The 144,179-nt window shown below is 40.6% G+C and overlaps 2 long non-coding RNA genes across 2 annotated transcripts; both read left to right on the plus strand.

Annotated features, from left to right (window-relative positions):
• Positions 1-30,558: 30,558 nt before the first annotated feature.
• LOC120755266 (uncharacterized) lies at positions 30,559-86,240 on the plus strand. The gene is made up of 7 exons (XR_005701700.1): positions 30,559-30,680; positions 70,135-70,328; positions 72,119-72,225; positions 76,658-76,740; positions 82,034-82,146; positions 83,359-83,419; positions 84,285-86,240. It is a non-coding gene; the product is annotated as an uncharacterized LOC120755266 (long non-coding RNA).
• A 14,736-nt stretch (positions 86,241-100,976) lies between these two features.
• LOC120755391 (uncharacterized) lies at positions 100,977-132,960 on the plus strand. Its single transcript, XR_005701754.2, has 4 exons — positions 100,977-101,082; positions 111,829-111,911; positions 132,358-132,431; positions 132,712-132,960. It is a non-coding gene; the product is annotated as an uncharacterized LOC120755391 (long non-coding RNA).
• Positions 132,961-144,179: the final 11,219 nt, after the last annotated feature.

The following is a 144,179-nucleotide window of genomic DNA, read 5'->3' on the forward strand; positions in this document are numbered from 1 at the left end:
CCAGCAATATAAATTACAATGTCATTGGAATAAGAGGGGGGAAAAGCCCTTTTTACAAGCCTCAAGATGATAATTTATAAATAAAGTAAAACCAAGAAGCCTTAACGAAAAATCCCTACGGAATCTGACATTAATAGCCTTTACTTTTAATCTGATACAATAAATCTTGCAACCATGTATCCAGAACAGAAATAACAGAAACCAGGCCAAGCTGGAGGAGATATGGGGGAGTTGAAGAGAAATATTCTCTGTCTTTAATTAAAAATATATGGTGATTTTCTGGTATTCCAGAGTCAAAAAGTCATTGCTGCCAAGTTGCTGCCAATCACTTTGCTCCAAAGAGAGGATCTTTGGTTGGATTCTCTGCCTAAAATCTTCCAGCTCCACTTGTGCTTTTGGAATTTTCAGTATTCATTTTGCAGAGTTTGTGTTCTAGCCCCAGTGCTGTAAATGCATGAAAATCTCAGATTTTCAGCTGCCTCCTGAGCTGCAGTGGTTTAAAAGGAAATCTGAACATTCAATAGTAATATTTTTTTAATATTACTAATTTTTGAGGGTTTTTTTTTAATGTTGCAAGGATACTTCATAAATTTGTCCAGAGAGAGAACACAGTAAATGGTGACCAAGAGGAGAGTGCAAAGTGTGGTTTCCTGTGATATTTCTCCCAAACAATTAAGCAACTTTATCCATTCCATGTGTCACACATCAATGATGGGAACTAGAGGGTTTCATGGTCTCTGGGTATTGCCAGCTCTTTACATTCGAAGATATTTATTTAGAAATGAGAAAAAGTAATGGTAAAATCTTAAGACTGTGACAAAAATCAGCACATATTTGTCTCTTTGTCTTCTTTGAGGATGTCACTAAGAATATCAAGATTGGGGCTGATTTGCTCCATAGACATCGGGGCCTGGATTTCACTTTTCAGAGATTGGTAGTCTTGGGTTTTTTTTTTTAAGTCTTTACATTATTAAAAAGAAATTCTACCTTCTTTTTAAGATTTCTCTTTATTTTAAATAATATGAAAGAGCACAGATTATGTAAAGCTCTACAAAGCAAATGGTACAAAAAAGCACAGAGTAGGTACAGATTTCCAATGTAAATGGTACAAAAAAGCAGAGTGTGTACAGATTTCCAGACTTTCCAGGTTTGCCAAGGCTTTTTGTGGATAATTTTTAATAACAGCAACAGAAAAGTGGCACAGTCTCAAGTCTGCTCCTGAACCAGAGCAAACCGAGAAACACAAAAAATACACAGCTGCCTTGACTTGTGCATTCTGGAATGTAAAAACATCTGAGCAAAATCACATTAACCGAAGAAGAAGTGTTTTAAAAAAGAGAAATTCCCCATTTTTCCAGCAGTGCCAGGAGCAAGCATCACCCTCTTGTCGCGCATGGGGCTGTAATTGGCCATGGTTCTCAAAAATCATCCTAGTCCTTAAACCATGGGCTGTGTCAGGGCACTGAGCACAACCCATCCTAAAGGCTCTGGTTTTTAGCTCAGGCAGATGCAGCTCATCCCAAATATTTCTCTGGACAACTCATCACCACCTTGTTTCAAATCTGGATGTTTCCCGTGTGCTGCTGCATCTGACGGGGATTTTTTTTTTGTTGTTTTATTTTAAAAGCAGTACAAGCAATAATCTGAAGCTCACTTATGAGGCCTGCATAAAATGCTGTCTAACAACCAAGTACAGTAAATTAAACATGATACTCATTACATAAATACAATTATATTTATCAGCCTTTTATAACCACACAAAGCATTTACCAGTAAGAGTTATTTTGGAGTAGATAATTCCCAATTAACTTTTACTACTTTATTTTTGCTAATTTAGTTAGAGTTAATTTTTCAGATAAAATAATAAAAAAAAAAGCTGTATCAAATGGCATCTCTAACTATTACACTGGAGATGAGATATAATTAAAATGTTATGTATATGGAATTGCAGCTGATGGGAACCTCGGTTTAAACTCTTATTTTTGTCTTTATTTGATTATTGCCTGCTCTGCACAGGGAACATGATTGAATTGCAAGATGGCTGGGTGCCCGCAGTGCCAGGATTTGGAGAGGCAAAAGAAAAGCGTGGAAGGAAAATTACCTGGAAGATCAAACAAGTCAAGGTATGACTTTAAATGTGCTGAGGAATCCTGTGAAAACCCTTCTCCGATCATGCCATTTTTTTTTTCTGTGATCCTGAATGTATCTGTGGGGGTTGGGAATCTTGGAATTCCACGGCTCCATGGTGGGAATGGCAGGAGTGTGGAGGTGCTTTTCTGCTCTGTGGGGTTGGTGGAACTCATGCGTGGATTACTCAGCTGTTAATGAATTTATTCATCTGTTAATCACCCTTGTGACTCCACTGCCCAGTTTGTCCCCAAAGCTTGGGTACAACCCAAAGCTTGGCTCTACCCCAGGGAATGTCCTCTTGTCTCAGCACAGCTCAGTGAAAGCTTTGTCTAAAATTGCCACCAAACCCCAAAGTCCAACGAGCTGCATCACTTGGGTGAGGTGTCCTTTGCAGCTTTTCATGCCCTTCCCAGTTCCTTGTCTTCCCAAGGGCAGTGGTGAGTGACAGAGTCTTTCTCGGCATGAGGAATACTCAGGGAATCCATTGACACCATAATTTTGTACTTTTTAAAGAAATCCTTCAAAGTGAAAAAAGGGACAAGTCTGTGAAGCCTTCCTATGTTTTGCTTTTCTGGTTTTCACTTTGCTTTTAAACAAGGCTTAAAAACAGCTGTAACCGAGGCTGTTGGATTTATCCATCAGAATTCTCCTGGAGACATCCTCTGTGTTCGTTTGCCTGTCCCTAAACCAGGAATGGTCCAATGTCCTCCCAAAAAATCCCACCCCCCCGGCAGGGTTAAATGTGCTGAGGGCTGTTTGCCACTGGTGTGGCAAATTCCAGTTGAGGACTTGGCTCCGGGCTCTGGGGGTGTCTCCACACCCTGGAAAGGAAAGGAAATGTCAGGAAAACGTGATTTTTCACAGGGAGAGGTGCGCTGGGGACACATGGTTTGTCCTTAAACCGAACCTCTCCTGATTTCGTCTGTCACCGCTAATTAAAACACAAAAGCAAGGTCGATAATGGTGTTCAGGACAACGTGGTTGGGGAATAAAGGAAACGTGAACTCGGGGCTTTGTGCAGTGCTCGGAGCCAGGAATTAATGCATTCCAGGCGGGAAGGGGGGCTTGGCTGGCGGGAAATATCAGCTCCTTCTGAGGGCGAGGACAGTCACAGCCCCGCTGTTCATTACTTTGGATGTGTCACATTTGCCAGGGTGACAAGACGTATTATGGACAAGGAGTTTTGCAGATGGAGAGAAATATCTGTGGAAGTTGTTTATTTGATTTTTTTTTTTTCCCCCCAGTGTTTTTATTTTTTTTTCTTTTCTGCACTACCCTGTCCAACCTTGGGATAATGGAATTATTTTATGCCTTTTGCGCTATCATCAGGCTTTGGATGGCTGCACAAAGGCCACTGGCAACAGAATAAGATGGCTGTAAAAAAATGCAAAAAATTGGGATGGGGAGGAAAAAAAAAAAAGGTACATCCAATAACTTGCCCTTAAATTTAAAAGGAACTAAATGAGGAACTTCTGGACAATTTATCTTGCTGTTTACAGATAACAAGTCACTTTGTTTTTATGTGCTCAGTCTAGTATTCCATAATTTATTTGAAAGAAGATGAGAAATAATGTAGATAAATGATGAAGTGTCAGGGTCTGACGCTCTTAAATGAAGCTATTATGGTCAAAGAGAAAACGTAAAACCTGCGGCTCATTATGAGAGCGTTCTACTTGTCAGTTAAGTGAAAAGGCCTGGAATGATTTCCAGTTTATTTGTCATTGCAGTTATTAAAGCTGTCTTTTTGGTGCCATGAAAATGAATTGAAGACTTTATTCGAAGTAAATTTGTACTAAAGCTTTCAGATGTATCTTATGTGAGTTCAGTGAGGCAAGAAAACAGCTTAAAAGCTGAAATATTACAGGAAGGCAACTGCTGAAGTCCTGAAACACACAGGAATATAAAGTCTGAGGAAGTTACACAAATAAACGAAGTATCTCGTCTCTTGGGAAATAAAGCTTAGTTTGACTATATTGTACGTTTAGACAAAGAATTCAGCCCTTGTTAGTGGCAGCAAAATATTGTCTTTCACAGCCCTGTGCCTGGTGCTTACTTTTATATCAGGCTATTAATTTTGGGACACGGATTATCAGGGAAGTGGGGTTTCTCTGCTCCAGAGCACCTTTAGAAATGCAGTTTTTGAGTCAAAGAGGAGATGGGGTGTCCATGGAATGATGAGGCTTTTTATGGCCATCCTTTATGATGAGGCTCTAGGATCTCAGGGGTCTTTTCAAACCCTGATGGTGCTCTGGTCCCAGCGCGGTTCAAGACCTGGCAAAATCATGGGAGATAACGGAGCTGGAGGCACCCACCCAGGAGATCCCTCTCCCTAACTGAACAACCAAAGCGTCACATCTGACTACATGGGATGGGAGCTACCACCGACATTTTTATTCCTCTGGAAACAGCCTTAAAACACTTGAACCTTGTGCAGCTGGAGGGTCACGGTGAAATGTTAGACTGAAATCCAGCCAGCCCTGCCACTGAGGTGGTCACTGACAGCCCTTTTACTGCCATCCCTTCTTAAGATCGTTCCTGCTGAACTGTAAATCCCCAATTTATGTGGAGACGATTGATAGGTTTATTTTATTTCGTTCTGTTCCTCTGCATTTCCTTTCCAGCAGTAGTCTTCCCCGCTACCGCTTCATATTTGCCAAGACAAATTAGTGCAGTTCTACTGGGCTTGGACTGTCCAAAAGGAAATTAAGAGTCTTTTTTTATTTGAAATTGAAAGCTGTAGGAGCACTAAACTGAATGCTTAACTCCAAGCTCCAGCAGTCTTAGAGCAGTATAGTTGACACTTTATTGCAGATATTACAAATGTTATGACATGTCTTCAGGGTCAAGTTAAAAACAAAAAGGGTTCCACATTCTCATCAGAAGTAATCTGTCAGTTTTGTCATCAGATATTATAGCAGCCCTCAGTAACAGTGTCACAGTCAAGGGTTTATCAGACTCGGTGGTAGATGTGTACATACTCTGATTTCCAGGGGTTTATATCTGCAATAAAAATTCCCTCCAGGCTAAAACTTGGCATTCATAGCCCAAAGGGATTTTTTTAATTAAAAAAAAGTATCAGCGAAGGTTTTTCTTGAATGATAAGAGCGCACAAAACCCAAATCTATTCTGCATTTTAAAAATACTTTAAATCTTTTAAACTGGCAGGCTTCAAATATTTAAGCAGCCAACTCTCTTTACATAAGAGACCATTAAAAAGGACATCCCAGGAAGGGGATAGGTGGTGGAGCAGACAAGTGCTTTGTGCTCATCACGAGTTTAAGTGTTGAGCATTTGATGAGATGTATAATTAGCCACACATTTCTAAAGCTCTTGGTGTCTCTCTCCATTGAAAACTGTGCATGAGGGAATTACGATGTCTGAGGCACAAATATAAATCACTTCTTCCTCGCCACCCCCTGACACGGTCCTGCAGGATGGGGCTGATACGGCGTAAGCTGCTCAGATCAAGGCAGCCTCTCTGGCACCCACGGCACAACTGCTCCCCGGAGGAACACGGGACTCCATTACCTGCAGCTTTCCTCCTCTTTCCTTTGTGGAAGCAACCAAAATATTCCAAGCACGGCAGGGACATTCAGAGGGAAAAATCACACAAACAGAAACGCCCGTGCAAATTTTGTTTAGGACCATTGGCCTGGAATGTTCGTTTATTGCTCAGGGGCATTGTGGAGTTTCTCTTTGAAAAATTAAGAGCAACGTATTTGGTACAGAGACATTTGTGCTAAAACAAGATGGAACACCATCTTTTATCCCTTTGAAAACTCCATCTTTACTCAGAGAGTGGTGAATCCCTGCCGCAGGTTCCCCGAGAGTGTCCAAGGCCAGGTTGGATGGGGCCTGGAGGAACCTGGGATAGTGGAAGGTGTCCCTGCCCATGGCAGGGGGTGGAATGGGATGGGCTTTAACTTTCAACCCAAACTGTTCTGGGATTCCATGATTTAAGCCTTCACTTGGATCCCAAGCCCAGATTTTCTGTGCAAATGCTCTGTGTTATTCTTGTTATGAATGTTAATTGCTTCAGGTTTTATGTATAACCTGTGGCTCAGGGACAGGGAAAACAAACAGGGAGTGTTGAAGAGTCACCAGTGTTCCCCATAAAATCCCAGTAAAGCAGCAGAGAACAAGCTCTGCTCTGTGGCAGGAAAGAGAGGGACATGGCTGTGGTTTCATGTTTTCAGCTTCTGTGTTGCAATTTGACTTCCTAAAGGGAAAATGAAGGAATGTGAAGAAAGAAAACCATCCCTGGGTGAGCTCACTGCCATGTCCAGGGGGAAATTGTCCTTAAAGGAACCTGCACATGCTCCTTTGGTGCTCTTGTGGAGGCACCGCAAAGATTTTCCATTGGAAAATTGAATGGACTTCTAAAATGCTTCCTTCTCCCTGAGTTTTCCACATGGGAATTCAGGTTGTGTTGGCACCATCCCTTCCTTTGCCACCAGGAGCTGTTTCTGAGAGTCACCAAAAGACTGCCAGGAAACGAGACTGGTGCCCAGGATTTTCTCATTTGGGGGTGGTTTATTGTGTATTTTTATTTTTATTATTTTATTTATGTCTGGTGGTCACCAGCCTCCTCCACAAATTGGATTTATCCACCTTCTCCAGAATCCCAGGAGCCTTTGTGAGCACTGGGTGTGTGTGAGAGTAGTTTGGTATATTCTCACTGACCACTGTAACCTATTTCCTACCTGCCCTGTGGCACAAATTATCTCTAATTTTGGGTGACAGCTGCCTACTTACTGCTGTTAGATCCCTGGAAACACCAAATATTCCCCAAATCTTCTGGATCAATCAGACCAAGACTGATAATGACAGGTTTGATGCCCTGTACTGGGCCATGAGACTGATGAGAGGGAAGAAAGAAGAATTGTCTCCAGGGAAGCAAATGGCTTCAGTAAAGGGCCATAAATGCAAATTTAAGTACTCTTTTTAGTAATGCTGGTCTATTATTACAGCCTAAAGGAAGTTCATTTAATTAATAATTAAGTTCTTCAAGTTACTCTTAGCGTGAATTTTAGTGTCAGGAATTGCCAGGAATTTGTTTTACGATGCGGCTGTGAGGGAGAAGTGACAGCAGCGCAGAAAAGGTGAAAGTTTTGCCAAAATCATACACCAGAAATAGCCAGAATAATATAGGGAAAATACAAAAGTCACACACCAAAAAACACCAAAATCCTGTGGTTTGGGAACTCTCAGCAAGTCCAGTGTGCTGATTAAAGACAGAGAGAAAAAGCAAAGTCCACGTTAGAAGATCTGGTGTCAAACAGCCACCACAGTTTCTCTTTGCTTTGATGGGGCAGCAGAGAGGTGATAATCATATTTCAGAGGAATTCCCTGCCTACCAAACTCCTGATAGCTCCAGGCGATCTTTGGCAAGCTCTCCAATCCCACAAATTCCACGTTCTGGAATGAGAATTAAGACCCTGTTCCCAGGTCCTGCCTGCCCAGTGGGTGCCACCAATGGAACGTTCTGGGCCAGCATCCTGGACAGCACTGGGGTCCACCAGTGGCACTGCCTCCCTCTGAAACTGGGTTTCCCTGTGCTCTGGGCAAAGTTTTTCCCCTTCCTGTTGCTTTTTTCAGGCTGTAGTCGTGGTGGTTTTCCCACTGGGAATATTGGGATCGTAACCCAAAGAAGTATCAATGAAGTGCTTTTGATTTTCTGCTACAGAAATGCAAAATTTTGTTGTTGCTATTTATTTTTTCCTCTGATTTTCTTTCCTTTTTAACAATTTAATTGATCAGGAATGACTTGGTGTTGTGCCCTGTTTTCTCCATGTTCCTGTTTTCTCCTTCTGGCTTGTCTGGAGGTTGTGGTTCACAACTTTATACAGTTTTCTCTTTAATTCCTGGTTTAACTTGGCTCAAAACCTCTCTGTGTATTTACCCCTGACTCACCAAGAAATTCTGTCTCACATCTCTGTGTAAGGGTAGACAGTTGTGTCTTCAGAGTACAGAAAGGAAAATGATACTAATTCATATTATTAATTAAAATGTATTAATTTCTGAGGCTGATTGGTTTCTGTCAACCTGGGTAAATATTTTGGAGCATAAGTGTAATGCTATTATTGAGGAAAAATATTCACATATTCTATAATTCACATGAATTAATAAACTATAATATATTTTTATTATTTTATAAATATAAGATCTGAAATATTAATAAAATTTCTGTTCCCCAGGCTTTTTTTGCTGGATGGGGCTGTGAAAATCTGGGTTTGGGGAGCTGAGCACCAACCCTTGCTGCCATGGTCTCTGATTGATCCAAGGAATAGAAATTTGGGTTGAGTTTTCATGAACTGTGAGACCATGAGCAGTCTGACTGCACAAAAGTAACAACCCAATACGCTTGAGGTCGAGGTCAAGGAGAGTTTTTTATTTTATTACATGATGTCATCCGAGAAGGGGCATAACAAGTGGTTTTGTTTGTTTGTGGGTTTTTTTTTTTGTTTGTTTTTTTAAGCCCATGTAGGTGAATAAAAGCAGAATAGAAGCAGAGTTCTTGTGAAAGAAGAAAATGATCCAATAATTCAGAATGATCCAATGATTCAGAATAAAGGGATAAAAGGATGAGTAGAATCATAGAATATCCTGAGTTGGTAGGGATTCTTAAAGACCATGGAAGTCCAACTCCTGGCCCTGCACAAGGCAGCCCCAAGAATTCCACCAAAAATAAGATCTAGTAATTTTAATAAATTGTGATCACATAATTTTGAGGGTTTTCCTACCAAAATACTCAAGGGGAAAATATTCTGCATCCTACTCTCTATCAGATCTTCCTTAGTGTTGGCTTTTTTGGGGAGGCTTTGAACGCCATGGAATGATTTTTTGGGAAGGGTGAGGAAGCTCCTCCTTACCAGGATAATCTCCTCTGTCCATTCTCAGACACCTCTTCTGGTCCTGGTCACCAATTCTATTGCCTGTGTGCACAGGCATCCTTCAAAATAGAAGGAAAAGTGCTATTTAAGAATTTCTTACCTTTAAAAGCTTGAAACTTCCTTCTTTACAGCCTTTGTTAGCATTGAAAAAGTAATCACTGAAATGGACAGTGTGGTCTCTGTGAAGTATTTTTAGGATGTAAAATAAAATAATTTTTTAAAAGTTTGGAAAGCCCTAAGATAAAATTTGAAGTTATTTTTCCAGGCTAAATTTAAAGACGGGACGCATTTAAAATTTTGTTTTTCTTACAACTGCATTTCCATGGAGAAGGAGATTTGCATTGTGCAAATACGCAGACAACATTGTGAAGCAGGTAAAGGACCTAATTAGTGATTTAATGTGAAAATTATTTGTTATTTCAGCGCCCTGAGTGGAGCCCCAGTGGTGCTGGCTGCCCTAAAAAATACCAAATTAATGTGGTGAACCCCAATAAAAACCAGATTCAGAGGTGTCCAACTCACACCGACAAGAAGGAGTGAACGATAAAAATCTGACATTTGACTGTTGCTGATGTATCTCCAATTCAGGCTGCTTAACTTAACTTAACTTAACCACAGCCGGAGTATTTGCTCAAGTCCTGAGCTGACAAGAACAGAGCACCGGCCGTTATTCCTGCTGGAGAGTCAGGGGGTTGAGCCATCCATCCTGCTATTCCTTGAATTCCCAAAGCTTTTCACGCGGCTTCCTCAAGGACAGCGCTCATGTCTCAGGCGCTGCGGTGACAGATGGGATACAACGTGTCATGTGATGGATAACACCAGAGCCACGGCGCTTAATCCTTCTAAATACTAATAGCAGCATTATCATAGAGATTTATGAGAATGTCAGTTCCAAGTTCCCAGTTCCATTCATGGGTTTTTAAAACTTCAGCTGCAAAAAACACGCATCCATCCCATTAATTCTAATTATCATGGTTCATCTTCTCAGCAGTTTTGTACTCCGGAACCTTTCAGTGCAAATTAACGTACCAAAAAAGTGTATTAATTAATATTTGTAGCTTTTAATTTCTGCGAGAGTGTTGTCTGGAAGCAGCTGGCAGTACAGGGCCACTGCTATTGAATCTTTGCCAAACAAGTGCAGATGTAATTTTGTTATCTCTTGCTTAGTCATTTACGCAAATTAATTTGAACAATTAGCCTTTTACTGGTCCTTCATGAATCATGCAAAAGGGACCTGCCAAAAAATTGCTACTTGACAGAAAAGAATTGGTTAACATTGTAAATATTCCAAAAAGGTATTACTGTGTTTGGGATAAAGAAGAGCTTCAGGGACAACCTTAGTGGTTTTATTTTTCTTTTGTGTGCCTTATCTATTCCATTTATTGTTGGGGGAAAAAAAAAAAAAATCTTGAAAGAAGGGTAAGCAGCAGAAATTTAGGAACTTTTGGACGAATACCAAAAAAAAGAGAAGTTTCTTGCGTGGATGTTGCCTTGACTTCACTTCTTGCAGAGGTGTGCTGATGTTCTACAGAGAGGAGGTCAGTGCTGTGGTCACTCAAAAAAGAACAGATTTACTCATTATTTGAAAAAAAACCCACTCAAATCTTTCATTTCTTTGGGCATCAACATAAAGGAAGTCTGTTACCTCATACAAATGTCTCTTCTCTAAGAAAAAGAGACTTCTACATAAGAGCTCAAACTTTAGGGTTTGTATGACAGGAAACTCAGATGTTTCATTGCTCTTTTCTTAAATATCAAACTGATTTTTTACCAGATAATCAAACTTACCATCAGACAGTTCTGTCCAGAGACTCTGAGCGGTACTGTCAATGGATATTTGTCTCAGTTGCTGTTGTTGTAAACACTCTCTTTTACTTTATTCCTCAACATTTTTGCATATATCCTTTCAGTTTAAATTGTATTGCACAAATCTGAGTTTAGTGATGGATATTCCTAATTTGCAGCCAAGTTAATTGTTAGCCAGCCCTATGATTTCACTGCTGAGACAGTTCTTGCAGTTTTTGAAGGTGTGTGCTGTAAAGTTCTCTAGGTGGATTAAATAGAATTAATGGTCAGCTGCATCCAGAAATGTATGGTCAAAATAGTAATAATATATGGATATATAAATAACGATAATGCTGATATATTTAAACAAAACATTACAATTTTGTCCATCTCATCACCCATCTTGACAGGATGTTGATTCTTCAGAACAGGTAAAATTTTTCTTGGGGCAGTAACAGGACCATCCCATTTTGCCTGAAATTTTGACTGCAGCTGTGGAAGCAACTTCAGAATTAAATGTGGTTTTTTTTTTTTGGCAATCACACTGGAGCTCAAACGAGCACCGACTCTTCATTATCTGAGCCAGGCAGCCCCGTGCAAATTCCATCACTCCGGCAGGGTAAGGTAGGGGTCCCTTTCCCTCTAATTGTTCTTTCCAAGCTGCGATTTCACAGCCTGTATTGTTATTTCCATTTGTCCATTTGATTGTGGAGAGAAGAGACCAGATGTTGTGTGACAAATCATAGCTATTTGCAATCTGTTGGAATTCTTATAAATTGTACCGGGGATCATTTTCTGATAACTGATCCTGCAATCACTAGTGCACGTGCATCACTTAGAGCACGAGATGTCCTATTGAAGATTGTGGATCTATTCATGTGCCTCAATTAAACACTCACCACGGGCATTTGTGGGGATGTTTACGGTGGGAAATCCGCGGATATTTGGAACTCGCCGGCTCGATTCACCGTCGCGTCAACTTCCATTTCATCAAACTCCACGTTATTGTTACACTGTAAAACCTGAAGTCAGCTCATGGCTTTTATTATAATTAGGGTAAGTAAGGCTCAAAATTTGGCTGAGGTTTATCCTGCGGCAGAGTGATCCAATTTTGTTTACTAAATCGTAATTCCCAACAAATAGTTCCTTCAGGAAAGTGCATCCCGTCCAGCCCTGTTATCCGTCTGTTTTTAGGGTCTGTGGCTAATCAGAGAAGTGGTCTCTCACTGCCACACTGAGAAGAATGAAGTTAGTTCCTCTGTAATTGAAAGTATCAGTAGTAAACTTGGCTGGAGCTTGATTAATGGTATATTAAAATCAGAGTCTTCGTGGTGAGTGCTAGATAAGGAGTTTTGGGCAAATTGCTTGGTTACTGGGAAACCTTTAAATTTTAATCATGGAGACACTTCAGTGTCATTAGGAACTGAAAAAGACAATGGGCACTGGGAGGAAGTTATGTGAATTGATGTGCTTTTCAATCTCTTCTTCTGTGGGGCTGTTGAGTGATGCATGGGCTGCAATCGAGGATCCTCTTGCTCCCCATGCCCCTGATTGCTGTTGTTATAATTTAGTGTTATCTAATTCTTTATGATCACGGAAATCAGATGAGTTACTTGCAAAAGATGGAAGGTTTTAGCATAAGAAAATGTGACTTAAGAGCCTGGATTGTCTCTGCAGTTTGTCTGGATGTGGGGGGAGGCTGCACCCTGTGTTTAGAACGAGTGGAAATAGCAAAATAGGCTCTTTAACACACATTTATTGTTTAATGTGATAATAATACAAATCTCAAACCTACATTTACACCTCACTTTGAGATCCATTCTTGTTTAGAGAGCACATGTGTGCCTGTGCCATGTATGGGCTCATGAATGTGGTACCTGTGATTATGTGTACTTATATGTAGATAATATATTTATTATCTATATTTCTTATCTATATTTATTAGCTAGATATTTATCTCTATTTACAGAGACATGAGGTGGTGGAATAGCACTTTATGAGGATCCATGTGGGATGTAAACCTCTCTCCTGGCTGACAGATCCAGTTGAGAGTTTGCCAGTAAATCTGGTGCACTCAAGCCCTCCTATCTTTTGGTCCTACTTGGGATTTTGGAGCAACTTTAACAATGTCAGGATCTCATTTCCAATGACAGCAAGGGCCACAAAATTCCCCAGCTTTTCCAGGGAAGTATACAATGGGATTGGGTTTTTTAAGTGACCACTGTAATTTAATTTGTTTGCATCCACTACCAAAGGAAAACCTTTCTCCTTCCTAAAGATGTCCTTTAGACATCTTGTCTTAACAGCCTGGGTTTATCTGCAGCCAGTTCATGGTTGCACCAACTTTGCCTACTCATTTAAACTAGTTTTAGCCAAGTCTTCCTTTATTTTACTGGCCTAAGTAAATATATTTATTTCCTTCTCATCATTTAAGAGAGACTTTTCCCCAAGTTTCCTTTTTCTATATTTTGATGAATTTTTCTTCTGCCTGTGAACAGTCTGCTGCACAAGGCAACCCCAACACGGTGCTTGTAGAATAGTGGGAATATTCTCCTGTTTTTAATGGGAATATAATTCCTTCCCCATCATAAGATGCACCCACCATTTGTACTCACGAGGGCTGTTGCATCAGTGGCTTATATTCAGCATATCATGATATCCTTGTCTTCTTCTTCCATTTCCAAAAACAGCCTCAAAAATACCAACTATTCATCCCCAAATCCTGAACTGGAAGTTTTGTACTACTAAATGTTACCCTATGTCTGTCATTGAAGTCCCCAGATCATATCATTTACCTGTCGCCTGAAATTCCTCAGAGTCGGCGCTGCCTTCCAAATTCATGTCAGGAAAAACAATATAATTGGTGTAGTCACATTCTCTGTCAAATTAATTATCAAAATTGTTAAATAGGATCAGTTCTGACACCTGAGCAATGTAGGATTAACAGCGGTTTGTCCAAAGTCACTTTGGAGTGCTGTGAAGGAAAAGGTCTAAATCCCACTGTGTTCTCCAGAGGAGCATCCATCTTCTTTCCAAAGGAAAACAGATACTAGGGAATCTTGGGCTGGGAAAAGTGGTTTATTTCCAGCAAAGACAGAACTTGCTGCAACAAAATACTTGGAGAAAAAGAAACTTCATTTTGCAATATCTGCACCAGTCACTTTTGGAGAAGCTGGTTGGGAATGATCCCTGTTCATACGGGATGCAGGAATCCCAAATCCAAGCTGTTGCCCTTAAAAAGGCACCATCTACATGGTAGGCAACCATCTACAAGGAGACATTTCCCTGAGAATGTCCCATTCACCCATTCACTGAGTTACTTGTTGATGCAGATTAGAAATATTTTTAAAATTAAGGGAATTTTCATGTAGGAGCATAAAATTTTCCATCCAAAATAGCCACAGGCTGGAATTCTTGCCACAGAAGACAAACTGCCGGACCAAAATGGGACAGAAAGAGAGAAATACAGGCATAGTGACTTGTGCTGTTTTGTTGGTTTATTTTTTTTTTTTTTTTCCCTGCTTCTTTTAATAGATAATGTGTAGTCAGGAATTGAGAAGAGTAGAACAAGTCCTAAGGGGGTTGTGGATTTAATGGAGGGGGATGAAGTTCCTGTGGGAACATATTGTTTATTAAATTTTCTCATTCAGATGTTTATTGTATGATTTATGGTGACTTAAGCTTATTATGTGTCCCTTTTTAATTTGCCCTGTAATGATTGTGCATATGTGTACAACCAATTAATATATCCAGAACAGATAAAAACACTGGGAGGAGCCCCTCTGATCAACCAATTTACCTTTGTATACAGTGCAAGACTTAAATTTCATCAGTGTCAGCTCATTTAATATCTCTAGATCTATAGAATACGGAAATACGGTATGTGCAGGACAGATTTCACGAATATTTTTGAAGTTCAGGATTCCCTGGGTCGTTTACAGGGAGGTTTGGATTTCACAGACCTCATTTCAAGTTTGCACAGCCCAGTGGTGAGCTGAAAACTGGAGACGAATCTGAGGCCTCTAAAAATGCCACGCTTATCTAATGTAGTTTAAATTTGCCTTGCCAGCCTTGCAGAAGAGGAGCGTCCATGGTTATTTATCAGCTTCAAGACATTCATAAAAATGCCTGAAAATCTGAAAAGAGTGTCTGTGGTAAGGGGATGCTCAGCAGCTGCAGGAGGGGCTGGAGTTCTGCCTGGTGGGAAGGTCTGGAATCAAGAGACAGTCCATGGCATTGCATGGGGTCACTTCCCAATGCCACCTCTTTTTTATAAAATTATGGCAATTCAGATGTCACTTTTCCATTTTTTTCCCCCCCTTTTCCCCTTTTTTCTTTTCCCCCTTTTTTTCCCCTTTTCCTGCTTTTCTTTTTTTCCCCATTTTTCCCTTTTTTTCCATTTTTTCCCCTCCCCTTTTCCCCTCCCCTTTTCCCCTCCCCTTTTCCCCTCCCCTTTTCCCCTCCCCTTTTCCCCTCCCCTTTTCCCCTCCCCTTTTCCCCTCCCCTTTTCCCCTCCCCTTTTCCCTCCCCTTTTCCCCTCCCTTTTCCCCTCCCCTTTTCCCCTCCCCTTTTCCCCTCCCCTTTTCCCCTCCCCTTTTCCCCTCCCCTTTTCCCCTCCCCTTTTCCCCTCCCCTTTTCCCTTTCCCTTTCCCTTTCCCTTTCCCTTTCCCTTTCCCTTCCCTTCCCTTCCCTTCCCTTCCCTTCCCTTCCCTTCCCTTCCCTTCCCTTCCCTTCCCTTCCCTTCCCTTCCCTTCCCTTCCCTTCCCTTCCCTTCCCTTCCCTTTTTCCGTATCTCCCTCTTCATAATTATTATTAATAATAAAATTATCATCCTAATTGATTTAAATTATTAATCTGGTCTAACCCACAGGTTTTTCCAGTTCTCCTCCCCATCCCATGGAGAGGGAGGGAGGGAGCAGGTGGCTCTGTGGGGTTTAGCTGCTGGCTGAGCTTAAACCATGACAATATCTCTCAATTTCTTTGTCTCCCTTTGTCACCGCGTCTCTGGGAGAGGAGAGAAATCAGGGAAAAAGAAAATTTGATTAAAGATCCATCACAAATTAATGAAGAAAAGTGCAATCCTGGCACTTCATGCTAGAACAGAACATTTAAAGAAATCACGAAGTGAGACATAAGAACACTAGAAAAGTTTGGATTGGGGCATAAAATCCTTTGGAATTGTGCTAATCAACAGCAAATGTAAGAATCCCTCAGGCTGAAAGGGCAGTGAGTGACTGTATCTGTTACACCCGAGGTTCTCAATCAGCATTTTCAGAACGTGGTTTCTCATTACGATAATGGTGATGGGATTAATTATCACCGTGAGAACGAGTGATAATGGCACTTTGAACTGTGTTTGTCACCACACCACACGGGCTGTTGCTTGTTTTCACGTTCCCAGGACACGGAGAGGCGCTGGCTTTGGCACTGGGAAAGGGCCCAGCCAGGCAGGAGGTGTCTGAGGAGGACAAACATAAACCTGGCATCCTCCTTACCTGGCTGCGTTGGGATATCGCCAGGAAAATAACTGGAGTTAGTCCTTGGGATCGACATTCAGCCACAGCAAATCGTTTAAATCTGCTAAACGTAAATATGGGCTTGCTTTCCAAGAAATGATGTTGTCACAACAGCCAAAATTCCAAAATTTATAAAACTATTATCAGATTTAGAAAGTTTGTTTCATCCCGTGCTGGAGAGGGGACATAAAGCAGAGCGGTGGGGAAAACGAGGCAAGGGAGGGCACTTCTCAGCCCTGGAGATAAATCCATGAATCCCAGAACATTTCCCTACAGCAGGAGCAGTGTGGGGTGCCTGGCAGAGCAAAGCACTGACAGAATTGGGGATTTTCCACTCGTGAGCTGTGCCTACTGAATATTTCAGGGAAATATTTAAACAGAAAGTGAAAATATATCGAGGTATGATGAGAGTTATTGGGAATGGGAAATTTGTAATGTAATCTAGCCTTAGCATGGGGTGTCCAGATCCACAACCAAACTGGATCTAAAATCCTAAGTCACAGCATAGATAATTAAAAAAAAAAAATCGGAGTCTCCTGCATACACTTGGTAAATTTGTTGACAAAAATTACTTGAAGTTTTTTTTTTTTTTTTTCAGTGAAGTTTTAACATTTATCTGTTGCCTATGTGACTTCCAGAAGCTGGTGGTTTTTTTTTTTTTTTTTTTTTCTGATGGCTTCACTATTTGTTGCAATCTGTTTTCATATGAATGGTTGCCCATGTGGAAGAATGTGCTCTGGAACTTTTTCCTTGTAATTAAATTAATTCAGGGGACATGGAAGCAGCTCCTGGTGCTCTTTAGCTTCTCTTACTTTAGTAACTAATTAATGTACAGCTGACACACACGTACTCAGCTTTCATAATGTTATCTGATTAATAAGCAATAACCACCTCAGTAAATCAAAATTAAATGCCTACTTATGGCAGTGAGTTTAGAACCCTCCTGCCTAGAGACTTTCCATTGATTGATTCATTAAATATTTCATTGACAGATGAAAAGAAGGGGAAAAAAATCCTCATGAGCAGTTTTGCCTTTTGTTTTATAGGGGAAGTTTTATATCAGTGGTTCACTGAAGAAGTTGAGGTTCTGCAAAGGGTCTTGGGTGGCTGAAAAACCAGATGAAAGCAGTAGTGGGTTGTGCTCCAGGCAGTGCTGGAGTGGGAAAAAGGGATCCCAGAGCAATAAATCACTCCCTGAATTTACGAGTCCATTTTGTGGGTAATTAGTGCCCTGCTGGAACTACCAAAATCCTGCCGGTGCTTTCATTGAAGGTACTGGAAGCTTGATAAAGGGTGAAGAAATGAAATATCTCCAAGAAGCTGGAAGAGGAAAGGGGCAGCCTTCTTCTGCAAAGGAAAATACTTCTGGAGGAGAAATTTAAGCACTTAATTCCCAACAGAATTCTCAAAATCCTACTTTTCTCATGGACCTCCCAGTCAGAAGCATCAAAATGAGATGACAACTTTTGGTTTTCTGTCACAGAGGAAAGTTCAGAAGGAGCAGCACTTTTCAAATAATTCTTTTTAGGCGGAAGATTTCTCTTCCACCTACACCAGACTATTGTGGCTACTTCCTGATAATCAATAAAAAATGTATTTGCTATTTAACCAATTTTTTATTTTTTTTCTGGTGCAAAGAAACCAGTCCCAGGTTTGAGAGAAGCATATTCAGGATGATATTACTATTTTTTAGAACCACATTTTGCACAAACTTGCAGATGTACAGCCAGCTTCACCACTTAAGGATCAAACTTATTTCTCCAAGATTTTTCGTAAGTTCCCATTCTGATTTTTTTCAACATTTTATACTCATTGAGTTGCACAAAGTGCTCATTACACCAAGATACCTTGAACAATGAAGGCCAAATGTGCAGCATGATCAGTTCAAGGAGCTGTAGGTGCATAAGTGAAAGGAATGTGTGGGATTGGGAAGGCAGAGGGTTAATGTTATATCTTACTTCAGGTATAGAAATGATTTTTTACAGAAAATGAGGAGTCATTACATAATAAACAATAGTTCTTTTCCTTTCAAATGTGACAAGTTAGAAAAAATTTGATTTTTTAAAATTGGTTTGGTTTTTAATGTTTCTGTGACTTGGCACTTATTTACAGCCTGCTTTCTAGCTTTATTATTTTTTTTTTTTTAACCTGTTGTTGTTGAAGGCTGTTCATTATGAAATAGTGTAAAATCAGTGAAATAGAATATGGAAATTGCATTTCAGTTCATGGTGAGCTCCTGCTTAGGGTAAACTTTCATATAAAAAAACGTTTTGGCTCTGATCTTCTACACTAAGGAGGTTTTGGCCGTAAAAAAAGCTGTTAACGGACCAGAACCTAACACAATGATTTTTTTTTTTTTTTTAACTTTACAGCGAAACTTTATCTTTTTGTCGCTACGTTAACCTGAGAAACATAAAGATACATCTTCGTTTCCCTTTAAGCTTCTTCTCCCAGTCTTTCCTTTTTAACTCGTTCCTATAATAGTCCGTTCCAAGCAACGCCAGTGACAGCAAAACCTATGAGGGTTTTCAAATTCAATAACCAGGCCTGGAAAGGAGACATCCCTCATCTCAGCCTCAGCTGAGTAACTGCAGATCCTTAACATTACCCTCTACACTGGAGGTCCTCGGAGCCATCAATCTGCTGGAAATGTGCTGACAGCTCCGAGCGGTTCCGCGGTGTCTGAGCCGCTCCAGGAGCTCTGAGATCACCGCCAGAGCCGTGACTGACGAGCTCAGGGGTGAGGATTCTGCCCCTGCAGCTCTGAGCACACGTGTTGGGCAGCTCTGGGCACGTGTGAGAGCTCCAGGGGGGGATGGCACGGCTTTGGTGCTTCTCTTCTCCTCCCCAAGGCTGGGGAGATGCCGGGCGGGAGGAGGGAGTTGTGAACGTCTTGCTCGCCGCGAAGAAAATGGGAATGGTTTTTAAGGGCTTGTAGTGATGCCTTGGGAAGGCTGACCTGGAACAGAGACTGGGCAGAGCCAGAGAATAAAGTAGATATTTATTAAAAGGCCTCTAGGATCCACCTTGGGCAGGACAAGAGCCTGGCCAGGGCTACACCCAAGGTGGAACCAAAATGGACACAAAATGGTCACAAAATGGCGGCCTGGTCACGAGATCTTACTTTTTAATAAGTTTTGTTCCATTTGCACATTGGGGTCTCATTGCCCAATTCCAGCTCCAGGTTCTGCAGTCCCATCCTCCTTGTTCCTCCCTCCAGGCACCGTTGTTTGTGCTTTTGGGCTGAACACTTGTCCCAGGTGTCCTTGGTGTGCAGCAGGAGCAGGATTTGTTTTGTGTGGCTGGGGTGTGCAGAGAGCTGAGTGACACCGAGTGCGAGCTCAGAGCTGCACCTGGCCAGCACAGAACATGGAACACAGGGAAGATGGAACTTCAGGCAGCAGTGGGATATAACTGAGATTCAAACCTGGGTATCCTCTCCCTCATCCTCCTACATCCCCAAAACACCTCTCTGCAGTCTCATTTTCCCAGTGTGAAAATCCCAGGATCACTGAGGCTGGAAAAGAACTCCAAGGTCATGGAGTCCAAGCTGTGCCCAGCCCCACCTTGTCTCCAGCCCAGAGCACTGAGTGCCACATCCAGGAATTTCTGGGACACCTCCAGGGATGGGTACTCCATACTTCCCTGGGCAGTTCTTTCCAATGTTTAACAATCCTTTGCTTTTAGAAATTCCTTCTGGAGGTGATTTGGAACCATTGCCCTGTGGCTTGTCTCTGGGTCTTGCACGGGCCAAACCAGAGCTGTGTGTCCTCAGCAGGACCTTTTCTGTGTCACCTCTGCCTTTCCCTTCCTCTTGAGCGGTTTCTGCCTGGCTCACAGACCACCTGCAGGAATTATTTTGGAATCAAGTTTTCGTATTATTAAAAAGAACTATCCCTATTTTTCAGTTTGGACAATCTCTCTTTGTTGTTGTCTCTAAATTAGTTTTTAACCACGTGTACAGTAATTGGAACAATGATACAATTGTTGCAATAACTTATAACAATGTTAAAATAATTACCGCATATAATATTTCTATTTTTAACTATGCCAAAGGAAGTTGAGTACACACGGTAGGGAGATTATATGAATAAATTCTGATTGTTGATGTGTCCCATTTATTCCTGAACCCTTGCAAACATGGGAAGAGAATACATCTTTATGTTTCTCACAGTACAGACTAAAGCCAGGAGTTTAAGGCTCTGTGAATCATTAAATACCCAGACAGCATCAAAATGTAGCGAGAACTGGGTCTTCAAACCCCTTCAACTACATCCTCCTGCCCGAAGAGTTCCACCACAAATCAATAATTTCTGCCGAGTAGGAATAATTCTTAGGTTCAATAGAGAGACTCTTTTTCTCTTTTCTTTTCTTTTCTTTCCTTTCCTTTCCTTTCCTTTCCTTTCCTTTCCTTTCCTTTCCTTTCCTTTCCTTTCCTTTCCTTTCCTTTCCTTTCCTTTCCTTTTCCTTCCCTTTTCCTTCCCTTTTCCTTCCCTTTTCCTTCCCTTTTCCTTCCCTTTCCTTCCCTTTCCCTTTCCCTTTCCCTTTCCCTTTCCCTTTCCCTTTCCCTTTCCCTTTCCCTTTCCCTTTCCCTTTCCCTTTCCCTTTCTTTTCCTTTCCCCTGTCCATCTCCTTTGCCTCTGATGTCTCTATTTTCCCTTTGATCACAAAATTCACTTTTATTTCCAGCTGCCCTATCCTGCTCCAGCAGTTTCGGGGCGAACTCCTCCCGCCTCAGCTCCAGAGCCGCTCCCGTTCCCTCGGCCAAGGACGGTTCCGTGGCGGCTCACAGATGGTTCTGTGCCCTCTGCTGAAGGTGACGTGGAGGCTGAGTGGCTCTGAGATGTTAATGCCGTTCTCCAGCTCAGTGGATCTCCTCCCCGGCAGCCAGGCTGTGTGAGGAGCACGGTGGCTCCGCAGCAGGCTGGGGCTGACCCCGTCCCCGGGTACCTTTGGGCAAAGCCGCTCAGCCACATCGCCAGCAGCTCGCCCCAAGACTGGAGAGCTCGCTGCTGGCTGCATAATCCTCCCTAATGCTCGATTTTTCCTTCCTTGAGAAAAGATTAAAGAAGAGAATTACATTGGAGCTGGTGGAGGCATGATCCATGCTCCCTTGATTATATGGAAACATTAAAATATCATCAGCATGTTAATTTTATCAACTGAACTGGATGAGATTTATTCCTCTCTCTTATCTATTGCATTAGGCTGGAAATACAATTTATTCTGATGGTGGGAATGTCAGACAGAGAGACCAAAAACATCTGGACATCTTAATAGGAGACAAATTTTCTAGGATGTACATTGACCCTTTAAAATTAATTCTGCTAATAAAGAGGCAGGAATTTCATGGCCTATTCATCTTTCCAAATTGAGCCCCAGCTCTTTATTGGGGTAAAATCAGGGGATACAATGAAGGTTCCTTTGGGGTCTTGTGGTTCTCATGTCTTTTGTTGCATTTTTGAGTATCAAATACAAAACTTTATTAAATACAAATACAAACCACACAACATCGGACAAAAACCCAGCCATCACAAACTACAGGATTAATAAAAACCATTGAAAATTCTCCTGGAAAAACAACCTATCTTAAACGTTCTCCAGGTCTGCATCGGAGGATTTTCTTGCTCAACATTTAAATCATTGTTAATTAAAACCACCTGTAAAGAAAACCCCCAGAAAACCAATTCCTTGCTCATTAACAGATAGTTTCCATTTAAAAAAATATCTTGTATTGCAACATGTAGGTTATCTCAGAATGTTCTCAGCCCATGGAGGAGGGCGAGCGACATTTCTCTTTTTTCTCTTTGTCCTGGGAAGCATGAAAAAAAAGTGAAATACCCAGAGTGAAATACTTGCGGCTCTGTGCCTGCCTGGCACATTCTGATTCCCATTTCCCTGGGAGCACAGAGGAGAAAAGCAGAGCAGTGAGCTCTGATTCAAATCATCCCTCTCAGCTCCGGGATGGCTGAGCTTTCCCGTGGTTTTCCCTGGAAGTTCCGGGCTCGCCCGTAGCAACAACCTGATAATTGTTCTGGGAAGAGACTCAGCACTGCTATCTTATGCACAAGTAAACAGGCAGCTATAAGATTAAGAATTATATGCCAGGGCTTTGACACAGCCATCAGTTATGCCAGATGCAAATAATTTATTCTTTGTCAGTTCAAATACACAGCCTTGTTTGGATGGCTGAAATTTATACTGGCACCAAAAGGCAGCGTGGTGTTATTTCAGCGGGGTGTCGAAACCAGAGAGATGCAGCTCGGATGACCCAAAAAGAGGGAGAGAAATGTTTTTTATATTTTCTGAGGGTAACTCATCACTGTTTTGGAGAAATAGGTGACGTAATAACTCATCCTTGTTCTGTGGTGATACATGGGGAGGCCCTGGCGCAGAGGAGAAGCTGCGGCTGCCCCACCCCTGGAAGTGTCCAAGACCAGGTTGGAAAGGGCTTGGAGAGAGCTGGGATAGTGGAAGGTGTTGGGGACGGAACAAGATGAGGTTTGAAATCCTTTCCAACCCAAACCATTCTGTAATTCCATGATTCCATGTACCCTCCTTGACAAGGAACCAAGGAATTGTTTAGGCAGGGAAGGATTCTCCCTACCAGTCTCCTAAACAGTTTAGTTTTCCAAAGCAGAGCAGAGCATGTTGAGAAGGAGCCTGAGTGAAATTAAACTGCACTTCTGCCAAGGTGAAGCTGGGTTGGTGCTCAGCTTGGTCAGGATGCTTAGAGGGTGCTCAGGGGTTTCCTCAGCTTTGAAAACAGGAGAAATGGAGATGTTCAGCCAAGATTTACCCACTGGTGAGGCACCTCCAATCTTGGCGTCATTTCTGAGACCCTCCTGACAAGAGAGGAGACCTTGAGGGGCTGGAGCATGTCTAGGGAAGGGAATGGAGCTGGGGAGGGGCTCACCCTGGAGAAAAGGAGCATCCAGGAGGGAAAAGATCTGCATCAAAGCCTTCCTCAGACCCCCCCTCACTTCCCCCCCCCCCCCCATCACGTTTTCTCCCACTTTCTGATTTTCCCCTCACAGCAAGGGAGACCCTGAGGGGCTGGAGCAAGGGCAGGGAAGGGAAGAGAGCTGGGAAGGGGCTGGAGAATTCCTGAGGGAGCTGGAAAGGGGCTGGAGAATTCCTGAGGGAGCTGGGAAGGGGCTGGAGAATTCCTGAGGGAGATGGGAAAGAGCTCAGCCTGGAGAAAAGGAGGATGCAGAGGGATCAATTCCCTCTCTGGAATTCCCTGACAGAAGGGGACAGCCAGGGGGGATTTGGGATCTGCTCCAGGGAACAGGGACAGGAGGAGAGGGAACGGCCTCAGGCTGGGCCAGGGGAGCTCAGGGTGGACAGCAGCAGGAATTTCAGCAGCAGGAAAAGGAGCTCAGGCCTTGGAACTGGGAAGTTTGGAGTGTCCATCCCTGGAGGTGTCCCAGGAATTCCTGGAAGTGGCACTCAGGGCTCTGGACTGGAGACAAGGTGGGCACAGCTTGAACTCCCTGTTCTGGGATGGCTTTTCCAGCCTAAAGATCCCATGATTCTGTGAACCACTTTATGCACAGTGTAGTCAAACACATCTCCAAGATTATTTGGCTCCTTAAACGTTGAGTTAAACTTTGGTGAGGCTGTCAAATAATCTGTTCTTGTGCCATCAGCTGAAAATTCTGCTCATTTTGCAGGAGTTCAGCTCACAAGGATTTACTGGACAGCAGAAAAAGTGGAATTTGAGCCACACATCCTGAGCTGAGTCCATAGCAGCCCCCATTTCCAATAACAAAACCAGCAGTGACAGTGATATATGGCTTTTTTTATGAGACCTGATAACTGATGGATATGTGATCTTATAAATGCTTAGACAAACTAATGCACATAATTATATTTTCCATTTGAAGTCTATTGCTCGGCATTCTAATACAATATCATTAGTCGGAATGGCCACAATGATACAGCTTGGGCAGTTTGTCACAGTAATTACGGGGTGATTATTTTTGACTGGAATAAAGATTTCAGTTTTAGTATGGTAGAAAGCATAATCACAAATTAGAAACAGTCTCAGAATAAAGAAATATCAGGGAGAGGGACTTTAAATATGGATTATAGTGCAATTCTAAAACAATTCCTTTAAAGAAGTGCACTCATTTGGCTGAAAGTGGGACTACTTTTAGGTTCATAGCAAGTTCCTTCCCAAAAGGATGACAATTACCTAATTAACAGTTCCTGTGTGGAAGGATTTTGTAAAAGGGAAAATCTGGGCATGGTAAGGAAGGCTTGGCTTGTAATTTACATAACTGCTAAAATGGGCTTTGTTTTTTCAATCGACCAAAAAAAAAAAAAAAAAAAGAAAAAAAAAAAAGAAAAAAAAAAGAAAAAAAAGCATCATTTGTCTTCACCATGTTCAGGAGGGTTGATTAAAGTAGACACTGTCCTCACATCTGTATTGAAAACTGTATTAATCAATTGATTAATCACGAGGCATTAATCAAAATCTTCCTTAAGTGTTTTACTTTTGGAGCAGCTCTTAGTATTTTCTATCAGATTCCTTTTAAGGTGTCCATTATAAAGATTAAATTTGGGTGGTAAATATTGAGGGGTTGGGGCACACGTGGCTTTCCCCTTGAAGGTCACAGCCATTGCTCATTAGTGTTACTTTTAATGGGATAAGAAGCAAAAGTTTTTAATATGTGACTACGTCAATTAATCAAACCCACATTTGATTTCCTTTCCAGTAAGCAGAAATTTCTAGTGGTGTAAAACTTCGAATACTTCAGGCTATGCTTAAAAATACTGCAAGAATTTAAGGAATTTAAGCTGTACATGCAGATATGATTAATTGATGCTCTAATTATAACTACTCTTTTTAAAAGATTCTGCATTACAGATATTGATTTTAAGGTATCCTGGACAGTTTTCATGAGGGGTATATTTGAATAATCTCATTTTCCCATACAGTGAATGGATGCCAAACTTCAGACCGCTGTCACAAAGCTTTTTTAGAAGTTATTTTTGAGTACTAAGTGAATTCAATTGAGCCATGGAGAACCTTTTCGAGGAAGCTGAGCATCTGAGAATTCCACTCTGTTTGTTTTTGCTCATTCCTGTTTGTTTTTTTCAGTCTGAAACATTAAACACCGGCGCTCCAGTAAATGAAATTTTGGAAGCATCAATTGCAGCACAAAAGAAAACCGCTGATTACAAATCTCTTCATGTGCAGGAAAATGTCTTTTCATCTCCCAATCCCTCTGTAAGTGATTCTTTTTTACTGTATCCTCGTTGTGGCTGCTCTCATGACAGACTGGAAATGCCCATTTTCCTACTGACTGCTTTTTCCATAGGGGGGAAAAAAAAAAAAAAATCATAGGGGAAACACCAAGCCCAAGCATGTGCTGTTTGTATTTATTTGGATTTTACAGTACACCAAAAAAACAGTGCATCTGGCATTCCCATCACCTCTGGCAAAAGTTTAAAGAAACAAGAAATCAAAGTAAAGCAAATTAAATCCTGCAGCCACTTCCCTTTGCCTAAAGAAGTTGCCTTAAAAAAAAAAAAAAAAAAAAAAAAAAAAAAAAAATTGCCAGTGTTTTTTTAGGTAGCCCTTTATCCAGAGATTGCCAGCTACTGATATTACAGGGCTCCTAAGCACTTTAGGAGATCGCTTCAAGTTGAACAAAGTGCAGACAGAGCTCTATTAAATCTGTTAAATCAAGGGATATTAAATGATTTGAAAGATTTAATGATTTGATTTGGGCAGCCTTAGGACCCTCTTGTGCCACTGATTCTCAGGGGTGGGGGGAGCTTGAAATTTGTCAGGCAAAGGATCCCAGGAGACCCTCAGGAAGTTTATCCTAACTCAGGGATTGGACAGCAGCAGGAGGAGCGGGATTGGGAACCTCTGAATGGAGGCAGAGCTTTTAAAACAGCTCTTCTCATCAGACGCTGAGGTTATAATTCCTAAAAACACCTTTGATGTGTGTTTACTACATACATACAGCAGTTGAGTTATTCTGCCTTTAAAGCCACTAAAATCCATGAAATTTTTTTTAATGCCTTTAAAAATGATACTGAGCCACTTGTCCTGTAATGATGCAGAAGAGAAACATGTGCTCCAAGTCTTGAAATAATCAGCAATTTGGAAATAAACTCAAACCTGTGCTGCTCTTCCACAGCTGAGTCCTGTTTAGGTTTTGCTGTGGCTGCTGGAGCTTGGTTGCCTTCTGCAATCTGCACAATTCCCATTATTCCTTCCTCACGCAAATATATCCCAATAATTCCGTGGTGGGTTAATTTGGGGCTGGTCATTTCTATATACTGAGCTGCAGGTGCTGTTTCAGCTTTTGGAAAAGCGGGATGGGGTTTAGAAATTCCTGCTGGATGATTTACCTCTAAAGCACCTTACTTTTCTAAAGAATTGTGTTCAGCAGCCCCTCAGTTTGGGTTATTGGGAACACTGATCCCATGACAGCGACGTGGTGGATTTATCAGCGCTTTATTGCCACTGGTGCCTTTTTATTTTATGGAAATACGGGCCAGAGAAAGAAGCCATTGAAATGTGTGACTTATTATAATAGATAAAAGTGTATTATTTATAAAATATATAAATACTATAAATACTATATAATGTATATTATATTTATTATAAAATATAAATTATATAAGAACTATAAATATAAAAATAATAACATATAGGATTATTGAATCACAGAATCCTAAATGGCTGGGGTTTGAAGACACCTTAAAGCTCATCCTGTCCCACCCCTGCCAAGGGAAGGGGAACCTTCCACTATCCCAGGTTGCTCCAAACCGTGTCCAACCTTGCCTTAAATGTTTGGGAAAAAAAATTTAATATTTAGTATTTAATATTACAATTATACATAATAATTATTATAAATATTAATACTTTAAGTATTATAGTCACACAAAATTACAATGTGGAAAATAGATAATTAAAATAATAATCATTTGTCAGTAGCACCCACAGGCTGTTTGGTGTGAGATATTTCTGTGGAGGTTGAAAGTATACTTCTGTGGGTTTATAAGAAAATGGCGTTTGTCTAAAATTCTGTTCTGATTAAATTTTCATGTTTTGCCATAGCTTATACTCCTTTTCCTTATCCTTTTCCTTCTTTTCCATCTTACCATGGCCTAAAAATTTCCAGACGATCACATAAATTCAAAAATACTTTTGGGATAACTTACATGGCTGGAATGTTGAAATCCATTTCTATTACCTGAGCTTCACTTTCCCTGAAGAAATGTGACTGAGGTCTGGATCGGATCACTGGGCAGTGCTGGACGGCCCTGTCCTTCACATCCTAAACAAGAGCTTAGTTTGGGGTTTTTAAAAATATAAATGTTTGGTTCCGTTTCTACAGAACAGCCTGAGGGCGGTGTTCCCAGAGAGCCGAGTGTCCTCTCAGAAATAGCCACAGCTATCTCCATGTGGTCTACTCTTCCCAAAACAGCAGAAAAATGCAGCTGGAGCAGCCTGGAAAAAGGGCAGGACCGTGGTGCAGGAGGTGATGGTGGGGAAAGGTTTCAATCATCACAAAACCCCAGGATGGTTTTGGCTGGAAGGGACCCTAAAGTTCATCCCACCCCTACCATGGGCAGGGACACCTTCCACTATCCCAGGCTGCTCCAAGCCCTGTCCAGCCCGGCCTTGGGCGCTTCCAGGGATCCAGGGGCAGCCACAGCTTCCCCGGGAGAGCTGTGCCAGAGTCTCTCCACCTTCACTCTAAAAACTCTTCCCAATATCTGGTCTAACCCAGCCTCTGACAGTTCAGTGAGATGCTTTTCCCCAAAGATCCCCATTGTACACATCTTTTCCGGTTCTGGCATCCCTTCCAAGTTAAGCCTGGCCTGCTTTACACACCTGCATTTGCAGAATGGCCACTGCATTAAAACTCCAAGAAAAAGGGGACTACAACGTTCGTCCTGCACAGAAAATCCTTTGTCTGCAAGTGCTTGGTGTATGGAAGCAAAGGAAAGAAATCCAGGACTAGGGCATAGAACAACCACCCCACAAGGATAAGAAACCCCCAAACGTTCTTACAAATGATCTGGTTTTAGGGTTATTTCAACTTAGAGCATAACCAGAGCAGAAATACAAGATGAGGAACCTTCCTGTCCCTGCTACGCCTTTTTCTTCCGACATACGGATGAGCACAGGGATTCCTCTAGATGTACTGGTATTACTATTAATATATATTTGTTCTTGTTGTTATTATTATATAAAAAAGAGGGGTTTTGCTGTTTAATGTTATTAATTAATATCAATGAAACATAATAAATAAAATTAAAATTTTAATGATTTTAACATAATTTTAGGTGTCATATATCAGCATGGAACATCTTTTGGATGTCCAGTTACCAGGCCTTGGAAATGAACAGTACAATGACAAAAAAATAAAATTAAGGAGAAAAGAAAAAAAAGAAAAAAAAAAAAGCAACTTTAATAATGGGATTGGAAATGTCAGAGGAATGCTGGAGCTTCTCCTTGTGCCTCGATTGTTCAAACCCCACAATGTCTGCACATGGACGACGTATTTTTTGTTATTGCAGAAAGCCTACGTTTGACCTTTCTTTGTAATTGTGACACCAGTTGAATTCTGCTTTGGTTCATGGCAATTTACTCCATCCTTTGAGAGTTCACTAGTTAATTATTGCCAAGTGAATTTTTAATTTGCTCCGATGATTACATTGGCGAACGCGGTCATTAGCGGGAAATTTATTTTAGGAATTGGCACTAGAGGGAGCTAAGTAATTGTATCATTTATGGATCTGGGAAGGGGAGGAAAAAAAAAACCACATTCATTAAAAACTTGCCTTTTTTTCTGAACCTGCTGATTTTACAAATATGGCAGCTATGCCTCAGCAAATTAGAAGTGATAATGAATTAGTTAATTTTCCTTACTGAAAACTGCTATGCTCAGATTATTAAGTTACTGTATTTCTTTTTTTACCAGCTACCAGCCAGTAAATTAGGATTTCTAAGACTCTTTTGGGAGGGAGAATTTTTGTTAACTATTATCCCTGTTTATCATTATTTTGCTCCTAACAGAATTAAAATGCTCATGGATACCCTCTTGAAGTGTCAGGGTGTTCCCAGATGCATTCCAGGATGGATGGCCCTGCTGGATCCTGCGGCTCTGTCAGAGGAGCAGAGCCTGGACTGAGCCAAAGCTGGGCCTGGACACAAAGTGCTGCATTTTCCAGCCCAGTGTCCCCTGAAATCAGTGGAATCCCATTTTAATTCAGTGGCAGCTTGCTCAGAATTTTTGTCTTTACTGTTCACCTTTGTTTTAGAGGAGTTGCTGCAGAGAGTCCAGAGGAGCCACAGAGCTGCTGCAGGGCTGGAGCCCCTCTGGAGCCAGGCTGGGAGAGCTGGGAATGTTCCCCTGGAGAAGAGAAGGATCCAGGGAGAGCTCAGAGCCCCTGGCAGGGCCTGAAGGGGCTCCAGGAGAGCTGGAGAGGGACTGGGGACAAGGGCTGGAGGGACAGGACACAGGGAATGGCTTCCACTGCCAGAGGGCAGGGATGGGTGGGAGATTGGGAAGATGGTGAAGCTCTGGCACAGGGTGCCCAGAGAAGCTGTGGCTGCCCCTGGATCCCTGGAAGTGTCCCAGGCCAGGCTGGATGGGGTTTGGAGCACCCTGGGACAGTGGGAGCTGTCCCTGCCATGGCAGGGGTGGCACTGGATGGAGTTTGAGGACCCTCCCAACCCAAACCATTCCTTGATCTCCAAACCTCCCAGACCAGCCCCATGCTGGATCCCAGCTGGAATATGCATGCCTGCATCCTTGTGTGGTTCAGAAGATCCCAGAGCTGTCCCGAAACTGCTGCTCGTGCTCCCCTGCTCTGTCCAACTGAGGAAATCAGGACATTTTAGTGTGATAAAAAGGGTGTGCAAGGAAAAATCCAAACCCAAGGGCTGATGCCTCCTTTCTTTTAAATGTCACCTCTCCAGGTAGTGTGCCCAGTTAACAGGACAGATAATTAAACTAAATGCAAATCCTGAATCGAAGAGGCAGCCACTGGCCTGGATTCTTTGATAAGGGTGGGAACCTCTGACTTTATCATGAAATATCACTGACAAAAATTCCTGAAATGTGGTGGCCTTCTGAGCCCCCATCTGTTGGTGTTTATGTCATTTTCCCCCAATTTCATCCTTTATCCAGGCCATGGGAAGGCACCACCACTCCCACAGCCCCACCTGGGAGCTATACTGCTGAGCTCACCTGGGAGGAATCAGTGCTGCTGCTTTTTCCCTTTTCCCAGAGATTTTTGCCTGGATTAAGGTGTGGGATTGCTCTGCTGGTGCTGTTGGATATGAGGATGTGTCCTCCTTTATGCACTCACTGAGGTAGGAGCAATCAGGGGCATAAATTGGGATAATATTGGGGATTTTTGTGTTTATTTTTATGCTTCTCTTTGTTTTCTTCCCTGGAATTTTAAAGTTGTTCCCCACCTTCTGTGCTGAACAGTTATGGATGTTTGTTATTCCTTTTTCACTTCTGAGTTTTGGATGTTTTAACTTTGAATAACTTTGCTAATTTATTTATTTCTGTGTTGTATTCCTTTCTGCTGCCCAGAACCCTTCCCTGCTGTAGTTCTCTGAACTCAAGTTCCTCAGTGAAAAATCACTGAGCCTTGCAAGGCTGTGAAAAGCAGACACCACATTTCATGCTTTTGACACTCAACCTATTGTTCAATCATTTAAATTGATATAAGGAGTAATATTTTCAATCCAGGGCAAGCTTTAATTTTTCCTTTTATGTCATGTATGTGTGTGGACAGTGGAAAAAATGATTTGGAGATCTGGTGGGGTGCATGTGTTCCCCCAGGGACTTTATCCATCCTTGGCTCCAACAGGAAACTTTTGGGGTAGGAACTCTGGGTGAAATTTTGCAGTTTGATATTCTTGTACCATAACTGGGGCTCAGGACCAACACAAATTCTTTACATTCTTCATAAAATGGCTTGGGTTAGGAAATATCCAGCTCTTTCTGGCTTTTTAAAGCAGCGACAAAAAGTTGGGTATTTAGAGTGGAGTCAAATCCCTCTCAGGGAGGGCAGTGCTGGATGCATCTCTTCTGTCTCCAAAAGAGTTTTAAGTTTAAATTCCATAGATTCAACTTCATTCTGCACCAAAGGTTAGCAATTACAGGCAATAAGGGTTTTTGCAAGTGTTTGGGAAAACTTCGTATCTCTGTGTCTTTGTGCATTTCTTTCCAAATTTCATTTGGAAATGAGGGAATCTTGTAGCTTCTTTTTCTTTGCTTTTTTTTTTTTTTTTTTTTTTTTTAAGAGTATCTCTGATAGACATTAATACTGGATACTTGGAAGTGTCCAAGGTCAGGGCTGGACAGGGTTTGGAGCAGCCTGGGGTAGTGGAAGGTGTCCCTGCCCATAAAAATGGGGTGGAACAAGAAGGATTTTAAAGTCCCTTCAAACCAAACCATTCTGTTGATATGCAGTACTAGAAAAATCCTGGGTTTTTTTCTCTTGATTTTATTAATCAAGAGCTCAGGGGAGGGTTGTGAAAACTTTTACATTCTTTACCTGGCATCAGGTGCATGGAGATTCCTCTGGGATGTGATCCATCCTTGTGGTCCCTCAAAAATCAGATGGTCTGGGCTCTAAGCTTGGAGGATTTGGAAGATTTTAGGTTTTTGGAACCAAGTGGCTAAGAATACAATATTTCTTTCACAAGTGATATTGATTTTATATCAAATCTGCCAGGACAGATAAAGAAAAGAGACTTTTACTGGTCACACTGATCATTAATGACATGTTAGAGCCTTCTGGTTGGAGTTTTGCTGCTGTCCCCAAAACAGGACAGATTTCTTATTGTTCTAAGGCCTGGAGACACAGAGCCTGATGTTGTTCCTGTCCCTAAGGAATTAACCTGGGAGCAGCATCCCTCAACTTGCAGTCTTAGCTCAGTATTTTCCTTCAAATCCCCCCTGAAAGGAGAGCTTTTCCCACCTTCCTGAAGTGGTGGGGGAAACTTAATAAAGGTTCTTTTTCCTGAGATTCTGGGGCACAAGATGGCAGCAGAATGAAAATTTGCTCCCACCAGAAATACCTGGCTTGTGTAAACCGCAAAAATCTGACAGGCCTCGCTCAAGTTTTTAAAATTATTTCAGCAGATTTCATGAAACTTCTTAATAAGGCAGTATCACTTGGGCAGCTAAAAAATCCACTCGTTCTTTCAAAGACTTTGGTGGTTCTTAAAAGAAAACCCAGACAAAGAGCTTTTTTAGCTCAAAGTTTTTAAAATAAATATTTTAGCTGATTCCTTTCCTTCCCTCCTGTCCTACTTATTTACTTTCACCAATAGGAGACTCAGAATTTTTAAGGCAGTTGTTCAGTAATTTTTTTTTGTCCCAAAATTCTGTATGTATGTGCCCCTTTAGTAGGTAGTTGTCAGGCCAGTGTCTATTGTTCCAAAAAAAGAGGCCAATTTATAATAAATTAAGGCCTTCCATGCTGAATTTGGAAATTCTAGTCACCCAATTTATTTTTTCCTAGAAATTGCAGCTTTGGTAGAGCCTTTGGCTTCTCTAGGAAAGGAAATGTAGAAATTTTTAATTACTAAATCAAATGGAAATGTAGGTTTTGAGAAATATTTTACACATTTTAGGTGTTTTTTGGTAATCCAGTATTTTGGTATTAGTTCTACCACAGTGGGAGCTGGAAAAAATCTCAGTGAGGTTTTACGTTCCTCTCCCCAGACTTCTCCTTGGTTTGGCTTCATGATCCTGGGACTTTGTGGGGCAGTTTCCTGATATTTGATGTCTGTTCTTCTGTGCCTTGGAGAGCTGATGCTCTTACAGCCGTTTCACCTGCGCTCTAAGAGGTTTTCCTGGACATGCTCATCGAGCAAAAATACCCTTTTGAAGTGAATTTCCAAGGTGTGCTGCTCTTGGGGAAATTATTTCCCATCAATTCTGCTTTCTGGAGCTGATCAACAAATCCCACGGACTATAGGGAATATCTTTGGAAAACTTGTGAGTTTTCCCTGAGTTTTGCGATGCCCGTCCATGAAGTTGTGGCAAAAATGTCGAAGCCAGACGCAAAAACTCTGCGTTTCCTTTGTTGTTACTCCCCTGTGACCATCTGCAGTGGCCCAAAAAATAAATAGGTGATGGCCAAGGCACAGCTCTGGGGTGAGCTTGGCCACTGAGGGCCACAGCTGTAAAAACTTTGGTGGTGTTGGAAAGAACTTGTGACACTTGAAGTGGTGGTTTGAGCAGTTTGTGAGAGTTTTATGGAGCATGTTCCAGGAAAACAAAGTTCTTTGTTATAAACGTTTCTTTCACTTAATTCCTTTAAGCCATCATATATAACATAATATAATATAACAAATATAATATAATTAATATAATATATTTAGTGCAACTTTTCCTGCCTCCAAAACCTATGTAGCTTGTTAGGCTGCATAGAAGTTTTTTTCCCCACTTGAAAGTTTTTCTACAAAGAAAATCCAAAAACCCAAAACCACACAAAAAACTCCCCCCAAAGCAACCCCCCAAACAAACAAAAAAAACACAAAAACCCCCCAAATAAAGAGAGGTGACCCATTAATTTATACAACAATCAAGTATTTCTAACTCTCTCTTAAAGATGGAATCTTTCCTACTGTTTAACAGGCCTGGGGTGTTCCTGGGCACCCTTTAATTCCTGTTGCCTTCTGGTTTACTAACAAACAGATGTTAAAGAAATTCTCCAGGTAGTAATGGAGAGCTTGGAAGAAGTCAGATCCAGTTATCCATATATTTTTCCATACAGTTTTTAAACAAGTACAGATATTTTTCCATTGCCTAAGCAGCTGCAGAAGTGTTGCACTGGTGTTTTCCTGGATGGGACTCCATCATCCTGAGGGGTTCTTTCCAACTCAGCATTTTCTGTGATTCTGTGATTTATTTCTCATATTTTCCTTCACCCAAAAGGTGCAGATTTTTCTGCTGAGGAAGTAATTTTGGGAAATCATTGTTCTCCCTTGCAAGAATTCTGATGGTTGGTGTCACATTGATTTTTTAATTTTGTTTTCCCTCACATCTGATCTTTAATTTTTTTTCTTAATTTGTTTGTTTGGTTTTTCACTTTTTCTTTATGTTTCTTCCCAAGCTGAAGGCATGAACTTGTCCCTTCCTTTGGATTTAGTTGGGTACCACCAGCACAGCCACTGCTGGAACAGTGATGGGAATGTCCAGCGCTCAGATATGAGACTTGGCAGTTCTCTGTATCAATTATTTCTTACACTTCATGTATTACCAGTTTTTCTTCATCCATTTGTCTCCAAAAAATAGATGTCTGTGTTTAACACATATAAAAATGATGTCTCTCCATAGCTAAAAGCTCTAAAATATTTTCAGTCTCAGAGAAGGCTGAGCTGTGTAATAGTTCACTAAAACCTGAAGGAATACAGAATTTGTAGTGGTCCTGCTGATGGAAGGAATTAATTAATTTCCATGCTGATCTCCATTTCCCGTGGTGAGATACCTTGAGTTTTTGCTGTGTTTGGTGCAGTTAAAGGGAAGCAACACCTGAATTTCAGAGATTTAATCTCATATGAGCAAATTTCCAGCTAACTCAGCTGTCCTGAAAGTCTCCACTGTCAGCAAAACTCCATCAGACTTGGCTTTTGGATATTTGTTATTTTTCAGACCTCTGCAGCAAAAAATCGCTTTGGTCCACCCAACTATTTCTTCAGCATGATGAGAAACACAGACACTGAGTCCATGTGATCCAGTTATGGTTATCCTTAAATGGTTTGTGTTGTATTTTTTATTTCCTTAATTCAAATTAGACATTTATCTGAAGTTTAGAGTTTTATTCAGAACCAACAGAGAAGGGTGGGTTGTACATCGCATAGAAGTCTTGTGTGAGTTCCTCAGTAGTTTTTAATAAAAGCAGTTTTAATAAGAGCAGTTTTAAAACCCTCAAAATATTAGGAGATGGCATAAGAGAAGGAAGACCTTGAAATATGAGAAGAGACTTTCTTTTGAAATGTTTTTAATTCATTATACCGTTATTATTCCCAGTTTTGTTGTTTCAGAAATTGTACCTTGATCACGAATGCTTTGGATAGAAACAGGGGGAAGGCATTCAACTTAAATACTTTGTTAATGAAGATTTTTTTTTGTGTTCTTTGGGTGCTTTGGTAGCTCTCTTAGCTGGTATGAAGTATTTTTATTTTTGTGCAAAAAACTTGTTGCCATCAATGAATAACAGCTGGAATAATATTAGTGAAGACCCCATCGCTCTGGCTCTGGTTTATTCCTGGGTGCTGTCCAAGGGGGTTGTGCCTCTTTACGCTGCTCTGGTTTTCAGCACTCTGCAAAATGTGAGTTTTCAGTTGGGGCTGGCAATGCCCTCTCCTCTTTTGAATGAAGCCCCAAGCCCATCACACTGCAGAAATGAGTGATATTAACGCGTCCTTCTGAATTTTGTGCTGTGGCCTTTTGTCCAGGGGATTAAAATCCCCAGGAGATCTGGAATCAGTTTAATGCTCTTTAGTCCTGTTGGTACCTGAGGCTGAATCTGCATCTCTGGAATTTTTGTGCTCTCTTTTGGGCTTTCCTGATCCTTGGGTCAGAGCTGTGGTTTTTGCTGCTCAAACAAGGTGCTCCAACCTCTTCAGAGCCAAGCTGTGGGTGTGGGATGGACAGGAAAGATCATGGAATGGTGACTCCTGCCAGGAATGAGGGGCAGGGATAAGTTTACAAGTCCCAGGGAGGCAATTGCTGCTGTTTCTCTGGGGGTTCCCTGTTAGAGGAGCTCATTAATAAAGGCGAAAATTCCTCATTTTGTTGAATTCAGCTTAGGAAAATCCTGCTTGGTCTGTGGAGACCAAATTCCCCATCTCAGATTGTGTCGATAATGACTCCAGTGCAGCCAGGCTGCTGCTCACCCATTTAATCAGGGAGCTGGGTGGCTCCAGCTGTTTATTATTATTATATTAATAATAATATTATTAGTTATTTCAGTGTATCCAAAATCCACAGGCACCACAGAATGGCTTAGGTTGGAAGGGACCCTAAAATCCATCTGTTCCCAACCCCTCATGGAGCTGGAATCCCAGCCATGACGGTAGGGTGATGGAAATCCAGGAATTCCTTCCTTGTGTGCTTAACTCCCCCCACCTTGGTCTCCCAGAGAAGAGGTTAATGCTGTTCCCTGTAGGATTCCCTGTTGGAAAAGCACAGTCATTAGGAAATTTGCCTTTTTTTTTTTTTTTTTAAATATAGAATAACAATCTCACCACGTAATCGACATCACCTTCAACCAGTCAGTGAATGGTAATTTATCCCCGAGGTTCAGGGAGTGCTGCATTATTAAAGATGTGCATGTTCTCATCAGCCCCCATCGTCTAACAGCTAATTACTGCCAGGATTAACTTGATTCCACATCGAGGTTTGTACATCAAATAAATCTGAAATTTGAACGTGAGGTATATACCACGTATACATCATTTGAATGCTGGGTATCTCTCAATTTAAAATAAAACAGTAGAAGTCCTTTCCTCACAGTGGCTGAAGGAAACTCTGCATGGCAAACTCCCTCACCTCACTTTCCAGTGAAAAGCAGGGTGTGGGGGTTTTTTGCCATTTTTTTTTTTCCCCCAAAGAAAATTGGAAAAAAGCTCTTTTAGACTCCTTCCAGTTGATGCTCCGTGTTGTGACACGTCATGTAAAACTGCATCTGTTATGCTGAAACCAGAACATAAGAGAGACACTCTTGACATGAGGAATCACAACACGAGGGAAAGCTGAAAGCGCAACGTGGTTTCTCTTTCCCCTAACCCCAGCCCCGGGAGAGACGAGGTATTTAACAGAGCTTCGAGCTCCACTCCATCCATGTTTCCTCCCTAGTGACTTTCCCCCTTTCTCTCCAGGCCCAACCCAGCCTTTTCCATAGGGGAAAAACTGGTGGAAAGTCAGAAACGCCAACTCCGCGGGAAGTTTTGCCCAAGCGGAGACCCCAGGATCAGGCCTGGGAGGTTTTCCCCGCCTGTGAAGTAGAAAATAGACTCAGATTAAGCGAGCAGACTTGTTATTTGACAGTTTATAAAATATTTTAGTATCTTTTTGGCAGTAGCAGTTTGAATGTTGGCAAATGCAGGCATTGCTTGCAGTTACAAAACCTTGTAATGAGTATTTCCCACTGTAATAGCAGCGAGCTGAAATTTGGATAAACCACTTAGACTTGTGAACTCTGACATGCCTGGTAACTATGTCTTTGCAAAAAGAATTTTGTCAAGTATTGGAGCTCCTACTAATAGCACATCCATCTTTCTGCACACTATAAATCTTAAGAAAATTTCTATTACTCTGCAATTTGTCTGGCTTATGCTATTTATTAGCCATTTTATTCTGCTGCTTTAAGAAGTAATGTGATGTTCATTTTATTGCTGGTTCAATAAATTGTTAATTATAATGCAGTGATTGCTGCTGACGTGATTTAAAAGCCACATTAGCACTATAGCATTAAGTTTTAACTATTTTACCCTTCAATTCCCTGTTTATACAACAGTAAAAGGAAAATAGCCTTAGACTAATTTAAAAAATGAAAGTACTTGTATCTATTGATCACATGATATACTAGAAACTTTTGTTGTTTTTTGGTTGCTTTTTTATTTTTTTTTTTTAAAGGTTAATTTCAGGTCTGAAAAAGAAAATGCACCAGCTGAGCACTGTCTTCCTGTTCAGCAAAAAGAATTCTTAAAGCAAGATTAACCCCAAAGTTAAATTAACAGAATTACTTAGTTAAATTAGGACAATTGGCCTAATAGATTAAAGGAACAAAATACCCAGATAAATCATAATCATTTTATAGTTATGTGTAGCTTTTGGCGCCCATTTTGTATAACAATGGAGCAGAAGGGAGGCTGAGATTGGAAATTGTACCTATTTTCTCCAAGAATGTTGTAAATGGGATTGGGGGAAATCTCCATTTTGCTGATTTAAAGTAAAATCTAATTGCTGCAAGTCTAATGATCCATTCTTGGCTGAGCAAGGAGAAAGAACTGACTTGGGTCCAGAAGCCACACACAAATATTGGGCAGGATGGATGGAATTATGGAATTCTGAACTGGAGTGGCTGGGGACACCTGCTGCCTCTTGGAAATACGTGTCAGACATGGAGATTTTGGGTGAAAATATTTGCTTTTCTTAGTTGCAACATGTGATTTTTTTTTTTTTTTTTTCCTTAATTGAGAAAAACACACCCATAGAAAAATGTGGGAAAAAGAGAATAACTATGGAAACTGGTACACAAAGCTGTTATATTTGCATATACACACATGCATATTTAATACCCATAAAAATATGTATGAAGGGATCTAAATCTTCCTGTAAATCGTGCACCACCACCAAAACTGATGTGCACCTCTCCAAGACTGGAAGCTAGAGCTCATTAATCCAAACAAAGCCCTTTAAATGCCCAGGGGAATGTAAATTTTAGCTGTACCCAAGTGCCCCTGCCATGGAGCCATCTGATTCCATAGGGAATATTCACCATCACCAGACTTGCTGGTTGCAGCCTCTCTGGTTAAAGCATCTTCTGAGTCCTGGGCAGGTTTAATATGTAATTATTAATACAAAGAATTAAAAGAAAAACTGTCTGGTTGAGGTTCCCATCTTCATCCTTTCTCCAGCTTTTATTGGGAGATCTGCTGCTGTACAAGCCAATAAATCACAACAAAAAGGCTTTCCTTTCTAGTCAGAGACCTGTGGAAATGAATTAAACACCTAAACCCTTTAGAGAATCCTAGAAGGGTGAAATCCTGCCTTTAATTGTCTGATTGAATTAAAAAATCTGCCTGGAGGGGACATTCTACTCTTAAACTAAGTTAGAAATAATTATTAACTTGAAGACACCCTTTTCAAAGAGGGACTGACAGTGGTTTTCTTGTAAGAAAAGAGCTCAAATTATTTTTTTGGGGGGAAGGATAATTTCCTGAAAGAGTATAGCTTCTGCCAGAAGAGTATATTTAAAAAAACTACAACAACCAAGCCCCCCCCCCCGCAAAAGAAAACAACCCGAAACCCAAACAAACAGAACAAAACATGACAAAAACCCCCCACGCCTGAATTTGGATTAATATGCTTTATTTTGATAAATATGACCTAGTTTAATAAATATTACCTATTTTGATAAATATAACTTATTTTGATGAATCTCAACTTTTTCTATTTTGCCATCCCTCATTTTATTTGTGTTTAAGACCCTGGCTGAACTGCTTTCCTAAAAGGATAGGTCTTCGCGCTGCTCATGGTGAAAAATTACCGATATTAATTTAGATAAAATTAACTTAGATAGAATTACAGAATTAAGAGAAAGTTTGGCAGCCAGCTGGCTCCAAGATTTTAGGCTTTGGGAGCAAGGATCTGAGCTAGAGGGACTGATGAAGCTTCTGGGGCTGCCATAATGTACTGAAAATCCTATCCTTGACTTAGCGCTACACGACATTTCAATAAAAAGAATTAGGACATAAAAAAAAAAGACCGTGGCCCCTATTAAGCATATTTGAAAGCGGTAAACTAATTGGAAAAAGTGATGGGGATGCTTTCAGCAACATCTCATGGAGATCCAGCCATGGCCTAACACGTTTCCATGGAATGAGTAATGACCTGGAAAAAAACCCCCACTTTTAATGCTTGCAGATCACACAAGAACTTGGGTGGGAGGGGGGTGATAAATAAGGAAAGGGAACAGTGATTTGTGGAAAATCCAGATTATTTTGGAAGAAGGGCCTGGTTTTCAGAGAGAGGTGACTTTGTGCTCCCTCAGGAAGCCGTGAGGAATTGGTGGAGAAGGGGGCGGTGCTACAAACATAAGGCAAAATCACTGAATTTTCTGGAGAAGCAAGAATTTACCCACCCTGGTTTTCTGGCCTGGGCCAGCAGGATTTGGATTGGAGAAGCTCAGGGAATTTCTGCTAATTCCAAGTTGGTCCAGCTCCTCAGCATCTCCCCGTGTGGCTGAGCATCCCAGGTGTGCTCCCGCAGGCCCTCGGGGGAATTTTGCATTCCAAGGTATTCCGTGTTAAGGACTGGTTTAAAACCTGCACTTTTGAAAAGGCTGTCTGGAATTTGTTGAAAAATTCGGATCCATTCTACCTCTGCCAGAGTCAAACAGGAGATTTTTGGGGCAGGATTCTGTGCATTAATCCCCACCTCAATTAATATAAATTACATGAGGGAGTGGGTAATGGGGGACAGCCCTGCTCTAAAGGAGGGTTAGAACTAGGTGGGCATTAAGGTCCCTTCCAACCCAAATTATTCCCTGATTCTCTGCATTATGCATCCCTAAATAAAGGAGGGAAGGGAGATCTGAATTGATGAAACTCCAGGAATTCACAGCTCAGTCAGCGCAGAAAGCTGAGCAGCCTGTAAAGGGGCATAGAAAGGAAATAGGTAAACAGGTAAACTGAAGAACAACCCCCCAGGTCTAATGAAAACGTTCCAGGTAGGAAACTGTCAGGAGAAGCAGGAGAGAGGGGCCGAAGTTGATAAAGCCACCACGACGTGTGGCTGCTGCAGCTTTGGAGAAGTGCTCCGACTGAGGCTTTGGAGATGCCAATTTACTGCTGGCTCTAAACAGGACGTAAAAAGTTATCCAGAGAATCCATGAGAGGAAAAGAAGCCTCTAATGGACTGCGAAAGCAGATGCTTTATGCTGGAGAAGCGCATTCTGCAGCCTGCACGTTATTATTTTGTTTTGGGGAAGTGCCGCAATGCTCTCGGTAATTTCCAGAGGAGATGAGGGCCCCAAGAGTTTGTGCTGGGAGGGATATTCCTGCTGGTGGGTGGGGATGCGTTCCACAGAAATAAATTTATAATAAGTAAGTTTATTTTTCAAGCTTTAACAGCAGTTTAGTTTAGAAACATCATGTTGGGTATTTTTTTTTTCATGGTAACACTCAGCCCCCACCTCCTAGAAATGACTGAGACCCTACAGGTGCTGCTGGAGGGGTTTGGGCACCAAGAGCGTTCTATGGGAGCTGAGGGAAAAGGTCTTGGATGGTCACCCCAAATATCCTAAAAACACTCTGGGCTGGTCTGGTGTCAGGGGTTTTTCTTCCTAGAAACGTTCAGGATCTGGAGTATTTGTTATTATGAGAGGTTGAAGCAAAGCAACACTAACAGCGAATGGTGAAATAGCTTCTTAATACATAAGTATTAAACTAATTTTGCTCATGAGGATCATTTGGATCCTTAAATTTTTTGAGGAAGAAAATGATTTTTTTTAAAAAAATATTTGTTTTTACTTTTATGGTTGAAGTATCATTAGACTACAACAGATTTTTTTTTTTTTTTTTTTTTTTTTTTTTTAGGTTGTAAGAATTGTTTACTACTTAATCACTGTATCTAAAATAATGCAACAAGTAAGGAGAACTAATTTCATGCTGTCTTTATGGGTGAACTGATAGAATTGTGAAGAACTGAGGGGGTCAGATAAATCTTGAATTTACAAAAGGAAGGGCTCCATGTATTGAATTGTCTAGACACAGTAGAAAAAGTGAGATACAGAAATAAGTTCTGATTAATAAGACAAAGGGAAATGGCGCAAAACAGATGGCATCCCATTCTGCCTTATGGTTATGTATGATGTCATTACAAAACACTGGGATTTTTGTGTTAGGTGATTAGAGACCAAATTAGCAGTTTAACTTTTTCTAAACTTCAGCTTAATCGATAGAATTTTGCATCTCATGGGTGGTGAGCTCCAAGAAGCAGTTCCTGAAGCAAAGGCTGCAGTGGGGGGTAAAAAAAAGGGATTAAAACCAAAACTTAAAACATTTTTCTTCTTTATCCATGAGATTTTATTTCATGATTCCATGAGTTAATCAGTTCAAATGCGTAACTTTTTTAGTTGAGGATGTTACAAAGCATAGAAATAATTCCTCAATTTCTTGATAAAAATTCCAGTAGATTGGAGTGTTTGCAGTAGGATGCTGGAGTGAGGAAGGCAGAAATTATATGGCGTCTGTGTATAGAAATAACAGAGAAAAGCTCAATATAATGGCCTGTATAGAAAAAAACCCTCAAAATTTAAAAAATATTAATAATGGGTGGGAAAGACTCGGAAGGAAACAGTGATCAGCACTGACTGACAAATGGAAAGTGTTGGGCAAACAGGAGAAAATCTCAAAGAAAAAAATGCTTTGGAAAGGCTGGAAGAGAAGGATTGAGAGCCTGATCTGAAGGAGTGCCATTAATTGGAGCGTCATTAATTAGAGCCATTAATTCCTCCTGGTCCCATCACTTTGGGTGCATTGCAGGATCACAGAACTCGCACAGGCAAGAGGGACAAGGTTAAAGAAATGATGAGGGGAGGGTTTGAATGCTCCAGGCCTATTTTTGATTTTGCTGCAGCAGGGATATTTTCTTTCCTTGCTGTACTTGAGCACTGGGCATTTCTATTTCTGGAAATGCCCCGAGAACGTTGTTCAAACTATTTCAAAACTCAGGAAAATTTCCTGGGTAGTTTTCAGTTTGCATTGCAGTTCCTCTTGTCTCTTTCTTCCAAGATCGCTCTGATAAAAACAACAGATCCTGGAGATAAATCCACATTTAATCTTTGTGAGGATTCTGAGTTGTTCGTTCTTTGACCAAAGCTACTTCATCTACATCTTCTCATCTTCATTTTAATCTTTAGTTTCAATCAGGACACGAGGAATGTTTCTTAACAAGATTTTTTTTTTTTTTAATTGTTATTTTTCCCCCAGCATAATCTGAAATATCAGAGGAGGGAAAGTTTACTCTTCAGGCATTGAGGCTCCTGGTGTCAGTTTAGTTTAGTATTTTAGTGTAATTTACTCATCCTATTCAGTTTTCATCCAGTTTTTAATTTGTCACTTGCGCGTCATATTGATAAATGTTTACTTGAATGTGTGCTGTTTGTTAAATGAAAACAGACATAAAGGGAAACCACAAATTTGCTTTCCTGAAGGCTGTACTTGTCTTAAAATACCTAGTGAGTTCTAGATTCCAAAGTTTCAGGAAAAAGAAAAATGAAAAAAAATAAGAGTATTGCGCGTGTTTCATTTACAGGTGAAGTAAAAATAGGAAAACGCTTTCACATGAGAAGAACAAAGTCTGAATTAACAGCGCAAGCAGAGAGGGAAGAGCACAGATATTACAGGAAATAGGGCTTGGAGGCAGGATCAGCTGTGCCCAAATCCTTCGTGACAGATCCTTGTCTAACTGGCTCTTTACATCCCTGCTGATGGAGTTTCCACAACCTCTATAGGCTTTTTTTTTTTTTTTTTTTTTTTTTTTTCTGCTAATGTCTCATCAAAATCTCCTTCTCAGCAGTTCCAGCCTGTTCCTATTTATCCTTTTTGAAGTGGACGCATGGAGCAAATTCTTTGCAGCTACCACCCATCTATGTACAAACTTATCACTCCTGATCCTTCCCTTTGGCTTCACCCAGCATAAGTTTTATACAGATTGTGTTTTCCAACCTTTTGTTCCTTATCTCAAGAGTTTGGGGCAGGGGAAAAATTACTGGATAAAATGTTATGTAAAAACGTTTCTGTATTTTCACCCAGGACGTGAGCTGGGTGAACATTCAATCTAAAACCTAATATAATAATTAGAAATGAGTTCTGACATTTGGGATTGGTTTCTGTGGTTGTGATTATTTATTTTTGTTAGGCCTTGCCATGAATAATAGGGTCCAACGCCATCCCCCCTCTTTCTGTACTTATGTGGAAAGGACAATTTTGAAGCTGTGAGCAGTCTGTTGTTTCTAGCCGAAACAATGCTGAATCAGGTGGCATTCGAAACATCTTCACAAAGACATTTTAAAGCAATTCTTTTTAATTTAAACTGGTTTTGTAGAAGGATAAAGGGCCTTTGCAGCAGAGCTCAGTCTTTGGCTTGGAAAGGGGTGGAATACTGATCACTTCCCTTCCTTTCCCTTCTCCTGACACCTTGTACGTGGAACCATCACTGGTGGGGGAAATCCACACCCTAAAGGCTTTGGGAGCCTGAAATTTTTAGGATTTGACCACTTTTTTTTTTTTAAAAAAAGTGAAAGTAGGGCATCATAGAATATCCTGAACTGGAAGGGACCCACAAGGATCGTGGAAGTCCAGCTCCTGGCCCTGCACTGACGCTCCAACAATCCCATCATATCCCAAAATTGTTGTCCATGGCAGAAAATTTGTGTTGCTCTTTCATATCTAAAACATAGACTGTGAATGTAAACGAAAAAAAAAAACAAAACCCAAACAACCAAAACATGTTGCTTGCCTAAAGAAAAATATTGTTTGAATATTATTTCACATGTATTAACCCCAGGAAAATTAATTTGTGAAGGAGAGGAAAAGAAATCCCTCATACACATTTCCAGTGCTGGAAAGAAAACTATGTCCTTTTGATTTTGTGTTTATGTAATGCACAAACTTATATATTTGAGTTACCAGATAAGCAATTAGCTGTTGAACTCTTCGAGAGCTTTGCTAAAAGTTTATATTAAAATCAGGTTTTGTTTTGGTTTTGTAATCAAAGTTCCCTGTTCTGTCCCCCATACTTTTGGCTATCAGTTTTTCTATTCAACTTCAAATTTTTCTGTTTTAATCAAATATAACAGTTGTATCACTGCCTCTTGTACCAAAAAGGGTGGACATGGGGGTCTCATTCTGGAAAATCCTGGGCATTTAGCTGCAATCCATCTAGCAAAAATTCATGTGACGAAAAAGCTGGGAAGTTCTCCTTTTTATTTTTAAAAACTTCAGCCCTCTGTCCCTTAAGAAATGTGCTACTTGAGCAAGGAAGCCCAGCTTCAGGGACACAAAGGCCCTGAAGGACATTCCCTGGCTGGCAGGAGCAGAGTTTGACTTCCCAACTGTGGGCAAATTCCTCTCCTTGATGCCAGAGGATGGTCCCCCCTCTCCACAGTCAACACAGCTTAAAACTGCAACCTCAAAAATCCGTTTGCTCATCACTTTAGTCTTCCTTGAGCGTGCCTAAGTCAGAAATAGATTGTCCCCGGGGACAGGATTTGCCTGATCTGACTTGTGGAGTTTGGAGGCAGAGCTGGAGCTGCCCTCGGAGTCGGGAGAGCGATGGGCACCCCTGGAGCTGCCCAGCAGCTGCTGCTGAGGTCTCCTCTCCTCCTCCCAGCTCTGGTTCAAGCGTGAGGTGATCCCTTTTTTACTCCCTTGTTTCAAACCTGACCTGAGATGGTGGCTGAACCCAAAAGTGCAAGCAGAACTCAAATTTGGGGCAACGTTGTCTTCATGCATGTTGGAGGCTTCCCACCCAAAAGATGAGTTCAAAATTCCATTTCCCGTGTCCTTGTGCACAGGGTGATTGTTGGGGAGGATGAAGCCAGAAAGCCCTATAAATATGATTGCCTCTATTCTGAGAATGTGAAACCTGTAACTGAGATAGAATTGAAAGTAAGTTTTGATGTTTGAGATGTATTAGATACTGGATCTCTGGGAAAACAGTTATGTGACCATCTGAAAGTTACCTGCAGCCAGACCCAGAGGTCAAATGGAATGTTCTGTCTCACCCCTCAATGTATGGTTCATCCCACACCTGTAACCCTCCCCTGAAGTATCAGGTATCTGTAACCCCATTGGCCCAAGGCTTGTTCCAGCCCACCTTGAAGACCCCTGATAAGGGGTCCCAGGGGGGCTGGACGGTCTCTTTGCCTGGCACCCTTCCCCGAGGACTTTCCTCTCTTGGAATTTCCTCTCCCTACTTCTCCCTTCCCCCACCTTCCTAGGCCTTGCCACGAGCTGCAGCCTGGCAGCTCAGAGCAAGGCCTCACATCCCTTACAATAAACCTCATCTTCTAAAACCTAACTTCAGAGATCTCTCGTCTACATTCATCTACACCGTCCTGGAGTCTTCAGCAGCAGGAGGAAGCTATTTCTACAGGTGATAAATTGGAACATGGGAAATAAGAGGCAGCTTTTAGTCACAAATGCTGCTGGATTGTGTCGATAAGCAGAGTTCAGTGAAGCTCCTATGTGAGATATTATTGTTATTTTGAGATATTGTAATTATTTTGAAATATGATGGTGCAAAAAAAGCTTTGCCCTAGGGAGAGAACCACAAACCCAGGCTGAAGCTGAAGGAGCTCCCTGGTTCCAGTGCAAAGAAGTTTTGGTTGTGATCCTTAAGGTCTCTTTGAACTTAATCACCAATCATTCATCAATAATTCATCATATGACTCTGTAATATTGTAATTTGTTCTGCTTTTCAGGGTGGTATTGCAGGTAGTGAAAGGAATGGATCCCTTTGCCACTGCAGCCACACCACCCTCTTATTTCAGTGCCCTCAGGAGAGTCAGCTTTATTTGTTTATCCCCAATTAATCACACATTTTATTATTGTTCTTAGAATTGCTATTACTTCAATTGGGTGGTAAAAACAAAAGAGCAAAAACATTACGGGGAAAAGTGCCTATGGAAGGCTTGTCAAAGTGTCAGTGACCCGCCAGGGCTGCTCCATTTATCACAAATGGCTTTGTTAATACCCAGCCTCACCAGCACTTAGACTTAATGCCCTGCTCAAAGCCCGACAATAGGAGATAAATACTTGGTAAGACATCTATTGTCATTATTTATCATTTATAACGCGCAGCACAAGCGCGATAAAACATTTACGGGGTGTTTGGAGGTAGAGTGTTGTCACCAGTGCCACCCAGGCTGCAGGCAGGGCTGGGCTCAGCCTGGCTGGTGAGAGACCTGGTGGAGGGATCGGAGGAAGAGGAGGAGGGAAAGGGAGGTGGGAAGGGAAAGGAGAGGGAGAAGATGGAGAGTCCGAGGGTGACAGCACGGAGGGGAGAAGGAGAAGCTGGGGGAGCTGGGTTCATCCGAAAGGTTTTTATAACCACAGCAGGAAAGCGTGTGACGGGTGAGAGGGAAGATTTCGGGGAGGTTTTTGGCAGACGTTAGTTTTGAGCAGGGCTGGAGCAGGAAGGCTCCGTGTGGATGGCAGTGCCACAGTCCTGCTCCGTGTGGGTGCAGAGAGGAAGGGCAGACTTGTCTTTACAAACAAGCAGCGGGTCTGTGGGTAGATAAAACTAACACCGAGAGATGAAAGAAGGGAAGGATTCCACTCATTGATGGATGGACAAGAAGGTATTTGCCTTTACAAACAAACTCTAGGTTTGTTGATAAATGAAATTTGTTACTGAAAGATGAAAGAAACAATGGGGAAAACCCATAAATGCCACAAGAATTAAAAATTAAAAGGGGGGTTATACATTAAAAGGGAATTTTAGGTATTAGGCACTCCAGGAAGTCTGTAACCCTCAAGTATACCTCAGCCAATGGGGAAAGAGAGGGAAATGAGGCTGGGAAATTAGGATAAATAAGAGGCTACATCCTCCAAAATTAGAGAGACCCCAGAGGAAATGCCCCATGGCCTCTCCCTTTATTTGAATAAAGTAAAAGGACTCCTCTGTCTCCTTTTAGGACATAAACCTCTGGTGTTTGTGGATTAATTTTCCTAGCAGTGCCAGTGCCACAGCCCCGCTTGCGGAGCAGCTGCCGGGCTCTGCTCCGGCTCTGGGCAGGGCACTGCTGCCAGAAATGCACCCTGGAGCCTCAGGAAGCAAAATTCAGGTGCTGTTTGGTCAGAGAGACAAATAACATTTGACTGCTCCTTCTTCTTCCGTGGCAGCTGTTTCTAATTCCCCGCATGAGACACGGTACCAGAGCACTCCTCTCCTCCAGAGGAAAAATCCCTACTATTATAATTCTTTCATTACAGCTTAAACATTTTCAGTTTTAAGAGGAGAAAAACAAGGATAATTTGCTAGATCTGATTTCTGATGCATTTTGTTCAGTGTTATGTAGCCACATTTTTTTCTTTTCTGTGGGAAATTTGATACATTACTTGAAGTTAACTACATACAAGAGAATACTAAATAAATTCACTTTATGTGCTTCCCTAATTAGTTTTCAGTCATGTAATTCTCTTCAATACGGAGCTGAGAAATCCCCAAGTCTACCTTGATGTAGTTAGTGTCACATACACTGATCATGTGAAATTGAATTTGAATTTACTACTAATATTTAAACACGAAAGCTGACTTGAACCGTATTTCCCCCTTGGATAGAGATGTCACTGCTCCCTGTAATGAGCTGCATTATGTTGAATACTTAAGCCAAGAACAACCAAGTTAGAGGAAGGGGACATTAATCTTGGAGAACTGTGGAATTTCGTGCTTTAGACAATGCAGCGTCTTCGCATTGTTTCTTACACTTTAATTACTTGAGATGAGGATTTTGCAGTGTGTATTGCTTGAGCATATTTTGTGAAGATGGAGTGGAAATACTGAGATCTCCAGGTTCTCTTGGATAACTGCAAACAGACTGTAAGCAGAAAACTGCATAATTTGTATTGCCTTCAGCTGTTGGATGAGTGAAACACAACAAATCCCTGTCCAGATCTCCCTGACTTTGTCCCGAGATCTGAGGGTGTGTGTGGGGTCCTGCCAGTCCCACATTTGGGGCAGAGGGAGAAGCTGAGTGTGGGTTTGGTACCACATTCCTGCTCTTGCAACTATTTCACATTCCTTAATCAATTAAATCTAAAATCTGAGTGTCTCTCTGGTCTCCCTCACCTGCAGGGACTCTGAGGCTTTGGGGAGGAGCAAGCAGGAATGATTTTCAAAGACTGAATACATCAAAATACCGCCAGGGTTTCTTTCTGCAGTTTTTGGGGTGTTGTGGTTGTAGAGATGGGACGGGTACTGCTGGACTCAGTGCTTGGACAGCACAGAAATACAGCATAATTTATGTTGCTGCATCGTTAACTCCTTACCTGAGTGGATACAAACACCTGGATGGTTTCAATGAACTCTGCAGTTCTTGGCTCTGTTATCACTCAGTGATTGCTGATCAACTCAGGCACAAACTTGTACAGGGAGGGAAAGAAGCTGGAGCAGGAGAAAGCAGAATTTGAAATGTCACTGTTGAGTCTCTCTGGGAACATTTGGAGAAAGCAGGTGGGGTTTAAGTCCTTCTCAGGACCTTTGAAAAGGGTGAATACTGCTGAAAGACCTGAACGCCACTGCACAGTGAGGATGTGGGGAACCCCAGGCCAGCTTCAAAATATCTCAGGGAGTTCCTGCTCTGGGATCCCCCAAACTGATTCCACTCTCAGTGTCATCACTAAATTAATTGGTACTCGTGCTGTAGGTAGAACTAATGAGGAAGGTAATTATTCCTTCTGTAATAGCTGGGAGAGGAACTCAACATGGCACAGTGGACGAGGAATAATAATTTTGAGGAAATGATACCAAATCATCTTCAGAAGCTTAATGAAAACAACCCACATAGCATTGAAAATGGAGTTTTGTGTGTTTTTGTAGCCTTTTCTTTCTCCTTTCTACAAATCAATCCAGATCCTTTATTTACTTCTTAATGGGGTGTGGCAGATTTGTTCCTTAACACATCAGATTTGCTTTTCTACTTAAAGACTTTTAAGATGATGTTTCAAAACTAATTTACTGAACCTACATAGGATTAAAAAATTCCTCTTTGCATGAGGAATCCTTAAAAAGTGGCAAAAAAAGCAACTGGGAAATGAATGAGTTTGTGGTAATTTCTATACCCTGATTTAGGATTTGTTGCAAAACAGCTTTTTGGGTGACTCTTATCACACCTTAAAGAAGGGGTTTTGTTGAAATCAGTCACCAATTTTGCTATTTTTTTATGGAGAAATGAGCTCTGAACTCAGAGCTGCATCTTTCTGTATCAGGCTGGGTGCCGGCTGCAAGGAGAACCCAAAACTTTGGCTGGTGAAGTTGTTTTTTTACCACCTTAGAATGGATGAGCTCCTCTTGCTGCTGTTCTCTCAACAGCAGTTGTGCTGTGGTGTCTGCAGGAGGAGGATTACACTGCATCTGGCAAAGGAAATTACGGATTAACATGTGCATTATGGAGAAGAAACATTACAGGAAAACTGTCATTTGTATTTTACAAGGAAATAATCCTTTAAGTCTCTTAGGGCTGCAATATCTCCTTCGTTTTCACCCCCCATTTGGAAAACCCTGTGAATCCTCACATCAGAATTAGTAACAAACAAAAAAAAAGCTCAGAGGAATCTGGACTCTTTCAACCAGAAAGGTCAGTGCTGGAGAAGAGATTTTAGAAAATGTTCCAGGAGCTACCAAAGGAGCCCCCACACAGTCAGACCTGGGATTTTGGGAGCACTCCAGGTGCTGAGTATGGTGTGGAATTATCTAGCTGCTTTTCTCCCTTCCCACAGTGATAATGTGGAGTGATGCCCTGCAGAGGGGCTCAAGCACTGCCCAAAGCCCAAAGGAAACCGGTTTAGAGGCCATAGGCTCAATCTATAATTTTGCTTGTTAATATTTCCCAGGAGGAACATTGCTTGGAGGTCTGGAAGCATTTTAGACATCACCAAAATACCTGCTGACTGCTGCTCTCCTTGGCTCCTGCAGCAGTTCACCACTTCCAAACCATGGTTAAACTCAATTATCCTAGAGGTCTTTTCCAGCCTTAAAAATTCTGGGAAATCGTGGTTGGGTTCAATGATTTCAGAGGCCTTTCCAACCTCACTGATTTTAAGTCTCTCTGTTGCTGCCCCAAACTGCTCTGGCTTGCAGTGGGAAGGTCCTGCCTGCAGCACTCAACTTCCTAGATCTGCTCCAAATGGGTCTGAATTATTTTCTTCCCTGACACTGGATTAAAGACTCTAGAACAGCAGTCATTAACCAAGAGTGGGGATTTCTGCTCCGAAGAGCCTCGTGCACTCAAACCCCCCCAGTGTCAGTTGAGTCACTGCTCCAAGATGGCTTGTCTTTGTGGAATGGGAATGCCAGACCTTGAGTCACAGCATTCCGAGCCATTCCCTCCATAGGGTTGTGCCTTTGCTCTTCAGACAAGGTCTTGGAAGCCCCTTCCAAATTCAATTTGGGCATTAAAGCACCGGTGCTGCTCTTCCATCTGCGGTGTTCGCTGTTTGCCGGTGGCCAGAGGGTCACTCTGTGCCGTGTTGGGAGGAAAACCATTTTTAAAAGTCCCCAGAAACATTGCATGGCTCCAGGCTTGGGTGAGGAACGCCATGGACACAATAAACATTTTAATGTTGACTTCAAAGCTCTCTTTGGAGAGGCAGTTTTACATGCGCTGGCTTCTCACTCTGCCCTCATGATTGTCACCTCCTTCCAAGCCAAACACTGAAATGGAAGGGAATTCTGAGGGAAAACCAGCAGCTGGATCCCTGGGCCAGGGATCTAAATTCCCACACTTTGGGAGAATGCTGCCTTTGGCCATGGTGGTGTGACTAAAACACAATATGGCAGAATGTTGTTTTCTGTTGGGAAAGCTGTCATCTCCCCGTTGGATTTTTGGCTGAACTAAGCAATAATCTTTTGGCTTTAAACAATAATCTGTATTTTTTTTAGCTAACTCTATGTCTAAATTTATTTTTTTAGAGGTTTTTTGGCCTTTTTTTTCCTTTCAAAGAATTCCTTGGTGTCTCTTTTCCAGCCTCCCAAGAAACAGTTAAATGACTGAACCTCAAAGGTTTGAGCACTTCTACAAACAACAGTCACAGGGAGGAAAATTAACGGTTTTCTGTTAATGACTCATATTAGTCCTCTTTGGTGGTCTGAAGCGATGGATTAGATATTTTTTTTATTTTTATTTTTTTCCCCCCATTTCTTCCACATGCCTGTCATTGGGCTGCTTTTCTGATTGCTAGTTTTGTTGTTAAAAATGTCACTCTCTTTATTCGCCCTTCTCCCCATAGAATCTTTAAAACTAAACGCAGGAAAAGTGGAATATACCTGTCATTTAGACCAGCTAGAACAAAGGTTGATAGAAAATACATTCCTAGTTTGAAGAGGCTTCCCTGCTGATTTTGTTTATCAGAAAATGGCAAGTTTTGTTCCTAATGGACTGAAATTTAAATAAAATCTGACTCTGGAAATAAAAGCAGCCATTATGACAAAATAAAATTATATATTTTATAGGAGAAATTGAATTAAAATGCTAGTTTCCTTTGGTTAAATTCTTTTACATAAGGAAATGAATAAACGAGAGAGAGTGAAATAGAATGAGATAGAAAGCTGATTGTTGAAGTAAGCTTTTTAAAAATCAATAATCTCTTGTAATTTATATTTTTGAAAAAACTTTGTACAGACTTCCATACGATATCTTGAATTATAGCTACATTTCTATGTTTCCTTTCATTAGAAGTTGAACTGGGGGTTAAATAGAGTTCCCCCCCCTGGGATTTCAGGTCCTTATTGGGCTGTGGTTTTGGACTACAATCTTCTACAAAAGCAGACTGTCTCCAGAACCCGAGTTATTTGAACAATTTTATTTATTAATATTAAATATTTTTTTTTTTAAAAAGATACATCAGGTTATTTTTCATGCCAGGATGGGAACTGAAATCTGAAAGGAGGTGGTGGAGCCCCATCAGGGCTGGGGAAGGTCATGGTTGGGAGCAATCTGCCTGTTGGAGACTTGGCTTCCAGGGAGGTATTTCATCTGAATTCAAGGGGTTTAAGAGTCAGGTCAAAAAAAAATAGTGTTTAGAACTAAATTTAACATTTCTTTACACAAATGTGTGCTCTCATGGCAATATGTTGACCTTACATTGGCACAGAATGCTTGAGGGACACCCTTGCATTCCTTGCAGGTTGAGGGGTTGTCCAGATTTTCAGTGGCACTGGTTTCCCTAAAAACAAATGTCGGGTTTTGAGACAGGCAAATAAAGGTGTTTGTAAACCCTAAACTGCTAATTAACTTTAACAGGAAGGCTAGGATTGCATGGAGATGTTATAGTAAAATTTAAAATGCATTCACAGGCAGGTCATGAGTCTAATTTGCAAGTTTGTCTCCAGGAGCAGAAGGTGCTCCGGGGTGAGAGGTGAAGACGTGGTGAGGAGTAGTTGGGGCTTCTAATTTCAATTCAGCATTCCACCTGGATCCTAGGTGAGAATGTGTGGGAAAAGAAGCCCTGCATATTGCAAATCCTAACTCAAATTTAAAGAAACAATACATTAGAAAATCCAAAAATACGTCCTTGAATTCTCCTCTGTTCCCTCAAAATTATGGCACATTCCCAAGGGCAGTGTTTCCTGCTGGGATGGAGGATGAGGGAGGTCTGAGAGCACCAAAATGTTGTGCCCTGCGCTTTTTCTTGGTGTGGCGGAAAGAGCCACGTGTTTCCATGGAATCTGGCAATGGAAATGTGAAATGGCAGCCATGTGGGCTGGGTGTGACTGGAATGGCATCGTTAATCCCCCCGGAATCTCGGCCACCCCTGAGTGTCAGCAGGCTTAAAATTATTGTCTTCTTTAACCAGCAGCTGGGGAGGCCTGTTAGCAGATGTTCCATAAGTGCTTTGAAGATGAAAATATCTAAATATTATTAATTTTATTATTTATTATTATGGCTGTCCACAGTGATTACTGTGGTCACAGAGTGCCCTTCTGACATGACCCTAATGACCAAATATCCTTTGGGCTCTGAAGGGCTGGGAGTAATTCTTCTGTCCCACGGGAATGTGTACAAGGATGACATTTTGGGCAGAACTTGGTGCTGGCATGGCTTCAGACCTGCTTTTCCTGGTGTTTTTTGGGAGGGTGGAGGTACCTGGGACATTTTTCCTCACCAAATTTCCATCCAGCCCTGTGGATGGGCTGTGTGCTGGCACTGGTCACACCTTCACACCAGTGGCTGCTGGATCCTTCCTCCAGTGAGGAAATGTGGAATGAATCAAGGAAATTGCTATAAACCCACTGGTTCCTGGTCTCCTGATTCCTGCAAGAGCAGCACACAGGATCTTTTTTTTTTTTTTTTTCCCTTTTTCTTTTTTTTTTCCCCTTTTTTTCTTCCCCGGCTAACTGAGGTTGTGGCTTAACAACCAGTTTAGCTCCTTCATTTCCAACTGAAGCCTAAGCCAAAACTGAGCTAAATTTAGGTTCCCAGGTCCATATTTAGGCATCCAAATGGAAAGGGTGCGATGTTTCCCATGCACCCCTAATGGGCTTCGCACAGCACCCACCAAAATGAGCGGGCGTGAGAGAACATTCCACCTTTCCATGTTCAGAACATCACGTTTCAAGCCTAATTTTAGCAGATTGAACTGGAGAACTTTGGTTGTTTCTGGCTAACAGCTGATGTGGGAAAAGTTTGTGCCCTGAGAAATTAAATTAATTTTTGTTTAATGGAGAACTTGTCCACAAGGAGTGGAGGAGTGACGCAGAGCTCTACCTCGTGGTGTATTCAGGGGTAACCGGCCTGGTGCAGCATTTCAGAGCTCCTGGTGGTAATGGCAAGGCTGAGAGGGCACTAACAACTCTCAGAGCTGCTTTTGTGCCCTGTCAGAGGCTGGAAAATGCCCTTTTTCCATGAGGCAGAGGGTGCTGCTGTGGCTGATCCTTCTCCATCCCAGCAGGGCAGGGTCTGATGCGGCACAAAGGGCAGTGAGGCTGTGCAGAGGCTGCTCCCAAACAGGGACCATTCTGTTGTGGGTACCAGACCAGGACCAGGACAGCTGTGCACCAACATCTGGGGACAGGGGAGATCAGCCCTGGCTCCTTGCGCTTCATTTTGGGAAGACTGATTTAGTGGCGTGGACCAAACAAGATAAAGGGTCTTGGCTTGGCCAGGTGTGTGCTTTTACCAGATGTGAGGATCAAGGCTGGGACATTTCTAAAGGATAATTGCTGGAATCCAGCTTTTTCAGGGACAATCCAGTTTCCAAGGTTGTTGCTCAGTGTTGGGGACGGTGCTTGCACACAGCTGGGAGTGCTCCTGCTTGGTGGAGGACAGGAAGGTCCTCGACTGCTGTGTCAGGGTGCCAAGAGTGTCACACTTCCCTCTGAAGCACTACATCTTTTGAAACCCTTCAAAAACATTTTCTGGTCTCTTGTCCAAGGGCAATCAGAGCTGGAGGAGTTGTTTACATGCCCCTTTTTAGAGTAGCTCACCCCCCTCGAAGATGAAACCAAGCCGAGTAACCACGACTGCCCCGCGAGCGAGTCCTGAGTGCATGTTTGGTAATCAGGAGGTACAAAACTCCCTGAAAGCTTTGTGGGCACAGCCCGAGCTCAGACAAAGAGTTTCCAGAAAATAAATTGCTCGTGTTAATCCTACTAATTCATCTTCAGGTTTTCTTCTTCCCAAACAAACCTGCACTGGCTGAACCCACTTGTAACATAGCCAGTGAATTACACGGGCTTGTATTTTAACTCTCTCATCGAGCAGGGTTCAGTTTCTTCTTTCCAATTTGTAATTTTTTTTTAAAATTATTGTTATTTTATGTTTGGTTACATCCTATTATATCTGATACCAGAATGAAGCTCTCCTCACTGTAATGAAACCTCAGTGAGCCTGGAGGGCTCTGGCAAAAGTAACCTCGGGCTTGTTTGTTGGGAAGGTTTTGCCAAGCCCACACAGCTCTAATTACGTCTTTTCACTGGCCTGGTTTAAACTGTCCCCTCGTTCCAAAGTCTTTTGTGTCTTATTCAGAAATACGTTGTTACAATGAACACAGTATGTTTAGAATAAGTTTAATTGGATTTGGTAGCCAAGCAAGTGTACGTTTTTATTGGAGGTACTGACGGCTTCCAGTGGAGATAATATTTATACAGTGGTCCAGAATTGTTTGCATTTAGGAGAATAAATAAAATGAATAATATCCAAACAAGATAATTAAAATGTCAATTACAAAGTACCTTTAATTTGCTCTGGCTTTTGATTTGCATATTCCTTCCTTTACTTTGAAGACAAAGAAAAATATATTCGGTACCAAATGTCCAGCTCTCAAATGTATCACATAACATGATATATTAACAAGTACCTCCCTTTTGCACTGTATTTATGGTAAGATTGCAGAAGAACAACCATATTTGCAAATTGGGACTTTATTTTTTTTAGTGCACAAATATTTTCTGTCTGTCTTGGTCAGATGTTGACTTTAATTTTTTTTAAATCACAATGTTGTGGATGAGAAAAAGAAGCCCTCAAACCAAACCTAAAAATACACAGAGAAATCCCTAAAGATGTATGGAGTGCTGGCTAAAAGCCGTGATGGACAGGTAGTTGTGGAAAATGGCATTTATTTACCACTGACCTGTCTTTCTGTAGCTACCCATATTTCATTTTTAAAGAAATCAACATTAAACAACTAATCTGTCCTGTTATTATATATATATAGTATTTATGACATATCTTACCCTAGAGAAGTGCACATTGAGGAACAATAGCACTGTTTAAATTTTGGAACTTCCAGGTGAGAAGAAGATGACAGAAGGACATAAGGTTCATTAAAACCTTAGTGGACCTGTTGCTTTTCATATACCTGGAGTTTTGTCTTTGTTTCCAACACAGTCAGCACTTATAAAAATGTGTAATCTTGCAATACCTGGGGCTATGTTTGTGTTTTGAGCTAGCAAATTCTTGTGATTCCTAAAAATGGCCGGTTTTGAACAGGTTGGACATCTTCTGTCACCTTATTTTGTTGTTGTTTTGGTAAACCTGATTCTTTTCAGCTCTTGCCGTGCCTGTACCATGAATTAGTTGTCATCAATAATTATCGCTCTCCATTTTGATCTTCTGTGTGGGTACTTGGCAAAATCTGCAGGGACTACTCAAGATGAAAGGGTTGCTATGCAAATAGGAAATCTTACTCCCCAGTATTTGTCACCAGTTGCAAAGCACAGATTTGAAACGAGCAGTTGTGTGGCATCCTAAGTAAATAGGGATGCTGGGCTAACACAGCCTGTGGGGCTCCGAGACAAGTGGGAAAAGCAAGTTAAGCTTTTTTATTTTTATAATAGTTATTGCTACTCTTGATTTTTTTTTTTTTTTTTTTTTTTTTTTCCCCTGGCGGGCTTTGTTAAGCAGATCTTTATTCCCAGAGACTGAAATGTACTCCTCTTTCTTTTTCCTTGAAAATTAAAAGCTTCTACCTTAAAGAAGTGAATGATACATTATCTGCTGTCTCTAAATTGAACCCATTTGGAGCTATTTGCATCCTGTAGAAACCTACAGCTGAGTGCTGTGCTCAGAGGTGTAATGACTGGTTGTCACAACACGCTGGAGGTGGCCCCATAACAAAATGATCCCCTGTCAATCCCCTTGCAGGAAATGCTCTGGCAACCTGTAATTCAGCCTCAGTATTAACATCCTGCCTGGGTTTTGTTAAATAGCACTTTCTAGGAAGTAGATCTGCTGAACTTGTGCTTAATAATGTTTTAAGGGGAATATTTGATGGAAGTTTGAGAAAGCATCACATGGGGTTAACAGTGATTTGTCATTTGTTTCTAATTAAAGGACTTAATCTCTTATCAGTGGAACAGCCTATTTTTTTAATACTAAAGGCACAGATGTGAATAGAAACATATTAATGAGATGTCATACTACACAGTCATTTAGTGTTTTGTTTAACTTAAACATAGCAGAAAATGTGCATCTAAGTAGACACATGTAATGACATTGAGATAGAATTCTAATTCCCTGCATTTGCATAACCTTTAGCAGCTTCCACCTTGCTGCAGTTACCCTATCCCCAAAACTGCAGTTTGTCAGAGCAGTGAAAAGGTCTGAAATCACACTGTGACATTGCTTTCCTGTCCGAGGGGCTGTGGCTGGCCTTGAACCCAACGTGGGCCTGTTTGACATTGTTGGTTCCTCTTGAGACCATAAAATAAAGAGTCCAGTTTGTCAGTTGTGGCAGTGCTTGTCAAGTGATGAGGAACAAGGACTGACCATAGGTACCTCTTCAGCATTGCAGGTACATGACAGCCCCTCCAAATACCTAAAAAGAAAAAAATGGCATGAACTTACCAGAGAATCACAGAATCACTGAGGCTGGAAAGGTCTTCCAAGGTCATTGAGTCCAGCCTATGACCGGACTCCACCTTTGTCACATCCAGTTTTCCCTTCCAATTTGCAGGAGTATATCTTTTCATGTGGGTAGGAAAGGTCCCTATGTACTAATTTAGTGATTTAAACCATAAACGAACTTAAACCCACATTTAAAAATATTTGGGCTGCTGTGCCTGTTTCTCTCAGTGCTTTGTTTTGTTATTTTCATTGTGGGTGACAACTTATGATGGCTTACATCCCTCCCTTTATGACAAATAGTTTCTTTTGGCAGGGGTGGTTATGAAAATTAAGGCTGTTCATTAGAAATTCCAATTTTTACCCTTTCCTCACTTGCACCATGAGTTTCCATGAAAAATGAGAGCAACAGCATGCTAAAACCAATTCTGGCTTATAGAATTAGAATTAAGAACAACTGCAGAGCAAAATTAGATTGTTTCGACAAGCAGATTTCTTTTGTAGGTGGCTCTAATCTTTGGCTGTTGTTCACAGTCAGGATCAGCTCAGTCTTTACTAGAGGACTCCATAAATGTTTCCTGGGGTTGTGAAACATCCATTGAGAGAAAAGGACAGAAATGTGTGGGTTTTATTTAGACAAACATTCTCCTTTTGTGAAGATGTTCTCTGTTTCTTAATGGGAAAATTGTAATGCAAGTGAGAATATTTCAAATTTTTGCACTGGCTGTCAAATACAACAGAACTGGAGAGGCTTAAAAGTTAACTTAAAAATAATTGAGAATTTGAGTGCTTATGTGCACTGGCTAAGAAGGAAAAATGGATTCAGTTCTGGAGGTAAGACCTTTGGTGTTCAGTCTTTGGTTTTCTTGTTTTAGTCATTCACAGGTTTTGATGTTGAGTGAAACTCGAAGGGCTGCACCACAAACGGCACAAAAAACGCAGGGGTCGATTTGGCTTTTCCATTTCACCTGTGCTTATTGAGTGCTCAGCAATGTTTTGATGACAGAACCCTTTTATTATCAGGAGTATCCACACATCCAGCAAGGAAAATGTTGAGCACTTTTAGGATCACAACGACAGATCTGCTGGGTTGCATGAGTTTCATATCTAGAAAACAAAAATTAACTTGTGCCAGCTCAAATGCAAATTATTGAACCTATTTCTTCTCTTCTCCCCATAAAAACAGCACAATAAAGCCCAGCAGGAAAAATCTGTCCAGATTTACCCGAACCTCTCCATCCAGCCTGAGGTCTGTCTGATGGAGGGTTCTGCTCCTTTCAAACGTGCAGAGAAAGTTTCAGCCCAGAGTTTGCTCAGAGTTTCTGGCCCTCCTTCTGCCTTCTGTAAAAGTTTGAAAGGAGCTCATAAATGGCAAGAAGGCAGCTTGTATACAAGAAATGTAGCCTGGCAATAAAAGCCTATTTTGAAGTACACAACGTGGTTTCTGAATAAATACTTCTTTAATGCATGTAATTACCGGATCAGCAGAATAAATGTGGTCATGTCCTTGTAATTAATACATTGTCAAAAGTTCATTTAAGTATAATAATTTCACAGCAAAACTGCTGCCTGTGTAGTTTGTGCGATAATTTGTTAAATTAAGTGCAATAAATATAAAATTATTGGTAGATATATATTTTTAAGTTCTTATTCATTACAACACACTATCTAATACACTTAAAGCTGGTTCGGGTTTTTTTTTCATTAAAAGAAAAGCCACTAAAAATAAAAGTGCTGTAATGATGTTTTTCTTTTTTCTGCTAAAGGAATTTTCAAGAAGCACCACTTAGTATCGCAGCTGCAGTTGGCAAATATTTAGTTAAGAATTGTGTAATCAAGTTGGCAGAGCCTTGAAGATCCAGTGAGGAATGCACAGAGAAGGATGCCTGTTTATCCATTGTAGAAAAGCAAAATGTTTATTCCTGGATTTGGTGTCAGACTCTTTCAATTGTACCCAGAGCTAATTACAGGGCTGGGCTAAATGTTACAGCTGTACTGAGGTTTTAGCAATGTTGTTCTTGACTTTTGGAGCTTATTTGGAAATAATTCTGAAGAAAATTATTCTGATTCTTCACTGCCAGTCCGAGAGTGGTGACTTTTGGTGACTTGTTTCGTGATGTCCAGGGAAGCAGAGGCTGTGGAGCTGGGATGTCACCATGGATAGTGGTGGCGGCCAGGCCCAGGCTACCAAGAAATGTCACTTTGTTCTCAATCAGAGTCTGTGTTAATGAGTGAGAGGTTAATCTGTGGAAGGGGATGCCCAGGGAGTTTGGAGTCCCCATCCTGAAGATGTCCAAGGAATGCTTGGACAAGGCTCAGTGCTCTGGGCTGGAGACAAGGTGGGGATTGGGCACAGCTTGGACTCCATGGTCTTGGAGGGCTTTTTCAACCCAATTACTTCCATGATTATGGAATTATTTGGGTCCTAAGAGCATGGTCAGAGATTAGTTTCCCAACTGACCACACAAGGACTAATTGATGTTAAAAATAGAGCTGGGATTCAGTCCCCCAGTTTCCAAACTTGTGCTTGGTTGGTGCTCGCGAGACCACGCTTCTCCCAACATGATGTAACCCACAGAACGACTACTGGACTTTATAATGTTTGTAGTCAGAGCTTTAAATTTACCCAGGCAGTAGAAGCTTCTTATTTAGTATATGAAGACAGAAAAGTCAAAGTTTTTTTCTCACTGAAATTTCCTGAAATTTGCTACCTGATCAGAGTTTAGTACATGGGTCAGTATTCAACAAATACGGACTAGGAGCGCGATAGTGCGTTTTCAACTGGAGCTGGAACCAAACCAAACCAGCCCTCCCAAACCTGGCTGGATCAGCAGCTCACGGGTGGATGGACTTGTAACCCCAAGACGTCTGTGAGAAGTGATAGAACCTGCAGGGTACTCTGAGGCTTTCTTTGTGATAACATCTTTTTCACCCCCCTGAGGTGGCTGCAGGGGGAACTCTAAATGTGTTTGCAGAACTTGCTGCATCTTCATATTTTATAATGGAGGTGATGGGGCCCTGGCACAGGGTGGCCAGAGAAGCTGTGGCTGCCCCTGAATCCCTGGAAGTGTTCTAGGCCAGGCTGGATGGGGCTTGGAGCAACTTGGGATAGTGGGAGGTGTCCCTGCCTGTGGGGAAGAGATGAGTACTAGGGTCCCTTCCAACTTAAACCATTCAATTCCTCTCCTTTATGATCCTGGGCAGTTGGAGCAGGGATGTGGCCAGGAGTGTGAGGGCTGTGACCACCTCAGAACTCTGTGTGGGGCAGGAGGATGAGGGACAACCAGCACTACTTGGAAAGGTGGAGTCTCACACTGCCCAGGAGGAAGAACTTTTTCCCCATGAGGGTATCAAGCAGGAGTTTTTCCAGAGTAGCTATTTCCACCCCTGGAGGTTTGCAGGGCATGAGTGGATCAATTTCTCAGCGACAGGGTTGGACCACAGAGCTGACCCTGCTCGGGCAGGGGGTCATAGCAGAGCCCTCCCAAATTTTTTTGTGATCCCATGGATGAGAAGATATATTTAAAAAAAAAAACCCAACCCCAAAATTTGAGACACGCTTTTCAGTTCTGACTTCCAGCCCAGGAGTAAGTTGCAATGCGTAACGAGAATTCCAAACGGTCCCTGACAGTCTGCCAGCTCCACTTGGAATGCTGCATTTCAGTGCTAACAGCTCCATTTGCTCCAGTGAGAGATAAATGTTCCTTGACCTCAAACACAGGTCACAGAGCACGTACGACATCTTGTAATTAAGCTAAAAGATTCATTGACAAACACCGCTCGAGTGGCGAGGTTTAGATGGTTACAAGAAACCATAAAAAAAATGTTGTGATCCTGCAGGGAAATTGGCTCCAGTGGGTCTATTTTACATCTTGGCTTTGAGACGTTGCATGCAGCAAAGAGCAAAGCAGTGCTGCTCGTAAACAGTGGAACATTAATTATATACATTTAATTTTATGTAACTTGTGGAAAATGTAAGAAAATTCATGTATTGTAAATGTCATCTTTTCTTTTTCTTTTTTTTTTTTCCTGAAGGGATTTTCCATTATTATTTTATGATGATAAAATAAGGTGTTCTGATACACTCTCAAAATAATTTTTATATTTTTTTTACGTATTTCAGTAATATTGAGTCAATAAAGATGATATCAGGAAATCTATGAACTATAATGAATTTTATTTACATTTTTATTATAGCACTAACTTCACATCAGTTCCCTTCAAGTGTACAGTTGAAAAAAAATGTGCAAATCATCTCTCTTTAGCAAAACTACCCAAAACATCTCAATCACTTTTGTAATGAATTTTTTTATTGCAGTGTTAGAAAATATTTACATTGAGACAAAGCGTTCATCAAATGGGGTCATATTCTGGGAGAATGGGGAAAATGGAATTATGGAAGGGGAATATTGCATAGTGAGAACTGGTTCTTGCTTCCATAGCCTTTTTCTGGGAAACTGGAGTATCTATATAGTAAGATGAAATCCCTCAGCCTAGAGACAGGTTCCAGAATTTGTTCTGCAGCACAGTGCCAGTAGATTAATCTCTTTCCCCTAAAAATTGTGTTTCAAGTTTGTCATGGGTGTATAAAATGGGTTTGATGGTGGATCATAGAATCCCAGAGACGTTTGGGGTTGAAGGGACCTTAAAGTTCATCAGTTCCACAGTCAGGGACACTTTCCACTATCCCAGGGTGCTCCAAGCCTCATCCAGGCTGGCCTTGAACATTTGCAGGGATCCAGGGGCAGCCGCAGCTTCTCTGGGGAGCCTCTGCCAGGGCCTCATCACCCTCACAGGGAAGGATTTCTTCCTAATAATCTAAACCTCTAATTTTAAGTCATTAAGTGTTCTCAACGTATAGTCTGAAGCCATCCTCATCGAGATGCTTTATGAACTGGTTCCTGTCAAAATGAGCCAACTGTGTCTTCACAAGGGCTTTTAACAAAATTCCTGATCAAACGAGTTTTCTGTCGCCTGCGAGGAATTTTGAGGGTGGGTGGACAGCCGTCAACTGGCAGAAAAGTTTTGGGACTCGATGCTCCGGAGCAATTAATGCAGTGATTGTGGATTGGAACCTGGGAGGAAAATGGCATTTCTGGCAGGGAGGACAGGGAGGGCTCGGCCCCCTCCAAACCTTCATTTGGAAGCGCTGGTGGCACAAGGGATGGCGTTTGTTTAAGGCAGCCATCTGGTCAGCACGGGAGTATAATGCACCATATTGCATCCCCAATAACATTTAAACTGTTTGCAATCTCAATAAACTTTTAACTTTTGAAGCACATGCACAGGGGTCAGCTCCTCGCCGCTGTTGCAGGGAAAATCAGGTTCAGCAGTGGCTGAATAATTCCATTTCCAAGAGCTGCAAAGTCAACAGCCAAAAATAAAAAAAGCAGGCCAAGAGCAGCAAAAGCTCATGAAAACCTCTGGTAGCTGTTTTCCAATTCTGTTTTATTCATCCTACCACTGCAGCTTGGGGCTGGGCTGATGGATTGGGCCACTGGGACCTACAAGGTGTGGAACTCAATAATTTTCTCCATGGGAGGAGATGGGAGGAGGTTTTTTTGGAAACTTTGGTTTTGGGAGTGTGCAGAAGTCTCCAACCTACAGGTACCTCAAGACATAAGCAAATATATAATTTTTTTTGTTCTTCTTTCTGCTTCTGTGGTGCATTTTCCACTCAGTGGGTTTTTTACTGTGAGGGTGGTGAGGCCCTGGCACAGGGTGCCCAGAGAAGCTGTGGCTGCCCCTGGATCCCTGGAAATGTTCCAGGCTGAATGGGGATGGAAGCCACCTGGGATAGTGGAAGGTGTCCCTGTGCATGGCAGGGGTGGAATGAGATGAGTTTTAAGGTCCTTTCCAACCCAAACCATTCTGGGGTTGTGTGGATGAAGAGATGAAGCATTTCTTGTTGCATTTCTACTATTGGGAAAGCAACAGTAATGATGGAAGAGCAATTAATTTCGCCTGTTGACTCCTCTGCTTTTCCTCTTCTCTCCCATTCCATTCCAATAGTGATGGCCACAACTCATTTTGAGTTTTATCTGGACACATCTCCTGTCTCCTTTGGTGTGGTGTAGCTGCTCTGCTCTGGCTGTGACCAACCAGGACAAGGACCCTGTGCCTTTATCATGGACCAGAAAGAAATGAGTGTTCTTCTGTCCATCCGTATAAATCCAGCACTGGGAAAATCTTGGATCATGTTAATTTCTTCCCTGTTCCAAGCCTGAATTCTCCCTCCCTCTCTCTCTCTCTCCCATTGCTCCAGGCATCTGCATTGAATGGACATTTTTACAACTACTGAGTTACGTAGTAGGAGGACGGTGTTCCACACACTGAACCACTACTCAAGGTAGCAACAAAGAGTTGCTCTCTTCTCATCCATTTCGTGCTTTTGTCTGAATATTCCAGTGTCAGTTTTAGGACAGAGCCCCATTAATATAATATGCCAGCTACTTCTGTCAAGGCATTGATATATGTCATTAGCACAATGGAAATAAATTCAAATTCATACGTTGCATGTCACACACTGAGTTTTATCTTGACCTCCTAAGGTGAGAGACAGATGTTTTCCATTGGCAATGCTTTGGTTATTTGTTTATACTTGTCAAATGCACATCTGAAACCCACCTATATAAAACTGGAATATGGGCTGCATTTTAAGTGAAACCAGGGAAAAATATGCAGACTTTGAGAGATGAAGGGGAAAAAAACCTGCAGCAAGCACCAGGATATGGGAGTGAATAAGCATAATAGATCAGAATAAGGCCCTAAATCAATTTTATTTTCACAGTTCTAGCATCATAAAAAGTGGGTGGCAGTAAACCAATTATTATGCAACTTAATGAACTAATTAGGAAAATCAGAGCAATAATGGTACTGGTACTGACTGATCTGAATATAAAAAGTAGAATTAAGTTCTCAGTATTGAATTTTTCAATGCAAAGGATTGTGGAATAACTTTTAAAGCATTTTGAGTTTGGGAAGAGGGAGGCTGCATCTGTAGTTGCTGTGGGTACCCAGATGATCACAGCACTGAACTCTTGGGGTATGTTCACTCCTGTTCAGCTTTGGAAACAAAAATGAGCCAGGAACAGGTCATTAAAAGCTCTGCTTGCATTTATGTGCCCCTGAATGCTGTGAAACTCTGGTGCCAGTTGTCAGGAGGCTCTTAAATACCTGGAGCACAGGGTTGGGGGGCTCAAACCCTGTGCACTGGGATTTCTGAATAAACCCAGGCCCTGGTTTGAGCTTTCACAGAAATTTGGATTTGCAAATCGGGATTTGCACCAAACCAAGTGCACAGGAACAGAGGAAAATAATCACAAAAGCACAGCTTCTCTCCCTTATTATTGGTGTTGTTAGCACATGCTATGCTTTAAAGTGTTTAAACCTTCACATAATATGGTTCATGTTGACAGAAGTTATAAATATGTTGGTATCAGAGCAGCAATTCTCATTATACCTCTGAGATTATTATGAGTGTTTCAAGACTTTCAATAGTTTGTTGATTTTCTTCCTTTATGCCATTTCTGACTGTACATATTTGATGATATGATGCGTGATTATGGGCCTAAACCTTTTCTCTTTAACATCAGTGACAAGGTTCCTTTTGCCTTTGGTGCTGAAATTGAAATGAACCCTCATAAATTCCTCCATCATTTCCTTGCTATTGTGAAAGGCGCTGTTGTGTTTTCATTGATTTATAACGTGGGGTTTTTTTTTATCATACAATTGTAGCACAGGGGTTCTTTTCTGGTTTTCTTATAATTCCACGTCTGCCTTATCCATGTTTAGCAAATTTAGTAGCTGTTCTATATTAGTAGATGGCACATGTTGATTTTTTTAGTGGTCTTCACGGTATTTGGATATGGTATTTTTTCCTGGGAAGAGCTGTCTGTGCCATGAGTGTTTCATCCCCAAGGAAAGGTGAAAGCGCTTTCCTAAATATTTTCATGGGTAAACACAAGTAAAAAGAGAAATGGTTTCTGCTTTCCATGATCAAAACAATCAATGTGAAGAGTTTTGTTTATTTTCCTGGTCAAAAAGCCACTGTCAGAGTCTATTTAAAACAAATGGGGAGATGGGAGGGGCAAATGGCCTTAAAGCAAGTGTATCACATCCAATACTTTTTAAAAAAGAGAAGGAACCCAGGCCAGCGCGTTAAAAATGAGCATTTCCAATACAATTTGTCACCCATGCATAAATCTTGCTGACATTTTCAGTCACTTTAATAGCCTTCCCATTTTATAAATCAGTATGAACTTGCACAGTTGCAAAAAGTGTGTATTTTGAACATCTCATTTGCATACTTTACCAAAAGCCAATGAGGCAGTGGAAGCAACACTGGTGATCATAATAAGTGTTTGGGAAAAGGCAGAAAGATCACTAATGGTTTGCCTTTAGGGATTTCTGTACTCCATAGGGGACGAAAATGAGAAATATTTTTCAAACAGCAGGGGTAAAGGTTTTAAAACTAGAAACACATGGAGTGATAAAAATGTTAGTGCCACAGGGCGCATAGCAGGAAAAATTTACAATGTAAAAACTGTAATTTCAGCATTAGGAAGTAATAATCGTGTTTCATCATTGTTATTAAAGCATGACCCTTAAAGTCACATAAATTAGATATAACTTTCTAGAGAAGTGTATTAATCTTCAGTGGAAAATATTAGGAAAGTTTATTATCATATGAAGATCAGAAGAAACTGGGTCTTATTAAAAAAAATGAAGTTAAACTTGGTGGGGTTTTTAATTTATTTATTTATTTATTTTAAATAAATCTCCAGCATTTTGAACCAGCAGATAGGCTTGTGTTTACTCAATGCAAAGTGCAGCTTTGCTACCAGCTTTGCTCTGAAAACCAACAACAGTTGCACGAGAGGAAACACAACCGACAGTTAAATAATGAACTGAGGAAATCCAGGGAGTTCTGTGCACGGGCATGAATGGCTTCTATCTCGTTTGACAGAGTTGTCTTGGTGTGGGTGCCAAATGCATCCAAATGGTTAATGGAGAACCTTGTGGCTGTTGGAAAAAAAATAAAAGTGTCACAAGAATATCTAGTGTGAGACTTGAAATGGGACCAGTTATCCAGGGTGTGTAATTAGTGACTGAGGGAGTTCCCATCCCGCCTAGAAAGTGCAGTTTTACGAGGGCCTCGGTATTTCTTGTAAATGCTGTTCAACAAGGGCACTTCACCTGCAAGAGCTTTTGGGTAAACTTGTATTTCCAGAGATCTAGCACCATCCCTGAGTGGATGAGAGCTCCCTTTCTCCTGCCCTGGGCTATGGAAAAGTGGTGCAATGTGGTGGGACTGGACGTGCTGGCCTTGGTCGACCTCTGGGGTGGGTCCATCCAGGAAAAATATGATTTCTGGCTTTTCTGGCTCCAAAATCTCAAAGTGTTTCATGAACTGAAGTTCTCTGGGTGTGGGTTCAGCACTTTCTGCTGAGGTCCGCAGGATCTGCCAGGATGACATACACAATAATTTTATAGTTTCACCTTGAAATTTCTTGGTTTAAAATTAAAAAACCTAACTGCTAGCATTGACAGACTGGGTGGGCTTTTAATGAAAATTTAATTTTCATAAGGAATGGAACAGCCCAATGTTATTGATGAAGAGTTTTGACTTCCTGCAAGGCAAACAGACAAACGTTGGCCAGTTGGGTTTGGGATACTGGATGTGTCCTGGGTCAGAGAAATGAGGATGTACTTCCAGAGCAGGATTCAACCAATCCACTTCTCAGACATCAGAAAGAAATCAGAGAGAACACAACAGTAGCGAAAATATCCCTTTACATCCCTCACACTCAGTGCCTTCAACTTTAGGACCCAAATCCTGATTTCCTCTTGTTCTGTGTTTCCTTTTTCCATGATGTTCACCTGCAAGAGGGAGATGTCCAATTTGGAAGAGCAGACAACCAATGTAATCTGCAGCTTGATTTGTGGGCAGTTACTCTCCAGGGAAGAATAAAATCTTTCCCAAGCGCTCCAAACACAGGGATGTTATGCATAAGGAGGGTATCATTATTATCTCTCCTTACAGCTGTGTTCTGATGTGAAAATGGCTGTAGCTGTTGTTTTTTCTGCCCCTTCCTGCCAGTCCCTCAGGCAGTTTATGATGCTCATACACAGCCAAAGATTAAGGCATCGTGCTTCTCTCTGCAATTGGAACTAACAAGACAAACTTGCCCAAATGGGAATAACTTTATTTTCTTTTTTTCCAGAATGTTTTTCCTGTTTGCATGAGAGAACATTGGAAGATTTCTGTCAGTGTCAGAAACTGTCATTTTTCTAAAGAAGAAAATGTCAACTTTTTTCATTTTATAAAGAATTACCTGTTCTCTAATACCGAAAGTTTATTTTGTGAGTCAATGTGTTGTAAACACCTGCAGCTGCAATGCCACTGATGGAAAGAGGTTTCATCCTTTTCTCAGTGAAAAGGGAAATATTCCAGGTCTTTATCTGGAATTCTCCCTCTACAGTTGCAATGTCAGTAGTTGCAGTTTGCTTCTAGAACAATGATCTATAGAACAGAAATAAAATGAAAACAAAAGAAATCCTTGCATATGGTAGCTTTATGTATATTTCTAGAATTCCAGAGTAAACTGGGGGCACAGAGTCCAGTGATGAACTGCAGTGATTTTAAGAATTTTTAATGGCACATTCCAACAGCGTCTATCCATGGATGGGGTTAAAATGGGGCTCAGGAGATCAGGAGTGTTTTTAGATTTCCTTAATATAAACTGCAAAAGAGTTGTACAATGGACACATGAAGTGTTTCTAATATAAAGTTCACAGTGGTTCTGTCCATTTTGGAGCTTGGACCAAAGAAATTTCAATCTTTTCCCCTGGGAATTTTATTATAACCTCTTAAAAAACCTCCATATTAATTTACATGTTAATTTGATAAGAATTTGTACATTTGCTTGTATCTCTTCAGTTTATTTACAGCCTATAGTCTGGACTTTGTGGTCTAACTCTTGTGTTTTTCCGGAACTGAAACTTCTTAGGTAAAATCTAATACTTACAACTTGAACCATTTAGATGAATAATTCCAGGTGGTACCATGATAGAAAAATTGGGAGAATTATGGTGTATCTATAGGACCAGCTGTAGGAAATATAAGTTGGAGTGCAATAAAAGGAGGACAGACAGCCTGGAAGAAAATTTGAGGAGGTGATCAAAGATCAGACTTAAAACTTCTTTTATGTAACATTTTTGTGAATGATCTTTCCAAAACCAAAAAAATATATTTTTTTTTTCTTTTTACACACAAAATTTGAAGACATCACCAGCCAAATTTGAGATCTACAGGAATAAGTGGACCATGCTGAACCAGTTTATATGAAATTAAATTTAATACTACAGAAATTTAGCTGCTAGTGGAAGAAATTTCCTAGGAACTGGAATTTCCCAACACAAAACAACGGAGGGGAAAAAAGGATTTGATTGCACCAGGATGTTAACAAATGATTGAGATCTACCAATACAAAACTATTATGAAGAATATTAGACACGAGCAGAGATATTTCCAGAAGGAAAGATAATATAATTCTACAAGGCTTTTGTAATTTATTTTTCTCTCTCTCTAACAGTGCTGTTGTTTAATTTTCTTGTAATTTCTTTCTTCTTTCCCTGGGTTCTGTGGGATCAGTTTGCCTTATTGCATCCATTCTTTGGCACGAATTTACTGTAAGTACACTCAGAGTGATTATAGCTTATGACATGTGTGACTTTACAAGTCCTAAAAATAAAATTACGGATCTGGAGTAACCCCTCCAATCCAAGAGCAGTTATGCAAAGACAAAGCTTTTACTCCAAGTGGAAACATGACAGTTTCTGGATTTCTCTGGAATGTCAGGCAAATATCCCAGTGTCAGAGACATGTCCTGATTTTCCCTGGATAAAAACAAACCAAACTTCTGCCTTTTTCTTGCCTTTGGCTGCTGGAGCTGAAATGAGGGTTTGGAGCTGTTATGTGATGTGAACTCTTCCAGGGAAAGCTCCTGATAACAGCTGGGTGCGTTCTCCAGTGAAGGATCTCTAGAAGGGAATTTTTCCAGATGAGGTAAAAGATTTACACCGAGGAGATCCTAACCAGCATCCCCTGGGCAGCGAGGCAGCAGGAGAAGTTCCTGTCATTGACTTGGACCGAGAGAATTTGGGAATGCTGAAAGATCCTGGGCTGCAGGTCAGACACTGATCTCCAGAGATCTTTTGTCAGAGGGGATTCGTAGATGTGGGCAGAGAGAAATAAAAAATTTAGTATTTTTTTAAATGCTTCTGACCCCTCCTAAAAAACACCAAAGCAAACCAGCCCCCACCCCCTGAGCGTAATCAAATAGGCTGAAACGAGTTCTCAAGTGAAATCCACTAATTCAGATTTGTTTTCTCACTTTTTCTCTATAAAATCTATTAATTTCTTGGTAAAACTCTCAAAATAAGTCTTGTTTTTCCCAAGGTCAGGCAATCAGTCAGTAGTGGGCAGTCAACATCCATGGAAAACCCTACAATAATAACATTCATCCTATAAATAACAAACTGGTTCGTATGCCTGATAGAAGGAAATAAATTTTGAGAGTGATTTCAGTATCAAGTGATTGAGCTGTTTATTGAATAAACCAGAAGTGAAACACATTATTAAAAGTTATGAAAAAATAACTGTAGAATGCCAGTCAAAACATCGTATTTTGCCATGCTACTTAAATCCAGCAGCCTTTTCCCCGTGAAATATATTTTCCCTGTGAGTTTTTAAGTAAATATTTTCCTGGGAAATTATGAAGTGCATTTTGCTCAGGAGAATCTAGTCTTGAATAAAATGCTTTTATCTACACAATTTATTTATTTATTTTTTTAATGTTGGAAAGGTTGTGGCAATAGTCTCTACTGAGCCCAAAGTATACAAATGGCTTGGATTTTGCCTAATTACCAGTTTTCACGGTTTTGATACTGAAACAGAGGAATATTTTTTTAAAGTTTACTTTGATCTGATGCAAAATTTGCACCTTTCAAATGGAAAAGCCTGTGCTTCACACAAGGCATGAGAAACAGAGAAGCTGCTCTGGGACACAGTGAGGATGAATTACGTTGAGGGTTTTCTGTAGCTGGAGGTAGAGAAACGTGGTTGCAATCATCGCCCAAATTTGTGGGTGTGCAAAACACTTGCAGCTGGGAAGAAAATACAATGGTCCAGTTCAGCTGAAATATTCACGTGTTGAATTCTCTTCTGCTCTGTGATGGTTTGACACATTGTCACCAGATTCAGTCATTGTCCAGTAGGAAAACAATTTCTGGTAAATGTTGGCTCTGTTTTCAGGCAGCTAAACGTGCAATGAACCAGTTATTAATATTTTTTTTTCCTATGGGTTTTAGATAAATTACTCGTATTCCATCAAAATTATGATCTACTGATAGTTAAAATCACTCATTCAGATTAACGTTCTGAGTCAATCCCCATGTTTTTGGGCATAGAAGAATACCCAGGTATATCAACCACCCCTCATGCTGGTGGTGTGAAGCTCAATATAGCTTGGAAGAGTGACATATTTTCATATGCAGAGAATATATCTGTAATAGCACAATTAACTTTTGCAAAACTCCAGGCTTATTTTCTGCAGCATCAAGTTGCAGGTCTCACCCATTTCTGCATCATGCATCACCTCCTGCTGAACTAAAGCATAAACTCTTAGAAAAATAGTGTAAAATTTGATTTAAAGTCTTGAAGGGAAGGTGATGTGTATGAATTTTTCCTGTGATTAATTATTAGAAAACTGCATTGTGCTCCTGCTCTGGATTTGAGTGTATTTCTATTTACCTGCAGCAATTTATACCATTTCCCTAACAGTGACTGAACTTTCAATTTTTGCCACAGTTTAACCTTTGCAGGAGGTGGCTAAGAAAAGGATTTAGTTTAGTAAGTCAATTCCTGAGAGAAAAAAAATCTTCAAAAATTTCACAAGCTCCTTTCTAAACCTTTCCCAGGTTTGTGACCTCCAAGCAGGAAATACAGGGACAGAAGAGGACACATTTTCCTGCCTGATTCTTCTGAAGATGGAATAATGATGGATGTGAACTCCCTGTACAGCAAGGTAAGACCTGGGCCAGACAAAAAGCCAAGAGAAGGTTTTGGCAGGATAAAAGTGTTTAATTTGAGCTCTGATATCACCTCAGTACCTGAACACTGTTTTTTTTTTTGTTTTGTTTTTGTCTTTTTTTTTTTGTTGTTGTTGTTGTTCGTTTGTGGTTGTTTTTTTGGTTTTTTTTTTTTTTTTGTTTTTGTTTTTGTTTTTTTTGGGTTTTTTTATGCTGGAAGTTGCAATATTCAGACTGCAGCTCTTTGTGTGTCTGAGCCGGCGCTCCAAATGCCGAAAACCAGGATGGTTGTGGAGTGCAGAGTTTGTTGGCTACTCCAGGGTGCATTTTGGAGTACAGGCAAAGAGATAAAGCTGGAAATTCAGGTGGGGTGAAGCTTATTAGCGAGGAGAAGTGTGATTCCGGTGAGGCAAACGCTTTGGGAAGGAGCGCGTAGCGCGAAGGCCGATGTCGCCATGTCCCAATGGGGCCGGAATTTGGGAAGGCATGGGCAGCACCAGCCCTGGAGAAGGAGTGCCCTGCCGGGGGGGAAGGAGCAGAGGGAGAGCAGCTGTGGCTGCTGGCACATCCAGCTGCCCAGAGCTGCCCACCCTCGCAGATGAGGCTGGCACCAGTCTGCAGGAATGAGGCCGGGGCGATGCTAACGAGGCTGAATTGATCTGCATATATTACAGAGCAGCACCGCGGCGCTCGCATAATCACAGAGCTGGAAAGTGGGTCCAGGGGAACACCTTGACTTCCCCAGGAAATGAGGAGGCAGCTGCGAGTGGTTTTTTGGCAGGAAAGTGCTCCTGCTTTTTTTTTGAGGATTGTCAGAGCGGCATTGTTTGCTCTCCTCGCGGTCTGGGCATCGCCGCCACAAGATTTAGTGGTATGTGTTATGGACCTGGAAGGAAACTCCTGCCTAAAAAAAAGCATGTTACAACACCAACAATGTAAATGCATAATGGAAAGCCTGCTTTGAGGGAATAGAGAAAAACGTGAAGTATTTGTTTAGTAAATGGGAAATTATTTCTCTCTCTTTCTCATTTTATTATCTGAGTCACACTGCATGTCTCCTGTGCTTAAAATGAACTTATGTGGAGAGAGTGACACTCCAATCCTCATCTCTTTGGTTAAGTTTCTGATCATTAAAATTTCCCACAGATTTTAGGCTTGTGACCGTCTGACTTGGTGGCCAATTCTGCTTCTTTCAGTGTGTGAAATTTTCTTTCCGTTGCAGAGACAAAAAGAGTTAATATTGAAAAAAAAATCATTTACATGTGTCTTAAACTTATTTTCAAAAACACTAACCATGAACTTTTCAATAGATTTACTTTTCCAAAAATCTGCTGGGTTTTCATGGAGTTAAAATGAAGGAAATTAAAATGATCCATATTTGAACAAGAACATGAACAAGAACTTCTATTTACAGCTTTTATAAAACCAGATTATCTCAAAATAATGACATTTGATCCAGCCAGTTCTTTCAAGTATAAATAATTTTGCTACTTTCTATACTTATAATTTTATATGTTACATGTAGAGCCCCTTACTACTCAGTATAATAATTAGTACTCCTATAAAATATGTTTCCCCACAGTTTTGAGCAGGACTGTGAAGTATGAGATCGCTGGTCAAGAAGTGTTTTATAGATTTAAAATATGTTTCCTATGAACACGTGAACACTCTCTGGAGAGGTTTGGCCAGTAGTCTGAATGACAGTGTTGAAGGTACAGAGAGCTTCAACGGCAAAGAAAATAGAGAAAAATGAAAAAGAAAGAAAAAAGGGGGAAATTTAAAGAGAAAACAGAAGCAGAAAGAGACAAGGAAATCTCTCAGCCCTTTTTTACAATAAAGAACAAACGGTAATCAGGAGTTGCTGATAAGCTGTAAACTTCCGTATTCTGCATTTCCTTAGGCAACCACAGTTGTCTTTGGTAAAGGATTGTTTCAGCAAATCCTGCAGGATTTGAGGGAGAGCAGGATGTTTCAGCCGTCCCCAGAACTGCAAGCTCAGTCTTGCACTTGGTGAAATGCAAAATGTGACGTGATGCCTTTGGAGAAAGTAGCCTGTAATGCAAGAAGACAAATCACTGATTTGGAATTGATACGTTCCTTGCACTTGATATGCTCATTTATAGGCAAGGATTTTATTTGATCCCAAATTCAGGAATTTAACCAATCAGGCAGATAATTACGTGGTCACCGAGTGAAGAAATGAGGGGAAAAAAACCAACAAAAAACCAAACCATCAAGATCCCTGTAGCAGAAAACAAGTCTATAAATTAGGGAACAAGTGACAAATCCTGAAGAGGGAAGGAATATCCTAAATAAAGTCCAATTCCAGGAGTGAAACCCATGTAACATAAAGGCTGTGCTTGTACAAGAAGTGAGGAAATTGGAACTGGAGAGAGAGACGAGTGAGCATTAATGCTGAACCCTGCCCTTCTAATTCCTAAAATGAATTTATTTTTATTTTTCCACGCTCACCATGCATATGCCAATGTAAATGACAGAGCGTTATTATTAACACAAACAATATGAAGGCATTGAAATACAGAGAGCTTAGATTTTACTTGGTTTTCAGCTCTGACTGAACAGAAACAGCGTACATCTCTCTCCTCTCTCACACACGTTTTTTAAGCTGATCTGTTTTGGTTTTTAGTGTGAATTCCTTTCTATTTTAGGTTTTAATTACGAGTTATATAATTAACACATTTATATTCGTAGTCAATATATAGTTTAATTCATAGCTATAAAATGCACTAAATTTTTGAGAGGAGATATAAAATAATAATAAAAAGAATCAAGGTCACACATCTATTCTTTGGGTTTTTGAATAATATGTGGTGGCTAATTTTGACAGTAATTTTCAAACTCTCAGGAAGCATTTTAAAGTATTTCAGCAGAGCAGAAATCTCAAGGTCAGGAACAGTCCATCAGATATGGATCTAAAAGGACTTAGGTCATAGTAAATTCTATTTATTTTACCTTTTTTTTTTTTTTTTTTCCCTTTTTTTCTTTTTAGACGTTTACTGTAAAATGCTCATTTTTTAATGGATAAATCAAAATTGACCAAATATTGCCTTAAAAAGTATAAACACTTCTTACAAATTAACCCTTCACAGTGTTTGATAGAAAAACAACACCCAGGGTTCTGCTCAAAACTGTGAGGAAACATATTTTATAGTAGTACTAATTATTATACTGAGTAGAATGTGTCTGTACATATAACATATAAAATTATAAGTTATAAAAAGTACCAAAATAATTTATACTTGAAAGAACTGACTGGATCAAAGGTCATCATTTTTGAGATAATCTGGTTTTATAAAAGCTGTAAATAGGAATACAAACATGTTCTTGTTCAAATATGGATCATTTTAATTTCCTTCATTTTAACTCCATGAAAACCCTGCAGATTTTTGGCAAAGTAAATCTATTGAAAAGTTCATGGTTGGTGTTTTTGAAGATACGTTTAAGACACATGTAAATGAATTTTTTTCAATTTTAACTCTTTTTGTCTCTGAAATGGAAATAAAATTTCACGCACTGAAAGAAGCAGAATTGCCCACCAAGTCAGACGGTCACAAGCCTAAAATCTGTGGGAAATTTTAATGATCAGAAATTTAACCAAAGAGATGAGGATTGGAGTGTCACTCTCTCCACATAAATTTTAAGCACAGAGGAGATATACAGCGTGACTCAGATCATTAAATGGGAATGTTTGGAATAGTCCACAAAGTGCATTTCACTCAGGTTATTATTATTTTTTTTCCTCTAAATACCGAGAATGCATTAAGATAATTGCAACAGAGTAATTAGACTTTCTCCTAAAAATGACTTGTCTACAAGTGGTTTAATAGATTAAGGATTTTAAAGGGGCTGGAGAGAACCAGTTACAGTAATCAGAGAAGAAAAAGTGCTGAAGGTATCACGAAGGCTCATAATTAAACCGAAGCTTACAGCTCAATTAAACTTGAGCATCATTATACATAAAACATCAGTGGGCATCAAGAGTCCAATAAAAAAAGAGATGGGATCCATGTGAAACTGCTAAAAGGTAAGGCAGGGTATGGATTGGTCCAAGACTTCCAGATAAAGTCAAGGAAGACTGGGAATAAAACTGAAGTTTTCATGTTCTTCTTTCAGTTAAGAGTCCTGTGTTAATTTTTTTAAAACCGGCAGCAGTCAAATAATTAAAATTTTGTGGAACTCCTGTCAGCATAACAATGCTAGGAACAGCACATCAGCCAAAACTGGTGTGCCATAAACCCTTTGGGATATTACAGGGAAAAAAAAAAAAAATTGCAAAAAGAAAATTTCGTATGAAAAGTTTTTTCACAAGAAAGCAGATTTTGCTTCTTTTCTCTGAAAAATATCATTACAGTTTCAACTAAAAAATTAAAAATGCATTGATTGTGCAATTTGTGTTTTTATATTTAGGATTGTGATGGCTGGGAGAAGTACTGTGGGAATAAGAAGTTGCAGAGTATCCCAGGAAGAATGAAAAGGTCCTGGCATGAAAGGTTTGACACAGATCTTATAAGATTCACGGTTATTTATAAAATATTATATTTAGATACTCTTGCCCTTTTTATTTGCAGCTCTGCATGATTTAATATTCTTTTTTCCTCTGTGCTGCCCTCTGGATTAGTACCTGCAGGAAACCTCCCAGTCCCCCTTGGAGAATATGATATTAGGAAGCAAATGTCATTATTTAATACAGAGGTAAAAGGAAAATCTGAAATTGAGCAGCTTGGAAGTCCAAGCGCCAGCACATTTCAGATCCAAGCTCTTCGCTTACAATAATTGTAAAATTCCCATTATCTTCCTAGGAAGTGCTTTGTATCATTCATGGGATATTATTTGTGTAAAGGCTTTTAGTCAGGACTGAAATTATCACTCAATAGCAGTTTTAAAGGAGTTTGGTCTGGAAGAGTTTCCAGGCGCCAGATGGAGCACGTGGGGCAGAGTGAGTTACACCAAAAATTGCAGGAGGCTGACGGTGGTTCAGGTTTGGGACTGAACGTGTCTCTCCTGCATCCTGACTGGATGTCCCCAGCTTTGGAATGTTCCGTAGGGGATCCTCCTCTGAGGAGCAGGGCGGGAGGTGAATTCAGCTGGTGGCTGGTAACTCCAGGCAATATCCAGAGGGGTGGGATCCCAGGTCTGAGCACTCCTTTGACCATGTCTTAACCAATGACCGTGTCTTGGATCATGTCTTCATTCTATTTGTGTTTATGGTGAAATGAAGATGCTCCAGCGCTAATTGAGAAGGGTCTGTCAGGCCATGTAGAAATCCCCTCCTAATTTAGAGCTCCAGCTTGGGTTAACCGGGCACTGATGGTTCTGAATGTGTGCCCACGTCTCTGCTCTGTGGTAAATATGGATTTAGCTCGACTCACAAAAAGTGCAGGATAAACCAATTTAAATTTGTCCTGCCTGGTTAGTTCCTGTGAAGCAAATTGGTGCTCTTTGATAGTATTTAGATTTTATTGTGAAATCAACAGTTAAGTGTACATTGTACATTAGCCCAAGCAGCATGTTTGTTCCTGCTCAGGACCTTAAGTATTATTTTTGTTATTATACTTGTTAGAGCGTTGTTATATTGCACTAAATAACATTAGCTAAAATTGTAATTACAATCATTATGTTCTTATTGTATTAGCTGCTATGTTGTGATAATATGATCACAATATTACAGCATTATCAGCGATGGTGGTGGTGATAAACAGGCAATTCCGTAAATTCTTTGTACAGCTGAAACCATGGTAGGAGCACGATGGGATAAAGCCTTTAATGTTTACATATGTCAGTTGGAAGAGAAAAGACCTAAAATTTGTCTCTCAAAGCCAACCCTTAGAAATTCAGATGCTCAGGGGAGCACACCTGAGCCTCCTGAAGGAAGGGCTTTTCTTTTAGGGCCATTGGAAAACAAAGGCTGAGGTGCCCAGAGCATCACCCCGGGGCAACACATCGGTGTTATAAATTTAACCGTTTCCTTAGGTCAATTTGTACCTTTTGTTCTTCGACTTTTCGAATAAAGAGGAAACCCCAACAGAAAATACTGCTACTAAAAGCTGCAGAGGGGCACAAACTCCAGCCATGCCTTGTCCTCAGAGTCTTGATACAAACCCACAGTTCAAGAAAACAGTTTTAAGTGCCCACACAGACAAATCTTTTGAGTTCCACGTGTTTTGCGTGAGCCCTCTGTTTCTCAGTTTAAAAATACGCAGGATGTTAAGTACATGAAGGGATTTAAAGGGTTTGCCAAGCCAACAAAACAGGTGAATTTGTGAATCCCATTATCTGTCCCTCCCTAAGTAGCTCAGTGTCATAACAAATGTTTGGACCGCGATATTTCAGTGGCCCGAGTGAATGAGTAAGGAATGAGCAGAACAATATCTCATCTTGAGGTTTTTTTTTTTACTCTTTCCCAGAAGATGCTGTTAGCAGCGTGCAAAAAAATTGTATTATACCAAAATTTTACGAAAATAAATTCCCTCCCCCCTAGCCAATAGGTATTGTTTTACAGCTGGGAGATGGAAAACATATTGGTTGAAAACATTACAATATTTAAAAACCACATGGAGTTGTAAAAATTGGAATGAGTCCTCTAAATCTTTGATAAAATGGTTAATCTGTTGATCCTTAACAACTGCTGTGTACAGTACAGAGAGCTTATAATTCACAAATGCAGGTTCAAGCAGTGTTCCCCCAAGGATGGGGAGAACAGATTGAAACACTGAGAAGAAAGGGGAAGGAGACAGAAGGAAAAAAATAATTAAATAAAAATGTCAAATTCTCCATTGGCTTTTTTTTATATATTTTGTGTTTTCCCAACTCTTTTTCTCTGTCTCTTAACCCGGAAAAAAAAAAAAAAAAAAAAAAAGAAGTCTCTCACTCTCAATGGAAATAATCAGTTCAGTATATTTTTTTTAATACTAGTTATTAAACTTACTTGCTACTTTTTTCATCTCTTCCAAGAAATCATCTGTATTTGGCAAAATTTGAAGCCAAAGGCTTGCTTGTAGTACAAGAAAGCTGAAGATATATAAATTTTTTTCCTTTTTAATGACAGTCTAACAATAGTCCCGCAACTCACCAGTGCATTCCAAAAATTTCACGCTGTCATCATAAAAATCTGACTGTAGCAGAATCTGTCTGGCACTAGACAGAGCCCTAATGACCCTAAACTCACATACGATCCCTGGTGATCAGAAGAAGAAAAATACAGTAAAAATAGAGAAATATGTAAACTGCTTAAGTGACAGAAAAATATCCTCTGGAGAATGTCATTCATTTTTTTTCCTGTCTTTCACAACTGTCAGAGGTACCAGGTCTCTGAACTTGTCTTTCGTGTTGCTGAACAGGAAGCATTGGAGAATTTTCCAGTCACTTGGAAAGTAAAATTAGTGATGAAGTGGGGTCGTTCCCCCATTCCTACAGTTCCAGCAGCACATTCCTGCTATTTAAACAGGAAGCCCAGCGTAACTTCCACAAACGCTGGGAGTGCCGAATTTCCCTCGCCACACTTCTGTTTCCACGGGTTCATTTAACGAGAAATTGTGTTACAACACAAACTAATCAACAAGGTTTTACTCAGACATAGAAATCATGGAATAACACATGGATTTTAAAAAAAAAAAAAAAAAAAAAAAAATCAGTGTTTTTTATGTGCTTTTCCCCCTTTTTTTTTTTTCCCTGTTATACAAAATATTTGATAGCTGATTGATTTCTCACATTACTATGAATTAAGCAGGGAGGAATGGAAAGGATTCTTTGAAAGTCCAAAGGCATTCCAGAGAAATTGTGCTGAAGAAACAAAATTTCATAGCGTTTAATATATTTCTACAATATTGTGTGACATTTGATGTTTTTACCTCCAGCTTTTGAAATCAGCCTGATTGTAGAGGCTTCCTTCTGTCTCCCTCAACTGTAGAGAGGTAAGACAGAAAATATGAATCCTAAATGTGCTGACCCCAAAAGAAATGAGAAATATCAGTGTAGAGTTGCTTTGAATGAATTACAGGCACTTTAAAGCTGTTTGGTGTTTAATTCCTTGTGGTTTTTAGTGTTAGCAGGAGCCTCTCTGTGCTCTGCTGTGTTTAGCTCTGCCACCACAATGTGTTTTACACATTTTCATGAACCCGTTGATTTCCCTGTGGCTGGGTCTCACCCTGGTTTCTGGGCTGGGCTCTGAGTACCAGGAGCAGGATTTTTATTCAGATCCTCTTCTTCTCCTCATGGGAATCCTTGAGGGAGCATTTGGCTTTTATAGAGCACTTTTGAGGTGGACAAAGTCAAACTTCCTTACAAATAAATAGATTGATCAGGAGCAGAATCCTGGAATGATTTGGTTGGGAGGGAAATTAAAACTCATCCGGTTCCACCCCTTGCTTTGGTTGCTCCAAGCTCTGTCTAGCCTGGCCTTGGATGCTTCCAGGGATCCAGGGGCTTCTCTGAGAAACCTCTGCCAGGGCCTCAGTGCCCTCACAGGGAATAATTTCTTCCTAATATCCAATCTAAACTTATTCTCTTCCAGTTTAATATGTCATTTTCTCTTACCAGAAGTGTACAAAAGGAAAAACCCATAGGACCAAAGATCTAAGTCACAGTTCAGACATGCAAAGGTCCTGCATTGGGAGGGGAGGGGGAAAATCCCTCTTATCTGCAGGTTCTGTCCTTTAAGGCTTGGAAAAAACGATATTGGGGATTTTCCTCTGTGTGAGCAGCAGCTGGACAAGAGTCTGTCAGGAAAAGCCATCATTTCAGTTGCTGATTCATCAGGAATTTCTCTATTTTAGTCTCCTGTCAGAGAAGGTGAAAGTGGGCAAATTGCTGGCTCAGTACTGTCCTAAGCTCTATTTCAGCCTGGAAGGTGTATTCCCAGCAAAATATGATTTCTTCCCATAAAAAAATGGGCATCTCAGCATACCAGGAGCTTGGAGAATGAGAAATCCTGATATACAAATCCTAACTGGAGTTGTCAGAAATCCCACAAATTGTCCAAGGCTGGCTTGGAGGGGGCTTGGAGAAGCCTGGTCTAGTGGAAGGTGTCCCTGCCCACGGCAGGAATGGGATGGGCTTCAAGTTCCTTTCCGAGCCAACCCATTGTGGGATTTCTGTGAAAGGATGCACTCCCGGCGCGCTGAGGCTCACGTCAGCATCGTTGATCCCGTTCCCTCCTGCTCCAGCCGTGCACATCCTCATGTTTAACTGGAAGTTTATAGGCCTTTGTCCGCATCCCTGTGGTATTTAATCCCTTCCAAATCTTAACAGATCAAGCCTCCCAGCATCCTGAGAGGCCCTGTCAGGAAAGCTTCATCTAAATACTTTAATCTCTCTTCTTGCAGTAAAACTTTCACTTCCCTTGCACACATCCTTTATGTTTGTTGAACTTGTATTTATGGGCCTAAGTTTTCGTAAACCCAAACAAAACAGTAATTTATCTACTTTATTTCTTTCAAAATGGTGTTCTTAAAGTACATCTCGCAGATAGATTATCTGTCCCTCACAGCAAAGCCTCACAATGGGAGCCTAATAATTGCCCTTTTTCTAATTTCGCTAAATGAGTTATAATTATTTTACGTCTGCTTTATGGTTACGGAATGGTATTAACCTAAGCTCTAATTGTAATATAGCTTTCAGAGGAATGTATGGACACCAGATTGATGGACTGCCAGCTTATGTGGGAGCATCACATAAAGCAGATATACAGCTGGTGGTTTAAGACATTGCACGTTAAAATTCAGGGGCACAACTTGCTCGTGAATGAGTAACAGGGTGTAAATTCATTGACTATTTTTGTCTTTTTAGTGGATCAAACAGAGAAGGGCGTGATTATTGCTTGTCAAAATCCAAGTACGTTTGAAGCTGGATGTGACTTACACCAATGGGCTTGGGAGATTCAAGCAGAGCCTGGAAGTCAGGTTAGTCAGAACTGCAATGGTAATAATGGATATTTTGCCTGTTTCCTACTGGTTTGCCACGTCCTGGAGCGTTGTGAATGCTACTGCCACAAATTAACCCCTTGGTTTCTACGTATAAAGTGATTCTTGACCAAACTTCTTGCAATTTCCTTATTGCCAGAGGTGGTTGAAGGTCGAAATATTAAGAAACAAAGTTTTTAACATCCTTGTCTGCTTTAAAGAGCCTCTACCTGCCCCTGCCCATGTGAAGTCTGGCTGCAGATTTGCAGCCATGGAGCCTCATCCCGTGCATCCCTGGAGGATGAATCTCCTCCCAGCAGAGGTTTCTGAAGCCCCCAGCTTCCCACACACACTCAGCTGCCTCCCCCACCCAAAAGCAGACTCATGGCTTGCTCATCTCAAAGTAGAAAATCAGATCTATTTGGGCATTTATCAGCTCTCCACTGGGCTGTTCAGCAGGGAGGGGTAATTCGGGCCTAAATCCCTGGAAGTGACCTTCAGGGTGGTTTTGCTTTTAGTGTGAGAGGATTCATTGGACTGCACTGACTTCTTGCTGGTCATCTGTACATCTGACGGAGCCACCATCCCCAAAAATGTCCAAAACACGAGCAGATTGGGGGGTTTTTGATTTAGTGCAAGTGGTAATGATCAGCCAAAGGTTGGACTTGATGGTCCTGGAGATCTTTTCCACCCTCATTGAGTCTGTGATTCCATCTCAACGCAGCCACCAGAAGGGTGCCTGACCACCCTCCAGCCCCCAAACCAGGCACACCAGAAATAATCGACAACTCCCTCCTCCCCTGAGAGGTGATCCCTCTCATTTAGGGTCCCTGACTCTATCTGACACCCATTCATCCCAGACTGAGGTTTTAGAAGTCGGGTGCAAACTCAGAGATGAAAAGTGCTGTTTGAATGAGCTTCAGACTAAACAAATTAGATGTGTAAAACACACCTGGCTCTTATCTCCATCACAGCTAAACCTTGGACTATGAGAACTAAATAAAACCTGTGAGCCATTTCCTGGCCACTATGGGAGATTTCCCCTGAAGTTTATTTTTTAAGCCTCGGTGTCTGTTTCTTAATCACTTAAAGGTCCATGGATTTGTTCTGTTGTATGAAATTTGATATAAATTGTTTACCAGACTTAAGGGGGCGAGGAGATTATGCACTTTCTTATTTTTAATATTTCTCTTTCCTATCTGCTGTGACCAGACAGAAATTTCAAGCAACAGTTCTTGTAAAACATATGGAGACCAGCCTGGGAATTTGTAAGGTAAGGGACTGTCCATGATGCCAGTCTGTCTGGCTGCTGCTTCTGCTGAGCAGCTCTGCATCCTTCTTATTTTGAAATTATTCTATTGTAACCATTTTCCATTCGGTTTAGTTTGGCAATGTATCCTTGTTTCTAAAGGTGTCTACACTTATTTGACTGCAGAAAATATTTACTTTTCTAAAGGGCAGCTTAACCTTTGTTTAAATTTGAGGTGAGCGAAAGGGCACTGTAATTATCTGCTGTATTATTTGTGTCACATCTGAGTTACTATGAGGGCTCAACATGCATTGCCCTTTATTAGGAAACTGCAGAACAAAACCCAATACAACCACAGGTTTTGCATCCAGCAAATATTTGATTGAACCAAAGGCTTGTCCAAGAATCTTGGACTCTGAGAACATTTAGGTGGCAGAAACCTGTCCCAGGGGATGGGATAGAGAAGGGTGGTTTGTTATCACAGCTGTAGCCACTTTATTTTAAATGTCTTGCAGTCAGGTAAAGGGGAAATGTGACTTCAGTGTTTCCTGATACAGAGCTTCAGACTGGAAAAACTCCAGTAGTGATGGAGGCTTTATAGCTAAGATGGATTCATGGGTAACTCCTACTGCTTTCCATAATATTCCCAATAACTCCCTTGAGAGGAAAGGAAGAAGAAATATTCAGCATGGTTATAAGTTATAACTAAAATAGGATGTTTACAGTCAGGTTTCCAGGCAGGAGCAGTTATTTGTCCTGCAGAAAGGCAGGTTAGGGCTGCAGGAGGGAGCTCCACCCTTGGGCAGCAGGGATGAGCAGCTGAGATCACCCTTTGGTTTTGCTGCTATTCATTTGTTGCGATGTTTCTGGTCTAATTGCTGTTTCATAGGATCACCGCAGAATTCCAGAATGGTTTGGGTCAGAAGGGACCTTCAAGCTCATCCAGTCCTGCTCCTTTTTAATGAGATGTTGCATTCCATAAATAGAGCTGCTGCCTCTGCCTTGATGGGAAGTTTTGATCCAGTGAATAATGAATTGTTAATCTCATTTGAGACAGAGACATCAACGCCTTTGCCACAAAAATTGTCTTTTAAGCAGAGCAAACAAACATTTAAGTACCCTTCATGTGGCTGGTTAAGGACTGGAAAAGTTTCACCTCATAGTGTTGCCCCCAAGGGAAAAGGAGCATCCAAGAAATTTTCAGGACCCACAACCCCTCTAGGAATTTGTACGGATTCACAGGTAATATAGGAATCGGCATTCAATATTACAAGTTACATTGTGATAATGCAAAAAAGGAAGTTCTTTCAGTGGATGAAAGATGCTTCCAAAGAGACAATCACATCCTTTTTCCATGTGGGAGCCTTGTTTGTGTCAGTAACTGATGCTGCTCTCCTACAGAGATTCGTGAGGATGCAGTTGGGATTATCTTGGAAAATAAACTAGAATTTGGTCAAGGCAGGCAGGTGCCTCCTTGGTTAGCTGGGAATGTACCATCTCATCTTGGATGACAGAGGAGCTGCCCCTCCCAACAAAAATCCACATCCCCAGCAGGAGCCCAGCTGCTTTGGTAACAGAGATGCTCTGAAGAGCAGAGGGCACGTAGAGATCCCGCTCTAACCTAAAATCAAGAAACTTTGTGTGAATCTGTTGCCTGGAAAATATCCCAGGAGCAGCTTACTCTGATGGACTGTGTGTAAATAATCAGCACCTCCCAGGCTACTCCCAAGATAAAGCACCGTGGCCGGGGAGGGTTGTTGCTTCATCCCATCACTCAGCTGGTTTTATATCTCCATGGCAAAGTAGCAAATATATATGGATCTGGAGGAGCTTGATCCATGGCATGCCCAGAGCAGGGTTTTTGTATTTGTGTATATTTATGGTCACTCGCTAAAGGGGCGGTGACCTTTTGATAGATTAATATAAAGTACTTCAGATACAGTGGGAGGAAAATGACTTTGACGGGGAATCCACTTGTTGGTGCTGGAGTTGCCGTGCAAGTGAAGGGAATGAGAGGCCCTCAGCTTAAAAACCGGCCCTAAGAATCAGCCTGGCCACCAATGTCCACCACTACCTTGAGTAAAGTCCAGCTTTATATTGAGTCGGCCCTAACTCCCCAGTAAATAGAGTCCCTTTGTCTTTTCGCTCAACAAGTTCCTTTTAACAACATCCATTTACAGACATCAAAGGGAAGACAGAGGTGGTGGGAGACAGCCAGGACTGGATTGCACAGACCCCTGAGGGTCAGGTGAGAGGATTGCTCCGTGGAAGACTGATGTGAGCAACGGGAGGCAGAGGGACATCTCCGTGACCTCGCAGCGGGCTTGGCGAAGGTGCCCCGCGGGGAAGCCGTGCCGGTGGAGCACCAGGGCTTTGTTGTTCCACTGATAACGTGATGGGCTCAGCTGGAAACGATGGCATTTCCTCCCCTTGCTGAGGATAAAGTCAGGGCTCTAAAAAACACCAAAGGCTTTGAGGACATTTTCGAAAGAGCTGCCTGAGACAGAAGTCTCGGATCAGGAGCCGTCTTGTAAAAATCCTGGGGAGTATTGTTAACCCTCGGAGCGCGTTTGGGGATGTGTCAATCTTCCAGGGATACTGCTCCTGCCAGGAAATCATAATTTATTGAGGTCAAGAGGGTTAATGGGCTGGACTATGTGCTACCAATTGGTAGACATAAAATATATTTAGTCCTGTGACAAACCTAAAAGGTTTTCAATAGAGGGAGGCTCACAATAAAACATAAAATGAGTAGTTCTATTATTTTTCTCTGAGAGCGCCTTTTTTTTTATTATTTTTTTTTCTTTCAAAGATAAAGGAAAAAGAGAGAAAGCTGATGTTTAAAATAAAAGGGAAAAAATCTGGGTAGCTGTTATGTTGCAGATGTGCGTTTTATAGTTTAATATTTTTTGTGTGAAAAAGCAGTTGGGATTCTAAGCAGACATGATGTAGAGCAATTTAAAATTAATAGAGCACTTCAAATTTTTAGGAGCACTTTAAGTTAGAAGTGATCTTGGTTTTGGGCAGGCTCAGTGTAGAAAGATGTAAAATTATGCAAGAGTTCCAGATATAGGAGAATATATTGGCGTAAAGGCAAACACTAATTCAGCAGATTAGGACAAAACGGATTATTTAAAATTCAGCAAAACAAAAATCCAAACAACAAAATTCATCTTACTCTGTTCTTTCAGTATAATTACTCAGCTTCCATTGTTCTGTTACTTTAAGTATCCAGTGTGAGATGTAATGGAGAATCTCAGATAAGAATATTGAGAGTGATTATTATGGAAAAATGAAGGAATTCTGCTCTGAGAAGAATTCTAGGCTGAGTGTCCCTCCCAGGGAGAGGCAGATTTTGGGTCAGCGATGAAGGTATCTGTGTGGTGGAAAAGCAGAGGAGACAAGCTCGTTATTGACTCTCTCAAAGGCCACAGGGGCAAGACTGGGCTAATAAATTCTCTTCTAAAGTAGGTGAATGCTCCTGCTGCCTCATGCCCTCCCTTGGCTTCACACTACCTTTTCTGGGTGCTGCAGCAATCCCTGAATTTTCTTTCTCAGCACAGATGTTTTTTGTACTGGGTCAAGTTGGACTGAGCTTTTGGTTTGCTGTTTGATTTGTGGGCATGGGGTTTTGTTTGTTTGCCTGTTCGCTTTGAAATTGTTCTTGCACCATCAGCAGCATCCATACAGTTGGAAATAAATGGAATAAGAGGAGATTTGAATGTTAAAAAAATGTGGTGGGGTGGAGCTTAGGGGGCATGGATTAGTGGTGGATCTGGCAGAGCCGTGTTAACTGTTGGATGATTTGATGATCTTGGGGGTTTTTCCAAACTTAATGATTCTGTGATTCCATGATTCCATACAGAACTGCTCAGTTTGCCTGAGTGTGCAGTGATTCGTTCAATGCTCCCTGAAGCAGCGTTTCTTGTGGCAGGGGGGAGAAGAGAAATCTCTGGGGCTGGAGGATGCCTGGTGGGGAGCAGGGCAGGGGATGCCCCCTTGGACCAAAAGAGGGTCTCCCTGGCTTGACGAGGCTCTAAAAGCAGATCAAATGCTTGGTTTAAAGCACATCCACACAGCATTTGGTTAAACTGCGCCTGAATTGCCATTTGAATTAATCCCATCACCACCTTGTCTGTCCAGATCTGTACAATATCATCATAGTCCTGCCAAAACACCGGAGCACCCATCACCTGTCATGCGTTTGGGGCTGGAGCTGTGGATCAGATGTAAAAGGCACAGAGAGAATCCCTCAGACAGTGCCTGCAGGCTGGGAGAGAGAAACACTGACCCTGCTCAGCCTGGTGAAAGAAATAAGGGTGGTCTGGAGGGCGACAGAAAATCTCACCTCCTTTTCCATGGGAAAACATAAAAAATGCCCTCAGTTTTGCAAAAAGTGGGTTTTCTGTTTAACGGAGCTGTGTTTTTTTTTGTTTTTTTTTTTTTTTTTTGTTTTTTTTTCCCCCAATCCTTTCTTTACCCAGTCACAAACCTAAAAGCATGACCCTAATTTATGGTGCATTGATACAAACCAAATTATATTATTAATATCCATACCTATAAGGATAAAGTGTTTAATGGGCTTGGAGCAGTTCTCTACTGACTGGAGCACACAATAAATACCTGGAGACACAGATTTTAGGTACTTTAAGCTTTTTATTGCATCAGAGAGGTCAAGTGACTTTGACAACTGCACCCCAAATAAGTTTATTCCTGCAGAATTCCTGTGAGTGATTTAGTGTGTAACCAGATATTTCGTCACTCCCAAGAAATTAAAGATAATTTATTACGTGTCTCATCCATGCCTGGTTCGTTATCCTTTTGTATTGATTTGCATTCTTTGCCATTTTGACGTACACTTTTTTATATTATTAAATGATGTGTTTTTGTGATAACTCCTGGGTGTTTGTATCCCATTGGATAGGGCTTGTTGCAAATGTGATAATGAAAAATGTGATCCCTCCCTCCACACCCTGTTCTTCCTTCATTTATTAGAGTTGCATACATTAAAATGTTGTAGAATTCTTCAGTGTCTGTACATGCAGACACTCATGTCCACATCAGAGGAAAAAATCCTCTGTATTTTAATAGCTGTGCCAGCCAGCAACGTTTCATACAAATAACAGAAGACATGTAGAATTTAATAGAGAATATATATATATTTCTTTTATTCTGTCCCCTATATTTCTGTATATGTGGTATGATTTTTATGAGCTAAACTCCAGTGGATAATTTGGAAAAAAATCTATATGAAATGGCAAAGAAATTTTCCCAAAGTGTTTTGTTTTATAAGTGCAATATAAAGATATCATTTTGCGAGTGCACACTTTGTTTTTCTAATTTATAATAAAATGTACAAGAATATTTTCGAAGCAAATGGTTTCAATTCAGACACTTGGGTTTATAGCTAAAGCAAAGGAATAGAGCAGAGATTCCCTGCTACCACAGAACTGGGAAGTGTTTTATTATCCAAAGTCACACAAAATTATGTTCTCCATCATAAGCCTTGAAATGCCTGACTTCTTCCTTTTTCCGACACTCCAGAATGAGTTGGTAAAAGTTTTGTGGAAAACCTGAAAGCAGAGTCAAGGCAAACCCAAAACCAAGGGTGTTGGCGGTCACTAAGGGGGATAGCAGGAAACCTGAAAAATAAAAGAAAATATTTTAAAAATAAATAATTACTGCATGTGCCCCTTGACTTCTGACATGAATCTCCTCACAAAGGACAAGTCATTTAACGGTGCTGGTTTGTAGGACTGGTGTATTCCTACACGAACAGGGGGAAAATAATCCGACAGCGAGGACGGGCCTCTCCCCTTTGCGCGATAACGCTCGCGCCTGGGCCCGGCCTAAGGAAGGCGGGAGTCAGGATTAACTGCCAGCAGCCAAAGGCTGATTTACAGAAACCACATGAGGAGTTCCTGAGCGCAGCCCAGATAACAAAAATATTATCGCCGCTGTTTACAGTGAGGCCGGTCAGTTTATTTCTCCGAGTGCTTCATTATGTATAAAAGATGCCAGTGATAGGCTCGCAGTCAAAATAAACAGGCAGAAAGTGTTCCACATGCACAGTTTGGAGAGAAGGGTTGCTTTGCTATTTATTTAATAATTGACCATAAATGGAGTCAAAGTGCAAAGGGAAAAAAAAAAAAGAAAAACACCTAAAAAAAAAAAAAAAAGCAGCACACTAAGGGCTTTTTGAAAGATTGATAAATAATGTGGAATCTCAATTAGGCTTTAGAAGGAATGCAGATATTAAAAATTTGGTCAAGAATCTAATTAGCTGGAGGTAATTAAACAGTCTCACACGGGGTCATTAATCTTTTCCACAGACCTTTGATGTTTTGCACACTGTCTTCTAGTCATTAATAAAATTCATAACACTCCTCTTTGTGGTGTTTTATCATCGTGTTTTTCTCTGTAAGAGCATAGAGCAAGTGTCATTGTATCACAAGGGCCTTACTTTAGTTAATTTCTTTTTTCCTGCTTGTTAGGCTTAACTCTTTCTTGCACCAAGCGTTGCCAATTCATGCCAGAAGTTTTAAGACAGGTTTTAAATCCTTGTTTTGTCGTTCCCCACAGCTTTCAAAATCTGCACATTGAGAAATAAACCCTTCTGATGCATCTGGTCAATTTAAAAAGTTTTTATTCAAATCTAGCTCATCTGTCTGGTGCTCAATTTTGCGACTTGTTTCATTTATTATTCACAGGAGTGATAGAAAATATACTTTATTTTGCTTTCTTCCTTTACCTTCCATTTCTCTTGATGGCAAGTCCCTGGGAGACATAACCTGTAGCATGTGGTTAATTTTAGTGGCATAACCAGAGAGCTCTTGAGGATGGGGCTGTGATAGAAATGAGGAATAATTATGAAAAAAAAAACCAAAAAACAACCAAAACCTAAGTAAAATGGAATTTGTTGAACGTGACTGATTTTATGTACAGTCTCAGTACAGTACTTCAATAATGCATTATCCTGACGTATTTCAAAGACAAACTGTGCTCAAGAATAGCTGAATTTAAAAGGCAAGAAAGCTACAAAGGATGTCTTCGGAAGATAGAGCTGATTTCTATTACAAACATTAATATCCATATATTTTTAGCCCCTGTGTGTTGCGTGTTTATGGCTGTTTGTATTACAAGACCCACATTTATGAGCTAATACGTGGAGTTTGTGTGAGAAGTTATAAATAGAGGGAAATACAAAAGGTTCGTTAATGAAATGCTTGTGTCTGGAGGGAGATATTTCACATTTTAGGCAAATTTATTTTTGAAACAGGCGAATCCATTGTTTCCTGTCGTTATTTTTGGGGTTTGTATTTTGGTCAGAGCTGTTTCAGGCATTTTGTGGCAAGAAAGTGTTGAGTCACTAGAGGGTGTAGATACTGAGGTAATACTTCTGGTAAGACACCAGAGATTGCAATATCTGTTTAAAAATCTGCACCTTCCTTTTCTTCATAAAAAAAGGGGAGCGGTGCAAAACGCTCCTTAAATCCTGATAAAAATGGCAACAATTGCAAACGTTGGTGGGGATCATTTTGGTGGTGATATGACTGATTTGCACAGCAGATTTTGTTCTGTCATCTAAAAAATGGGTGATCTTATAGGCAGTTTTAAAAGGAATTCCCACTTGATACCACTTCAGGAGTAAGAGGAATTAATGAGAGACAGGAATGAAAATCTCTGTCAGTTTACAGTCATCAAGAGCAATCATATTCTGAACTTGTGAGTGTTGTTTTGTTCATCTCTTTTGTCCTCCCCTTGCATATTTTTTTGATAAGTCTCTGCCACTACTTGTAGCTGCTGCTTTCTGTAGCATCTTCTATTAAGTTCAGATCCAAAATGCAGCAGAAGTCTCCACAGGCCAAAGAAAAAAAATAAAAATAAAAATAGAATGCACAGCTCCAAGGCTTTGGGTAAAAAAAAAAAATAATAAAAAAAAAAAAATACAGTCTCTTTCTCAATTGAATTTTAAATGTAAAATGTTATGTGTCATTTTCTCGGAGGAAGGAAGTGATTGCAGTTATTTTATTTCCACATTGCTGAGCAAAAATGTTTCCCTCTAAAAATATCAACCCAACGGCAGAATATTTTGCAGAGTGATCCACTTAAAATTGAGTGGGAGACGGCCAGCAAGGATTGTTCTCTTTTGTGTTTACTTGTAATTTATAAACAAGTTCTGGCAGTCTTTTTTTTTTTTTTTTTTTTGGTCTGAAAACATGAGGAAGGCAATTTTTATGCTTTTATTCTTATTTTAAAATTGTTTCTTTTTACTGTTTAAGACTTTTTTTACAGCTGGAAAAAGGACAGACACCTTTAAAAGATGAAATGATGAAAACTGAGCAGTTGCTAAAAGAAAGTCCTGCTAAAATTGCCTTTTCTTTTCTTTCCTTTTTTTTTTTTTTTTTTTTCCTTAATACTCATGCATTTTCTGTGACTAATTAACTTTTCAAAAGGACTTCATTTTTAGTGATTTGACCTCGCTTTCTTTTACAGAGTGAGCCACCCAGTAACCTCAGGACTTCCACCAGGAAAACAAAGGATGGGTATATCCCTGTGACTTCCAAAGTAAACAAAAACCTAAAAATCCCACAACAAGCAGACAAAAACCGAGGGAATTTCTAAGGTCGTTAAATTCTGCTTTTCACCTCGAGAAATACGCTGAAACAACTTAAAGAGTCTCTAAAAAGAAAGGTTATTTCAATGATAATTTTAAAGTAAATTGCAGCTGTCACCCTTTGACCTTTTTCCAAGTGATGGTAATGAGATCCATAGGTGATTTCAGCTGCTTAATAATAATGAGATTGATACAGGGAACGCTCAGATTGGCAACAATTTGATAATTGTGCGAGAAGGAAGAACTAGCCCTCCCTGGTGGTTTGAAAACATAGCTGAGATTTGAGGAGCTGCACAGAGCTCTTATTTAATCTCAGCAATTCTATAATGATGTGAAAAGGTAAGTGTTTTTGATTTAGTGATGTCTATATTTCAAGAGACAAGATGTTGGTGATAAAGGAAGAGAGAGAGAGGAGAAAAAAAAAAAAAGGCACAAGATGAATGGCTGGTTTCTGGAGACATCTTTTGGCTTAATATCTAACACCATGTCTGTCTGTGTGCATTTCTCTCCGTTTTCCCACTAGGAAAATAGAATACTAATTAGATTTTGATTACAGGCAGTTTTTAAAGTGTGGAAGGCACACTCACATTTTTTGCTGTTAAATTCTCCTTCGATAGCTGGACACAAGCCTTTGAATTTGATGTGCTATCAGGGCTGATCAGCTGGAAAGAAAACATATACTTTTATTTTTGATTGTTTTTGCTGTGATCAGAATTGCCTGAGAACTTCCTGGTGGTGTATAACAACCCCAATGAAACACTTATTTGGAAAACTGATAGTTCTTGATATTTTTTGGCACATTCGTGGCTTAAAAGTTTAGAGGTGAGTTAAAATCCTTCGCCCTATAGAAACCATAGAGTCTGAGATTTCTCTTAAAAGTTACTGGGCTTTAAATGGATAAAGAACTGCAAAGATCAGCATTAAAACATAAAATACAACCTAGAAGTGCCCAGGGATGAATAAAAGTTCCAGTGACTCTGAAATTCAGCACTTGAGATGCTGCAGGTTGGCACTCTTCAATCACCTGGGTCCCCCTTTTGTCCTGCTGAGGGACCAGGAGAGAGGGAGAGACCACATCACTCCCTTGATCAGCAAATGCAATTGAATTTTGTTGATGTAGAATAAGAAATACATAAATGTACATAAATATATAAAATTCCTGAGCACAGATGCTTTTTCTAAACCCATTTTAGATACCACGCTTCCACTTCAAACTGGTTTTGGGGTGGAAAAAAAATAATAAAAAAGTAATCTTAAAAAGTGCTGCTGAATTTGCATTTATCAGGGCAAAATTTATCTGTTTAGAAAGCAGTCCAAAATGATGAAAGTATTTATTTTGTATACATGGACTGCATTAGACATCTTCTAACTTTAGGGAGAAATGCTGAGAAAAGAAAAAAAGATAATGGGGGAGTTTTTCGTGTAGATGTGATAACTTTATGGAAATTATTTTATAGCAATAGCGATTATTTTATAGCACTAAGCTGGTAGAAAATGTGTAGCCTGGCTGGGAAAAATAATTAGCCAGTGGATGACTTAATAGGAGCTCTGTGTAGCATTGAATTTTGAATTTTAAGGGAATGCACTGGTCTGAGCCAGATCTCATCTTTAGAAAGAGAGCAGGTCCTTAATAACAGGAGTTTAAAAAAAAAAAAAAAAAAAAAAAAAAAAAAAAAGACCTCTAGCGAAAAGTTTTGCAGGGAACTCCATAAATATCAATTAGGATGTCCATTAGGGTCTCATCAAATATTTCCTTTCACTCATCTGAGCCTTCCTTCCCTGGGCTGAGCTCCGCGCGGTTTCCGCGCATCCCTGCGTGGGGCGAGCAGGCAAAGGTGTAAAACTTTTGGGGTTCAGTGGCACCCCACGACCAGCTGGGCAGGGAGGAGGAGCGGGGCTCTGGAGCCATGGTATCTTTTCCTCCTCGGTCTCCTCTCCACCACCTCTGCCAGAAAAAGGCCAATAATGGGATATTTGCATAGGGCAGGAGGAGAAGGCTGGATGGAGATGGGCTTTGGCGCTGTTTTTCCTGCTAAATGTAGTTATAAAGACCGGACTAAAGAGGGCAGGAGATACTCTGTTTAAAAAAAAAAAATGAAACGAGGGCGAGCAGACAGTAAAACTCCGCGGGGAAACAATAATATGTATTTCAGTATATAATAAAGTGATTTATTTTCAATAAAATCTGTAAAACTGCTTTAGTTACTTTGACACCTTGATTAACTGGAGTTTCAAAGATATTTGTGTGTGTGTGTGTGAACCTTCTTCATACCAACAGTCCCGGATGCTTTATTGCATCTGCTATTGAATATGTATGTTTTAAAAGCATTTGCTACACTGTAGTTTTACTGGATGTCAGGGACAAAATAGATTAATATTAGACCTCAGCCAGAAAGCATTTCTGTGGCAGCACATGAAATGTAGCGCTCTCCACCGCCGACGCTCTCCCTGACTTATTCCTGGGGATGCTTTATCCACAGCTATGGGCTCGGGGAGAGATTTATTCCCTCTAAAATCGCTGATTACCATTATAAAACCCTAAAAAGTTTGCAGCCGTTGAGGAAATTTCAGAGCTGGCCGTGGCAGGAGGAGTAAAAGGATTAGAAAAGGCAGGGTGTGCATTGTGCGTGCACACTTCGAGGGATCTTCCTACGGGCTGTACATCGGGGAATGGGAAAACTTTATTCCTCGTCCCCTGCGCCCCAAAAAAGCGGCTCAGCACTGATAAAGAGGTGGTGCTGCACCTCCCGAAGGTCCCAGGGTTTTTTTTCCCCGAAGCCTCTCCGGGGGATTTTGGGGGATTTCAACGCACATGACCTCACGCCCGAAGGATGTGCGGCAAATACTTTCTCTTGCGCTCCGGCACGGCGGGGGAAAATTTACATCGGGAGGAAATCCTAGCATTGAGAAAGGCTTTTTTTTTTTTCCCTTTCCTTCACACATGCAGGCTCTGTGGGAGCCTGTGCTTCCAGAGGGTGGAGGGGCCTGTGGGAAAGGGCTTTCTTCTGCCTTCTCCTGCCCGGCAAGGGGGTAGCCCAGGGCCAGGACTTATTTCATCCTTGGGTTGGAGCTGGATGCAAATGGCACTGCAGGGAGGTGGGAGATGTGAGAATCTCCCTGTCGGGATGTCCTCTTCCTGCTCTTTTGGAGCCTTTTTCTCCATACAAACACAAGGGTAGTTCTGGAATGGTTTGTGTTGGCAGGGGCCCTAAAATCCATCCCATCCCACCCCTACTGTGCCCAGAGACACTTCCCTCTGTCCCAGGGTGCTCCAACCTGGCCTTGGATGCTTCCAGGGATCCAGGAGCAGCCACAGCTTCTCTGGGAATTCCAGCCCAGCCAGGAATTCCTTCCCAATCTCCCACCCATCCCTGCCCTCTGGTAGTGGGAGCCATTCCCTGTGTCCTGTCCCTCCAGCCCTTGTTCCCAGTCCCTCTCCAGCTCTCCTGGAGCCCCTTCAGGCCCTGCCAGGGGCTCTGAGGTTTCTCCGGACCTTTCCCTTCTCCAGTCTGAACAGCCCCTATTTTTTTGAAAGGATGGCTCTGGCAGGACTGAGGGGCACTCAGCTGGGTCTAGACCCCACCAAAAGCTGAGTCTCTCCTCGTTCCCGTGCTTAAATAATATGGAATCTTTCCAGGAATTTTCTGGTGCTGGGTACGACCAAGTAACACACAAGAATTAATTAGAATTCTACTATTGAATACAGTTTTAGTCTGATTTATTTTGTCCACCCTGTGGATATTCACAGACTCTGTCTTACTGAGGAAAAAAAAAAAAAAGAGTATAAGACGTATTTATTTATTTTATATCTACCTAATTTCTACATGTTTTAGTTATAAATGATTACTATTAAAATGATAACAAAGCACACAATAAGTTTAATAATAAAGACTATTTTTTTTTCCCTGGGAGAAGAAGCAGGATTTATTTTAATGTGATTCAAACCCCAACACCTTCAAGAATGTTGAAAATTTGCTGTCTTGTGTATATTGACAAGCTGAGTGGTTTGTTTCTGCTTGAATATAGCAGAAGTTTGTTGCTGTTGCTGGTTAAGTGCTTCCAGTGCGTTCATCTCAGACAGTATTAACAAGGAATAAACAAGACCTCACTGGAGGTTTGGAGAACCAGCAGTATTTATGTGTTCAGGGCTCATTTTAAATAAAGACCCTCTTTTGGGGATGTCAGAAGGACAGAAAATCAGGGCCACAGGTTTTTCCCTGTTTAACAGCGGCTTTTATTTTTAAACTCCTGAAGCTTTTTAGGTTGTTCCAGCACTGAGTGTTTCAGTCCAGGGAATGAACCAAGCAGTAAAAGCCACGTTCTTTTCGTACAGGGAGATTAGGAGCTGGTCTGGGGAAGAAAGTCCAAGAGTAAACAGAGGTTGCACGATTCCCTTGGGAAAACACTGAAGTTCCATGTGTTAAATGTTCCTGCAAACCTCACGATGCTGGTTTGGATTTCATATGCCCTGTGACACCTTTGTTAATGTATCACCACATAAAGCTGAGAGGGGGGGAGACACCAAAACTGTACAGACAACTGCGCATAAAAAGAGCATTAATAACTTCCTGGACTTTTTTCCCAAGGTTGGTGATGATTTACTCCACAGAAGTAAAGCTTTTTTTTTTAAGCTGTCAGAATGCTAAAATGAAACGTATGCAAAAATATTCCGGCTTGAGATGTAAATTTTGCTGCCAGAAGGAGGGGTGATGTATGTGGTGGAAGAATTAGGTCCCTTAGACTAAAGCAGATTCTGGTAAATTATAAAATATGTGAGGGGTCTGTGGTCAATCCTGGATTTGCTACAACGAATATAAATGTGAGGAGCATCTGATGGTGTGGTAACTTCTGCTGTTAAACTTGGGCTTTTCCATGGACAGAGAATTCCCAGCAGCACAGGGACACCTGAGCTTGGGATCAATACTGCTCAGGATGTCCACACTCACCTCTGAAGGAGTTTTGCTCTTTTGCCATTATTTTCTGAAGTCCAACCCCTGCACAGCTGCCCAGGGGAGGGGTGGAGTCCCAGTCCCTGGAGGGATTTATAATCCATGTGGATGCAGCACTTGGGGACATGGGGCAGTGCTGGCCTTGGCAGCGCTGGGGAAGGGTTGGATTTGATGATAGATCCTAATCCAGGTTCTTGGGCTGTGACCAGCACCAGGAATTCACTGTCCACCACCTGAATGATGTGCAGGAGGCATTTCCCTGTTTGCTCTGGGGAAAGGGCAACCAGGAAGTTTTTTTAACTTTCATAGCCAAATGCAGAAAAGCTCAAGCTTCTCTTACCCGGCATTGAATAAATTCTTTTAGTCTGTGTTTATATCTCTGACATGTATATATACACAGAGATATGTACAGAATCTAACTCTGAACTTTCTTTCATTTGCTTTTCCCAAAGGCTCTGGAGAGTTTGCTTGCCTTCATCAGGATTTTCTCAGATTTGGGTTGAGTTCACCTCTCATGTATTTGTAAACTGGAAAATAAAGTTACTGTGGAGCCTGTTTGACAATCTCCTTTTGTTAGTATCATGGCTTATAAAGTTTATTTCCAAGAAATGAAGACATGGCAGTGTTTATGCCCATAGACTGAAGCCAAGTTTCCTCCTTTTTCTTGGAACATAGAAGCTCAGGTTCAGTATCCTCAAGACGCATAAATTATGCAGGTTTGACCAGAGAGCTCTGAAGAATTTGGCACCCATACCTTCCATTTATGGATGATTTCATTTTATTGTCATAGCTTCTCAAAGTTCAATCTCTGGCACAACTTTTGAACTCTCAAGGTGTTAAAATTTGCTTTCTGTTCCTCCAGGAAGACAGAACCTTGCTTGGACGGCAGGAGCAGGCAGCTGGATGAAGCGTCAGCTCTCTGACCCAATTTTGCTTTCCTTTGCACCACTTTCCCACTTGGAAGTGGCTGGTGAAGAACCCTTTTAAAAGAAAAATGCTGGTTTGTCCTCTCTATCCAAAATGCTTTCCCAATTTTTGTAGCATTATTCAATGCAGCCCATTTTTAACATCCATGGAATAGCACCCATGGCAGGTTTGCTTTGCTGTTTTTCTGACAGAATTTGAGCTTCTTAAACCTCATATTCTCAGATTTCTTCCTCTGCAGCATTTTTGTTGCACAGCAGGTCCCTGATTTCAGGGCTGGCCCGTCCCTTCTTAATCACCTTGCAAAGAGTGATAAGAGTGATAAGAGTGCTTCATTCAGGTGATAATTTCAAACTGTTTTGTAGAGCATTAATTAATTCTGTGATCCTCCATTGAGGCAGAATTCCTACTCACTTTGGGGTGTTTTATTCACATTCTCCCTAGTTATTCTTTTAAATTTTTAAGCTATCCATTGTGTTTCCGTGTTTCTGTGCCATGCCCAAATGAGCCAAGTGCTGGTTTCGTGCAGTAGTTCCATATTTTTGCTCCTTGTCTTTCCTAACTGAAATCTCTAACGCAAATTAAGTTCCTCACATCATTTTTTGAACTGAGTGACTTTAGTGCTTTTTTTTTTTTTTTAACTTTTTACCCAGGCCTGCACTACCTGTGCATTCAAAGCCATTTCAACATTTATCTGGTTTTTTTCACCCTATTTCCAGAGAGTTGCAATTCCCACCAGCCACATCCAACCTCTGTGTTCTTCTAACCCATCTCTTTGATTTCCTTTGATCGTTTTCAGCATAGTGATGTGTTCATCCATCACTTAATGCCAGCGTTACAACTTACCTATATTTTTCACCCCTTTGCACCCTTTTGCAGAAGACTTCCAAGATCTCCACACATCAGGATTTGTAAATCCATTCCTAAGGGAATTAGAAGTTTATAACTGTACAAGGTGTCTGTGTTTGCACAGGGTTGCTGGGCAATTTTAGCCACTGAGAAAAAAGGAACATAATGCAAATAAATCCCTACAAAGGTGGTGAAAGTGGGCACTTGGGTACGTGGGACAGAGTCAAATTAGTGAGGAAAAAGATGTAACCTCAGTTCAGCTGTGACAGAGTGAGGAATCCTTGCTGGAGAGAGGGGAAACAGCACTCCACAAACCCTGCTTCTTCTGGAACCACAGATATAATTCATTAAACCAAATCTCACACTGGAAACATGAAGGCTGCAAAGTCAAATAGCCCCAGACTGATGCATTTCAAGAAGATTTTGCATTTCCTGCTTCTGCTTTATGCCACAGGCTGAAATCCCAAAAGGTTGTCATGTCCTCCCTGGGATCTGTGCAAAGTGTGGGAGCCCTTCAGCCAAGTTCAGGAAGATTTTGGAGAAGGATCTCTGGCACCGGGCAGGATTCTTGGGGTTGTCTTGTTCAGCGCTAGGAGCTGGACTCCTGAGATCCCTGTGGGTCCTTTCCAACTCAAGACATTCCATGGTTCTCCACCCACAAGGCTCACCCCAGAGCTGAGTCCTGGCCTGGTGCTCTGAACTCGTCACCCCTAATTTACCTCGTTTGCTGTCTGTGCAATATCTGAGTGCTTTAGGAGGGTGGTTAATTGTCAGGACCTCCTGGTGGGGGGAGTGATTTCTGCGCTAATGGATCAGGAGCCTGGATCATGGGAATGTCAGCAAAGAGCAGCTCCCCCAGGGCTCCAGGCATGGATCCTGACTCCTTGTTTGGAGCACACTGCCCTGGAATGGAGCTGCAGCTGGAACCAGCTCGGACTTTCCATCCAAAAAACCAGGGGCTCAGCAATAACAGCCTCCTGGGAATAGTTTGGGTTAGGGAACTTTATATCCCACCAGAATCAGTGATAGAGGTGATGAATGATCTTTCTTTTCTTATATATTGTCCAGTTGTGCACTGAGGCTGAGCAATATAAAAGATAACACGTGCAGTTATACACAATACAGAAATTCAGCTACAGTTACACAGATTTTAAAATTACACAGGTAATTCTATTTAATCTTTTTTTTTTTTCCTCTCAATGCACAGAGCAAGTGTTTGCAGTGAGCTGAGTAAGGAAATGCTTGGAAAGGAGTGGCAAACAAATGCTGCATCATTGCAAGTATTGGGGTACAAAGTTAAACCTGGCCACAGTCCTTTGAGTCAAAACAATGGATATTTTAGTTCTGATGTTCTTTTGGCAGCCTGTGGGTGATAGAAGAGCAGAGGCAGGCAGAACGGGAAAAGAGGAAGGGCCCAATTGCTGCAGCCCTTCTCGAGTTCGAACTCATTGCAATTACGTGTTAATTTTTCTTAAATTAGAAATTATTAAAAACCGGTGGCTGGGGTTGTAATGCGAGCTGATCCAAAGAGGAGGCTTTGCTTTGGAACCACTGCAGGATGAATTGCAATCTGAACAAAGTAAATGGCTTGTAAATACATCGAGTAATTGGGTATTAATGGAAGCTGTTGTGCACACACTGCCCGGGCCCCTCCGTAGCTCCAAAATTGGATTGTCATTCACGGATCTGATTACAGGAACCTGTTTTTAAAAACTCTGTAAAGAGCGGGAAACTCATGGTTCAGAGCACAAGCCAGGAGAGAGGCGGGTCAAGAATAATTTTCTCTAGGCAAACTGTTCCATAATAGCTCATTTCAAGGCTTTGGGTTCTCTCCAGGAAGCACCCGGCAGTGGGCATTGTCAGGGAGGAGATGCAGCCCTGACCTGGTGGTGTTGTACCTTTGGCATTTTGTGATCTGGTTTTACAAGGCTTCCTCATTAGAGAGGAGAAATTGCTAAATGGGTTTTAAGTTAGAGCAGGCAAATACCTAGACAGCCTACAACATAATAGGGGAAAGATCAGATTCTACCCTTGCTTAAATTCAAGGAGCTCATTAGCATTAATAGGGCTGCATGTGAAACTGATAGCAAAATTTAGTTAGTAAACCTTGAAGGACTCCAGCTTGAAACAGATTTTTATGTAGAGGCCAGGAGGGAGAAAAAAAAAAAAAACAAAAAAACCCACAACAACAGCTGAAACTGATAAAATGCAATTTATACCACCATAACAACAGTGCCTAGGAGTAAGATGCTGGGATTTTTTCCCCCCTTCAAGTGGGTGAAGATTGTTCCCAGACTGAAGCCTTCATCGCAAGCCAACTTTTAACTGCAAGGGAAATGTCTGAACTGGTGAGTTAAGCCTTGCAGACCTTTTTATTTTTTTTAAAGTTGAAACCATTACTGTGAAGTCATATGGTGCAAAACCCACTGTGGTGAGCACAGGCTTTGTCAGTGTGTTGCCTGCAAAAATTGGGAAGTGGGATCACTTCTGTTGTAGTTTAACTTTTCTCTTAAACATGTTTTGGAGTATTGGGGGTTTCACTGCAGGACCTTGCGTATTACCTTCACAAATAGGAAAGTCCCAGTTTTAACTCTGCACTCCTAGAAGTGCTTTAAGGAGATTTAGATCAGATATAAGAAAAAAATCTTCACTGGAAGGGTTGTCAAACAAAAAAAGAGATGACCAGGGCAGAGGTGGAGTCCTCATCGCAGGAGGGATTTAAAAGCAGTGTGGATGTGGCCCTTGGGGACACGGATTAGTGGTGGCCTTGGCAGTGCTGGGGGTTGGATTTGAAGGTCTTAGAGGACTTTTCCAACCCATGTGATTCTGTGTTCATCGTGAAAATGTCAGCGGTTTTGTGCTTTGAAGAAATTTTGGGATTGTCCTTTTGTGCTTCCACTTCAAACACAAACAACCACGTGATTGCCATTTTCACCTCGTGGCGGTTCTGTGGTCAGAAATATTTCCATTCATGACTGGGGGAGTCACCATTTTAAATATCAGAAGTGTGTGCAATCCCAGAGTAGAGAAACCGTAATAAAGGAACTGCAGTTCCAAAAATACACTTTTATTCCAGAGCATGAGACCCAAAACCTGTGAACTTTTGCTTTTCCCAGCTTTGTGCATTCCCAAGCACACCTTTATGGCTCTTTCATCCCAGGTTTTGTTGGCTGGCTGTGCCCAGAGGAAAAAATTCTGGTCTGAAGATATAAAAGACATTTAGTATTTGCTTTATACAGTAACATCCAAGGGAATGAGGCTGCTCCATGCTGCATTTCCACACCAAGGATTTTTAATTTTTGTTACTCTGGCGAGTTTGGGTGAGACCTATCCCTCACATTCCCAAACATCAAACCCCTCAGGTACAACACCAGATATAATCTGGGGCCCTCAGAAGAGTCTCCTAGAGTCCCTTATTGTCCCCCAGAAATTCAGAGCTTGGCCAGGGCACTGAAAATCAAGTGCAGGGTTTGGCAGCACCTTGCAATACCTGTACTCAGAAATTACACTTACTCAAAACTTGACAACACCCAGCACAGGGTGTCATCAGTGCCACCCAACCAGCTGCTCGAAAAAGTCACAAAATCTCAATTAAAACAAAGAAAATGGCATGTTTGGTTTTATTTTTTTTTTTTCCCCGTGAGCAATAAAAACCAGGTACTTCAGCAAAGCAAGACAACTCAAGAGCTGATGAATAAATAATACCCGTGGATGAATAATTCAAATGTAGTGTCAGATGCCTTGAACAATCTTTATCCTTGAAACAATAAGATGTCACCATGTGCAGTTCGTGTGCCAGACAGAGAGGGTGGAGGGTTAAATCCCTGACTTGGGGAGCTGCACTCTAAAATTCCAGAAAATTGTTGAGCAACTGCCCAGGCAGCAAGTGCACGAAATTCCTGCCCTGAAGTTTACGGTTTTCCCAGGTTTTTGTGCTTTCCCTCAGCTGCTGAGGATGGAGGAAATTGCTGTTAAGGCTGATAAAGGTATTTCAGCCATGCAGGGAACTTAAATAGCATCTGACATAGAGGTGGGAAAAAGTTTTTCCAGGTTCTTTCTCTTAAAGGAGAGATTAAGAATTTTCACGAGGCAAAGGAGCCTTTAGCAACTCTTTGCTTTATTTAAGATAACCCATTAATTACCGTTGTGCCTTCAGGAGGTTTTGGCAATTGAAAATCCAGGCTCAGGAGTTTTTAAACTCTCCTGCCTGGGCCTGTGGTGTCCTTGCTGCTCTCCAGAGCTGTCACCACCACGGGCAGGTGGCTCCTCTGCGGGGACGTGTCCTGGTGTCCTTGGTAGGTCGTGTACCAAGGGATGGCTTTGGATAAACGCGGGGAACTTGGCTTTACCCAGAAAAAGGATGAGGTGCTCTCATAACTTCTATTGTCTGGTTTATTTCTTGAGAACTCTGTTTTATTCCAAAAATTGTGGTTTGGGATTTTTTTTTTTTGTTGTTGTTGTTTGTTTGTTTGTTTTTAATAATATAAATGGAGGACTTTTTTGAAAATGCCTACAAGGAAAACACTTCTCACCTTATTTCGCCTCATCTGCATAAAAAAGGGGTTTTAAGGTTATCTGAGTAATTACAGAAGACTGAAAAGTTTAATTCTTGTGAGATGTCTGTGAACAAAGAAACTGTGGTAGTAAAGGAAAATCAAGGTGTATTGTCCTGCAAAGAATTTGTTTCTGGAATTAGTATCAGAAAATGGGAATGTAAGATCTCCTTTAACCTGGTGTAGTCTGGAGAGAAAACACAGCTCTGTTTTTATGAAATTAAAGATTTTGGCAGATGTTATATTTGGGCTTTGATTTGAGGTGTTAATAAATATAATGAAAGAGTTGGGAAGGAGAAATATTTTGTGTCTGGTGAGGACACTTTGCTGAGCTGAAGGAGCTTAAAATGAAAATACACCTCATGCCACAACTCCAGTGAGCATAAATTAAAATTGAACAAGGTTGGGTTTTTTTTTTCAGTTCACTTTCCCCACGTAGACTGAAATGCCTCCTGAGTTGTTTTACCATTGACAAATTCCCAGGATTCTAATAGTAGCTAAAATCTTATTATCTGCATAATTAATATTTTATTTATGTTGTCATGATGGCTACTAAGATGTCTTGAGCTGTGATAATATTTTTAATATTCTGCAAGTTCCAAAATTGTCCATCTCATAAAAAAAGCCCATCACCTGCATGATAGAGAAATCATAGGGAGAAGGTTAGGGAGTGGAAAACTGCCTTTTTTTTTTTCCCCCCCCCTCTGGTTTTATCTTGGATTTTGTTTCCTCCTTGTTTCTCCATCTTGTGCTGCAGAAAAGATCTGGATTTTGCGACAGGGCTACCAAAATTAATTTAAACCAGAGAAATGTCACTGTTCGTTTACATCTACAAATACAAAAAGGCAAATGAAAAGTTAGTCTAAATCCAGCTTTTTTTTTCTCCTTTATTTTTTTTTTCTTGTATTGCCACAAAACCAAAGAATTCTAGATCGAGGGTTATGTGGAAAAATAGGATTTAAACTTTAAAAGAAGATATATAGAGCGTGTATGACATTATAGAGTTGGGAAAAAGAGATAATAAACTTCAGAGGAGCATGGAAATTTCTCTGAAATTGGAATTGCTGGAATTTTAGCAGGTGAAATCTGATACTAGTCAAGTTTCAGCTCTCCAAGTTCAAAGTTGCAGAGACTTTTACTTTAGAGGATCACACCCAAATCTGCTCCTCAATTTCTTCTTGTCATTCTGAAACTTAGGACATAACCCACTCATCCAATCAACCTGGTGTTTAATTAATCCTTGTTAATGAAACAATTTGGAATCATGATGTGGCATAAAGCTTGCGACATTTGCGAGGGAGAAAAAAGTGTGGTGTGATGTTGGATTTTTTTTTTTTTCTTTTTTAACTTCTGCAAAAATGCAAATTAAAATTCTCCGTGTGTAATTACGAAGTGGATGAGAACACAGAAACTTTAGCGAAATTGTGTGTGCCTTGGGGCTCTGTTCCCTCACTGAAGATCCAAGGATTCCTTGATGCACGCGCTGTATTATCTCGGATCACAGTTGTTATTGGACATCTCACCCAGTGATTCATCAGGGCTCCAAAATGAACTGTTCCCCTCAGCTCTGGAGAAGCAAAATGCCAAAATTAAATACCCCAGACCAAAAAAAACAAATTGAGAAAGTCACACAAGGAGAGAGCTCATGGGCAGGTTTTGTTCTTTGACTGCTCTATTTCAGGAACTAATTTGCTCTTTTCTTCTTTTAAGGAGAATTAATAGTTCCTGCATCAGTAATTTCTCTTTACCTCTTATATCTTACACGAATTTCTCTCCTCTTGTGGCAAGTTCTTTGTGGAAAGTGGTTTGAGTTTTGATGGAGGGATGGTGTCAGACAGAAGGTTGTTTCAGTCTAATTTAATTCAGAAGGAGGATTTTCCATGGAATTTAGCTCAAATACTCAGAGTAGGAATGTATTTAGGCTGAAAGGACTTGCCTGGGCTCACTGTGTGCAAGGTGGAATCCTGGCAGGGATGGATGAACCCTCAAAACCCCTGGAACACCCCCTGGATACATCTAAAACACCCAAACCAGCCCAAAACTCTCCTCCCTTCCCTGTTACCCTGCCCAAACTCAAATTCTGATATTTTAAATATTAAAACAGCACCGAGAGGTAAATCTCTAAACAACAAAAGAGAATTAAACAGGCAACTTCTCTGGGTAATAACAAAGTTTTGTGGCTAATTCTCTCCACATACTGTGCAGAAAATGAATCCCATAAAATACAAATAACTTCTCCCCGAGCACCTGTAGCTTCTTGCTAATATTTAAAATTTATTTATGTTTCATTTAAATAAATTTTAAGATTGCAGCACAAGCTCTGTGCGCTTGCATGCCCATTCTGCTCCTGGAAAAGGAGTGGATGTGGCATAAAGTGCAAAGGTAAATAATATATCACTTCTGTCTTGAAATGTTGATGGTCTCTCCTGCAGTCTGCTCATTGTTTCAGCCTGGGATTGTTAAAAGCAAGAGCCTAAAGCTGAAATTAGTCCTAAAGAGTGCAAGTCCAAAGTAAGAGTGAAAACCTGGAACAAGAAATAAATTTGGTGTTGTTTTAAGAGGTACAAATACAAAATTCTTAAATCAAGGTCTTTTTAATGAACAGTTGTGGGTTTCTTGTGCTGTTACCCATTGGATTCCATTTTGTGCTTGCCTCCCCCAGAACTAAGGTTGTGTAGAGGAGCTGTGCAGTTGATGTGATTTAATCTCGCTGCCAGTGCCAGGTGAGTCAAGCTCATCAAGGAAGGGCAATGATCGCAGCATCTCTAATGTTTCCAAAAGAGTTGATTTCTTAATTCATTGATTTAGTTTTATTCTGTACCAAAAATCTGTGCTGTGGAGGTCAGGAGGGAATGGGAGCAGAGAGAAGAACATTCTTTCCAGTTCTTTTTCAGTATCCAAATGTCTGGGAAAACTTTGTAGCTCTGCATCTACTTCATAAATTTCTTTCTGTATTTCTTTTGGAAATGAGGGGATCTTGTAGCATCTTTTTCTTTAATTAATTTTTCTTTAAGAAAACTCTCATGTTAGACATTAAACCCCATCCCTGGAAGTGTCCAAGGCCAGGTTGGATGGGCTTGGATCAACCTGGGATAGTGGAAAGTGTCCCTACCCATGGCCGGGGATATGACTGGATGAGCTTCCACCCCAAATTAATCTGTGATTCTGTGATCCCATTTACCTGTGAGTAAAGTGTGTGAATAGAAAGCACAGAAGAATACAATAAATAAATAAATTGCTGAGGTTTGTGCTCCCAGCACTGTTTAGACGGAGTGATAAGGTGGCTGATGGCATCCCAGACTCAGTTTTAATCTTGCCCAGGGTAAGGTAGGCTCGTGCTATTTTATTTGACCCTTCTTTTATGTTGCCTTCAGTGCTCTGGTACAGAACCAACCCAATCTAATTCAATTCACCACTACTTTACCCTTCAGTCAGAGCAAACCTACAGTGAGCACACAAAGGCCACTGTGATGGTATCTTCTTTGATCTTCAGCTTGCTCAATCTACTTCCTACTGTGCCGGCTCACAATTTCATTTTAATAGTTAAGTAGTTTGGACATCATTAAAAGAACTGTGTCTGGAGGCAGTGATATGGCACTGATCAGTTTGTCAAGTAATTCCATTAAAAAAAGTTCACAGTTCTGTCCTGATATGATGTAGAGAAAATGTCTCATTAAAAACAACTTTTGTAAAATACTTTCACCCATTTCAACTTAAAAAAAAATGAGGATAATTTCTGGAGACTTGCTCTTTCCAGTCTAATACATCATCTTCTTTTAATCTCCAGCACTTCCTGCCTTTTTTTTTTTTTTTTTTTTTTTTTTTTTTTTTTTTTTTTTTTTTTCCCTAGCAATTATTAATAATTTTGTTGCTCTGCTTAATTTTCATAAGTGGGCTCAAATATATTTTTGGAAGCTCTGCTAACGATGGCCCGGGTTATGATTTGGGCTAAATGCCTGTTCAACATGAAAGGAGGGGGTCAAATACTGGCCTCCAAGCCCTGGGCAAGATTAAACCCCATTCCTTCCAAACTGGGTGAATTCCATGTGCCCTGTAGCCTCACCCCATGGCTGTGTCCACCAAAGGAGCCAGTTATGTGTCTGCCAGTGAATTTATCCCCAAATCCTTCTAAATCCTTGCCCCATCCACCACCTCAATCCCTACAACTCCCCGAGCTTCTTCCTCCAAGCCCTGAAAAATTTCTTATATACTCATACTTGGGACTTACTTCAAAAGTCACATAAATATCCTCAACCTAAAGCTTTTCTTTACATTGTTTGATTTTTTTGCAAGTGATCTTCCTTTCTCTCAGCCCTTATCTCAGGGGCAGCAAGGTGGTGACGAGCTGGTGATTTCTTTCTCTTCATGCCTGGAGTTTGGAGGAGTCAGCCTGGACATGGTGACAGGTTTTTCCATTGCATTTGGCCTGATTTGGGGCAGACCCTACATCTCTTTCTGAAACTTCAAGAGGTCACTTACCCTTTGCATATTCTGGGTTGAAGGGGGGTGTTATTTGCTTGGTCTTTTTAAATCTAGAAAATATAGGGAGTCAGCTCCGCTTTTAGCATTTGTACTCCCTAATAACAGCCACATTCTCAAGGCACTACGCAGGGAAACTGAGCAGGAAATTTTTGGTCTTTTGCGCCATGAGAGGGCTGAAAACCGATTCCAAAATGCAGATTGCCGTCCCTGGGGCTGAGGAGCTGCTGGATTCCAGCAGCACGGGCAGGATGAGATGCTGGCTGACGTGAGGAGGTGTTGTGGCTCTCCATCTCCTCAGAGCAGGAGCAGCCGGCTTCCATCCCTGCGGAGAAAGGAGAGGAGCAGAAGGGGACACAAAGTAGCTCCAAACCAATTTGCCTCAAGATGTGTCACTCTGCTTTACGTTCCTGGTTTGCGCTGGGACTTGATCCTGTCTTTTACGTTAGCTGAGGGTTTCACGAGACAGGGGTGTTGCGATGCTGAGAGTGAAAATGGTGATAGGTGGGCACGGGTGGGTGTTTGGATGGCAGCAGGTGGTTTTGTCTGGGCTGAGCTTAACCAAACACATGCAGGCTGAAATTTAATCCTTACTTCAGTATTATCAGTCTGGTTTTTATAGTTTTCACCTGGCACACACCCACGACGGGGTGTTCAATATTGTAATCTGAGCTCACCTGAAGGAAAGCTGCTGCCAGGGCTGCCTGCATGAATGTTGAGGCTCGGTTTTGGTGACATTAAAATCAGTTTATTCTCCCCACCTCTTGTGGAGCTGTTTTGTCAGGTGGAAAAAAAAAAGAGGTTTGAAAGAGCTTAAATCAAGTAGGAGAAATTTATGCCCAGCAAATCCTGTAGAACTAATAGATGTTAAAGCAAATGAAAGAATATTATCAAGAGTGCTGGTCTACGGTGTTTGTTTTGGGTTTTTTTTAAGAAGTCCTTTTGAAAATTCCTTCAAAAAATTGTTGTAGATATTCAGCTAATTTATAATTCTGATCAGGTGTGAGCAGGTAAGCTCCACCTGCAAGGATAGGAAAAAATTTTCAATGCATAAACGGATGTGGCTCTCCAATTTCCCACCCTGAGGAAGACACACACACACACACAAAAAAAGAAAAAGGCAAGACAAACCCGCAGAGAATACCTCGAGCCCTGATATCCCTTAAAATAACAGATGAAAAAAGAAATTTGAAAGCAAAACAAAGAGATAAAGAAGCATCAGCCGCTCAAACCCCTCAGGTATTATACCTTCCAGTGTGCACCATCTGACTGACACACTTCTCCATATGCTGAGGAGGAGAAAGAACTATTCCCAGCTAACCCACAATTATGCCTTCATTATTTCTTTTTAATCTCCTCAGAGTTCCCATAGGGCCTCATATTTGGTTAGATGAATGTCCCTGCAACAGCCCAACTCCGAAGGCTCCGCCAGTCTCCGAGAAAACTTTCATGTTACGCTTCGTGCAAATTTGGTCCAGAGCTATTTTTATCTGCCCCTCACTCTCTTTTTTCATCCCGTCATTAAATAAATTATTTTCAGGGCTGCTTTCAGTCTCTCTTATGGCGCTGAAGGATTTGTTAGGATGGAATAGGAGACATTTCAGTAATAGTGTTTTTTTTTCCCCAATGGTACTTTTAGAGGGATTTGTATTTAATTTTTTTTTTTTTTTAAACACATGAGTTGATTTTTAGATGTACAGAAGGATTTGGACCACTTAAGTAATTCTGTGCCAAAAATCCCTGGATTTCACTGGAAGAAGTAGTGTGACCTATTAGTCATGTTGAATATACTTTATGTATTTCACACTCTGCTCCGTGCAGATCTGAGATAAAAGGATATAAACAGAGATAAGTATTTTTACCTACCTATTCTGTCTGTAAAGTTATTTTGCTTGGGGGCCCAAAGTATGAGCAGTATAGTATTAATATGGTGAAATTGCCACAATTATGTTGTACTTCCACATTACCTTTGATGTGATATTTTGCAAATTGTTCTGTGCAGAATTATTTTGCTATGGTTACATTGTAAATGTCATTGTGTGATGAGATACTTGGAGATGTATATAATGACTTATAATAAACTTTATGGAAGAATCATAAATAAGAGATTAAAGTCTTATATATTGCAATGTGGTTTTTTTGCATCCTTTTTCTGTACCACCTGTCCTGGTTGCTTGGATGTGAGAATTATCTTTCTTTTGTAATTCAGAGTTTACTTGGTGAACTTAGTGCTGAAAGAAGGTGATGGAAGGACAGGGCTGGCTCTTGTCAGTTCATATCCTTGATTTTTCTGTTCATACTGGGGGTTTTCAAGTGCTGGACTGATCAGAAAAACACTCGAATCTTCCTTTGACTTCCAGATTTTTATTTTTGGTTGTTGAATCCATCAGCTTCTGTCTCTGGGTCTCTGCTTTCTGTCAGTTAGGATTTTGTTTTTCTGTTGTGGGGGCTGAGAAAATGAATTAATGACTTGCCTTAGGTTTTGTAACATTCAGGTGTCATCTCGTAGTTACAGTCAGATTACTTGTGCTTAGAGAACTATTCTCTGAAGGTTCTCACCAGGTCCAAGAGAGTTACCTTCTTACTCCCTGTTCATTTTTAATACAAAAAACCCCAAAAATGCAGGAACTGGTTCCTCAAAGGACAACTTTGCATCGAGAAACATGAAAGCCCAAACAGAACAAAATACTGGGAGTAGTGACTGGAATAATTGTGTGTGAGGAAGAAGATGGGGAGGAAAAAAATTAAATTTTTTAAAAAAGAGCAGCAATTACAGTATATTGAAAAGACCACATTTGTGCATTTCCAGAAACTTAAAGGAGAAATCAAAACCACGTCTGTGGTTTTTGCTGCTAACTGGAAGCAGGAGAGTCTCACTTCTCTGGAGCAGGGTCAGACAGAACCTTTTACTGTGGCTTGCGGATGAAGGCTGCAGAAATACACTTAATGGGCTGAGAAAGAGGGTGTTGAAAATAGATCCGTGAATGATAATTTGAAAAAGAAGTTGCCAGTCCCAATAACTTTCTTAAACCCACATCTTGGAAAGCATTTATGCTATTTTTGGAGAGTGATGAAGTCCATCAAAAAGTGCAATCAGCTCTGAACGCAATAAAATAAAAATCAGGTTCGCAATTACGGTCTGGTGAAAATCTTCAAAAAGCAGGGAAAGTTTCTCCATGAGACAGAGGATTTATAATGGCTTTTGTAATGGAAGATGTCAGTAGCTATTGGTAATCTTTGTATTTCATTAGGAGTAATTGTCTCAAGGTGTTTTATTGTGCTGTCCTTAGTAAAATTTTTATTTCATTTTTTTCCAAGTGCATTAAAGCCCCTAATTTAAGCGTGTAAAGGGCATTTTGTTCCCTTAGATACATACTGAAAGCATTAGAGATAAGCCGAGGAACTCAAGATGCGTTCGTCAGGCCATAAGAGGATCTTAAACACATCACGGAATGCTGCTAATGAGGAAGGAATCCCAATCAGTCAGATATAAAAAACTCACCTTTCATGATTGCCCCATACCAGGACACTGAGTCACAAATTGCAATTTTGGGGCAAGATTTGCCAATTTTTTTAATCATATTTTTTTTCCCCCGCTGCTTTGGAAGGCCCTCGGGTCTGTCTGCAGCTTGGGTTTGTTGTGCTGCTCACGACTTCTGCACACTCATGCTCTTGCCAGGTGGGGTTTTCTCTGGCAGAACAAGACAACAAACAGCAGGAGAAGGCAGCTCCACCCCAGGTCTTTGCTGCCCACTGGGTTTTTTCAAGCTCTTCCCTTCTCTGTCCCCTCCTGCTGCTTCCCAAGCTGATGTGCTGATGAGGTTCTGGTGTGGAGCCATGCTTGGAATTTCTGGGAAGAGCAGTGAATTATTCAGGTTGAAGGTGTTGCAGCTATGGCTGGGCTGGCAGGAATGGTGGTGGCTCATGCTGTAAATCCTTTTTAAAGACAATTTAAAATGCGTGCCACAACACCCCTGGGACCTGCCTTGCTGCTGGCCCCGCTTACCTTTGGGGGTAGGATTTTGGAAGCTGATATTGTCATTATTCCTGTGATAACCTTAGGTATGAGCATTGCCAGTGGATTTTGTGGGTGACAGCAGGCTTTGGAAAGCCAAACATGGACATGCAGCATTCCCTGAGTTTTGGTGAGTAGGATTTTTGACAGCTTTGCCCAGGTTTTGGGGTTGTTTGGTGATGGTGTGAATCCAGCAGTCACTTCTCTCCCAAGTTTATTCCTACCTCCAGGCTCAGTCTCATAAGGACACACTGTGAGATGATGCCTAATCAACCACCTGCCTCCCCAGTAAGAGCTCACTCCAGCATGGTCCTGAAGGGGCTCCTGATAGAGGAAAACCCATTTTGTAAATTATAATAACCCATTTTATATTGTTTCAGCACTCTCTGTCGCAGGCAGGGTAAGGGAACAGTATCTCAGTGAGCTTTTAGCCAAAGCTACAGGTGTTGGAGGTGAAAGTTGACTTTGAAGGAGTTAACTAAGGCATGCCAGTGAGTAAAATCAGACCATTTTTTAAATTTATTATGTTTTTTTCTTTGCCATGAAGCAAGATTGCCTTAAAATTTACAAGTCAAAGCTTCAGCCAAAGAACCACAATCTGAGGACTTTAAACCCAGGCTCCTGGCCATTGCTCTAACTCAAGCTCTCCTCAGTTCATTTAAAACTGAAACGCTCCAAATTAAATGGCAGAGGCAAAATTAAGTTTTCAGACCTGGCAATGGAATAGGTGACGTGAAATTTCTATTTGAAGTTGTGCTGTGAGGGTGAAAACTCCGTGTTAGGCGGAAAATATCCTGAGTGGCAGAATTTTTGGGCGTGGCCTTCACTCAGCAGAAGGGAGGGAACGCCTACAAATGATGTTCGCGGATAACTGTGCCGCTCTTTCAGCCTAAACACCTTGGAATCTGCAAAGACAGCTCCTAGACAAAGGGGACGCCCGGCGAAATTCCCCGCCAATACATTTCTCCCTCCATAATGACAGGAACATCTCTCTCAATATTGCTCGGCTAATGAAGGAATGGATCTGCGGCGAAGTTCCTGGGAGGCTCATTTTCTTGAGTACAGTAGTAAAAGTTAGCTGATGAATGGCCTAAACTGCTTAATGCCTCTGCTTATAACTTCTGAGCAGCAAGGCGTAGCTGGGAGAGAGCTGAAGGAGTTATCCTCGGGAGGCCCCAGTGTCCTTGTAGGTTGTCAGAGTCAATGAGCCAGGTTTATTTCAAATGGCTCCTTAAATGAACATTTATTTTGTGCCAGTAACACGTTTTTGATTAACAGCTCCTTTTGACTAATTTGCTTCCCAAAACAGCCCAATAAAGGGCTCGTTTAAAACATAATTAAAAGCATGTTATTGCTGGTAGTTAATACTGATTAAAACAGGCATTAAGACAATTATCGTTGAAGGAAAGTAAGCACCCCGTAGTCAGTATAGAATCCATTCTTACAGTTTTTATGCATTGCATACACAAGTGGGCTGCCTGCCAAATGTGCACAAGTTCCCATTCTGCACAGAATTGTACCAAAATTTGGTTCCAATTAATTTTATTTTTCATTGGGCGAGCAGCCCGACGATATTTGCGTTGGGTGTTTGGGTTCAGGTTTTTAGAACTCATGTTGAAGCTCAACTTTCCCTTGCCTGGTTACTGAATTAACTGATAACCAAAACTATCCCTGTTACTGCGCCGTGTACTGGAGCTTTAAAGAATGGGATTTCTTAAGTGGACTTCAGTTTTTGCGTCGTTATTTTTGGGTTCTCTGCAGCTTCACACTGTCAATTAATTGCTGATTTTTTTTTTTTTTTTTTTTAATTAAAAAGAAACAAACAGACCAAATTAGTGATTGGTAGAAGTGGGTGTTATTTTAGATACGGAAATATGAGCTAGTCTGAAAATTTTAAAGTCTTTATGTTTTCTGGTAGAATTATTTTGTTTATTTTGTGGGTTTTTTTGTCTGTATTGAACTCTTTTTTTTTTGTTTGTTTAGGTTATTTTAATTTGGCTTTTTTGGGGGATATATTTTGAGGTGGTTTTTTGGTCTTTTTTGTAGCTGAGTTCACAGCCTTTCCTTCAAATATGTTTTGAACTAGAAATGACATCATCTCTTCTTATTAAAATAATAGAATGTTTTCCAATCAGAGTTAAAAATTAAGGATAGCTTTTTAAGATCAAGTGTTTTAATTATGACCCTGTAAGTTTTTATACAATAATTATATCAAAAGAAAACACAAAATTGTGGGTTTTTGCCCCTTTAAATTTCTATGGAGAAATTCTGCATTTCTGCTTTGAATATCTTAATTCCTTAATTTCTCAGATGCATTCTGGAACACAATTTTGTAATTTTCAGAAAAAAACAAAAGCCTCTCATGTAATCCAGTTTAATTTCATAAATTCCTTAGAATGGATGAAGACTTCTGAGGTTAGTTATATGTTATTTCATCTGCAGTTGAAAATTTTGAGGGATTTTAACTAAGGAGTTGCTTTCAGCATTGATTTCAGCTTTTTCTGCCTTACCTCAATGTAGCACTAATACTGGAAAATGACCAAAATTATTATACACGGTCTTGAAAATGGACTCAAGGAGATTTTGTTCTTATTTCCAAATGTGCATTTGATTATGTCCAGGTTTATTTATTTTTTTTCATTAAAAAAGGGAAATTAAAATATACTAGAGGTTTTTAGCACATAGTTTTTACACCTTTGGCTGTAGAGGTTTTCACAGTATCAGCTGAAATAAAGGAACGTTTTCCTCAAATTTTAGCACTACAGGGACTAAAGCAAAAGTTGAACTTCACTGGGTAACCTGTGCCAGGGCATCACCTCCCTCACAGGGAAGAATTTCTTCCCAATATCCCATCTAAACCTCCTCTTTTCCAGCTCAAAACCATTCCCTCTTGTCCTATCACTGCATCCCCTCTTCCCAAAGCCAACCCACGCAAAGCCAAAGCTGTGTTTGGAAAAACCTGATCCTGGTTCCGCTGTGGAACTTCTCTGCCCTCCCTGGTTGCAGTCTGGGCCTGTGCTCCAGGTGGAAAGAAAAATCCATCCTGTTGAAAAGGAAAAAAAAATTATAACTATGACTTTGCATATAATTAAAATCTCATAAATATTTCCCCCCCCACACCCTTCTTCTTCTGAAAACATCAGATGTGGATGTAATCCTCTCAGGGGAACCAACATCTCCCTGTTTATCTGTCTTAATTAAACTGTTTGTTAATTCTTGGGGATAAAGAAGGGGAAAGGAAAAAAAAAAAAAACCAGCTCCTATAGTTTAATGGATTTTTAAACAATGACAGATTGAAAAGCAGCAGAAATAAATAATACAGTTGTTAAAACTAATGATGGAACAAAGGTAAAAAGACATCCCTGTAGGCCGGGAGAAGTGTTAACACAAACAGACAAATCCCAACAACCCCGAAATCAAAGAGTAGCCAGCTTTCTTGTTTTCCCACTAGATGGTCTGGCAATTAATGGCCCATTTGCAAGAAATCTGAGGAGTTTGGGGTAGTAAGGGAGGAGAAGAATCCCAAGGATTTGAAATTGTGGCAAGTAGGTGGTGGAAGTTGGATTTAGTTGTGGATTAGATGTGAAATTTGGAGGGTTTGTAATAAATTATTAATGATGGGTGGCTATAGCTCCTGCAAATGGACAGGAGGAGAAGTGAAGAAGGGAAAAGGGACAGGAAGAAATAATTGGAGATTTTGGGGAGGAATGGTTTCAGCAGACTGCAGGGATTGGATGATTTCCATGGATAAGAGAGACAAACATGGATGTGCCACCAGCACAGAGGGCTGGAGACCTGCAGAACTCCCTCTGACCTTCCCATGGGATGAGGAGGACAAATCCAGGAGGAAAATGAACAAGAAAGGAAACAGAAAAGCTTATTTTCCATGTGAAAATCTACATCCTGTGGAGGGAGGAAAAGCCAAGAGAGTGGAGAGGGTTTTTTAGAGATGGGGACGAGTTCCTCGGCCTGAGGACCACATGGAGCTCTCAGCGAGGTGGGGTGGTGGAGGTGGCCGTGTCCCTGGATGCCACAGGGACAGAGCCTTTTCCCGGGGGCTCCCTGGCTGCAGAGGGAGCTGGGCAGGGCTGGCAGGGGCTGGGACACGGGTACAAATGTGTCCAGTCACACCAGGAGGCTCCTGAGAGCAGCGGGAGGAGCAGGCGCCAGCCAGGTCCCAAAGCTGCCAGAATCGTTGTAGGGATGAGAGGGAAACGGGTAAAATTTTCTGCAAAAGACTTGAATCAGATAAAATAAAGCCCACAAGCAAGGACGGAGAGAGAGACAGTGGAGCAGAAACCCTCCTACTTCAAGCCCTGCCTGCCCCAGTCACTTTGAGATTTCTCCATTTGAAAGTGAAATTTCTAATTTTATTCAAATAAAGCCCGGCTTTCTTGTGTTTAAAAGACTTTTTGGTCTTTGGGGATCTCACTGTAGGTGATGGCTTCAGCAGATCCACTTCAAAGCCTTGGCGGATTCAGTGTCCTATCAGAGCAGACACTAATTAGTGGAGCTGTGGGCCCAATTCCTGTGGGATAGAACCCAACAGACACAATAGCATTATACTGGAATTAGTCCCCTAAACCAAAAGAGGAAACCTGCACAGGCAGAGCTCCATGGCAAATTTCCAGTCAATTCCAGTAAATATAGGATCGTGACTTAACGAAGGGATTGGGGAAAAAAAACCCCTCAACTTGTGGTTATTCTCAGATTGCAAAGAAAAAGCTCTTTTATATCAGAAGGAGAAGAAAATGTTCTCTTAACAGCTCACAGCCTTGAGAATAATAAGGCATTCTTGTATTTGCTCGATGTAAAAGAAAGCAGGAGATATATAATGTGTGTGCATAAACATAAAAATGGGATTTCTCACTTACATACAGAGGAGGAGGAGGAAAAAAGGAATAATCTGTGAAAGGAAACAGGTGGGCAAGAATGGTACACAGTAGAATAAACTCATTATTTGCCATTGGAATGTGCGGCATTACTGCTGATGTCAGATGCATTTAGCATTTGCCAGCCTCTTAGAAGGCAAAATGAAGAGCATCTGTCTTAAAACATCCAAGCAGAAACAGCAAGCTCTGAAAGTTTGTGCTTTGACACCTTTGCTTCCCCACCACTCAGCAAGCAATTGCATACTGGAATGTTTGAGATGTCCTTGCTGTGGCAAGGCCTCCCAGCTCCTTGCAGGCTAGTAAGGAGATGGGTTTGTTGATATATTTTAGGAGGAGATTGTGTTTGGAAGGAGAAATTGGATGCTGAGCTTTTGTTGTGATAGCTCTAAGACTCTGTATTTTGGCTTCGAGTTCTAAGACTCCATTTGAAGAAGGGGAAAAAAGGAGAGAAACCAGCAGAAATGATTCAGGTGTCAAACAAAAGTCCCTTCCAAGAATAAGATTTATTTCGCTCTGTAACCCCTTGCCAGAAGTTTGTGTTTTTGGGAAATGAAAATTTCTGTCTTGGTGGTATTAGTAAAGCAAAACCAGCTGAGCACATTCAAACAATGGACAGAGTATGTCTCTGCTAATTTTGAATTTTCTGGCTTTTGTCACTGTATGTCACAACCATAATTATTATTTAAACATGGAGGTGAACTGCAAAACAGAAATGAAACTTTAGCTGCGAAATGCTGTATGAAAGAAAAGTTCCTGCTAAGTTGTGCAAAACTCCAGCACAGCTCCATGTTTTAATTTATCTTTGTTTAAAATTCTGCATCTGCCATCTGCAATTACCCCAATGAAATGTTTATTTACCGGTGAAAAATAAGTTAATGTGGGGATTTTTTTGGGGAATTTGGGGACTTTCAGAGGCTGAATGATGAGAGAGAATTGCTGTCTTGGCAGAGACACTGGTGTTCACCTGAGAGCATGGGCCAGTGCCAGGGATATTTCCTTCTGTCTTCCAGTTGGCAGATCCCTTCTTCCAGCCATTGTGGAGCAGGGTTTTGTGTTTCTCTAGTCCAGACAACTTCACATTTTAACTAAATTTCAGTAGAGGGTGTTTTTTTTTTTTTTTTTTTTTTTTTTTTTTTCCCCAATATAACAGAATAATCCACCTATAACAGTTTATTAAAAAAAAAAAAAAAAAAAAAAAATCTAGGTAAATTAAACCTCACCTCTAAAACTGGCAATTTGGGGTAATAAAACTTTGCAACTGGCTTCACATTGGCTTTCTGATGCAGCCAGGTTTGGTGCTGATGGTCTGCACTGCTTGCTCCTCTCAGATTTTGGGAATGTTGGTGACAATTGTTCAAATTATTAAGAGTTAAAATCCAGTTTAGTTCCTGCTCTGCAAGTCCAGGGCTATTTCTAGTAGCCCCTATCTGCATATCTGGATGATATTCCAGGTGTGTTTGGAGCTGATTCCTGAGGGACTTGAGAGACTGCAGGAAGGAGGAATTCTGTCCTGGCATTCAGTTGAAGTTCTAATCTGGGCTCACACTTCCAGAGGGCGGGGTTAGGTGGGATTTTGGGAAGGAATTCTTCCCTGTGAGGGTGGGAGGGTCTGCCCAGAGAAGCTGTGGCTGCCCCTGGACCCCTGGAAGTGGGATGAGATGACCTTTGAGGGCCCTTCCAACCCAAACCATCCTGCGATTCCATGATTTGCTGCAATACCTTCCTGCTGTTTAATATCTCAGCCTTGCTTGTGCTGGGTTCTGAGCTGATCCTTTTGCTGTGTTTTCTGCAAACATCTCCGTGGAGTGTTTAATTTGTGAAATTAGTTCCTCCCCCTGTAAAATCTTGTGCATATGCTTAAAACCGAGGTTAAACTGGAGTGAATGATTTCTTTTGATGTGCCACACCGGGACAAAATAACTCTTATTTTCACTTTTCATTCGTAACCAGGTGTGATGTTTTGCTGCTGATCTTTTTTATATAAGGACTTTTATTGGAAACATTAGGGGAAGGGCAATGGAAGGCTTGAAGCAGGGAATTATATCACCTTTCAAACACTCCCTCATCTACACAGTTATGAAAAGAGAAAGGGACTTCTAAAGCTAGGTGTATTTAACCTATTTGTTATATTTCAAGAAGAAGAGTTATTCTTCTTTTCCCACAGCAATTTCTGTGCTAGGAAAGCAGAGCACAACTGAAAGTCTGAGAGTCCTGGCCTGGGTTTGGTTCTTAACCTGGGAAATGCAGGGTTACTTTTTTGTGCAAACAGGGGTTTGGGGATGGGTTGGACATGGGATTTGCTTCAGGAATCATCATGTAATGACATGATGTGCCTTCCTTAACTGGACAATAGCGTGGCCTTTGGGTGGTTTTGTAAAAGCTATTCTTACCTTTCTGTCCGTGAAAACAGTTCATACGCCTGTCCTTAGAAATTCCCTTTTGTTCTATCTGGCGTATGTGCTCAAGATTTTAAATGTTATAAACCAGAATCCCACATAATGACAAGAAAAATTCTGTTGGTAACAGTAGACATCAAGTCAGTGATGTTCATATGCTCTGAATCTCTGTTGTATTTCCTGTTTTTTTTCTCCTCTGGAACAAGCTAAAAAGGCTTTGGCAAGGCGGGATCTTACAACATCAAACCCTACCAAAGGCAGATTCCCACAAAGTGCTTGCACAGCACAGAAAGTTTAAGTGCTGGCGCTGAGACAGGTCCGTGTGGTACAGAGGAATACTTATATCTGAATGTTTCTGTCTTAGAAGCCTTTAGATGTCAAACTCTAAGTGGAATTGACTGTTTATCCCAGTTGATTTTGACTAGTGACGCCTCCCAGGTTGGAGGGCGCTCCCTTCACTCTGTTTCCCATCAGCACTCCTTGACTACTGGCATGTGGTGCCAATTTGTTCCTTCTGTACAGAGAAGAAAAGAAGTTTGGATTTAATTTTAAGCCTTGACACAAGGTTTAATTTGCTAAAAAAGGGGAGCTGTGCCATTGTAAATCTTGGAGGAGACACCAAGGTTGCAAAAATTGTCAGCCCAATCTGTTTTGAGCGCCATTTCAGGCGTTCTATTAAAGGAACAATATTCCTTTTCACAGCTTGTTCAGCTGTGTCAAACCACACAGGTTAGAGTGGAGCTGGCTATTTATTGTACTTTTTATTGCTTTCTGATCAGGTTTTTTATGCTAGGAGGGAAATTAATGTGCTGGAAATGATTTATCAATACTACAGATAAGAGAGAAAAGAGTGTTTTGGGGGTGGTTTTTTTTTTTTTTGTTTTGTTTTGTTTTTGTTTTGTTTTGTTTTGCTTTGTTTTGTTTTCCAGGTGGGGAAAGCTCAAAGCACAGCAGCTTAAAGCTTTTCCAGAGAGACTCAGAGAAAGAATGAGATCACTTTCCTATTAAAATGTCCCAGAATTACAGAATAATCACATGGTGGGTCTGCTACCATGTTTTTGAGAAGGAAGCTCTGGTAGAACATGATGTTGGCACTCACGCACGGGTTTATTCCTGGTGTTGACTCAGACCACACTCAGCTCTAAAGGCTCTTTGGCCCCGTGTGCAGATTCTGATCTTGCCTAGGATGATGTAGATGGTCCCTCTGCCTTCACTGCTTACATTGCAGAAGGGGAGAGGCTTTAGCATGGAACTCCACATCTCTGCTGACAATGGGAATTTGGTCATTGACTTTGGGTCAGGGTTTCAGCCTCTGTCCTAATTCTTTGTAAATGTTTTCTGAGCCATGATGATATTACCAGGGAAGGGCAGTATGACGTGATGGGATTTGGTAAATATTTATTTCTGCTAGTCTGTTTTTTTTAAAAAAGTAATCGTTTGGAGCTGGTTAAAACCCAGAAATTTCGAAGTGTACCAGCAAAGCTCTAATACATTAATGCATACTAAACCCGACAGAGTATCTTACTTCAGACCTTTTTTATTTTGCTTTTTAAGAAATGGATGTCTGACCCAATGGTTCATTTATGCTCATCCGTCACATAAGTCCTTTTTATTTCTTGGATTAAGTGCTACAGACCTAATAAATCATCGCTGCTCTTCTGGCACCATCCCAGCTCATGCTGTCAATCTGGGCGGTGTGCATGTGTAATGTTTTAAATTCTGCAAACCAGCAAGTTTTTGTCAACTTTAACTCTGTGCGTTGTAGAGAAGAGAGGGGAAATGAGAGGTGTGCCATGAGCTGCTGCAATTTATCAAAAACATTGGTTTGGGGCATTTAGAACTGGCATGAAATGGGACCTGCTTCTAAACATGCAATGCATTGGGGGTTTTTTAAACCAAACAAGCACTGCTAAACCCTTTGCCAGAACAGAAGGGAATGTGGATCCCATTTTCTCTTTCCATGAGTAGACCAGGTGGAACTGGGGAGGGTGGCAGCCATGGTTGTGTTCCTGTGAGAGCTTAGGAGCACGTGGGACAGCAGAAGTGTGAAATTCTCATCTGTGCAATTCAAATATTCATCTCTTACACCCCCTGAGCACAAGCATTTTGACTTTTCCCAGACTGAAGCCCATGCTCTGTGTTGTACTTTGTATCCCGGTTCCAGATGATGGGATTTATGGAGAGGAGGTGTTGGTTTGCAGGAGGCCGTGTAGCCAATTTATCTGTGCACAGCTCCTGACTTATCAGCTCTGTCTCCCAGATAATTTTCTCCTGGTGTTTATAACAGGGTGGTCACTCCTCCTGAAGGTGAGGGAGGAGTGGTTAGATCCACCCCTCCAGTTACTCTTCCTGCTGCTCTCCAACTCCTTAGTGGGAAGATCCAATTAACCCTTGAGTCACAAATCCTGATTTCTGAGTTGCATCTGTCACTGGTGTCTGACAGTTTTGACGGAGTTAAGGAGATTGTTTCAATCACACACACAAAATAGCATCTATAAACAATATGCCACATGTAAAATTCAACCTGAATTTATGGTGTCCTAGAGCATTTCAGTGAAGACTGCAGAGATTAGGCTGCAATCCATCATCTTTCTAGAGCTAAGTTGACAACAAGAGGCTTCCTGCTCACGAGCATCATGTGTTTATTTTATTCGATGATGGCACCATGGATGTCAGTGCACGGAGGAGTCTGCATCCAGCTGATCTAGAAACCAGCCTCAGATCTGAGCCTGAGCAAACCCCGTGTCAGCTGCTGCTGAAAAAAAAGCCTGATGACCCAGGGCCAGCCCTCCCTCAACGCCAGGCACAGGATTTAAGTCAGCTGCAGAAATCCAGCTGGAGCCCTGGGAGCACTCACCTCCCACTGCCCGCCAGCAGCAGGAGAAGCTGCTGGAGTAGGGAAGTCTCTCCTAGAAGGAGACATCTCCAAGCTTCCTTCTCATTCCAGTTGTCCTAATATTTCCATTTAGGGCAAGGCAACAGCAAAGCTCTGTTTGGGACTGGAGGGTCTTGTGATGGAGCAAAATGATGTTTACCTGCAGCAAACAGAGAAATCCTCTCCCACGTGACTGCTGGGAATGTCTCAGGCATCCTCTGTTGGTCCACACAGACAAATTGCATTCAGAGGCACGCAGTGTTTGTGCAATTAATCAGGCCTGTTCTGAAGCCAGAATAATTTGGAAAGATGACCATTTATAGAAGATTTGTTGTTTGCTGACCGCAGTTACAATTATCTACGAGAACAGATAGGTCAGATTTATTTAAGTTGCTTTTTTTGGTAAAAGCAGTATATTCTGTTAAAATTGGCCAGCGAAAAGATTTGTTTCCACATGGGTGTGTATTTCAACGCTGCGGAAAAATGGTTATTTCATAAGCTTGAGCATCAATCTTTGGATTTACACAAATTTAAAATTATATTCCTAAGAGTTTGTAGCGGGAGCCAAGAGTTATTTTCTGGTTATTAATCTTTCTCCCCTATCCAAAAACATCCCCAAACTTTGTTTAGCTGTACAGTCTCTTCAGACTGTTGATTGTACTGTACCGGGGCTGAGAATGTTGGAGTTTATGTAACCAGCCTCTCTCTGTTTAAATTTCGATGACAGATCTTTTCATTTTGTTTACAGCCAAATAACAATGCAAACGTGTCACGCTACGGCCGCGGACGTGGTGTGCGGCCATCGAGAAGGGCACTCACCAAATTGATTCCTTGATCTTATCCTCTTAAAAACTTATTAAAAGCATTTCATTGTTGTGTGATGGCTATTAGCGAGCAAAAAATGAGCTTTCCTTATTTACACGGGGATGATGGCCAGTCGCTGTGTCTTGTGGGTTATTGGTTGTTTGGTTAATCACAGAGCTCTGTTATTCCAGCCTGCTTGGAGTTTGCAGCTAAGCAGAAAAGCCACACGTGGCACAATGGCGAAATGCTTCTCTGCAAAACCCAAATACTTCAATAAAATCATATCTTTAATCTGTTTATAGCCTTGCAATATTTAGATTGCTTGCATGGCTTTGATTATAAACTTTTGCGTAGACATCTCCGCGCTGGGGTGTTCGGTAATGCGAACGTCAATGCGAGGCAGCTTTCTGGGCATAATTAATGCTAAGTGATAATTTGCAAGTGAATTCGTGGAGTCTCTTCTGGGTTTTCCCATCTGGTCCTTATCATGCAAAGATGTCCAGTCAGCAGTGTTCAAGTTGTTCGCAAAATTCTTCCCCAGCATCTCCAGGCACAGAAAAGTCTCCCTCTATATCCGCGATGAGGTTTCCTAACCTTCCAAACTTCTGTTTGCTCTTAGGGAAAGTTTAACAACTTCCAGTTGCTATCGTATAATTCATTTCAGTTTTTCCCTAGGATTTTAACAGATTTTTGAGGTAGGCTAATGACGCAGGCTTAGCTTAGGCTTTATTTTTGCCTACTGCAAAAAACCAGCTCACATCCTGAAAGCCTGTTCAGAAATTCCTCAGCCTCTCTATCGAAAATAATGGAGCGTTTTCCTTCCACTTTGCCTTGCCGGTGGTGTGGAGCACTGAGCAGCTATTCAGGAACGGTGTTCCTCTTGTGCTTTTTTCCGGTGTCCAGCCTAAACTCAGAGGCAGTTGGTTTATACCTGTTTATATCCATGCCAGGACTGAAATCTCTTCTTCATTTACCTTTCCATCCTGAGCAGTCATGTTCCTCACCCACTACAATTTTTCTAGGATTAATGTGCCACCTTGAACATGTACTTTGTGTAGCTATATTTAATTCCATTTATATTAATCTGATCAAGGACTTATTTCCACCTTTCTGGGTATGGATGATAGCCACTAATTTTTATATCACCAGCAAGCTTCATACTCCTCTTTAAGGCAGAATCATAAATAAAATGTAAAGGCTTATTTTAAAAGTCTTTTTTAAGGAACTTCTCCAGTGTCTCTCCTCCAACTCAAGACCACGGCATGTTGAAGTTGGTACTTCATATTTTCTATTTTTTGCTCTTATTTTGCTGCTTTCTGCCTCAGTTTTCTTCCTTCCACCTAAATTTCTCTGTGATGAGTGCTGTGTTTACAAGAGATTTTCATGGTTCTTACGGGGTTGACTATCACTGTCTCATAAAAACATTAACCATCTCTCTCCCTTTTTGCACAAATAACAGAGTTAGCATATGTTTAACATTCCCCAGATAAATCTGTATTTTTCTTTTTTCCCTCTCCTCACTTAGAAAGATTTTTTTTAGGTGTGAAATTCAGTGACTTAAATACATTTGTTCAGGATTTCTGGATATTTGAGTACCTGGGGAAAGCAGTGGATGCAAATGGTCCCCTGGACATCTGGAAATGTAAAAAATTTCATCTGCAGAGAACAAGTGGTGTGGGGCTTGTGATCCCAGGAAGGGTCCAAGCTCCACGTTCATGGAATCATGAGTTTTATAGACCATATCCTACACAGTGTGTGCACGTAGAGTCCTTTTAGAAAAATATGGATGCACTGGGTGATAATTGTTAGTTATTCCACTCTGCCTGTTCTGGAAAAAGAAAGAAAAGCTGTTTCAGTTTTTGCATTGCATTCCCACTATGTGATTGGGAAATAGATGGGAATGAGTATCCCCAGGTAGAGAGAGGGGATTTAAACTCAGTTAACTCAGGTTACTCTGCTCAGTAAACTCTAAAGTTTGCCTGATTTGATTCTTTTATGAAATTTTTGCCTATTCTCCATATAATTTTTTGAGAGTACTATCCAACCTGGGATGCAGCTTCAAAACTCTTCTTATAGCCCAGAGTGTGGGGCTGTGGATAAAATCGAGCTCTGAAACGCAGGTGTGTGCTTAGGAGCCTTTGTAGCTTCACAGAGTCATAGAATAATTTGGTTTGGGTTAGGAGGGACCTTGAACTCATCCCATTCCATCCCTGTTGTGGGCAGGGACACCTTCCACCATCCCAGGCTGTTCCAAGCCCCATCCAACATGGCCTGGGACACTTCCAGGGATCCAGGGGCAGCCACAGCTCCTCTGGGCACCCTGTGCCAGTGCAACATCTCTGGGTGCAGTGTTTTATGTGGCAGTGAGGGTCTCTGCACAGGTGAGCTTCACCCTCATGCTGAGATGGAGACCAGAAGCCAGAGGGATGAAATGAAAAATGAGAGGCAGTGCTGTGGGGATGGCACAAAGAACAAAAAACTCCATGAGGGGACCAAAAAAAACCTCGTCATGCATGGATGTTGTCAAATTCCTTCAGCTACTGGCCAATAGCTGATTATGTGCATCACCATTATATATAAAAAAATATTTGCAAAGCAGCCAAAAATCTGTTAAGTGAACTTGCAGGAAGTGAGGAAGAACATGGCAAAGATTTTGAATAAAACACCCAGGAAAGAAACTTCTCAGACTTCCAAGATATACTTTTTTTCTTTGGAAAGAAAACATAAACACCCCCGGCTTTCTGAGCAAACGCATGTGAAGTGTGAGTGACTAAAGGATTAATTCTTCCCCTGCATAAACCCAGAATGAAATACCCGAATTCTCAATTATATGAACTGCTTGGCACCTGAGGATGCTTAATAGTTATTGGAAGGGGAAAATGTGTAGCAGAACTATCAGGCCAGGAGAAATCCCATTCACATGCCTGAGAAAACTTTGGGCAACGGCTCGAAAGGAAAGTTTTGGAAAAGCTCTGGTAAGAAAACAGAAGCTGTGAATCATGCCTTGTGGTATTAAAGAATTTAGAGAGCACACTGAGAAGTTCCATATCAATGCTTTTTCTTAAATATATTCAACAAAGGGCCTATTTCCCTTCAACACTTTCAAATTTCAGCTTTCTCTCCCTTCTGCTTTTTAGCAGAACTACTCAAAAAAAAAAAAAAATCTTTCACAGTTATAGCTTTTACTGTAAAATCCCTGGATTTCTTGCCTTTTTATTTTTCTGCTTCTCAATTGGTTTAGAGAGAATTTTAAAGTTACAGCCTAAAAAGGGAACATTAAAAGAAAGAGATTATAAAAGCAATTGTAGAAAAGTTTGGGAACTCATAACTTGTAGCTCTTGCAATAGCTTCGGCAGGGCTGCATATCAGAACGCGTCATTTTGTTCTCCCACAGTGCTCCAAAATAGAAAAAATAGCTTTCTGAACCTTTGATTTCTTATCAGTGCTTTTCTGATCCATCAGTACAAATTTATTTCCAATAATGATGGTGGAAGAAAGAAATTCAGACTCTCGGGTTCCTTGAATAAAGCATTTTAGGAACTCATTCTCTGACCAATTTAGCTTGAATACCAATTAATATTTGTTGAATCTTGCATGTCTAGAAGTGTAAACCAGTTAAGGAAGATGATTTGGGATTTGTTGTTTCATCTGATTCCTTGGAATTGGCCAGGGCGTGGGGATTGAGTTTCCTGGAACAGGCTGAATATGGGAATTCTCTAACTCTGGTTTGGGTTATTTCCTATTCCTAATCAAAGCTCACTGCTGTAATCTATAAAAACTGAGAGGTTTTGTTGCTTTTTCATGTAGTTTTCTGGTGTTTGTTTAGGTTTTTTTTTTTTAATATATAATAGAAAAATATTACTGTGTGCCTGGCTTCTGCAGGGGTTAAAATGGATCATTGTGAGATCATTGTTACCTTGAAATATTGTCAGGGAGCAAAACATTACAAAAGAGTAGCCCCAACCTTCAGACAGACCAACAGCTCTTTCTCCCTTGTGAGCTTTTTGTCTCATTGGCAGAATGTGTTTCGTTTCCATTTTTCTGGTAGGATCCAATGATCTAGGTCTTTAAAATGAACGTTCAAATGGTGGATTAATGAAATTAATGACAAAAATTTAAGTTTTCATAGGTTTTTGTTCTTTAGACACTCAAAGCCCTGCAGCAGTAGAACCGATCATTTTTGAAATGGCCCCCCAAAATTCTGTTTTCCTGTGTATATTGAGTAAACTTTCTATATTTTGATCTTAATTCTATAACAAATATCCAGGATAAACTAACATTTAAGGAAAGCTACATTTTAACCTCTCTGGCTTTTCATCTGTTGGAATTAATGGGAATATTCACTTCTTCTCCACTGCCTCAGTTGAATGCTGTAAAACCTGTTAGTGGTACTGAAGATTATATGGGTGCTTCTGTGGAGAAATTCAGTCTGCATTTTGCTTATATCAAATTATTGAAAGTGGTGTCACATTTTCAATCCAGCCTGGGATGCGGGGACCTCAAAGCTCTTCCCAAGCCAGGTCTCAGTAGTGGGGTACAATCAGAATGTCAAAAAATGTCTCTGACAAAAGGCACATTAATTATAGTTTGTGTTTTTAGTAAAAATTAGTTTAGGCTGAAGTGTCACTTTGTGTCACTTGTCACTCAACAGGTTTAATAAGGAAAAACAACATCTTAGGTTGTTGCATTAAATTATTTTAAATATTTTCCTGCATAATTCTCCCTTTCTTATATTTTTTGATTTTTTCCTCTCCTTCTTTGGGTTCTTTCCTCTCATTTTATTGGTGTACCAGTTGAAAAATAAAAACTGCACAAGTCGCCTTTTTCTTGCATGGGGAGCTTTTATTAGATGTTCACAAGTGGATTTTATTGGAGTAAAAATCTCTAAAGTTGGTGACAGATTAAACTGTGCTCAAGCTGCATCCTTTTGTCATAAAACACTGATGACTCTCTGAACTGTATTTTTCTCAGAATATTTAGGAAAAAAAGCACAGCTTAATTTTACTTTTAAGCAGTATTAATTGAACTAATTGAACTTCACTGCAATATACTGTGTATCCCAAACTGACTATTTTGAGTACTGATTTTTATTAGGAAAGATTTTTCCTTTACATTCCTGTAGATCTGGCTTACTTTAATGATACATTCTGCCATATCTATAAAATATTGAAAATATCTGTTTTGCCCTCAAAGGTTCACTGAATTATATTTTACTTTTAGATTTGAATTAAATTATGTGGCAGTAGGTACAACAAATGAGGGCTGCAGCCTCAGCCTGAATCATTAATTAATTATTACGTTTAAAAGAGTTTCTTATTTCTACAGTGATTTAGTGGTCCTGTATGATGTGGAGTTACTGATATATTGAAATATTATTAAGGTTTCCATGTGGAATTCAGGCCCTTCTTTTTTTTTTTTTTTTTTCTTTTTTTTTTTTTTTTTTTTTTCTTTCTTTTATTTTCTTTTTTCTTTTTCTTGTTTTCTTTTTTTCTTTTCCCATTGTGAATGCATGGAAAAATAGGTGTACAAGGGAAACCACAAACCCTATGTGTGTGTGCTTTGCATGACTAAGTAACTGGTTAAAATACTAAAATTCTGCTGAAGTTCTTTAAAAGGAGAATTTTAGGCAGAGTAAACCATGCTGGCAGTCACTTATTATTTCCTTTCACATCAATGCTGTTTCTGGTGTCTGTTTTTTCCTCCAGGCTGAGGCTTGGAAAATATATTTTCTGTTTTAGGTGTGGCTAAACTAAAGGACAGCTCATTCAAGCTAATTGTATTGATAAAATTTCATTACCAAGACCTGAGTGGGAACTTCTGGTGTAACCACAATTTAATACTGGGGTGCATTTAAATACAGAAGAATTATTAATTTATACCAGTACAAATCATTGCAGCATGACAGATGCTGGTAGTTCTCGCTTTAGTTTTTTGTGTTTGGCAAGTTTTTCCTCTCTGCATATCGCAGTGCTGTATATTTTCTTTGTGCAACACTTTTTAATACAGATAAAAGAAATATCAACTTCAAGTTCTCTGAGCATGTCCTGTGCTGCTTTCCTCTATTAAATGGCATTATTGGACTCTTTTCTCACAAATGCTGATGTTTTCTACCTGCCTGTCGGTGCTACCGCAGAAAGAAATTTAATGTGCACCAAACAATTAAACCCAAGATAATTATGATATCTTAATCACGTTATTTCTCTGAGTCTTAAGCCTGGGCTGTTGCTGACTCTCTCACCAAAGAGTTTGGCCACTTCCCTCTGGCCAGAGAGCATTTCTGGAATTATAAAATGCATTGTGGGCCTATTTTTTCTTCCCCTCAACAGGCGAAGCTTTACAAGCCCAAAGCCTGCTGGATAAATAAAAAGAACTAAAAGAGTTGGAAGAATTTGCAGAAAAGGCAGTTTCAGGCTTCTTTAACAATCCACAGATGCCAAAAGGCACAAATAGGGAGGAGATTCATATCAACAATGTGACAGATATCTTTTATTCTGTGGTGATGCTGTCAGTGAAAGCAATTTAATATGGACTCTCCTCCACTCCCTGCCATCTCATTGAGGCATCCAGGTGACTCAGTCATGCACCCCAGGAAAATTTGTCTTCAGATATTTACAGATTCTGTTATTTTCTGACACAGAAAAATGCGCTGTGCCTGCTCAGGGTAGGTTTTCCAGGGTGTGGAAATCATGGGAGTAGCAGCACTACAATTCTTTGTGTTTGGTGACTTTTGAGAGGTTTGCGAGCTTATTTATACTTATATTGTTGGTTGAGAAATAAACCAAACATGTTTTGTAGCATTTATTCATTCAAATGCTTTGTAGCAAAAACTTTTTCCTTACAACAGCCAAGGTTGTAATCTGTGCTCTGAGAATTTGTTTTTATGTGGAAATCATTTTTTTGGGTTCCCCTCACTGGGCTGGTCCCTTCCCTCCCTCCCAGGCTCTCAATAAACCCTTTTTATGGGACAGTTGTCCCTTTTTATGGGATAATTTCTACAGATCTTGTACCTTTTTTCCTAATGCTTGAAGCTGTACTGATTTTCCAGCTAATCCAGGTGCACTGACCCTCAAACCAACACAGACAGAATTTTCGGATACACTTAGGGCAGAGCACAACACTTTTCTTTCTAAATTCATCCTCAGTTCATGAAAAGCATCTTGTTTTGGTTTTGGAGGTGGGTTAAGGAGGTGGTGACTGAAATTGCCAAAGGAGTGATTTGAAGGATCCGTGGGGAAATGTAGGAATAGGGGAGAGAGGAGGAAGCAGAACTGTAAAAATCCTTGGGATTCACCTAAACCATCTCCTTTCAACTGATTTTCCCTCAAAAGCACTCACAGGATGAGCAAAAATAGCATGTCTGAAAAGTTATGCGGGGCAGTTTGTAAGAGAGAAAATATTCTAGAAACAATATGAAATAATATGTCAGAATTAAGATTTATTGCTCGTCTTGCTATGAATAAATATATGTAAAGATAGAGAAAGGATTGCAGTTTAGGAAATTAGAAAAGGAGTCATCCATAAAAGCTTTAAATTCTCCAGTCTGAAAGAGAAATCTGTGTTCTCATTCCTCTTTGACTGGGAGAGGAAGGTTTTAAAAAATTGGATAAATATTCATGTAAAATCCATGATGAAGAATTAAACACAAAATACCATTAAAACCTTCAACAGTCAATTTGATTTTTTAATCAATTATCAGTTTACATTGTCTCAGACTTTATTTCTGGTTGTTTTCATCAGGGCTAGGCGTGTATTCTGATTTTTTGGCAAGATAGAAAGGTAAAAAAAAAATCTTTGAATTTAAATAGATGAACAAACACACACTGCAATAATCAAAATTACTCTGTTTCTCTGAGGAAACTTCTGAGGAGCTGTATCTACATGTGCTTGTCTCACATTTGAGGATTTTAGGAATATTTTCTGTTTTGTCTTGGATTATAATTGAACTCAACTCCCTTTTCTCATGGGCATCACTGATCCATGATTCTCAGACCACGTAGGATGGGAAAAATCTCTTTTTCATTAGACTTCCAGCCCAATGCTCATGTTAAAGATTACTGGAGAGTGGGCAGGGAGTTTCTGTAGGCTGAGAGAGGCAATTCAAGACTATTTTTTGAGTTTGTTTCCACTCCTGTGGAGCCCAGGGTCCTGAGCACCCCAGCCCATGGAGTTTGTTCCCATGGTTGGACATCAGCTCCTGGAAACATAGGGATTATCTGGGAAATGCACTCTTCTTTCAAACTTCTCTCTCCAGCCCTGTTTAATAAATGATGTGTTCATGATCTTTTAACATCAGTAACAATTTGTTAGTCATATTACAGCGCAGAAGAGAGAGACTGGGAAGTTATCTGAACCATTTTAAAACTTAAATTAGCCACCATAAAGTGCAGAATAAAATTATAAAGACTTCCTTGTAATACAAAATTCATAGAGACAAAACTCTAATTTCCTGATGGATATATGATATTAATGTAACGGATACCTCAGTGTAGTTAAATTGCATTAAATGGTTATTAATGCTTGAATAAACTTCAAGGAAGTGGGTACTGGTTGAAATGGGATAATATTTTGTTCTGCTAAATTATACGTTAATTGGTATTTCCTCTCTTGTAAAAGGACCTAAAGGGCTTAATAAAGTATGTGGTAGAAACATTAGTTTTTCTTCTGGAGATGTTAAGTCTGGAGCTTAACTGGAAACATTTCAGACCATTCCCAGAAAATTCCTCGGCTCTGGTGATGACATGGCTTACAGGACTTCTCCAAATAAATAACTATGGCTTTGAGCTGGGAATGTACAGGGCAACAAGCAAGGAAAGGGAAGAAAATCTGCCAGTGACTTGTTTGTTGTTTTATTTTTGAAATTATACTTTGCATAGATGTAGGTGACTGCTTCCAGCAGAAAACGGGGGATAAGGAAGGCCTTTGGCACAGGAGACCACTGCTCACAGGATAACGAAGGAGGGGAACAAAAAAAGAGCCTCAGTGCCCATCTCTGCCTAATTCAAAGAGGCGCCAGCAAATCAGGAGGAGATTGTTTAAGAAAACCTCATTGAATAGCTGAAGCTTTCCTGGAGTGAGTTTTCACTCCTTCTTTGTAGAACAGCTTATTCCTTGTTGTGTCAGGACTGGCCAGAATTGTTATTTGAGGACAAGGTATGGAAATACCATGTATGGATACTCTTTCATTTTGGGAAGGAAAAGAGAGGAAAGTACCCCCTCATTATGTATATATGTATTATATAGATATAGATAGATTTATTGGTATTAGGGACAGTCTCCCTTTCACTCATATATTCAATAATACTGTGCTTAATGATTACCAAAAATGAGGTATTTCCAACTTTCCTTCTGGAAGAACTTTAGTTGATGGATGACTGAATGACTGAAAATTAACTACAGCACCAAAAGGAAGTAAAATTATTTCCTTAAGGACACAGGAACAAGTGAGGATGTCTCAGCCTCTGGTTTTAGAAAAGCCATTCATGTTTTCATCGCAATGTTGTCAGGTTTTCCAAGGTGGATGTTCAAGGTTATGTTTTCTCTGCTCATCCTGACCTCCTCTCCATGTTACAATCAGACCCTTCCCTTACCCATAAATATTTTGTTTTTCAGGTGATATTTCCTGGGAAGCACAAACTGGGATATTCTTTCCATGTAACTTAAAGCAAATCACCGAGGAGAATGAGGTTAGCCAAAGTTTTTGAGCTCTGTGGTTTATCTTAGAAGAAAAACATGATAGTTGAATAAGACTCCTTTGATGCAATATAAATACTTTCATATTTACAAAGAATGGGCAAGTTCCCATTTCCTGATTGCTGAAAGAATCATGCAGGAGACAGCACTTTTGCTTCCAGCCAAGTGGGATCCCTTTCACAGATTTAATTCAGACTCTGGCTACAACTATTTCTTTCTCTGGGACTTGTCTTTTCTCAGCTTCTCTTATCTTTCTGCTTATTTTTCCCCAAGGCACCTATTTAGACAATCCCAGAATGGTTTGGATTAGAAGAGACCTTAAAGCTCCTCTTGTGCCACCCCTGCCATGGACATTCCAGTATCCCAGGTTGCTCCAAACCCCATCCAACCTGGCCTTGGACATTTCCAGGGATCCAGGGGCAGAACTGATTCTAAACAAGAAGAGTTTTATAAAAGCCAGGTGCTGCAAAGCCCTTATTGCAAATCCTGCCTTGGCTCATCAGAGGGAATTTAAATAATTTCTGGCCTAATATAACTTTTCAGCTATGTGAGATGTTTGATCCTGGAAGAATAAAGCCATTGACTACAAGAAACTTCTCTGAGGGGAAAAAAACCCCCTCAAACAGCATTTCATTTTATTTATTTTAAGTCCTGCTCATCCCCAGCAGGTGCCAGGAGAACACGTGGCTCCCGGGGACACGGTTTAGGGGCGGGCTTGGCAGCGCTGGGTTTATGATCAGGTTTTATGGTGGTCGGAAGGGTCTTTTCCAAACTCCACCATTCCCGGTGAGCCCACGGCCTCTCCCACGGGGGCTGCGCTTTACCTGGGGCAGCACAGAGGGCTGGGACACCTTCGTGTGCAGTGAGAGAGAAAACCCTGAGCCCCGAAGGACTCAGCATGGCCGGGGATGAACATCCCTGGGAGCTTCATCCCTTCTTTTGTCTGGCAAAGGGCAGCTGGTGCCGCAAAGCTGAGCGCGAGGGAGACTTTGTGCTTTGTGCTAAATTAATTTCTGGTGGGGAAAACCACAAAAATAACTGAGGGGAAGTAACTTTACTCTTAAAAAAAAAAAAAAGTATATATATATATTTAATTAGAGAAGGAAATGGAGAACTGGAATTAGATGATACCTCTCATGCTATTGTAAATGGTGTGAAGTTGTCTCCAAGCTTGTTGGGTGTTGCTGGGGGTTTTTTAGGAGCAAGCTGCTGTTTTGGTGTGTTATTACCATTTTCTCCAGAGCAGAAGCAGCTCAGAGCTAAGTCTTGCTCTGCCAGGGAGGAATGATTTATTGTATGATCTCCCTGAGCTCCCAGCCTTTGCCTTCCCATCTTCAATACCCCGCACAAGAATGGAAACACTTCACGGGCTTCATCTTAATAGGGACTCCCCCAGTCCAAAACAAGATCTTTATCCAAAGATTTTAATTAATTGCAAAAGTTAAAAATAAATCGTGCTGGAGTACCATTGATAATCCTCCTAGGCTGGCTTTCATTCATGTTAATGTGTAATACAGCCACAGTAAGATTTAATTTTAACCATAATTATAAAAGTTTGAAATTAAATCTTACTAGGGATGTGTTCTCCATTAATATGGACAAAAACTGATCTGGGAGGATTATTATGGGGGACACAAGAAAGATTTAATTTTTAACTTTTATAATTAATTCAAAAATGTGATAAAGGATTTTGTTTCAGGGGAGGGGGGGGAGTGCTCTCCAGACCACTAAGACATCCCAGCAGTCTTTCAGAGCCATCTTAATTACAGCCACAAAGAATTATTTGTTAGAGAATGGTGGTCAGGAGCTCAAACGGCTTCTTTTATCCAGAAATAAATGTGCAGACACTTGGAAACTTTCACTGAATAAAGGGCTGTGGTTGGTGAGGAAAGAAGATCAGGGGGATACATACCTATGCAAATATATTTATATTTTTGTGCTTATACGTGCAAATATGTGAACACATGGAGGTTGAAATGCACATCTATATAAAAATTAATTTTGATATGTAAATATGCATCAATTTTATGAATAAATATGCATGCACTTTTATAGAACTTGTAACAAAAATATATTTGCTCTTTACTTTCCTAACACTTTGCATAGATGCATTGACACAGGTACCTAAATGTATGGACGGGAATTTTTTCTATTAAAAAGGAGTCCCTGCAACTGGAGAAAAGGAAATTAATGGAAACCATTTCTTCCAATGCATGTGGCTGCACTGAATTCTGGTATCTGTCACACCGCAGAATGGGCAGAAACCAAGGAAATTTGTTGAAATTTTTCTATTGTGGATCAGGTTATGGTAAAATTAAAGATGCATGAAAATGATTAAAAGGAGTGAAGTGTCGATTTCACAGGTATGTGTTTAGGAATCTGTTTTGGCTGTAAATTCCAGCTGTGCTCTGACGTGCCAAGCCCGGATGGCTTCAGGTTCACTTGGTGTTAGTGATTCCACATCAAACACACAATTTTCCAGTGCAGAAGGGGTTGGATTTTTGAGTCCAGCTCGTGGTCACACCCTTTTCATTTTGCTGCTCTTTTTTTTTTCTTGCCTCCAGTGTTGAAATTTTTACATTCAGTCTAAAAATTCAAGAAGATTCTTTCCATATGATACCAAGTAATAGGATTTAATGCTGGCTCTTGGTGGGGATGCTCAGAGTTGAGACACAGGTTTAAATTCTTTTCCTGACAGTTTGTCAGCTGCTGGGGTTCAGTTCTAATTGTTTTCTGTTTTTCTTTCTAGAGGTGGTCATTCTTTGAATTTAATTAGTACATTTTTATTATAGTATAAATAATAATCTTTATTTTACTATTACTAGTGTTATTTTAATTTTGAGGTTTGTTGGTTTTTTTGCATTGTCTCATAAATCTTAACAAGCTTATTGAAAAACAAAATAGAAAAATAATTACAAAATTTTAAAAAGAATAAAAAAATACCCTAAAATTTTGGAAGTGTGAAAAGCAATATTCCAAAAAAGTAAAATAGGGAAAATATAATGTATCTTTGCAAATATATATCAAGACAGGCGCTTTCTCCTCAGCTTCATATTTTTAGAAAATAGATCTGTATTTTTCTCTCCCCTTTTATAATAAAAGTAAGATCTCAAGAACTCTTTCTTCCATTTCGTCATTCAATATGAAGTTTAATGTAGGGTTGGTCTTTTAGTAATTTTTTTTTTTTTTTCCATTGATATTGTAGGGTTCCTAATGAGCATTTGCTTTCATTCTTTATTGTCCTTTCTCTGAGTAATCAGGTTTGGACCACACTGTAAAACACATTATTATGAAATTTTGCAGTTACAAAGGGCAGATTCTTCCTGCATTAGCACAATAACCACTCCTTGCTGTAATTTACTTTAGTAAATGGCCCCAAGTAAGTAAAGAGTGCAAAAGATTGCAGTTACAAATCCTTTCTTTTTAGTATTACTTGTGACAAACAGCTGCTATCCTTCGCAAAAGCTTTGGAATAATAATGATGATAAAATCAAACTTGAGAAAAAAAAAATCCCCCCTTTTCTTTCCTATGAGTTCTTTTTGTGTTCTGTTAGAGGCTGTTGGAATGTTCAGAGAATTTGATATAAATGGGCAAAGCCCATGGAATGACTTCAGTGGTCTTTGGTCTGGCCAATAATTAGTGTTTATATGAGGAATAATATTAATATTGGGAAATGCTGAAAAGTGAATTTGTATTCTTAGGGTGAGGGCTTCCTCTTAGAACTAAATATCTGAGGAAAACTTGCTTTCTGAACCACTTATCACTTTATTCACTAAATTTTATGTGCTGAATGAGTGAAAATTTGAGATATTTAATAAATTCTGAGGATCCAAAAGGTCTGATATAGATGATAAAAATTGTTCTGTTTGTAAACAAGGCATTGAATGAGGGATGCTATAAATTATGGGGAATATTTTAAAAATAGTCGTAACTCCATTGTTACCGTATTTTTATTGACATCTGTTGTGGCTGAACAAATCTAACGGTGCAGCTCTTTCCTCTCTCCTTCAAAAATTCCTGGATTTCCAAGATCATTCCAAATAACAGCTGAAACACTTCATAAAAATTTACCAAACCATGAATTTTGAAATCTATGCATGCCATTGGAGAGGTTTTAGGTAAAATAATTGACTGTTTAAATTAAAATATGTTGTACGTGGTGTATACATTTGGCTGCCTACCAAAAAGGAAAGGGTGGGGATTTCAAAACCCCCCAGCCTTGTCAGATAATACCAAAGTGCTCCTAAATATTTGCTATTAATAAATAAATGAATAAATAAATCAGCAGAAGGTATTTTATTACAGGGTCTCCCCTTCAGTCTCTTTGGCTTCCAGCCAAAGCACACTATGAAGGAGCAGCTGGAAATGACCCCCACTCCTTCCACTCTGTTGTTTCTTTGCCTTGGCTTAAAATTAATCACTTTTTTTTAAAAAAAAATAACCTCTCAGACATTTCATGGTGAGCCCCAGTCTTCACTCATAACCCTTTGGCAGTGTCCCTTGTGACATCGGAGCGATGTCCCAGCGCTCTCTGGCATCGCCGTGCACTGCAGGAACGATGGATGAAACCTTGGCGTGGAAGAACCTGGACATTCGACTGGCAGTGACAGAAACAACCCCGATTCAATGTCTTCCATGCCCCCCCTCCACACCCAGGCTGCTCAGGATGATGATTGCCCAGTGCATCCTCGGTATTTCCAATAGAACTTCCTGATGCTCAGCAAGTATTTATGTTAATATATTTAAGATACAATCTTGCATGAGGCCAGAATGTAATGAGCCTCACGAAGGTGTATCAATTTCTGAGGGTGTCCAGCTCTTCTCAGAGTGGCTTAGAATAATTGCAAGATGGCTGATCAGGTGTGCTTTGAAAAACAAAAGGTTTTAATAAATGATAAAATAACAAATAATACAAAAACTAAAAGCCATGCGCAGGTGGAGGAAAGCCCTCACACCTGGCTAAGGCACCCCAAAGAGCCCTGAGCACCTCTGTGCTCCTTCCTACAACGATCAAGGAGGGATAATTTTGCTTGCTGCCCAATAGAAACAGGTGCAGGGTTTGAGGAACATTTCCAAAACCCAAAAGGTGTTCCTATCCTGACACTGGGCCAACCCCGGTGAGAGAAGCACAGAAAGTTCTGGTGCTTCTTCCTTAAAAGTCAGGAGTGAAACTGAAACTTCTTTTCCTCATTTGGAAATGTTTGGGTGTGGAAATGCACTACAACATTTATGGAAAACTACAAGAGCCTCTCCATGGAGAAGTTTTGTGCTTACTACAACGAGATTTCTAATATGACTCTTTTGTTACAAAAGAAAGCCTCTAAAATAGATTTACCCCACTCATATCTGGAGGATAGGGCTGTGCTCAGCTGGACATTAGGTCATTTTAATGATAATATTAGGTGCTAGATAAGCTTAAAATACATAATAGCCTGCAAAAGCCCTCAAATAATCAGAGCAGGAGTTGAGTTGTTTTCGACTTTTTTGTCTTTGATTGGTTCTGAGAACCAGAGATTGCATTTATAAACTCCCAGGGGACTCTTTGGGCATGAACTGTCCTTTACATTTTCTCTTATCCAGCCCAGCCTTCCCTTTCCCACTGTGTCTCCTTGGCTCGAAGTTCTTCCAGGACTCAGCAGAAATGTTCTCTGTCAGACGCAGCCAGAAGTTATCGTACCCCCGAGGAAAGTGGAGCCTTGGTGCTCCCACAAAGTCCTTCCCCCTTTCCCACTGGTGCTGAAGTGAAGATTTCTGATTTCTTCCCAGCTGTTACTCCATCCTTCTCTCTTCCTCAGCAGCGGGTTTGAGATTTCTGCCTTTTGACCTGATTAATCTTCTCTCCTCTGCAGAAGGGGTACCTGGAATATTGACTTTTCTGTTGGAGCCTTTTCTCTGTCTAGCACTGTTTTGTCAAAGGCAAGGATTTTTTATTTTTTTTTTTTTTTAAATAATAATAAAAGCGATATTTCTGCAAAACTCAAGTTCCTTAAGGGACTCAAAACACTGTAAAACATTTTTCACCTTGGCTATGACACGATTTTGTCACACGAGATCTGCATTTCTGTACATGTATGGTTTTCTATACTTACCTTTGTGCTTATTTTTCTCTGAGATAAGTAAATCTACTTTTCTGAGAGATTAATTTAAGTAAAATATCATCCTATTTTGCATCAACCATGCTAAAAAACCAATGACTTCTACAACCACAATGATGTAGCTTAATACCTTGTCTAAAAAAATCAGTTTTTTCAGCACAATTTGCTTCCAAGTTTGCTGCAAACATGGAAGTAGATTTTTTGGGACACCTTCAAAGGTTATTTATTCTAATTTTCACACCTCTCCTAAATACCAGGGAGAATTTTTTTTTTTAGGACATCCAGTGAAACTCAGTGATGTATCTGGTAGCAATCTAAATTGTGATTAGCCAATGGAATTCTGCATTTCCATTAAGGCTGAAGCCCCGTGTCCCTGAGATTTATATCTCTGAATCTCTCAATTGATTTATAACCTGGTAATCCTTTTATCCCCATTTATATGCAGCATAACTTGACATAAGTGCTCGAATGTCTCCATTAATCGAATTCAAGAGTGTTGGACTGAGAAACTGGAGTAAAAACTTTTAGCCCCTACTGTAAATACACTTTGTGTCAGGGGAAGGCAGGAGGCAATGTGTCCTTGAGTTGAGCTTTATGTAAAATGAAGGAGGAAAAAAAAAAATCTAACACCTTTTAATGCTATATTTGGAGTAGTTTTTTGTGGTAAAAATATATTAAAAATATTTTTTTTCCTCATCCCCGTTTCTCAGTGGATGGCAATGCTATAGGGAGAGATCCACATGGATTACCTGGTTTGTAGTACACAGAGGAAAGTCCAGGTCCCAGACAAAATACAGTGGTTTTGCAGGGCTGTTCAAACCATTGCAATAATCAGGAATGGATTCAAAGTCTGGATTTTGAAAAAAACATCACTGGAAACATTTACCTCCCCACTTGCTCTTGGAATGTGTTAACTGCTGTTAAAAACTAGGAAGTTTTCCTTTCCTTCCCTCCAAAGCATGCAATATTAACATTTCCCTTGCTGTAGAGCACACGGGCGTGAAGTCCCAACACTGCTAATTTTAATTATGTGATGGGAAATTTAGTAGTTACAGCAGCTTTGCATTATTAGTGCTCCTTCAGCGTGGACACAGGAACGAGATGAAAACCTCCCTTAGATGCAAATCCGTGGAGTTTCTCTGAAACAAAGGCTCCAACCCCAGCTCCTTTCCCAACCTTTCCTGGCCACGTCTGCAGAGGACAGGGCGGCCCCCAGCCACACTTAAATCAAATCTGTGGCACAGCAAACCAAGGAGCTATTAAAATATATTTATTATTCATTATTAGTAAATTGCCTGCGCGTTGTTTAGTGGAGAGTGGCAAACTTACGATTTTGTTGACTCGTTGAAAGTCTACGGTGTGGTGTCCTGCAAACCCCAAATTTGTATTTATAGCATTAATTTTAAAGTTCTGTTTAAGCAATTACTTCTGTGTGCTAATGAAAAAAATGCAGAATAAAGGTAAATGTTGCAGAGTGCTGAAAATCTGCTGGTTGGAAACACCACTGTGTATCTTGAGACCGAATGTGCTGTTGGGACAGAACCTGATTTAACCCAGAAATTTACAGGTGAGACTGTGGAAGATAATGTGTGCCACTACTGAAGATGTGTTAATAAATTATAATTCTGAATGCTGCATGCATCCCAATTGCCTCTTTAGTAAATACTTAACACATTAAAGCCTGCCAGGAAATCAGATGAAATGAAACCAATTTAATTCCTTAATTTGTATTATGTTATGCAATACTACATCATGTTGCGGCCATAGAAACGAGAAATTGATATTTTCTGAAGTCGATCTCCTGTTCCTCAGCACTTTTTTAATGTGCTGGTTCTCCCTTTAGGGACAGAATGATACGAAAACTTTCCATCTTTTGGGTGTAATCTCATCTTACGCTGTGGGAGGAAAGGATGTGTAAATAAAAAAGGAGGGACGCCATTCCTACCCTCCTTTCTTACCATGAAATAACTTTACTGCCAGAATAATTCCAAGAACTTGCATTAAATCCCAAGAGCTACCACCAAATTATTATATTTAATGCTAAAATTCAACGCTTTCCCATCACAAACCTGCTTAGAATTTGCTGTGGACGATGGAGTTGTTTAAAATGAAACGTGGACTTGAATACACACAGTGTTATTCAGCAAATATCCAGAAATAAAACCAACTGACCACAACCCATGAGAGGGAAAATGTTCCTCTGCTCACTGCATGTGTGGGCTGAGCAGAGAGGCCACGAGAAATCTGGGAAGTGTGATGGTCATTAACAACAGCATCATCAAAAAATCCCATTAACCTGAAAAATGACCACGTGAAGGTTTGTGTGAACATTTTTGAAAAGATAATCCCATGAAATGAAGGGACAGGTTGAAGAATGAGCTATTTGTGAACATTTTTTTTAAAAATACTTAGTGATGTTCTGAATCTTGAAGCAAACTGAGTATGGTTTATAAAATCCTCGAGAATTCACTTGAAAAGGAAAAAAGATATTAATACAACAACTTTGGATTTCCTCTGTAGTGGAGAGCAGTAGGACCTGATGTGGGTCTCAGGAAAAAAAGTGAGAAAAGAAAATGAACTTAAGCCCTGGTAATGACCTGGAATGACCCTTTGGTGGCTGGATTCAACTCTTGGAGGGAAATGCCAAACCCCTTTTATTGGGTATCTGATATAACCTGATAATAACTCAATAGCCTTTTTTTTTCTGATTGAAACCAAGAGAATTTTTCTGGTCCTGCCTAAAGGGAAAAGAATCTGCCCTGCAATACCCAGGACAGGGAAAAAAAAAAAAAAAAAAAAAAAAGGAAAAAAAAGAAAAAAAAAAAAAAAAAGAAAAAAAAAGAAAAAAAAAAAGAGAGAGATTTAAATATTACCTTAATTTTCTGAGAGCACTTTTAATATGCTTTGTTGGTCCTAAACCCATCTGAGTGACTATTTAATGATTCATAATTTGGTTTTCTAATCGCTAAAAGAAGCCAAAGTCAAAAGAACTGCCTTCTGTGTTTTGGCTATGTGCTGTATAAAATAATTGACTGTCTGGTGAAAAACTGTCTTGTCATATTTTGTAATAAAATAATATTTTTTGTGCATAACTTGACCTGTCCTAGTGAGTTATGCTGCTCATTGTTTCATAGTAACAATTTCCAATGGGATTTTAATAATACTCTTGCTTTGCCATCTTGTACGATGTTAGCTGTTACATTCAATTTGTGAGGAAAATATTCAGGTATAAAACTGGATAATCTGTATCCCTTTGGAATCAAAAGTCACTTTGCCAAAATATTTTAACACATGAAATTGCTTCTTAAGAGATGTTTGCTATGATAAAACGACAGAAAACTACATTTCCATTATAATTATAACTGACTAGTGGTGCTAAGTTTTTATAATTTAAAGGTATTCTCAAATCTGACAGCTCTTCCATGTTGAATTATGCATTTCTGGCTCTTAAATAGTTCTGCTGGCATGAGACAGCTGAGATGAAGTTGTCTTTCTAAAATAATTGCTCCGTGGAGCATCCATTATACCTTCAGAAAAAATGTATTACTTGACTTCTACAAATTATAGACTAGCCTATAATGGGTATTTTTGACAGCTATTAGATTTTTTTAAAAAAAGAAAAAAACCTGAACAGTAAAATGAGTATTGATATCACTCTGCCGTGTCTTGCATGTTAATACCAACCTTTTCTGTGCTCCTTTTCTAAAGCATGATGTAATCATTAATTACAATAATATTGATGTAATTGCACTCATCCCAAGCTCTCTCCTGTAATAGCAACCTGTGATTTTTAATTTTTTTACAATAGTACTCAACCCCTATTTCCTGTTCTTGGAAAAAGGAAAAAAAAAAAAAACAAAAAAACAAACAAAAAAAAACCCAAAAAAAACACCAAAAAAACAAAACAAAACAAAAAAACACCTCCAAACACTTAAGCAGAAAATCCTGTGCTGTATTTTGACATCACCACTGCTCAGGATGAAAATGTTTGGGAATTGAGGGGAAAGTTTGGCTTTTCATGTGTGTTATTGTGCTGTGGTTCTTGGGACTAATCTCAGAGACCACACCTTCTAAAGTCATGTAAGAAGAAGAAGGACAAGATATTTTGTATTCTGATCCTCCTTTTTTTGGATGCCCAAATGTCTCTAACAGATATTTGTGCCTGCACAGCCACTGGAGTTCGTGGATTTACCCCTTCATGGTGGATTTGCAATTTCAGATCCAGCTGTAGAGCTTTGTCAGTTTGTACTGTGCTGATGATGGCAGTTCCCAAAATGTTAAAAGAGGAGTTCCTGGGGCAGAGGGAGCAGAAAAACCCACTGAACCTACTCAATAACATGAATTTTCCATATTAAATATATATCGCTCATATTTTATCTTGTATCTAGGAAGTGATGTAGCTAAAATATAACAACACAGTTGTATAAAAAATAGATGAACAGACGGTTTCATCATAATTACAGCCGACTCTATCAATTTGCAGTGGTGTTAACCACAAAAACAAGGGATTCTATGAGGTTTTCTTCACTCTGTCCATTGCACATCAGTCCTGCGGGGTGGAACAGCCGGATGAGGCTGATCCAAATTTCAGTTTCTTTGTGTATTTGGTGCCCGAGTGAGAAGTGTGTGTCTGGGAGGCTCCAGCATCTGCTGGCATGGGAAAAGAGGAGGGAACAGAAGGCATGGCTGGAAGGATATTCCAAGTGTTGGTTTGTGCTAAACCCTTTCCTGTGCTCCTGGAAAGGGCTTTCATGGGTAAGAGAAACTGGGAGCAAAGGGTGAAATCAGATAAATTGAGTTACTGTGTGAGTTGAGGAGAAATTCACTACTGGGTTCAGTTTTTCCTACGTGCTGAGGACATTTGATTTCCTTAAAAATCAGAGTCACGAGATGCTGGTGAGCACGTGTAACTTCGGTTCCAGTGATGCACAGGGACAGCTGAACAGGAAGGAAAGATTAACTCGTGTTTGGACCTGCAGCTCCTTCCAATGCCCGCTGGTTTCTTGTCACCATTTCAAATGCCCAAATCGTGAACAGCAGTAAGGGAAAAAGGCCCAGACTTCCTTTTCCCAGTCAGTACTTCCCTTCTCCCCAGATCATGGCCACTCCACGTGCTTTGAAACAAAGTGAATGTCGTAATCAGGAACGTTGACAACTGCAGGAGCGCTCAGTGTTGATGGAACAAACCCCAGGAATTCCACTGTAATCTCACAAAATAGATGGGACGGGGCTGCAATCAGTGCAGCACAAACCATATTTGGAAGCACCACAATTATTACACAATGCATCATGCAGACCCTCCAGAGATGGTTTTACCGCAGATTATGGACTACTTTGGAAAGCCATTAAGGACCTATTAGTTGCCCAACTGGTTTCAGTAATGTCCTCTCTGGAGCATTATTTTTTCTTATAACATGATATCTGCAGTAAGGGAACTTAAGCTTTCAGTTCAGGACTGTTGAAAGAAAAAGTAGCCTTGACATCTTGGCTATTTTATAATTAATATCTTTATTATACTTTTGACCTGAGTTTTACAATTATTGGAGGAATAAATCAATATATCTTCTGAGATTTATGCATCCTTTTGTTTGTTTTTCCTTTTTTTTTTTTTTTTTTCCCCTTGCTCTCCATTAGGTAATTTCTGA

Source organism: Hirundo rustica, chromosome 7, assembly GCF_015227805.2.
Source record: "Hirundo rustica isolate bHirRus1 chromosome 7, bHirRus1.pri.v3, whole genome shotgun sequence".
NCBI lineage: Eukaryota > Metazoa > Chordata > Aves > Passeriformes > Hirundinidae > Hirundo > Hirundo rustica.